At 34.7% G+C, this 144,179-nt stretch overlaps 1 pseudogene; it reads right to left on the bottom strand.

The window, feature by feature from the left end:
- Positions 1-38,687: 38,687 nt before the first annotated feature.
- LOC117707408 (UDP-N-acetylhexosamine pyrophosphorylase-like) lies at positions 38,688-98,169 on the bottom strand (annotated as a pseudogene).
- Between the last annotated feature and the right edge of the window lie 46,010 nt (positions 98,170-144,179).

Genomic DNA, 144,179 nt, shown 5'->3' with positions numbered 1-144,179 from the left:
ACATAGAAATACATGATCTTCTTACTTTATAGTTACTCTGTGTCAGAAGTCTCAACCAAACAAAGTCGATTATTTCCTTATTTTTTTCACAGTTGTTTGTGTTTAAATTGCATTTCCCTCTCATATCCTCTTCGTATTTCTATGGATTTCTTCTTCCCAACTTTCTATTGTACATTCATATCATTAAAAAGAAATTGTCCCAATGTGTTTAGTTAGAGTTGTCTATAAGAATATAGCAGACTTCCATCTAATTTAAAGCTCAGAAGTTACACTGCTGAATAACATGATTTCACATATACCTAGCACAACCCATGGATCCTCAGGGAGAGGATAAGCCTTATAAAACTCTTCCTCACAATTATAGAGTGATATATGGCCCAGTCTTCCACAGGTCTTCTGCAAGTAAAAACTACACCTATGAGTCCTCAGATAAAACAGACATCTCAGGTCAATAAGCCAAAATCTTAGAGCATCCCTTCACAAATTTTAGACCAATTTTAAATTATATTTCTGAGTTTGAAGGTGAGTGATGGAGATATAAAATTTATGGTCATTCACTTGATAATCACTTATCATCAGAAAAATGACCAGTTATGAATCTCTGCGTTACTGTTGTCTATTGTCTGGCCAAGGCTGAATACAGAACTGATATATTTTCATATAAATATACAAATATATAGAAGATAGTGTAATAGCATGGTCATTTAGGAAAACAACAATTACTATGATTCCCCTCCCAACACACACAAATACACACGCAGAAACACACACACAAAACACACACACACACACACACACACACACACACACACGGTCACTACGAACATTGACTAGGGTTATAATACCAGATGGAAATTATTCATGTGAACTACTCCTGAAATACAATAAGAACATAGATGTTTAACTTCATAATAGTAGTGGCACTATTTTTTTTTTTTTCGTTTTCTCAGTATGCTGATATTATCACTTATAGATTCCAAAGCTTTGTAACAACAAAGATGACTGTTGTGATTTGAATAAGGATGGTCCTATTTGGTTCATATGATTGAATGCTTAGTCACTAGAAAGTTGAGTTCTTTTATATGATTACAAGGATTAGGATGTGAACCCTTGTTGGGGGGGGGGAGAGGTGTTAATGGAGGTTGGTTTTGAAAATTGAAAAGCAGTTGCCAGGTCAAGTCTCTCTGTCTTCTTACAGAGTAAGATTTAGCTCTTAGATACTTTTCCAGCACCTTGACTCCCTGCTGTTTTACTTCCTGCCATGATGTTAATTGACTGAGTCTCTGACACTGTAGGCAAGACTCTCCTTAAATGTTTTCTCTTATGAGTTGCTTTAGTCTTGATGTCTCTTCACAGCAAGAGAGCAGTGATTAACATATTGACCTTTCTCCTTCAGTAGCCTATACAGCATACATCAGCAGTGTCAAAGTTAGCAACTACTAATGAAGCTTCATTTAAGTCCAATTTTATCTCTCTATGTCTTGCAATCAAAGTATGTAGCCTTTTCTTTAACAGGTCATACAATTGAATTTTCATAGATAACCTGTTACACTATAGGGTTGGTGAAACCTGGGAAAATGGAACCCCAAATTAGTTGATTTAAGTCTCACATAATATCCAACATTATTCAGAGCATCAGACAATTTAGACTGAGGACTAAGAAGAGTTACATGAGTAACATGAATAACCACAAGGGAAAGCTGCATGTGGTGGACAAGTGGCATGTAGGGAAATATGATTTTTCATACAGACAAATAAAAGTAACAATATCCAAACTAATCTTAAGTAAAAATCACTCCAATCTACTATAGCTTAGAGAGGCACAAAAGCACATTCAAAAGAATTTTGTGTTTTGTAGAAGCTGAGGTCACAATACTTGTGACTTGATTACTTATAAGCACTAGAATTATCAAAGGACTCCAACCTGATATATAACTCAAAGAAGTATTATACACCTACTTCAAGGAGTATCATAATTTTAGCAGTCAATAGCTCTATCTTTTATGTTTTTAAATTTTCTTCTAAGGTAGTCAATTTTCTTAATGATTTTCATTCACACATCTGCTTTCTTTGTTATTCTTCTTTGCCTGTGTCCTCTCTCCCATCTCTCTATCACCACTCCTACTTACACCTTTCTACTGCAGTTATTCCTCTCTGCTTTCAGATGATCTGCAGCACCTTTGGACCTCTTTGCACTTTGCTTCAAACACTTCCTTTAGCTTCCTGGTCTTTACAGATATTGCAAATTATATACTCAGAATTAAAAATTTCAAGCTAGAATCAAATAAAGAGGGAGAGGGAGAGAATGATAGGCATTTGTCTAATCTTAAGTTTACCACAAAGTATATTTGTCAAGTTCTTGGTTTATGTGAACTGTGGACATAGATATGCTACCTCAGTCATTGGGTATAGATTAATTTGTTTAAATAAACAGGAGTGCTAAAACTGAGTCATATTGTTTTTCCTAGTTGTCATACAAGCTAGTACCTAGTAAATTCAACTGCAGTGAAAAACCTTAATCAAATGTATTTTTTTTTAAGTGTGCTTAACAGTAACAAAGTTTTTCCTTCAAAGATAAAGTAAAATCTTAAAAACTTCACTGATTAAAGGAAAAGATTAATTTGGTAATTAAAAACATTTTTTTCTTTCTTTCTTCCTCCCACCCCCTTTTTTTTCAAAAGTATGATTTAAGTTCTTCAGGGCAAAATTAAGGTTAGTCTCCCCTATACAACCAGTTTGATGCCAGCATTGGTTACAGTAGATTCGGTCTTTAAAGAACAAACAAAGAAAATAGTTAACAAGTTTAACTCAATAAATATTTGTTCACTGTCTTGCCTAAGATTATAATGGATATATAACTGCTTAAAGAATAATTTTAAGAGAATTTTGCTGAATATATCTCTATATCTCTCTCAGTCTCTATTTCTATGAATAATAAGAAAGAAAAAAAGAAAGAAAAAGAAAGATGAGAAAGAAAGAAACTAAGAAGAAAAATAATTGGATGAAAACAGAATGAAGTCACCAAGCACTACAATTTTTCTAAATAATTAAAGTGCTTGCCTAGCAAGAAGGAATTTAATTCCAAGATCCCAAGTTTCAAAAAGAAAATACCACTAAAGTAGCATGTCCCTATAATCTTGACAATACTTAGGCAAAGACATGAAGATGTCTGGGGCTTGCTGAACATATTATATAGCCAGTTACAGGACAGTGAGAGAGCTTATTTCTAAAACAAAAACCAAGAGAGAGAGAGAGAGAGAGAGAGAGAGAGAGAGAGAGAGAGAGATATCAAAAAATCATACCATGAAAAGTATTTTAAAAAGCAAAAATGTATTAATCAGGTGTAAATATGATAATATATGGAAGCACAGGAACCATTTAGCTCTGAGGTGTTAAAGTATCCCCAATAGAAGGGCATTCTGAGACACAGGAGGGCAGGCACCACAGAGCTCTGAGAGGAAACTTTCTCAGCAGAGGTGCTGCAGCTCCCAGAGGAGGGTATCACCAGCTGAGATCAGGAACTCAAAAGCTCTGCTCCTTCTCTTTGCATCTTCCCTTCTCTTCATTATTTGACTTTTTTGAAGACAGAGTCACACTAGACAATTAATCTTATAAAAGAGACATGTTCTGGGTTCTGGGTGTGAAGGGACAAATTCAGCTTATGCTGCCAGGAGGGAACAGACAATAAAGGGATTGGACAAAGGGCAGTGTTTATATAGGGGTTCATGGAGGGTGTTTCTTTCTAGAATAGAGATTTTCAGGGTTGGCAGTGAAGGGATTTCAAGTCCTGAGTGAGGGGAACCTCAGAGATTGGTGAGTTTCTGTGGGAAGTTCAGGTACTAGTAGGCTTTTCTATTTTGCAACTCTTGGCCTTTGTTCAGAATTCACACCTAAAATTAGCATAATCGAGGTAGGGTCCAGGTGATGGACTGGAGATGATCTTCTTGATAGTTACAGAGGCTGGAAATTCCATTATGACAGTTAGAGAGGTCTGTAGGAGAGACCTGGCTACATGAGCCCCTATGGCAAGGTCTGGTCTCTTTCCTGCCCTGAGGGTTAACAAGTTATACTAAGTTTACAAAAGGAGTCCACAGCAGGAAATTATTTTATTGGGTATTTGAAAGTTTCACTAGGAAACAAAAATCTTGTGAGAGTCATCAACAAAGGTCTAAGAACCAGGGGACCAAAATCAGAGACTATACAGCTCAGAGAAATACATTAAAACCAAATATTACTAGTCTTAATTAAATAGAATGTAATAATAAAATGACTATAAATGATATTCTGCTATACTCATAGATTAGCATCTTATTCAGCCAACATCAGAGGATCCTTTTTGGAGCTGATTGAAAGAAATATTGAGGCCCACAGCTAGACATTACACAAACACACACACACACACACACACACACACACACACATACACACACAGAGGCACATGCACATGCACACTCACACACACATCACAGAAAGGGAGAGAGAGAGAGAGAGAGAGAGAGAGAGAGAGAGAGAGAGAGAGAGAGAGAGAGAGAGAGAGAGAGAAAGGAAAAAGTTCTATCGGTGATAAATTAATAAACACATGTTTATGTACTATAGACATATAATATGTATTCATATGAAAATATATGTCTGAAAATTATAATACTTTGTTTATTCACAAATAAGTTATACTAATGTTGCTTTTGGAATAAGTATGTTTAATTTCTTTTAGCGAGGTTAAATAGTAAATGGCATAGATTGTTAAATCTTAAACTTAAATTTTGCTTATAATCTAACATAAGATTCTTAATATAACAATTAACATTATCATACTATCTTCAGTTTATAGTGAATAGTATGATAATATCTTCATGAAAATTTTTCATACTTTTATTTTATTTACTTTTCAATATTATATGTAATTAAATATGTACTTCAATTGTTCTTTTTTATAGCTTTGCTGACTTTTTTTTATCTTAAATAAATTAATGAATTCTCATTTTTTCTATTCTTTGCCTACTATTAACTTCCACATGAGATGCTTGTTTTGTTTTTCCTGTTTAAGAGAGTCAAATGAATAAATAATACATGAATATTATATTCACTGATTATTATGCTATATAAGATGTCATACCAGAGGAAGTATAAATGTATGCTCTTATATATACAGGAGTTTTATTTCACATGCAAATGCTTTGGTTTATTTCTGAAGTGTTTTTACATTCTCTGTGTATGTACATGAAATGAGTCTTCTAGATTTTGGTAAACCTCTTGAAATTCTTTTTTGTTGGTGCAAATGATATAATTACTGTCACTGAAACACATAAACTATAAGCCACTTACAGTTCTACTTGAGTCATTGAATATCTAAAACAATTTAAACTGTGAAGAGAGTGAAAATCCTAGTGTTTCCCTTTTATTTTCTTTGTCTTTTTTCCCTCATATCCTACTCCAATTTCAGTCTCAAGAGTAGAAAAGTTACTTTCACTGTAAAGAAAAGTCCATGTTGTGTGCTGTACATTTGAGTTTTAGTGTATTCTAATCCTCAATACCAATTAGCACATTTTATGACTCTATTTGGATGCTATCCAACTTTATATCTGTGTTACTACTTTTCATAATTACTTTATTTAAAGGGACTGTCTCAGCCCTTGCTGCTTGAAGGTGGTCTGTTATCAACTGCTGGAATTGCTACATATATTAAGCAGATGTCTCTTCTACGGAGTTTTAATTAGTTGCAGAGTATTTGTAATTTCCTCATATTTCCAAGGATCATAGTCATCCGTTGTCAGAGCTCCAGGTCACCACTCAAATCACACAAAAAACACCCTAGGGAAAGTACTATCTAAGACCAAACATATGTTCTAGTACTCTCTCTAGGTTTAACAAGCTAGTAATAGAAGTGAAAATAAACAAACTACAAATGAGAGGAAGAGGGATAGGAATGAGGAAGAAGGAAAGACTAAAAAAGAAAAAAAAAGTAAATCACTTTATTCTCACTTTGGGAAATTCAACAATCTTTTCATTCACTGAGAATCGATACAGTGCTCACTCATTTATCTCAGTGGAAAAATATGTGGGTCTCCTCTTCTTTGGAGGTTGTCATCATTGGCCTTAACGATGAGGGGAGCAGCATGGTTCAGATGTCTATGAGTACAAAAGAATGACTTCTGGTAACATCTTCATTGAGACAGCTGAACTTTATTTAAGGTGAGCGAGAGCTTTATAGACCTTGGGTTGTGAGTGAAGATTTTTTTTTTAGGTGGGTGTACATTATTGGCAGGGATTTAAGTTCTAAATTTACATAAAGAAAAAAATCTAAGAACCTGCCAGATAGGTTCTTATTAGAAGAAAGGAAGTTAAGTTGAACCAGTATTTAGGCCAAAGACATGACTGTCCTCAGAGGTCCTGTGCCTAAGCATACAGACTACAGCACTGGGAGAGAAGGGTTATAACTCCTGGTGGGAGATTTGTGGGGTTTGGGGCTCATCTCAATCTTGGTCTTGCTCCAGGCCAGCTCCCCTGGTCACACATGCAAACAAGAATATAAACAAAATATGTTTGAGTACCTCAGTGACAGAAGTAACATTTTTTTACTGTAGAATAGCCCATAAAAATGAAATAGAAATATATGATCTACATGAAAGAGAGATCAGCAAGAGATTAGGATGCTTATCATTTGTTAAATTGAAGATTAAACAATGTCTTGGTTAGTCTATATCCTCCAGATGGTTTGAAAAGAGGCTTTGTAAGAACAGTTCTGGCTTACACTTCTGCCCTTTTTCCTTGATAACTATAGGTGAGTGTAAAGTCCATCAACATTTTCAAGCAAAAATTTAGCACATAGAAAGTACATACAATTGCTAGTTGTTTGGAATAAAGGGTCATAAATCTGCATATGATTTTAGCTAATTGGACCTTGAATTCTCCTCTGAGGAGAGGTGCTCACATCCATTTTATAGGTCATTCTGTAAATCAGTACCATAAAGATGTGGCATATGCTTATTGAGAAAATGATGTAAAAGTTACAGCATAGTTTCTGACAAAATCAAGAAATGATGTTATTATTTTCTCAGTATAAATGTTGATATTAAAGTTTAATAATACCTCCACTGTGAAAACTTCTTAGTAAACTCTTATGCAGCTAATCTTTCTTTCATTTGACTGGATACTACCAGTTTTGGAGTTCTTAATATTTTCTTTTTTATTTAGTGTGTATAGTGTTTTGTTTATTATCTGTCATGTGAAATTTTTTCTGGTTCAACTTATTTGATGTTTCATCTGATTCTATGTATTGATAAGAATAGGCTCTTTTGGTATATTGGAATTTTCTTCTATAATTTTGCTGGAAATATTTTCTGAGTCTTTGACATGAATTTACATTCTACTATTCTTATTATTCATAAATTTGATTTTTTATAGTATCCAAGACTTCCTGTATGTAATGTGCCTTGATTTTTCTGTATTTAACATTTTTGTTGACTGTTATCCATCTTTTTTCAATTCTATATTCATTGTCCAAAATTGTCTCTTCTACATCTTTTATTCTCTTGGCTAGGTTTTCCGCTCCAGTTCCTAGTCAAATTTTATGATTCTTTTAATTTTCAATTTTTAACTCAGTTTGGGATTTCTGTGGTAATTCTATTTCTACTTTCATGTTTTAAACAGTTTCTTAATTTCATTCCATGGTTTGTGTTTTTATAGATTTCATCAATATATTAATTCATATCCTATTTAAGGTTCTTTCAAGTATTCAAAATAGCTATTTTGAAGTCCTTGTTCTGTGCTTTTACTATACTGCATTTCTCAGGATCAACTGTAATAGGGATTGCTAGTTTCTAGTAGAGGCATGTCCTGGTCATTATTAATTACATTTTCTTACTGGTTTCTAAGCTTCTGGATTTTGTATGAATTTAATTCTATGTTTTAAAATTTAGTCTTGAGTTTTTTCCATTTATGTTTTGTCCCATGTTTTTATTTGTTTGTTTTGTTTTATTTTGTTTGTGTTGTTGTTGTTGTTGTTGTGGTGGTGGTGTTTGGTGCTTACAAGAGTGCTGTGGTTATTGGTTGCCTGGTAGAGAAAGTTTCTGAGATCCTGTCAGTTGTGGCCACTGGATCCAGGATTAAATATGTTTCTATGTATTGGAAGCAAACATAAACATGTAAGGATAGACTGGAAGAAGTGTAGGGGCTAGAAAAAGTTCACAAGATGAAGGAAATCTGAATCTGTTATAAGGATCATTGTAGTATCCAAGGAAAAGAGGTATAGATGAAAAACAAGCCCCAGTAGGTGGTCTACTATAGTGGTGGTAATGGGACTTGTGAATTGGAAATGGAGATCAGAAAGAAAATGGAATATTGATTACGTAGTTCTCAGCCCACAAACCTGTTTTTTTTTTTTTTTTTTTTTTTTTTTTTTTTTTTTTGGTTTGTTTGTTTGTTTGTTTCCCAAGGCCGAGAATGCCTACAGCTATGGGTAGCTTACACAAAAGAATCGGGTGATGGAGGCAGAAGACTGCCTATCTGTTGCTTCATTCTATTCTTCAGCATCCATCTTATTTTGTTGTCTTAATGGTTGGTTTTTGTCTAGAGATCTACATAGTGTTCTGTGTGTACTCCTGGCATTAACAACAAATGACACACACACACACACACACACACACACACACACATCTCATTTCTAGGAAACATGAAATATATAGCTATCAAGAAGGTATTGACATACTAATATGTGATCCACCAATTTACCGAGCCATTATTTTACCTCCAAGAGACCTATCTAATACCCAGCTATGGAAGTGACTTTGGATTGATAGTCAGATTAATAAACCTTATGTAAAAAGTATATTTGCAAAAAGTAGCTGATGGTGTAAATTACAACATGCAAATTATTGATCTAATTAAGTGACTAAGTTGTAGTTTTCATCTATTTTTAAGGATGGCATTGTGTATTCTTATGATTTATATCATATACATGCTAAACCTGGCTTGTAAATAAATACTTAGGGAATCTTAAATTGTTAATTTAGCACAAATTACTCATAATAGGACTTTTCTAACAAATCCCAGCCCTAGCAACAAAAATATGCTAATCTCAGAACCTCCCTTCCCAATATAATCATTAAAGAGCATTGCATAATAACGAATAAAAACAATGGATCTGATTGATATTGATACAGTGTGGATAAAAAATAGAATTCCAGTGATCCCAAATTCATATTATAACTGTTGCTCTCAACCCCAAACACTTCATCTTTAGGGATGAGAAATTGGGATTGAATAACCTATCAGGCAGGTCATCATCCTTGCAGAATACTAACTCTCCATCTCTCAAGAGTTTTTAACTGAGTCTACCTCTTCATCTAGATGTGACACCTTGTAATATCACCAAATTCCTTAACTACACTTGCTTGTAAACTGCTGAGCTGGTCTTGTTTAGGCAAAGTTTACAGTAATAGGAATGAATTCCCTCTTATTTTGTGAATCTTAAATTCAAGTAAACAAAGTAATATCATTAAATTAAAGATATGGCCATAAAAGCATGGTGACAATTATGTTTTGGTTGGTTGATTAAATTATTTTTGATCTATAAAAAATTAGCACAATACTGAAAATACACTTAAATAAGAATGGGTACTATAATTTAGAGTGAGACATGATTGCCTATTTGTCAATGTTGTAGTACCTAATTTTCCTGATGTGAGGAAAATGATTTTGCATAGAATGGGTTAAGTTATCCAAGGCAACTTGCTTAACTGTTTTGAAGCCTGAGAGACTCTTAAAGACTTACACCTGTACTGTAAATAATGAATTAGAATTTTTCTTGTATGTAAAGCACCTGGCAGAAAAAACATGCAATCCTTTAATATGCCTATAGTAATTCTTGTTCTTATTTATACTTAAGTGAAATAAATTTGAAATTGTAATAGACTAGAAGTTAGATGATAAAATGATTTTTTTAGCTGGCTCTGAGACTCACTGCTTCATGAAACTGGGCTTTAAACACTTTATTATTTTGCTTCAACCACATGTGAGTGATTTAATTAGGTTCTGTTGGTGAATTTATCATGTCATATAAAATCAAAACTGCAATAATTTATACATAATTGATAAATAGTTACTAAGATAGAAGTGACCTCTCAGTGGTGTCAGGCATGCCACCTGGAGTATGTATGAAAGAGGCTGTCTGGTTTTATTTGGAGGCTTTTTACTATATATCAAAGAGAGACTCCCAGCTTGGTGAAAACCATGTCCAATAAATTTACCTGGAGAACTGAGTAGTTACTAGTTGAGAAAAATTCAATAATCTAGAACTGAAATTAAAAGAGAATATGCAGCTATAAACTACATTAGATGTATGTGCCAAAGCTGAAGAAAAATATATTATTTCCAATAATGAGCTCCTTAAACTTTACAAAGAAATCAGAAAAATGCTTCTTCAGAGGAAGAACCAACTTAGAAGGTGGTCCATACGCTAGAAGGAGAGCAGCAGTTTCTTCAGTTTCCCACTGACATGCACAGATAACCAGTTGCATATGCATAACATGCACAACACAAACAGACAAGGAAATGTCATTAAGTTTTTTTAGTTACCCATTATTTTCAACCCAATTTAACCTTTGATGGATTTTAAGGTTTACATAAATCTAATTACTCAGTTTGGGTTTTTATGTTTGCATTAATTAAGAATATTTTTGTGATGTAGATTCTTGTAGTTGCAAGTCAGTACATTGTTCATTATATGCATAAAATATTCCATTTTCTAACTATGCAATACTTAGTCTTCAGTTCTGTTGGTAGAGATTTTGGATTCATAGTAGATTGCTGTATTATATGATACTGTCATAATATATTTGTAGATTCTATGGCAGAGATTCATGTACTTCTACAGATATTTTAATATGAGTTCAAAAAAATTTTTAAATTTGATTACATAGTCTCTCTAGGTCTGACTTGTAGCAGGATTATCTTTTACTTAACAGCTAATATCCACTTATAAGTGAGCATATACCATGTTTGTCTTTAGAGTCTAGATTATTCAAATTCAGTATGATTATTTTATTGTTCTATCCATTTGCCAGCAAATTTCATGGTGTCCTCTTAATAGCTGAGTAATAATCCATTGTATAAATATACCACTTTTTTAATTCATTCTTTGGTTGAGGAACATATAGGTTCTTTCTAGTTTCTGTTTTTTATGAATAAAGCTGTTATGAACATAATTGGACAAGTGTCCTTGTGGTAGGATAGAGCATCCTTTGCATATATGTCCAGAAGTTTTGTAGCTGGGACTTGAGGTAGATCAATTCTCAGTTTTCCAGAGAACTACCATATTGATTTCCATAATAGCTGTACTAGTTTGCACTGCCACTTGCAACGGAGAAGTGTTTCCATTGCACCACATCCTCACCAGCATGAGCTGTTACTTCTGTTTTTGATGGTATCCATTCTGACAGGTGTACGATGGAATCTTAGAGTCATTTTGATTTACATTTCCTTCATGGCTAAAGATGTTGAGTATTTCTTTAAGTGTTTCTCAGGCATTTGGTATTGATCTATTTACTTTTCTGATTGTATTTGTACCCAAATTTTCCAACATAACATTTTACTGATTATTGAGGAATTTCACATTATACCCTCCTAGCACACTCTCTTTAAGTCCTCCCAGTTCCATACACCTATCTTTGTGACATTTCCCCTCAAAATCAAAGGTGAAAGAAAAACATACAGACAAATAACAACAGCCACAACAAAATATACCAGTTTGATTTGTGTTGCTATAATACTCACTGGAACACTGTCAAACTCCTAGTTGTCAGCTCCTTAAAGAAAACATATTCCTTTGGCAAGTGCCCCATCTTTAGACGCAATACATACAGAGATAATTGTGGCATATGGGAGTGACCAACTTGGGACTTGTCCAACTTGATACCCATGCGTGACACTACCTTGATTGCCAGAAAGCAGAGACTGGATACTCTGTTTACTCATAAATGGGAACCTAGCCCAAGCATCCTTAGAGAGGCTTCATACAGCAACTGATGAGATCACATACAAAGACTCACAGCCAAACTTTAGACAGTGCCTGGTGAATCCTACTGAAAAAAGGAATGATTGTAGGATCCAAAGAAATCTAGGATGCAAGGAGAACACTGCCAACAGAATCAACTAGGAGGCCTCATAGCAGCTCATAGAGACTGAAATAACAAGCAGGTGCCTGCATGTGTTGGACTGAGGACTTCTGCATATTTATCATGGTTGTGTAGTTTGATGTCTTCATAGAACTCCTAACAGTAGGAGTAGGGTATGTGTCTGACTCTTTTCCTTATCTGAGGAAGCTTTCTACCTATTGTGTTGTCTCATTGAGCTTCGATATGCAAGTGTGTGCTTATTCTTATTGTAACCTGCTATAAACTGTTTGTTTGATATTTCATGAAGGCCTGCTCTTTTCTGAAGGGCATTGGAGAAGGAGCAGATCCATGAGAGAGGGGAGGTATTGGAAGATGAACTGGGAGGGGGTACAAGGAATGGAAAGTGCTGTTGCAATATAATATATATGATGAGAATTAAAAAGAAAACCACAAATAATTTACAAAATTAAAATTATATTCATCAAAATATATAGCGCTAACTTTTTATTAATTTTGCTTGCATTTGTAAATAATTGTCTGACTTTAAATTTTCATCTTTCACTTGCAAGAAAAGAAGACTTTGAAGGAACTTAGTAACATATAATTTCCCTACTTGCTTGCAATCTTCAAACAAAACATGCTGAAAATACATTTTGAAATGAGAAGGACATAGCTAGAACAGACTTCACTTTGTCCTTATCTATTCTTCAGAAAAAAAAAAATTCAGCCCAGGATGAAAAAAAAAATAGTTAGAAGAGGTAGTTTTGAGTGCTGCCGGGTTCCCTCAGCTGGGAAGCAGGCCTCTCAAAGAACATCCCTTCATCTCCTTGTTGTTATCTTGAAACTTAGAGGATTTAACTCTCCAAACAGCATTAGTTCCTAAGTGGTTCTTTGTAAATAATTATTATTTTTTTGCTTATAGTCAAGTAGCAAAAATTGTAGATATATGGTAGATTTGGCAGCTGGCTCTATTGTGAGATTGAAATTTCTAGAAATTCTCACAACTCTGGATGCTGAGTGGATGCAATTGATCTTTTCAGACTATTAAGCAACATTCTGAATCAAATGGACCTAACAGATACCTACAGAACATTTCACCCAAACACAAAAGAATATACCTTCTTCTCAGTATTTCATGGTACCTTCCTCAAAACTGACCATATGGCTGGACAAAGCAAACCTCAACAGATCCAAGACAATTGAAATAACTCTTTGTACCTTATCAGACCACAATGGATTAAAGCTGTACTTCGACAACAACAGAAACAACAGAAAGCCTACATACTTATAGAAACTAAACAACGCTCTACTCAATGATATCTGGGTCAGGGAAGAAGTAAAGAAAAAAATGAGGAGTCTGGAATTAAATGAAAATGAAGGCACTACACATACCCAAATGTTGTAGAACAAAAAGAAGCAAACACATAAGAGGAAGAGATGGCAGAAAATAATCAAACTCAGGGCTGCAGTCAATAAATTAGCAACAAAGAGAACAATACAAAGAATCAATGAATACAAGAACTTTTTCTTTGAGAAAATTAACAAGATAAACAAACCTAGAACTTCTATAAGAATTTCAAATTTCTTAGAGTCTTCCTTTGAGAAAGGTAACTTGTTTATTAAGGTCCTCTTCAGGACTCATAGCTTTGCATGCTCTCATAATAAACACCAATAGTTAGGTTAGGTACTCTCTTATTATTTATTTACTAGTCTTGGGATATAATCATACTTAAAATGTATCTTCAAGTTTCTACTTTCTTGTTTACTAAGGTGTTTAAAATTATATAACTTACATGTAGACATTTTAAATTACATTTTGTTTTTAAATTACATCTGTTATTTATATGTATTGAGAATACATTTCAGAACTCTTTAGGTACCTTTATCACATTCATATTAATTTCTTTGAAGAAAGAAAATATTTACTATAAATGTAAAATTTACAGTCATTTATATATGTACTCATTTTTTCTGTGTTAAAAATTTCCTTATATTAGAAAATGTAATTGCTTTATTTTTACAGACTTTCCTTATTATATTGTAACTATAAGTTCAGTTTTATGTAGTTGACCATACTGGGTTGTGTGAAGTACAGATAATTATAGATTTTGTCATTTAGGTATCTAAAAAACTAATACCACTCTAAAATTCTGCTGAATTTCACTCCAAGCCATGCCAGTACGTTAACTGTCATTGTCTATATGTGCTCCGATATCTTCCTGAACTCTCTCCAGTTGTCATATTCTGCACTGGAAAAGTAATATTAGAGTACTCTTAGGGTTGCTGTATACTGTACAATGATTTCTTCTTGGCTCTTAGGAGCCAAAAGTTTCAGAGATAATAGTGCCCCTAATGCTAATGCTAGGTAATCTTCAGAAGCTTTCTATGTCTCTGCATGTCTCCAGTTTCTCTCTTTGTTCTCTTTCTGTCAAGCTCTCTCTTTATTTCTCTCTCTATGAGTGTTTGTGTATGTGTGAGTGACTTTGGTGTATATATATATATATATATATATATATATGTGTGTGTGTGTGTGTGTGTGTGTGTGTGTGTGTGTGTGTGTGTGTGTTTCTGGAAGCTAATTCTGGCAGTGGTAAAAACTCTGGAGCATACTATTTCCATTCCATACATTTTCTTACTTTTCACTGAACTTGGTATTAGAACCCAATTATAATTTCTAGTGAAACTGATATGAATTGAAGGTTTTAATTTATCAATTTTATATTTGATGCACATTCAAATATAAAAGTGATAAATTTTCAGAATGTTCAGAAAAATACATTTACTTACAAGTATATTATATAGTAGAAAAAAATGTTTAATGTAAGTAATCCAAAACCTGTGTAGACATTGTTGCAAAAAATTTATTTTCAGCTCCAATCTTTTTTCTTGGACAAATTATGTAAACTGATATGTACATTCCAGGAATTCACATCATGCTATTTTTGTTTCCCATCTAGTAATAGAGTCATATTTTCTTAATGTCACAGATTTATAATATTCTTTTGTATATAATTATAATTGCTTTAATATTTGTTTTATCCTCAACATAATCTTGGCTACTCATAATCTTGTTTATTTTAATTTCATTTAAAAATTTAGCATTGATAGATAACAAATAAAACTACAGTATATCAAGAATTGCATTGCATGTTTAGGTCAATTTAAGAAAATTGGTAATGTTGTACTATATAAGTTACATGACACAATGACCTGGCATGTTCTCTTCAGTTAAATAATTTGTAAGCTAAACAAATCAAAATTTTTTCTTTAAAATTTCCTGTTCATAATCTCATAGTATGTTTATGGTTATTACTTAATTATAGCATAACAACATTATTGTGATATTAATATTAATTTTCATTATTACAGAAAATTATAGTACATTATGGAGGTAAATAATATTTTCCTTTGCAATTCAACAGTAAATATTTAAGCAAAACTTTTTAGAAATTATTAGTTATTTAATGCTGTTTGAAGTTTATGTCATTTAAGAAATTTCTCATTCAATCCAGGACAGCCAGAGCTACACAGAGAAACCCTGTCTCAAAAAACAAAAAAACAAACAAAACAAACAAAAAAAATTCTCATTCAAATACCATTTTTTTTCTGTTTTAATTCTTTATGTTTCTATAAATACTATCTCAATAATTCCATAATTTTCTATAATTCTCTACATTTTTTTCAGTAAAGTTATATTTTATTGCTACTATTTACTTATCTAGGTTTTATTTTTGCCAAAATATTTTTTAAGCCGGGCAGTGGTAGCACTTGGGAGGCAAAGGCAGGCAGATTTATGAGTTCGAGGCCAGCCTGGTCTACAGAGTGAGTTCTAGAACAGCCAGGGCTACACAGAGAAACCCTGTCTCCAAAAAAAACAACAACAAAAAAATTTATGTTAAAATCTTTATTGGATATTTTATTTACATTTCAGATGCCATCCCCTTTCCCCATTTCCCCTCCCTAGAAAACCCCTATTCCATCCCCACTTCTCCTTTTTGCTTTTATACTATTTTTAATGTTCATCAAAGGCTTTATAAGTTTGGTAATGTTCAATAACAAGATGCCCATACAATTAGAAGTGTAACCCAATATCCCACCTAGATATATCAACTATCTTTGACTGGCGGGGACACACAAACATCCACCTCCATGTCCCCCCTTCTCTTGTCACCTAGCTCCTCCTCCCCTTCTCCTCCTCCTCTCCTTACTCCCCATCTTCCTCTCCTTACTCCTCCCACCTTAGCTCCTACTACATATCACCCTTCCTGTTAAAATAAAACTTTTCTCTTAGAATACAATAAGAGCATAACTATACCAATTTGGGTCAGTAAGGTACAAGGGAGACTTAATAACCAGTCCATCATTTTATTGACTAAACAGAACCTCTGTCACCCTCCTAACTAAAAGACTTAATTTTGAACCTGGCTTTTTTTTTTCTTGGCTTTAGAATGAATGTCAGCTGAAAATCATCCTCTCAAACCTTTTCTCTCAAAGTAAATAGCTGGGATTGGCTATGAGACTGTAAGTCTTCAACCCCGTCAGAAATCCAGAATGACTGAGTTAACTGAAATTATGGGAAGCACAAAGCATAGCTTCTAAAACTTAGCCAAATTATAGAGACTGTTGAGCACCTGGACAGTCTCTATACTACAAAACGTTGGAGCATCCTATCTTTAGCCTTCTGGCCCAGGATTATCTGACAGACTGAGTGATGCAGAATTATTAAGGGCTGATTACTCTGTCTTGGCAGACATAATCAGTCGACTATTCTGCAAGTGTGTCCTTTTCTGGACAGTAATTTTTCTGTAGATGAAAAGAGGCAATTCTTGCCTAGTGGCTGTCTCCCCACAACTGGAGTAACACCAAAGATGCTCAGTTTCTTCTTAGAATCCAAGATAGGAAGCTGTCAGGAGCAGACCGATCTCTAATCAAAATGGACATTAATACAGAAATGTTTGTAAGTCAATTCTGTGGACTTCTGACGTTTTGAAAACCAACTATCCATGTAAGGCAATCTAGACTATTGTTTGTGAAATCCTCTCTGATAAATAAAATATAGAAAACACCCTAACAATAAACTCAGAGCCATAAATTTGCTATAGACCCTTAACTCACAGGCTAACCATCTCAAATCAGTTTAAAAATTTAAAGAAGGACTGAGTCTAAACCTTATTTTCCTAAATGTGTTATCTAGGCACAATGCCTATGAGAGTAACAATATTAATCTCACTTTTATATCAATAAGAAGCTCATGCCAATGAAAACCTTAAATTTGAAATCAAAGTAAATTTTGTACCATTTAAGAAATTATAACTTTTTCTTGAAAACAATAATACAGATTTCTACCAGTAGGTTATGTATATGCAATAAATCCTAGCTAATCCTCCCTGTTCCAACAAAACCACTACTTTTTCCTAGAAAGACAGCCCAATATTAACCACCTCAGTCCCCAAACCCAGGGAATAGGGGCGCCGACTCTTCATTAACATCTTCAAGTGGATTATGAAGGTTGTGAAAAGGCTACAGCAAAATATTTTACCCTAACTTGAAACAAACCCATCAAAGAGCGATATAATTACAGCCAAAAGTCAACTACAGTAGAACAGGTAAAAATGAGGTAAACTGATAAATTTGAGGTATTTTCTTTGAAATAAAATGTCACAGTTGGGGACAGAGAAGATGGCTCAGTAGGTGATACTATATGTTCTGCAACATATAGTATATGTTGAGGACTTGAGTTCAATTACCCAGGTTGGTCTGTGGCAGAAGACTAAACAAACCCCTAAAATTTGTTCTCTGACAAATTTTAGATGCCTACTGTTACAAGTACCTATATCTACAACCACAATACACACACTATAATTGAAAATGATGATGATAATAATAATTTACAATATCTCATTTAAATTTTTATAAATATATATGTGAAATTTTGCTCTAAATATATAAATACCTTGCTCATAGTAACACAGAAATTTTCAAAATTTTTCAGCATACTATAATGAGATGGATTAATACTTTGTCTATGATGCCATTACAGAAATATTGTCACTATATCAAATGGAGTTAACAATGTTTTGCAAATTTACTATTATCTTTCCATTGGCTAAACATGATTGGTCCAAGAACAGATGTGGGCATGGAACCTAATGTTTATCAGGCACACAAAGCTGAGGTTTAAGGAAATCGAGCAATGCTCATTAGTTCACTATGTATAATGCCCTTGCTCCCAAGATGTGCAAGCCTGTATTTACTCTAAAAATTTAGAGACACACTTCTGATGCACAGTATGGAAGATATGAAACTTTTCTTGGCATTGTTGAGTGTGGTCTTGGTCACCGAAGGTCAACATGGAACAGAGATTAAAGAGTAAACTCTTGTAAGAGTGTGAAGAGAAGTCAAACTTTATTAAGAGACCGATGATAGAGTGAGAAATATGATATATGATAGAGTGGGGGGGAATATGATGATGATTTCTGTGATGATACATGATGATGATTTCATGTGATGATACATGATGGTAGAGTGAGAAATAGAAGGAATATGAGGGCGAGTCTCAAGTTATAAAGACTCAGGACAGGGCGAATGTAAAGCTCTCCTCCCTAATGGAGAAGTTTTGTGGGTGTCTAAGTAAGGGTTTGTATTCCTGAACAAAACATGATGAGCAAGAATCAAGTTGGGCAGGAAAGGGATTATTCAGCTTACATTTCTGCATTGCTATTCATCACCAAAGGAATCAGGACAGGAACTCACACAGGGCAGGAATTTAGAGACAAGAGCTGATACAGAGCCATGGAGGGGTTCTGCTTACTGGATTGCATCCTCTGGCTTGCTCAGCTTGCTTTCTTGTAGAGCCCAAGACCACCAGCCCAGGGATGGCACCACCCACTATGGGCCCTCTCACTCTTGATCACTAATTGAGAAAATGTCTTACTGCTGGATCTCATGGAGGCACTTCCTCAGAGAGGGAGACTTTCTCTGTGATAACTCTAGCTTGTTTTAAGTTGACAAACAAAACTAGCCAGTACAGTTCTGGGGACTTTGATAGGGTAAATGTAGAAAATTGCTATAATTTTAATATTTGGTCAATGAGGACCTCACTCACCCTGAGAGTCTAATTAAAGAAATTAGACTGTTTCTGGCTGGCCACCCTATCACGGGCAGTTGGAAGCCTCTCTTGCTCATCTCCTGTGGGTCTACAGTACTCATTGTCTGCTGTGCGCTGGAGATCTCAGGATGCAGAGGAGCTGGGTAACAGGGTCTCCAGAAGTGGTGAGTATGGAGGGTATAAACAACCCAGGAGACTCTTGGAGGAGAACTCATTGAAATAGGACTAGATTATATAGCATGAATTCCTGGGGGGGGGGCAGAGGGGGGGTTAAGGACAAGGAAGGAAGCTTTACAAAAGGGGCAAGGGCCTTGCAAGAATTGGCAGCTAGATTAGCAGACTTCCTGTCACATGATTTATGAAAACCCATTCTCTGTTTGGGAACCAGAAGTTTAACTGGCTTCATCCTTGCCTCTAAGGAGCTGAGAAGGCCCAAGTCTGATTTGGATAGGGAGCAGCTCTATTCATGTCCTGTTGTCTGAGAGCTGTGCTGGGTAGTGGTAAGGGCAGTGCTCTACTGTCTCCCATCTGGCTTGGGAATCCACAATATCCTACTCTGACTTTCTTAGTGTTGATGTTAGCTATCAACCAGCCTTTATGTAGCAGTTTGTATTGCTGTCATCAGTTTGCATATGTTCCATGCAGTTAATTAAGCTACTAAGAAGCAGCTGGGATTTATTTTATTTTACTTTATTTTTGTCTATGGAATTGTGTCTTGTCCCTGGTATGGGAACAAGTCTCTTAGAGACTCCTCTGACTTAAAAATTTGTTTAATTAACCAGACTAAAGACAATGTTTTAACAGCAATAATACAATAAAGAATAGTGCTAAGAATAGTTTACCCAGTGGGGAGGGGGGACCGTCTAGTGGAAGCTAGTTCCCCAGCACTTGTCACTGATCATGCTTCTTCTGACCACGCTTCTGAGGGTCTGCTTATCTTTTACCCAATTACTTGACTGTCTTTAGCCTAGCTGCAAGCATCATTCATTCTTTATGCTTCTGACTTTCCTGTCTTAATGCTTTTATTCCATTTATCCTTAACATCTCACATTATCATATATAGGCAACTTGGAGTTTTCACCCCTTATCCCATTTTTGCTCATTGCCCATTGTGAATTCTACTGGATAGCTAATTTTTTTTACAGCAATAAAGGACAAAACAACATAATGGCTGATATTAAGGAGGAGGAAATCATTAAGAAAAACTGATGAAACGTAATCTAAGAAACTATGCCAATATCTTATTTGCTCAATAATCTCTGAAAAGTGTAAATTAATACTGGAGGATGCTTGAAAGTTACAGAAGAGTGACAACTGTCCTAACACAGTGAATGAAAACTATTGTAATGTTTTAAATAGTTAGGGTTTAGCATGTATTTGCCTGTTGCACAATTATTCTATAAGTCAGTATGTCTGACTAGTTGTCCAAGAAGTCAAATCATCACATCTTGTGTTCAAGAGTACCATGCTCTCTTTGGTATGATGGATTAGAGCCTGTTCAAAAGAAGAACTCTAAACTTATTTGTTAAATGTGAGTACTCTATCAGTTTTATAAGCTCACTTTGGAAGCAGTTCACTTGGACCAAATGTTAGAAAAGAAACAAATTTTAACATTGGGAGTACCTTCTCTGTAAAGTAAAACCATTGAGTTTCTGCCCACATATTTGCCCATTCTTAGAAGGATAATAGGTTGTTTGGAAGAGAATATATTCAATTTCACACCAATTATTACCATTTAACCAAGAACACATATTAACTTCTAATGAAATATCTGCTAGCCTTGAGGCCTCCCGTTACTAATGCATATTCCTTGACTTCCTCTTCAGTTGTGTTTAACATTTTCTCAGCTAAATTTTATTTTCTTCCCCATAATATCCACACTGCAATACTTTAAATGAAAGTTTCCTTACTGTTTTTACAAATGTCTGTGAGAATATCTTTTCCTTAATTCCACTGGCATATGGAAACAGAATCTACAAATAAGGTTTAAAAAGAGTTAACAACAATATAAAATGTGAGGAAAGTCACATGGTTTTCTAGACCTTCTTGTTCAAAGCTAAAAAAAAAAAAACAAACCCAAACAATGAGGCAAAATTAACACAATCATATGTTGCTTGGACCATAGCCATAACAAAATATCATTACTGTGTTTAAAGATAACTACTGTGTTTAAAGATAAACATAAAATGCCATGGTAATGATCTGAGTGCGTGCTTTATAATGTATACTAAACTGTTTCTCTACATATTCTGTGTTCTTTTAATTTATCTGCAACATTTTTGGATATAGATAAATAGAGGGAGAAATATTCTCTTTATTTCTGAATAGTTTTCCCTTCCTCTAATTCTCCCCAACTTCTCTGATCCTGTGCCACTCAGATATACTCCACTTCTGTCTCATTAGAAAAGAGGGGGCTTCTGGGGATAACATCAATACATAATGAAATAAAATATTAAATAATACGAGAACTATCATATCAAATTTGGACAAGTCAAGCCTACAGAAACAAAAGAGCCACGAAAGAAGGCACAAGAATCAGACACCCACTTGTTTACATATACCGAATTTCCATAAAAATTTTATTAAACTGAGTGTTAGAGAGACTGAATCAGCAATTATGAGGCCTACAAAGATCTGCACCAAACTATATACATGTATTTTCTAAGTTCATAAGAGCATTATTCAGTTGTTTCAGAAGGCCTTGGTCTTCTGTTGTCCTCTATCCCCTCTGTCTCCATCTCCTTCTGTCTTCATATCTAAGTGAATTTTCAGAATTCTTTTCTGAATTCTGCAGGGAGTGCTTTGATAGAGACATCCCATTTAGATCCATGTGTTCCAAGGTAACCTCTTCCTCTCCTTTCTAATATCTTTCTGTGGATCTCTAAATTTATACCAATCTGCTGTGGGAGAAAGCCTCTCTGATTATGGTTGAATAAGGTAACTATCATATTTATATTTCCATGAGGTTTTAAAGGAAACATTTATCTTTTAATTAGACTCTAAGACTAATGAGAATTTTATTTCTCTTGCTGATCCTATCAATAAAATACAGATGATCATATCATCTTGCAAACTAAAGTAAGGAATTCTCAATGTAAATAAAATGCAAGTTGTATTGCTAGTATGCCAAAAATTATTAATATTAATGTATAACTATCTTTTCAAAATATAGCAACACATTATACTATTTAATTTTACATGTGCTTTGTTGGAATGTAATTCTCAAGGTCTGGATTATATCAATGTTAGAATAATAAAAATTTTTACACCACAAAAGAAAGGTAATATTAAATGACAGTTCTATAAAAGTCTACTTGGTAGAATGTGTCTGGGGGAGCAGAAAAAATTGAGGAAGGAAACAGCAACTGTAAACTACTTATGAAAATAAGGGTGTTACAGTGATTTAGCAAGGCTTTAATGGAACAAGGAACCTATTTACTTTTTATCTGTTTATATTTTGTTTCCTTTTTGTTTGAGTCCAGTGAGAAAAAAAATGATGTGGGTTATTCCTCTGTAATGAAAAAATTGCAACTGAAAAGGGAAGATTCTGTTTTCTGAACAAGTTAAAACATTTGCTACAAGTTGTAAAAGACTAACTCAAATGTACTTTATAAAGGTCATTAAATTACTCACTGCACTTCATCTAAAGATGTCAGATATGGCAGTGCCTTGGAAATATTTATAACCTTCAAATATATTGTTGATTAATGAAAACCTGAAATACATTTTTCTCCATTTACTCATATTTTCTTTTATCTTATGGGTTAACTTCCTGATAAATAAATGAATATAGAGTTTCACAAGACAGATTTTTTTTCTTAGAATTTTCATTAATAAATATATTTTAATTAATTGATATTATTGTACATTTATTTTTGAGATTATATTTTAGTTACTGTATTTTCTTTTCCCCTTTTTTCTTATCACCACATAAAACTCTCTGACTCTTCTTCAAAATCATGACCTCCTTATTTTTTCTTTTTATTAATGTATGCAAATATGTTAGGCTATCAATCCATATTTTTCAGCGTGTGAGTTGTGATCTCTTTGGGGGTTGTATGACTTTCCACAGGGATCACCAAAGACAATTGTAAAATGCTAATATTTACATTATAATACATAACAAACTTTATAACAAACATTATAATACAAACAAACTTACCCTTACGTAGTTGTAATGAAAATGGTTTTTGGTTTGGCATTCTCCTAACATGTATTAAAGGATCACAATGTTAGGAAGTTTGAGAATTATTGTTTTCAACAATCCTCCTTTTCGACATGACTGAACAGGTTATGAGTGCATAAGAGCTTGTATTTAGTTGGCTGTTGTTTTTCTCCCCAATTTCTATTATTTACTTATGTGTCATGAATATGAAGTTTCAGGTAGACACAATACAATGTACACAGCATCTTTCATTTTGTTGTGCATTTTTTATTTGATGCAGTAGTTGTTGCTTTTTATTATGTTCTGTTAAATAACTTTTTCCTAATCCTTGATCATGGATTTTTTTCAAATATGCTTGTTACTGAATTTATACATATGTATATGATTAACATTTGTACATATTTATTTTTGTGAATATAAGTACCTGATTTTGTATAAGCATATATGTTTTATATATAAATTTATATATTTATATATGTTTATATATTTACATATATTTATGTATATCATTATATTTTTATATATTTATATATGTTTATATATTTATATATGTTTGTATATATTTATATAAACTTATATAAAGATGATTTTGAGAAATACATATGATATATCTTATTTATGTATGTATATTATATCATATGTATGTATATGTATTATATAATATATTGTATCATACATATTTTACAGAATTATTTTTACATATATTATACATATACATGTATATATAAGCATATATATGCTTTTATATATCAATGCAGATGTTTATAGCCATGTAGGTAAAATATGTACATATATTAACCACATAAATTTGCATAAATACATGCATATATATACATGCACATGAATGCATCAGAATTCTGATTAAGTGAAAACCATCATTATCCAGTTTAAATTTCAATGAGCTATTAAAAATCTTCAGCAATTAAACTGGATGTTGTATTTATTTAACAAAGTTTATACAAAATTTATGATTATGACTGATTATCTAAATACATTTTTATTTTACTTTTGATTTCTTAATCCATATTTGCTTACAACTCTTTAAAAATTTTATAAACTTTTTTCCTCATTGAGTTAATATAATTATAAACTTGGATGTTATATTTAAAATTGTCATGGAACACCGTGTTTTATTGTTACAAGGAATGACCAAAATTTGTTATTTTAGTCAATAGTTAGTTACAGAAAGGGACTCACCATGTACACGTTGCTGGCTTTGAACTCAAAGAGATCTTTCTGCATTAGCCTGTAAAGTACTAAGATTAAAGGTGTGCGTTACATGCCTACCTTTTCATGTGGTTATTTGTAAAGGGTGTGTAGATAAATAATAAAAGTGCACCTTCAGCACTTTGAGTGTTATAAAAAGAATTTTAGAAAACACAATTTTATTTTTTCAAGTGTCAATTTCTTTTTTTAAATTTACATGTATATATTTATGTGCCTGTTTGTGGATATCTGAACATGAGTTAAAGAATCTAGAGAATCCAGCAGGGGGGTTTAGATTTTCTAGAGTTGCAGTTAGATGCAGTTGTGAGCCAGCTGATAGGGGTTTTGGTAACTGAATTCATGTCCTGAGTATGAAATCTTAACTAGCAAACATTCTCACTAGCTCTTAGAATCAACTTCATAAAGAGTAGCAACTTATGTCTGACTTTTATGTGTTTATATATTAGGAAGTTTCTACTTTCACTTTAATTTTTAAATTTCTGTTATTTATTGTTTTGGAAAATTTGACCTGCAAGTTCTAGTAAGTATGATGGATGGAAGTCTGAAGGACTTTGGAAAAGGGTGAAGTTGTGAGACCTCCTGTCTAACACAAGTAAAACTGAAAATTCTGAAAGATTATTTTATGAGATATTTTTGTGGGTTGATTCTTTAATGCTAACATTTTTTAAATTAAAAAGAAAAACAACAGCTTGTATTCAGTAATGAAACAATAAGAAAACAGTATTATTTGTAAACAGCCTGTTCCACAGTATTTTCAAATACCCAAAAGAAAAAGCCATACTTTATTTCTATAATTTAAACATTCTTTACAAGAAATATGTTATTTCTTAGTACCTAATCTACATATGAATACCAGCCAAGTATTATTTGATAATTATAAAGTATAAAAAATATTTTATCAGCAAAATACTAAGTACAAAAACATTTTAATATTTTATGCTGCCTATAAGCATAGAGACACAAGACATATTCACAGGAAAAACTCAGGAAACCTAGCTTTCCCTCTAGGTTTTCTCTGCTTGTCTGTTTAGGTGACATAAGCTGACAGCAATATTATCCATTATTACCATATTATCATGCTTTTTAATATCTAATTTTAATACCCATATAAAATGCTGGGAGTTGTGGTGCACATTATAATGACACTATTCGGTAGTTAAATATAAGTGGTTTCTAGTGTTTTTTTTTTATAACAAATCTAGCTAAATTATTGAGTTCCAAGCTCAGTTAGAAAGCCAGTATTTTTGTCAATATCCACAAAATTTTATATAATTAAATTAAACATACATTATTCTGAAACCATGTGACAAAAAAAAAACAAGAAAGTTAGACACAATAGGTTTTATATCTGTATGTATGTATGTATGTATGTATGTATGTATGTATATAGGGGCATAAGAAATCTTTAATTTGCAAGACTTGATAGAAAATGATTTTGAGGGTGAGCCCTTGAGAAGAATTTGAGAAATCAGCCCCTCTTCTTCCTTCTTTTATACTACCTAGTTGCTCTAAGGTAAACAACTCTGCTGTACTGAGCATTCCCTGTCATGATATTCTGCTTGCCACAGACACAAAGTAAGGAGCATGCTATCAATTGACTGAAACCTCTGACATAATTGGGCTGGTTTCTTATTTTAATCATCATTCCCATTCACAATGAGAAGAAACTGAAACAAATAGTTTAAATCTTACCTAACAGTTTTTTCTTCCTCTCTAGAGATTCACCATTCCCTTCCTGATGGACTTCTTAAAAAGATAATAACCATGAAATGTGTAGAATAAAGGGGTGTAGATTATGTTCTACCTACTGTGATAATTAGGGAATTTCTGCAAGAAAACATACTCTCTGACATACACATATATTTATATTCACTTTTTCATATCAGTATGAATTAAGAAATATATGTTACTTTTTGGATTGTATTCCAATATTATTTAATTGTGTTGGAAAATTGTTTGAGCCACAGCCATTGAAAATATTTTCAGTTATAATTTCACTAAATATGTCAGCTTCATTGTGTCTTATCTTGACTGTATTTTTACTATTTATGAAACAGCTGTGTTACTTCATGTATTTGTGAACATAGTCTTTGAATTAGTCATATCTTTAGGAAACACCATTTAGTTTTAGAATGGCTGCTGAAAATAAAGTAGAGACTGCCAGCATGCTTATTGGTACTAAAGTGTTAGATGTCCTAGGCTATCCTATTTGACAGACCAAGTAAATAAGTATACTCATCAATGTAAAAATATAAAGAAATGTACAGACATATTTCTATATAGCCTCCTCAATGATTATTACGATATTAATGTAAATATGGGCTTATGCTGACATTTCTAATTTCATACAAACTAAGGGGTAAGTTTGACTTCTAACATTTTATAAGTATGATGGAATATTGAATCAGTGAAACAGAAGACATCAAAATTAATTAATACATTTTCTCTCTACATGGATAGCACAAACCATGAGTTTGTTAACTAAAATATGATTTATTGAAAAGACTATACTTCCTCTACCTAATTTGCTCACCGTTTCCATTAAATTTATTTGACTGTATATGCCTATGCTGTTTCTGTTCAATTAAATTCAGGTATATAATTTTGTCAATAATAAATTATCTTAACTATTGTAGCTTCAGATAATACACATTAAAATGCTCTAATGCAAGTCATTGAACTTTGCTTTCCTTTTTTAGGGGGGGTGTGTATTGGCTGACTTAGGATTTTGACAATTTTATGTGTACCTTGAAAAAATATATCAATATTTCAAAAATAATATTTGAGGTTTATTTCAGCTGTTGAATCAGTAAACAAAGTTAGGTAACACTAACAACTTAGTCATATTTTTAAACTATGAACAGATATCATCTTGGTGTTTACATTTTTAAAATTGCATTTATTGAATATAGTTGTGTGCATTTTGCATTGTGAAGAATTCCATGGAACACATGTGGAGGTCAGAGATAAGGAAGAGAATCAACAAAATAAGTTTTGCTTGAAAACAGCATGAGGACTCTTAATAGCTTGTATGCTAATTTAAGTGAATTAATTAAAAAACTGACTGAGAATTTCAATGGAATTTTTTATTCTGAGAAATAGGGAATTATAGTATGTTTCCATTTACATTGCCATTAGTAAGCCCATTTCATTATAGGTTAATGATTTGGGAATGAACCAAAATTCTTATTGTACGTTCATACTGAACTTTATAAGGCTGCACTGCAGATGGGAATGTAAAAATATGTTTACCTTATATCAGAAAAAATTTTAATCACACAATAAATTTTTAAACCAAAGATGATTTGTATGTATGTCTGTATATATGTAACAGCAATTAGGGGAAAAAGAAGCCATGATTTGAATAAAAGCAAAAGATAAAAAAAATAATAGAAGTAAACTATTTTTTGGTGTACCTGCTACGCTATAATCACTCCACTTCTCGTAAACAGCAACAGCAATTATAATTAGGTATATGGTTCCATTTAGATGACAGAGTGAGGATAATAAATCATGATACAGTACAGAAAACTCAACGGAAGCCTGCAGGATGCTAATTGTTCTCTGCTGCTGCTTGGTGATAGTGTTTCACAAAAGCCATTTAAAATGAGTCAATAAGACATGCTGTAATATTCTTGGTACTTTGACTTGTATACAGATTTCTAAATGCTCTAAGAACAGTCAGTGTTAAGAAACATGGTGCTGAAAAGTGTAAGCCTTCATTATAATCTTGTAAAGGAACAGTACTCTGCAGAAATCACAATACATAATATAAACACATTTTAACTAATCTGATTCTATTTGTTGTGATTTTACTATATTTTGGCTATTAATATTAAAAATTATTTGAATACAAGTCTGAGTGTTTAAGTGCTTCTTGCATGGTTTAATGAACTTATTAAATAGGGAAACAGCTAAGATAAAAAAACCTATTGCAAGCAAAAGGTTTAAAATCATCTTTTCAACTTAGTGGACATAATTTCAAAAAACACAAAGAAAGAATGAATGCAAAACATCTTAAAACTGTGTGAGAGAAACTGTTCAAATGCAAACCTAAAAGAAAGAAATCATTTGCATGTCATAAGAAAATTATTCTAAATGCAAATTTATCAACATAAACAATTTGAAGAACAAAATACTTAGCTTTCTATTTCTATTTAGGTTACTTTGCTTATTTATTCTTTTAAAAATGTGTATGTTGTTAATTAACTTTTTAAAAGATTATTAATATTATTTTATTATCCTAAAGGTTAACTTAAATGTCATAGCAATATATAAATTATAATACTCATCAAATCCATCTTTGGTTAAAATGTGCAAACTTTAGACCACACAAACACAAGTAAATGAGTATGTATGATGTATTTTTATACAATTGTATGTTTTATTTCTAGAAATTATAATTACATCATTTCTTCTTTCCATTCCTGCTTTCAACACTCTCATGTATCTTCCCTTGCTCTTTCATACTTGTGCTTTCTGTTTTGATAATTTGTTACATACAAGTATATATATGTCAGAAGCATTACCCATAACATCCCACCTGCATACTTACATAAACATTAATAAACATGACCAGAAGATGAAAAACAATTGGTAAGAAAAAGTAGACAGGGACAATCTCATTTCTCACTCCTACACAAAGAACTACAGGCAACTGAAGAATGCTAAGTGGGAACAGAAAAATTGGTCATCTACTACCAAAGGTAACTCCTGAAACCACATATAGTAAAATCATACAGATTAAAATAGCTGAATGTATGTATTTATAATACTTTTAAAAGTAATTAAATATACACTAACTTAATCTCAATTTTGACACTTGTATTAATAGATATTATATAATAAAAATGAGTTCTTATACTTCATATTTAGTTAAATTTTTTTGGTGACTGAAAGCAGAGTTTAGTTTTATTTTATTTTAGCTATAATGATCTTACTCAAGCTGATTGTTCAGTTTCTTTTGAGATAATATCTATGATTTCATAACTATTTTGTATTTTTGAAATAATAAGTTCATCATTTTACTCTTTCCTTTCCTCCTTCAAAACACTCTGAAATACTGCTTCTTGCTTTCTTTCAAATTCACAATCTTTCTTTCACTAAGTGTCAACTGCATGCTCAGGTATACCTATATACCTACAGAACCCTAAATATAGTCTCTCCTGGTTTTATACTGTTACTTTTGTGTATGTTTTCATGGATGACCATTTGTATTACATAATCAATCTTTATAATTTTCCTGGAGAAGAAGTTTCTTCCACTCTCAGCATTCCTTGGCTGTGTAAGATTGAGTCCTTGTGTTTTTCTTCCATCTGCTTTGGTATGTCCATTGTTTTGCCTTGTTCATCTTTTGTGTTGAATCCATTATCTTTTAGAGAAAATTTCTTTCACAAATTTTTGTTTCATTTTTTTAAATTAATCTACAATTGAATTATGTATATATTTAAGACAGTATGACAAAATTATAGATAAAATGTTATAGTTTAATTTACAATTCAAGATTTATTGTAGACAGATGGTTTTCTTTTTAAAAAATGAACTTGAAGGCAATATCTTTTTAACCAAATAATTTAAAAACCATCTAAGCTAAATTTATTCCATACAGATTAAACCAGTTTAGGATTATATAGATTCAGAAATTTCATCATTTTTAATATAATTTCTTACTCTGCTTATTCCAACACCTTCTTGTGCCATCTATTGTCATTTTTAGCATGTGAGAGAAATAAACTTTGGTTGTGTTAAGCCAGTGAAATGTTGAGGTAGTTTGTTAATGGAGTACAAATTATTAATTAAAATTTCTGCATATATTTAGTAGCTTTAAATAAGGTTTGAAGGAACAAAAATGTTAAAAATCATTGATTAGATACTGAATTTTAATATCTACTTTTTTATTCCACTGTTTTTCTCTATTTTCCAAATGTAGTGCTCTATATTGTTAAGCTACAATATTGAAGCACTATGTAGTATAGCATTCACTTATGTTCAATGTATGATTCAATTATTTCTCATATATTTCTGTTGATTTTTGGCTTTTGCCAACATATAATAAATTATTTCCCAACACCCAAATCTATTTTAAATATGCCTAGAATTAGAATCTAGGTACAATATGTTCTTGCAAGAACAGAGTGTAGAATCAAGCTCAAAGAACATAGAAACTCAATTATGAAATTATTAGAAATTACAGTACTTTAGAGTTTGCAGACATCAACAATTTACCATACTTAACAATGAGACCACCCAGCCAGAACTTAACTTAAATTACCACTAAGAAGAATCTAACTGACAGGATTCATGGCAAATCACTTACAACAAAATTTAAACTGAGAAAAGGGTTATTAAAAAAATCAGGCATATACTTATTTTTGTCCCTCAATCATTGAACCTTTTGCTATGTATTTTCATAACTCAAATGAAGCACCTGATGTACCTCATGCTCAATGAGGCCATCTACTGAGCCTCATGAAAACAAATTGTGAAAATGAAATAGCAAGAAGCACTGAGTTATAGGTTGAGCTACATAGACATAATAAACAGAATTGATAATATTTTGTGATGATAAAATAACTCTTTTATGCTATAATATTGATAGTGTGTCTATAGACTTGAGGAATATAAGAAAATGAGGAAGAGTTAAAAAATTGCAGAAAGTGCTAGGGAGTAGATTGCGGAATAACTCTAACTCGATACTGTCAATTTGGTTTAAGGAACTCACGGGAGAAAAAGCTATATGAGAAATACCCATTCTTATATTTGTACCCCATGAAAAACAAATGATTTGTGACTCGTTGTGTAGAGGTACTGATTCTTGAGGCCAGAAATGGAAATGGACATATGGGTTTGGAATGACAACTAGAAATCATTTGAGTTTGTACTCTGATTTATTGCTTTTTATTGCTGTGGTAAAGATTATGACCAAAAGCAAATTTGGAACCAGAAGTCTTACAGGGCTTACAAGTTAAAATCTATTACCAGGGGAATCAAAGATAAGAAATCAAAGCTGTATGTAAAACAAATCTGTATGTAAGAAATAAAGTAGGCACAATGGAAGAGTACTTCTTATTACCTTGCATATCATGGCTTGGTCAAACTGTTTTCCATTATAACTTAGGGCCTCTTGATCAGGGATGATATTGACCATGGTATATAGAGCCTACCTGTATAAATCATTAAGCAAGAAAACACTTGACACATCTTTCTACAGGCTAATATATTGTGGATATTTTCTCAGTTGAAGTTTCCTCTACTCAGATAACAAACTTGAGTCAAGTGGATAAACAAAATTACCCAAGAATTACACTGAACAAAAACAAAAATTAACACAATATTACTTAGATTGAGTTTTTAATGAATAAAACCTAAAATAAATTTGTATAAAATATGAGGACATAATTTTCTTATGGTTAGAAAAATGCTGACTTGCTATCAGTATGTTGGAAATGAGCAACATAAATAATAGTGGAAGTTAAGACAGGGAAAATATCAAGTAGTTCAGAGTTTTCTGAACTGAAGAGTGGAGATATTTCAAAAAGCAGCATTATGGAATATCAAAAATTTAGAAAATGTAACATTGCAGAAGAATCTCTTTATGTATCACTTAGTGATTATTCTCATAGTATGATAGGTTTCAACCATTTCTCCATATTATACTATTATTATATTATTATGATACATATATAATATTATACATATTATCATACATATACTAGATGATTCGGATATCATAATGAGATGTATTACCTCACTTTGTATTCCAATTTTGACTTTAAACCTTAAACATTTTCAGATCAATAAAAACAAAGAAATCTGGGAGGCCAGAAAGATGGTTCATCTAATCAAAGTGTTTGCTAGGCAAACCTAGGAGCCTGAGTTCAATCTCTAAAATCAATGGTAGAATATGAGAACTGACACATAAAAGTGACTGTAATTAAGGTTAAGTTTAATATGAGATTTTCAGAAGAAAAAATACATTACAATAAAGTAATAAATTAATAACAAAATTGTCTGAAAATGTACATTGTAATATATTATTATTTTGACAATGTCACAAAGTTAATCTTAATTTTCTTTCTTTTTTTTCTTTCAGTTTTCCTTTGGTAGGCAACAGAATTTAGACTCTGGAAGAAAAGAAGGAGGGGCAAAAAAGGGTCACGATTTTCACAGGACAGTAGCTTTCATCCTGTGGAGACTAGGGAGAAATAACCTCATCAATGAGAGGTCATTTGACCATGACACTGATGCAGAAAATAGTGAAACAGAAAATGCCTTTATTGGAAAGGTGCTGCCTTCTTAATAGTAGGTTTCATTAGTATATTTGGTTCAAATTGTGAGGGCAGATTTCAGTTGAGGAAGGTTAATTAAAAATCTGATAAATTTAGATGTTTTCCATAAAGCTGAATGACATAGCTCTAGTATAAAACATTCAGATACTAAATACATATACACTTCCATAGTTTTTAATGTCAATGGGATTGACTAGTAGAGGTGGAAATTAAATTTGCTATTTTTTAATGTGTTTGTTTCTATTTATTATTGTTTGTGTTTGACTTTGAAGTAATTAAAATTAAAACTGCCCATTGATTGCAACACAAATATGAATATTATGTTAATATTGTGAAAGCCTAAATATTAAAATAATATTTTACTCATAGTTATATATTTTGGATCATTGACATTTCTATTAGAGAAAGTTTTGAAATACATGATATCAATATTCTTATAATAGTTCATGGTATTTATTCACTTTATTATGTTATTAGAAAGTATATATTTTACCAGCTAAATTTATAAATGAAATAATAATTTTATCTAGATTTTATCTACTGTTTTTCTTTACATATATTTTTAATGTATGAAAATTATTTTATATATTATATATGTGTGCACAGAGAAAGAGAGCGAGAGGGAGACAGAGAAAGAGAGAGAGACAGACAGAGAGACAGACAGAGAAAGAGAGAGAGATATGGGCATTGCATGTGCATACAGGTTCTTAAGGAGGACAGTGGTGGCACTGGATCTCCTGGAACTAGAGACACAGGTTATTGAGAGATATATGATCTCAATGCTGGGAGAAGAACCCTTGTATTGTGAAAGAAGTATGCTTGCTTAACTATTTTGTCATCCATCCCTCTGACCCTAGCACTATTTTCTGTATTAGGATGTGCTAAATTCATAATCATAACTTTGTTTAAAATGATACATATCTATTTATGTAAATATATGACTATGTATTTATACAATTTTTACTCAATTTTGTGTGTTTGTCTGTGTATATGTCCTTGTGTTATGTTTGTATATACTTTCTAATATACTGGTTTGTAGACTTGCATGTAGATTGGTATTTGTTGTCTTCCTCAACCACTGTTCACTTTATATTTCTGAAATAATTATCTTACTGAAAGTGGAGTTCATCAATTTGTCTAGACTAGCTAACTGGCAAGCTTTCATTGCTGGGACTACAAGTGTGTCCCATTATGCTGGGCTTTTAGAAAGGTCGTGGGAATCTGAACTAAAGTTCTCTGACAGGCACTTTAATAAGATATACATCTTACCACACATCACCTGCTATTTTTATGTGCTAGTTTTTAAACAGAGAGTACATCAAAGATTTGACCTTCCTGCTCAATTTTCTCTTCTTTTTTTTCCAAATATAAATGTCAAATTCAGTTGAGTACATAACTATGTAAGATATAGGAATTCTAGAATATGTATTAGGATTGCTATCTGTTTGGTAACCAAGTCAGTAGCAGAAATTACATAAACATATACTATCCTTACAGTATAATGTTAAGCTTCTACATTCTACTAGTTACACAGACACTGACTCAGGGAGAGAACATAAATCTTTTACACTGTGTTTAAAGGCCAGAAGTTTATTAAGACTGGATAATAAACAACTAATGCCGATAAATAAATAGATAATAATTACTTGAAAATATAGCTTTGTTTAGACAGTGACAGCATCATTTTAAGGACAGAAGAGGTAAGAGAACAGTAACATATAACACCCCAAAACAAAGATAAATAAGTCAGAAAATCCACAGAAAAAAATAGACAGAAAATTAGCTTAATGCTATAATCTAGAATACATTTTCTAGTACTATATTATTGTGTGATGTATAAAAGTCTGACTCTAAGAAATAAGAAGGAAGTATGGGAATATAGATCATTACATATTATGTAATTGACTTGAGAAGTTCTCATTTAAACAATTTGATTCACCTTTACTTGCTTAAGAGAACCTCTAACCTGGCCTTCATTCCACTGAAGACCAGAGAACACACAGTCATTAAGAAATAGAGAATGCAATGAAGAGCTACTTGGAAAGCTTTGCATATCACAAAGGCAGGCAAAGGCCTACAGATTTATATGATTTATATTATCATTCTGAGTCCCATGTGGGATGAAAAAAAGGTGCAGATTTTTCGACCACAAAGGAGAATGCTTTGTAACAAAAGTTATTTTGTAAGGAAAGGACCGTTGTTGAAAGGGCTTATCCAGCCAGAATGAATCCCAGAGAGAGAAAGAAGAGAGACACACACACACACACACACACACACACACACACACAGAGAGAGAGAGAGAGAGAGAGAGAGAGAGAGAGAGAGAGAGAGAGAGAGAGAAGCAGATTGTTTGAATAACACTGCTCTCTTTGCAAGCATTTCCAGGATTCCAATTTAAATCCAAATTAAAAGCACGGACAAAGAATAAGATCAGAAATAAGGAAAGATGGCATGACAGGAACAGATGAAAGCCTGGGATAGAGGTTTACACAAGAGATAACTGATATTGACTTGATATACCTCCTATCTAATTTGTTTTTTCTCTGGAAGAGATGCAAAAGCTCTAATGCCTACTTCATTTTTTTAACTTCATATTTTAAGAATATATCACCTCTTCTTCCAATGTTGGAAGTATACAGACCAACAGTCACTAGCATCATTATGTCTGTGTCTGAATGTACAAATAAATTTTATCTTTCAAAATGTGTATCATAAAAACCTGTTTTTGATTTACACTGATTTTTTAAGCCTAGAAAGTTGTTATTATTCTCTCATGGATAACATGTTATGAGATTTTGATAATAACACAACTACTAAGAGTTGTTATAGACTTTGTATGTGTACATGGAGTCTACTGTAACTTCCACCTGTCTTTGTGTTGTGATTTAATTTCCCTACTAAGGGCATACTTGCCAAATATTTTGAGACATTCTTAAATACCTGAGCTTTTAAATATAGGCCTTCTTGATCTTTTTGTTGTATTTACATTTCTATTTATCATATTATGAATTGATAAGGTGGAAATGATTAATTTCTATCTGATCTAAGATTGTTGTTATTGTTGTTGCTATTTGTTTTGGTTTGGGTTTAAGATTCAGTTTTTTTTTTTTTTTTTTTTTTTTTTTTTTTTTTTTTTTTTTTTTTTGTCAGTATCTTTGAGGAGTACAATTTCAGGCTTATTGCATGGAAATATACCATCAATAAAACCCATGGAGCTGTTACAGTCTGAATCCTCAGCTACCACTGGAAACTTCACTGGAAACTCAGTGAAACTTCACTGGAAAGTCCAATGCAGACTCAGAAGAAACAAATAATTTATCTCTGTTGATGGTAGAGTGGCATGTTAACTCTCTGATAAAATTATTAGTGACTAATTTTGTCACTAATATCACTAAAATGTGATCTAAGACGTAATGATATTTGTATCCCGCTCCACTAACATGAGGTTGTCTGGGTCACATGACCTGGGATGTAGAAGGCCCATGTGACTCAATGGGGATAATCTTAGGTGAAATGTCCAGTATTTGGGAGATGGAACCTTAAGGGACAGCCTCTAGTAGATAGACAGGGCCATTAGAATTTTGACCCAGAATTGTTCTTGTCTAAATGAAATTCAGGTACAAAAATGGAGCATGGCTATCCTCTGAGAGGTCAAGTTACCTTTTTAATCAGATTAAAAACAGAGAATGATTTGAAAACAGGCTTAGAAACTCTTGAAAATTTGACTGAGATCAGTTTGCTGAACTGTTGAAACACAAAATTTCACAAAATACTGCAAATCAATTACTCATCATCCTTCTTTCGTACTCAGTAGATTCAGTTTTTATAATGCTATTGAAGGAAAGAATAATCAGTTCTCTAATAATTATATGGGTTTTTTTCTTCTAAAGCATAACTTGAAACTACTCCCAATTAAAATTCAGAGAAAATTTTATTGGTAGCCGATAGGCAATAGTTTATGGGGCCCAGGAAAACATCCTGTATTAAAAGCAATTAGAATTGTCTACTAGGGGAATGGGAGAAGTTGGGTGTTTAGAGCCATCAATGTGCATTATATATAAGTAATATCTAACATCTAATTCAATATACAGTACGTTACAGAAAAAAAACAAGATAACATATCTTAGCAAAAGAATTGTAGTTCCATAGTAAATTTCAATGAGGAAAGTGGCATAAATAATATAAGAATATTTTAATACTTTAATTTTGTGACTCATTTCTACCATTCTACTTAGAATCCACTCAATTTATTACTACAATCTTAATGATAAATCTTGATATTCATTACATGTCACATTATTGCCTGACTTCCCTTGAAGATTTACCTTTCTGTACAAAATTTGCAGTGTGTTTATCAATCTCTGTGAAGGCACATGCTGCATTTTGAGATTTCATTTGTTTTTGAATATCAAGATAAAAATAGTTACATGTATTTTTTACTCTTGGGGCTTTCAATTTATAAACTTCATGTTTCTCTTTAATTGGTTACTATCATTTATATATATATATATATATATATATATATATATATATATATATATTGAGAGAGAGAAAAAAAAGCACTTTCCTTGCAATATTTTTTCTTGACACTGCTTCAAGAGCAAAATATATCTGTGTGTATATATGTATAATGTGTATATATATGTGAATGTGTGTATATTTGTATATATAATACATACAATACATATTATATATATACATATATGTATACATGAGTGTATATAAACATATTATAATGACATCCATTATGTTCTATGCCAAATAATTTTTTTTAAAAAAGGAACAATACCTTACATGTTGTAAAGAGATGTGAATATCATTGTCTAAATAACTATGGATTTTCAAGGCATTTGTTTGATTTTGGTGTTAGTATACAGACTAACATTAAACAACATAAAATTTATCCACTTGTTTTGACTATCCAGTTATTTGAGCTTGGGGTGGTTCAGAGGGTAATGTGCTTGCTTTACATACTTGAAGACATATGCCCAGAAACATAAAACCTATCTAAAAAGAAGACATAAGAAAATAATATTGGAAATCTGAGAATTCTAGGCTTGCAATGGATGGACTCTGATTCTAGGATTCATTCTCCACCCAAACTAGCCTAAACTGGCAACATCATGTTCATTGATAGTCTGTTTCAAAAGTTAAGCTAAAAATTTGATTTAGGAAATTCACTACAATGCCAAACTTTTTTAAATTTTCTTAAAAAACATTAATGCTTGATAAAATAAAACAAAATTTTAGTACTATAGATAATTTCTGACATGTACAATAACATATCAATGTGTACAACTTCAAAAATAAATGATTCCAGCTCCAAGAGAAGTCATGCTGAACATCCCAACTAGAGTCAAGCTGAGGAAGTCTCCTGGATGGCCAATATGAGCCTTGGCTTGGAAGAACTTAGTTAAAAATTATGGCTTTTACAAGCAGTTTTATACTTTTGGGGGGCACAGGTTACATCAGAAGGATTACATACAATTCAAACTTACTGTCTAAGCATACTGACCTTTAAATCTATTGGTTAGCAAGCATGACATGCATTTGAACTTTACTTGGGACTTTCCAGAGGGTCAGGTGACCTTCAATGAGTTGAGAGTTACAAAAAAAGGAATGCTTTAAAGTGAAATCCAGTCATCCCACTGTGGGAAGTCTGTGTCATTTATCAGATACTAGCAAGCAAACAAAATTCTATGAATGTCCAAACTTCAGCTGTCCAGGAGAGGTACCACAATTTATGGTTGGTCTATCAAAACAATGGCTTCCTATGTAGTTTTTAGGATTCATATGCCATTTTTCACCAGCTCATGAACTCTAATCTCAAAGATGATTAAGGGTGCATGGAACTCTTTATCTGCCACATAACCTTCAAGTCCTTCTCCAGCATAAGAGATTGAGAGAAAAGATCTGAGTGTATGGTCGTCAGCTGACATTCATCCTAAAGCCAGGTTCAGAACTAAATGTTTTAGTTAGGAGAGATGACAGAGGTGCTGGTATGTCAACAAAAGGATGGACTGGGTATTAGGACTATCTTGTACCTCACTGGTACAAATTGGCATAATTATGCTCTAATTGTATTTTGAGAGAAAAGTTTCCTTTTAACAGGAAGGGTGATGTGTAGGAGGAGCTAAGGTGGGAGGAGTACTGAGAGGAAGAAAAGGAGTAAGAAGAGGAGAAGAAGAAGGAGAGGAGAAGCTAGGTGATGAAAGAGAGATAGAGGGGGGAGACAGGGAAGCAGATGTTCATGAATCTCCACCAGTCAAAGATAGTAGATATATCTAGGTTGGGTAGTGGGTTACACCTCTGATTGAACAATACCAAACTTATAAAGCCTATGATTAACATTTTTTTAAAAAATGTATAAATGCAAAAGGGAAAAGGGGGCATGGGATAGGGGTTTTCTAAGGGGGGGAATGGGGAAAGGGGATGGCATCTGAAGTGTAAATGAAAGATCTAATAAAAAATATATAATAAAAAAAAACATAAAAAGTAAAAAAATAAAAACAAAAACAAAAAAAAAAAAAACCAAAAAACAAAAAACTATCATACTCTATAATCAAGCAGATTTCATCCCAGGGATGCTGGGGTGGTTTAATATATGAAAATTCATCAATGTAATACATTGTATAAACAAGCCCAAGGAAAAAAGTAACATGATCATCTCATTAGATGCTGAAAAAGTCTTCAACAAAGTACAACACTCTTCATGTTAAACATCTTGGAGAGATCAGGAATTCATGACACATACCTAAACATAATAAAAGCAATATACAGCAAACCAACAGCCAACATCAAATTAAATGAAGAGAAACAGGAAGTAATCCCACTAAAATCAGGGATAAGACAAGGCTTCCCACTCTCTATTTATTCAATATAGTACTTGAAGTTCTAGCTAGAACAATTAGAAAATAAAATGAGATCAAGTGGATACAAATTGGAAAGGAAGAAGTCAAAGAATCGCTATTTGAGGAATAAATAACACATTCCTGGGATGGTTGAGAGAAAAGACATGAGATTCAATGTAAGCCAGAATCCAAGGTAAAAAAAAAAAAAAGAGAGAGAGATAAGGGAAAGATTTCACACTGGATCGGTAAATCATTGGCATCTTTCAAGCAGGGGATGGTTGGGAGATGAGAGCCATTTTCATCTATGAAGTGTACCCCAGCATTGAGGACCTAGTAATAGTGAAAGGACATCAAAGCATGCTTTGCAGTGATCGCAGTGATCAGGTTGTCCTTCCCATTCTGACTATCTGCATTATGTGCAGGAAAAATTCATCTTCCCATAATAATTTGTACGCAACAAACTTTTTTTTTTTTGATGCAAAAGCAAGAGGTTTATTTTTTAGTGCATCAAGGTTGGCCTTCAATTAGTCCCTCAAGACGAGTGACTAGAAGGTGAGCCCAAATGGCTATTACAAGCAGTTTTATACTTTTTGGGGGTCACAGGTTCCATCAAAAGGTTACAGTTCAAACTTATTGTCTAAGCATATTGACCTTTAAATCTATTGGCTAGCAAGCATGGCACACATTTGAATTCTACTTGGGACTTTCCAGAGGGTCAGGTGACTGTCAGTACATTCTGAAAAATTTTTACTCAAGAATGTTCCTGTGGATGGAGAATGGGAGTTGGCCTAGCCTTGACCCCAGGCAGGAGGGGGAAGCAGTAAGGAGGATGTGGGACTAGAAAAGCCCTTGGTGTCTCTTATTCTTCCTGTTTTATAGTAACAACTCCAATCCTGGAACTAAGCTTAGGGGTCTTGTGTAACTAACTCATATTCTTCAGGTCCTGTCTTCAGGGTCTCATATTGTTGGCTCAGGACCATAAATTTACTGCTCCTATTCCCACTTTTATGAAGTTTATAAGCTTGTTCAATATGCAGAGTCCAAAGGTCAACAATTTCAGGAGAACAATTAGGGTTTCTAACAAGGAGGATATGAGGATGGGAGGAGTTAACCAAGGGGAGGAGTTAAACCAAGACTCAACCAGCCCTGACTGTTCTCTTTCTCTCTTCTGCTTGGCTAGCCCTTCTCAGGATGGTCTCCATATGTGCTTTCAGTTGTTTCACAGCCCTAGGTAGCACAGGAAAAAGTAATTGTCCCCTCCCCCATTGATGAGTCTGCTGCTGGCTTCTTTCATCTTGGGGGCACACATATATGTGTTCTCGAAGAACACTCCCCAACTTTGTGTGTCTGCACCCTAAGTCCCACCCTCCAAGTCCACTTCTGGGACATGGTTTAGATTTGAAAGTTCCTCTTCCACAACATCCAGGCAATTCCTCCCTCAGTGTCTCTAGGGTGGAGATATCCCAGGAGTCAACACCTGCTGCTAACTTACAGAGACCACAAACTTTTTTGCAAACTGGAAGATGTCAAAGACCAGTTTTTCCATCTTTATTCCATTTGGCTTGTCTGGATTAATTAAGTGCCCCTCGGAATCCACATATGGAATCTTCTTTTGAGCTACATGGTGCTGCAACTTAGGTTCATAAACACTGACAACATCTTTTAGAAATGGTAGAGTGAAGAAGTGATTGACAGTGTTCTCTGCATTGAATAATAGCTGTCCCTCTGAGCTTAACTTTTGAGTTGTTGCCAGAGAGATCTCATTTTTTTTTCACCACCTGGTTACTCCATCCACAAGACCAACCAGTCCAACTGGCTCTGTGGGTTTTGTTTTCTCTACCACCTTTGCCACACAGTCTGCTCCTTTCTGAATGTAGAATCCAATGAACCAAGGGTCTGACACTTTTACCAATGTGTTATCCACACAATAGACAATACTCCAGATGTCTCTTTGCTCCATGTCCTCCATAATGGTTTGGGCTGCAGGAGCCCAGTAGAAACCACCATTCTTATCTGGAGCCATAGAGATTTTGTTTTCCTCTTCCAAGATAATTTTCCCATCAAAACTCATAGCAGGCAGCATTCCTTGAAAGAAAAAGACCATGTTCTCCTTTTTAAAAACGAACTTGTGCTTTGTGAATTCCATTTGTCAGAAATCCTTTGTCAATTCCATTGTTCTGCCGCTGGTCATTATATATCATGGGATGGTGGACTTGTCATAGTGTTTTTCGGCTAACTGCTGTAGCTTCAAAATATGTTCTGCTTGAATCTGAAAAACTGTCTTGTGGGATAGCAAGCCAACATCATACATGCCCTTGGAATATGTGACTCCAAGTCTTGTCCTCTGCCCACCAGGTAGAAGAAGAAATGTTTCTTTGTTATGAGAAATCTGAGAAAGTCCTTTCTTCACTTTCCCAGGCCTACAGCTGGTCTTGATCTCGGTAGCAGTACAGGCTCCATTCATGGATCCACCTTTTCTTGGTGAGAGGAACGATCAAATTTGCCAATGATCTTCTGGAAAAACGAGTTCAGCTCTTCAAAGTTCATGGCCTGGAGCTCCATATTCTGCCTGATGAGCCTCTGACAGCTCATTCCAGTACTGTACCAGGTGCTAGATCACTAACATTCATAGTGCTCTGGTAGTGAAGCTGCGTAAAAACAGAGTAGGGTGAGCTATCCACCTATCACAGGATGGTGATCAGTGGTACAGAGCATTCAACAGTCCATATACATCACTCAACTGCCGCAGACCTCAGGCCCCACACCTTTAACTCCAGTACTCTGGAGGCAGAGACAGACAGATCTCTGTGAGTTCACTGCCAGTCTGATCTACAGAGCAAGTTCCAGGACTGCCAGGGCTAGAGAAACTCTGACTCTAAACACGTCTTTGGACACTCCTGCAGCTCGACCTGGCTCTGGCTCCTTCTGCTTGGCTACTCATGGCAACCAGTCCTGCTCCTACCTGGATTAGATATCTTCATCCGAAGGCCTATGGCAGCAGGGCAGGCCACGAGCAGCAGCTTAGAGGAGCACAGGACCTGGCCATTCTGCCTCTTTCGCCTCAGTGAGTGGCTGCCAATGCCGAAGTTTTAACTCTACACATCTGCATGGTCAAATTCATCTGTACACACACACACACACACACACACACACACACACACACACACGACTATAGGTATATTAACCATATTTAAATAATTTGATAATCTATTAATTTTAATAAATAATAATAATAATTTTAATAAAATTATTTATTATTAGGCACTATCTACATAAGCGTTTTTCATAAAATAACCATTTTGGAGACTGTACATGATAGCAGTATGTCTTTTTTTTTTTTTTTTTTTTTTTTTTTGTTTTTCGAGACAGGGTTTCTCTGTTTAGTCCTGGCTGTCCTGGAACTCACTCTGTAGACCAGGCTGGCCTCGAACTCAGAAATCCGCCTGTCTCTGCCTCCCAAGTGCTGGGATTAAAGGCGTGCGCCACCACCACCCGGCCGTAGTATGTCTTTTTATCAAATAAAAGGAATAGGCCAAGTAAGTAATTTAAAGTATTTTTGTTTTTTCTTCTAAATATTGAGTATTTTATGAAGTCATTTAACTTTGGACATGCTTTTGTCATGTTAAAATTGGCATTCAAACTTTATGTAATTTTATTGATAAATTGCTAAAATGTACAAGAAAAAGATGAAATATGACTGCATTGCTATTTAACATTCGATAATGTTAAGTACTTTGACATAAATATTAATAACTGCTTTTGAAGGTTTAGTCTGTAGTCTTTAATTGTACATTCTTTTAGACTTTATTGTATTATTTTTGAGTGATACAAAAAACCCCCCTCAAATATAGCATTCAGGTTTTCAAATTAACATTATATGTTAGCATATATGTGGTACCTGCTTTGAATCAGACCATTTAGGTGAAAAGATGGAGTCTTAGATTTATTTATAAAATGTTGAGAAAATTACTTAATGATTTAAACACCATTTTCTTCTCAAAATAAAAGTAAAAACATTTGAAACTCCTTAGTTATTTAGGGTAAAATTTCATATGCAAAATTGCATTCAAGTAAAGATTTAGATCTCTCTATTTACTCTCTATTTTTTTATTTTTTTAAAATTATTTTTATTGGATATTTTATTTATTCACATTTAAAATGTTATCTCCTTTCCCAGTTTCTCTTCCTGAAAGCCCCATCCCAACCTCCCTCCCAGTTTCTATGAGGGTGCTCCCCAACCCACCCACCCACTCCTGTCTCCCTGCCCTGGCATTCCCTTACACAAGAACAGTGGCACATTCACAAGACCAAAGGCCTCTTCTCCCACTGAAGCCTGACAAGGCCAGTCTCTGTTACATATGCAGTTGGAGCCATGAGTCCCTCCATGTGTACTCTTTGGTTGGTGGTCTAGTTCCTGGGATCTCTGGGGGGTCTGGTTGTTTGATATTGATATTCTTCCTATGGGGTTGGAAACCCTTTCAACACCTTCAATTCTTTCTCTAACTCCTCCATTGTGTACTCCACTGCTCAGTCCAATGGTTGGCTGTGAGCATCTGGCTCTGTATATGTAAGGTTGTTGTAGAGCATCTCAGGAAACAGCTATATCAGGATCCTGTCAGCACGCACTTCTTAGCATCTGCAATAGTGTCTGGTGCCTGTGTATGGGATGAATTCCCAGGTGGGGCAGTCTCTAGGTGGTCTTTCCTTCAGTCTCTGCTCCACACTTTGTATCCCTATTTCCTTCTTTCGGTATTTTGTTCCTCCTTCTAAGAAGGACTGAAGCATCCATACTTTGGTGTTCCTTCTTCTTGGGCTTCGTGTGGTCTGTGAATTGTATCTTGGGTATTCCAAGCTTTGAGGCTAGTATCCACATATTCAGTGAGTTCATATCATAGGTGTTTTTTTGTGACTGGGTTACCTCACTCAGAATGTTATCATTTTCTCCTAGTAAATCTAGATAAAAAATTTTTTTTCTTTTCATGCAAGCAATACAAACTAAATTATACCTTATATTTTGGGGAACAATTTGCACAATATTTTAGTAATTTATTCTGAACCAATTAGTCTGATAGTATAACTAAAAATTCTAGGCATTTTATACCAACTTTTGACATCTATAGTGTTAAATAGAGAAAATAGCCACAGAAAACATTTTGAATTTTAGTATATAAATTAAATTTGTATTTATCATGTTGGCATAATTTAAAGAATAAATGTGAGATCATAATCATCAATAGTCATCAGATAAATAGATCAATTATCATCACCTTTACACATTGGATTCATTTCTAATTTAGCTTATGTTCTCATGATGTAAGTCTTGAAAGATGAATAATGATAAATTGACTTATAAAGCAAAATGTACACAAAATTTATTCATAACTATTCCAAATATAATATTAAATATTACATGTGTTTTTATTTCAAAATTTATGTTAGTTGCTAATGGTTTCTCATGAAATATCATAATTTGTTTATATCTCAATTCCAAAGTATAGTTTAAAAGTTACATTTCATTTAGTCACACACAAATATATGTGTAAATAATTTCAGAGTTGATTCAGGATTGAGTTTTATTATTTGAAGACCAAAGATACCCAATGAAGATACAGAAAGATTGAGTTGTAATAGAACCAACTAAACATAAATTGTTGCTCATGTCCCTGTTTACTTTCTTTTTGTCCTATCTTGGGTCACATTTTTTGAATTTCATCAATCATCACTCAAGAAATAACTAAGATGCTTGTGTGTAAGCATAACATGGCATCAGTATTATTGTCTGTGTTTGGTGTCCATCCATGGACATGTTGGGTAGTCACTAGATAGCCCTTCTTTCAGTCTCTGCTTTTTTTTCTCTCCTTTACTTCTTTTAGACAGGAAGAATACTGAGTCAGAAATTTTGATAGTGAGTTGGTGACCGCCTCCCTCCACTGAGGGCCCTGTCTATCTATTGGATGTGGTCTCTTCAGGCTCCATCTCTCCACTGTAAGTCATTTCTTCTAAGGTCATCCCCATTCCGTCATGGGACCTTCTTATAGCCCAGATCTCTTGGACTTTATAGAGGTTTTTCTCACCCCTCCACTCCCCTTAGCTGCATATTTCCATTTATTCTTCTGGCCACCTGGGCTTCTCTGCTGTCTCTCCACATAACTGAACAAGCCATGTGAGATGATAAAATATATTGGGAGATAGTTGATGAAAAGTAAGAGTGCTTGGAAATAAAAAATAATGAAATCAGTAGTAGTTTTTGGTTATGTATTTGTTTTTTTTTAGGATTACTTTGGATTTCAATATGTTTACTATCTTAATCAGTCAGTCCTACATTTAACATAAAGGAAAGAAAATAAGATAAAAAATGTGAGTGATCAAGCATATGGGTTGCCCTCCCTCAGAAAGAGCAGACTGTAAGTACTGCAGTGTGTATTTATACTCTAGCAGAAAGTTACACTGGACAAAGAGCAACTAGAAATAGATGCTGTGAATTGAACTGACTTGTAGCATTTCTAGGATGAACTGACGAAAACAAAAATTTCTATAGGTGATGTTCTCAAATTCATACCTTGAATATAATTTTTTCAAAGGTCTCTCAAGAAAGGGGAAGCTGCGACCGAAGGAATCTTTACTCAGCATGGCTGCTGACCTCTGCACTATACTATTGCATGCATGGCATTTGAATGCTCATCAACACTGTGTTGAGAGGAAAAACTGCAAGCTATGAATCCCTTTCTGACAGGAAAAAAGAAAAATGCCAGAATACAGCAAGAACCAGAGTGTATATCAACCATGAATCACATCCAAGCAAAATTCATGAAAAAAATGCACTCATCGTAGGGCAATGGGCCAGAACAGCCTCTTGACATGGAGGGAAATGGAGAGAATGAAAACATTGGTGAGCAATGTATCAAACACTGGATGCTTTTTTGGTAAACTCCCTGGTAATCATTTATAGCTCCAACGTTGTAATGTGAAGCTGAGTAAGGATCCCATGAAACAATTTACAAACTGGTTACATAAAACAAGGTGTGATATGATAGCTAGACAAGAGCATCATTCAGGGACCATTGATCAGGAAAGAAAACCTCAGGGCCCAGAAGAAGGATGCCTAAAGTTGTAACAAACTGTGAATTGGAATGTGTGAAACAGTTTAACCAGGTTAGGTTAAAGCTGAGACTATGAAGAGGAATAGAATCAAAAGGGCTGAGTCACCAGGAGGAGAACAGGGCAGCACAAGTTCTGTGCATGCTGTGGCTTCTTGCAATACAATTTACCCCTTCAATGAGCTGCTGTTTACTCCACAGCTTTATCTGCTTATATCATATGAATAGAAATGGTCTAATAGGCTTTTAAAAATTCCCCAATAGAGCCTTTGAAATACTAACCTCCCAGTGGTAGTTCCTCAGGCATCTAATGCTATTGATGTCTAACAGTCCATTTTCCCCCCTCCCACACCCTTTAAGAAGGCAGCATTAACAAACAGAAAGCTAACAACATCAGAGTCTATAAGGTCTTTTTGAATTCTGAGCACAGCTTAAACAATTGTAGAATTCTGTTGATAAAATTCTGTGTGTGCCACTTGCTATCTATATTTCTTAACTTTTTTCAATGTATGCCTCCAAAGGTCCTGGGAACTACCAAAACTGAAATACATATATTTCTTTAGTATCTCATACATCTTATTATCTTTCTTTATTGCAACCATGCATCAATTTAGGTATTAAACTATATACATATTTTAGGCTTTAGTTTATTTCTATAAGAATTAATATTGTTCCACTGTCATAGTGGATACCAATTTGTTCTGAGCTTTCAAGAGAAATGTGTGAAAATTTTCATACTGCTTTGTGATACTTTATTTAATTAACTAATTCAACATTTATTAAGTATCTTATAATCATAAACAACTTGCATTTATTTTTTCATTGATACATCATTGCATAATAAATTATACTCACTACTTGCTGAATAAATGAATTTGAATAAGAATATAGTTGAGTGAATATAACCTACTTACTGCTGATATTTTTAGTAAACTAACAGCATTCCTGCAGGATGGACATTAAGTTTTATTCCAGTTTTCTATTTGATTCACTTTTCATTTGATAATTATTTCTTTCACAGAAGGTTTCATTTCACATATTTTTGTTGATATTGTAGTGTTGGGTAAATCTAATTATGTTTGTCATTTGTTAATTACATCATTTTAATAATTTCTCATGTTATAACAAATAGACAAATCCATAATCATAAAAAAACTTAGTATAATTTAAATTTAAAGTTATCCAGGGATTGCAGATTAATAGTTCTGACATTTAAAGCTAAATTTCTGTTCAGGCACTATAATTATTTATACATTTTTGTATGAAAAGTTAATTTGCAGTTTTAAATGAAGCAGAACAGCTAAGTTTCTGATTAACCTGTTTGCATTCCTACTTTTGAAATCTATTTTTAAATTGTAGAATATTAGACTTTTTAATAATTAGCTATTTGTAAAGTGGCAAAGAACATGATTGCTGTAGATGAAACTAATTTTGAATGAAGTATTATGAGCTGATACTTAAACCAAATATTCAACTTTTAAATAATTATATTAAATAAAACCATTGGAATTTTGAATATATTACTTTAAATGCTCAACTGAACCAGAGAAGGGTTTCTAATAAAAATATCTGATAAGTTTCACTAAATGATAAAGAAAATAATCTTCTGCCATCAATACTTTCACTGTATACACACTAGTAGGCATTGATTCCAGATTTTACTTATGAATTACAAGTTACATATAACCTGCTATGTCCCTGACTCTATAAAAGATGGAAGTAGTGTTATATGTCATCCTAAGCCCTCATAAATCTGTCTCTAAACTACCTGAGTATCTGGCAAATGTTCACACTGTAAATATTAGAGAAAAAAATAAATGATCTCAAAGGTTAGGGGCTTTGAAAAAGAAGTCATATGTGGAGGATGTGAAAATAGATTAACTTTTATATGTTAGCTTTCACTAATAGAAACACTGATAAAAACAGAGCAACAACGTAGAATTTTTTCTCTTTTTTTCTTCAATATAAAAGTTCAATAGAAAAGGGGTGCTTTTGCAGAACTGTCTAAGGGGAGAGCAGAAACTGTTTCAGTTCTGAGTAACAGTATTAACTATGTCCATTCTTGTACACATAGGCTCCTGCAAAGTAAACCTACATAAATCCCAAAGGTAAGGAAGAATTTTTGATGGTTGAATTTTAATTGCCAACTTGACATATTATAGAATAATCCTGTAAAAGATTCTTAATGAAGAATTATCTAGAAGTTGGCTTGTAGTCATAGTCATGTCATTTATACTGTTCTTCTCTCAGATGCATGTGCTGTTCAAGACCTGTCATACTAACGTTTGATATTGCATAGGATTGCAACTTTTTTCTAACCAAACGACTAGCTACTTGTTTATATAGTTAGGCATCGATTCCAGGTTTTCATTATTCTGTGGTTCCTATGAGGTATATTATCAGCAAAATTAGTATAATTTCTGTTAAAGTATATATGTGCATTGAATATATATATATATATATATATATATATATATATATATATATAGTGTATGTGTGTGTTTATGTGTACATGCATATATTATATATATAATTTTAACTGTAAATGCAAAACAATGACTTAACAGTTTTCATCCATTTGTTTGTGAAAATATCTACTGAGTGAAAATACTAATGCACATTAAATTTACATGCTAAAGCAATAGAGCTAATTAGTATTTATAAAGTATTTACAAAGAAAATCTAAAATCTCATGTCACTCTTTCTTACGATGAAACATAAAAGTCTTCAGATTACATTAGATAAATTCTACTTTTAAATATTTTTTAAATTATTTAAGAGGAACTAGAAAAACTGTTAAAAGGGAACACAGACAGTATACTAGATGCTAAATAAAATGAAATAATGCAAAATGTTTCATTAAAAATTAAAAAGTGAACTCAAATTATTAAAAAAGAGTATTTGAGAGGTTGGCAAAATGGCTTAGTAGGTTAGAGGACTTGTTCAGAAAACTGACATGAATCCGCCCTGGAACCTGCCTGGAGGAAAGGAAGAAACAATTCTTGGAATCTTCTGACTTCATTCATACAAAATGACATGTGCAAGCACATACAAAAACATATACATGCATGTGCAAATAAATACAAAATTAATAAATAAATCAATAAAATTGTAAAAATATGGATTAAGTTTCATTCATATATTTATTATTATTACAGTGTATGAGTGCTATGTATTTGTGTATATAAACATGTAAATGAGAGTGTGTGTGTGTCTATGTGTATAGAAGTCAGTTTCAGGTCAACTGTATTCCTTAACCATTATAATCTTTACTTTTTTAAAAAAAGTAAAGATTTTTGCATGCCTGGTGCCTGTGAAAGTCAGAAGGGGATTTCAGATACCCTGGAACTGGACTTACACCTGGTTTTGAGCTTCTATTTGAATACTGAAAACAAAAGTTCAATGTTCTGCAAGGCCAACAACTGCATCTTTATCCTAATTTATCTTTCTAGTCCCCTATTTATTAAATTTTGATATGCACATATTTGTGATACAAGGTCTCACTAACTGTGACAACCCTGGAACTCACTATATAGACCATACTGGCCTTCATCTTACAGAGATACACTATTGTCTGTCTCCTTGGTGCTGAGATTTAAGATGTCTCTTTGAACTTGTAGCTCATCAGTGGGTCGCTGACTAGTAATCTCCAGGGATCTGTCCTTCTCTTCTCCATCTTCCTGGGCTGGGGTCCTGAAGCCTGATGCATGTGAATTTTTCCTAACTCAAATCATCATGAGTAACAATCCAGAAATGAGCCTTCCCCCAAGTCCCTTTGACACTACCTCTTAGATTCAATGAATTATTTATGGCTCATTTCCTACTGATTATTATTATTATTATTATTATTATTATTATTATTAATCAGTATAAAGTGAGCTATCTTGCAGTGATTTATGTAATTTGGATGTTTTGCCCAAAGTTTAAGTTTAGTTTACTTGTCCTAGTATTCATTTATGGTGTGGTACCATTAAGAGGTAGTGATGCCATGAAAGTTGTACCCTATATGCAACTGCCAGGATTGTAATAAATCAGTTTTGACTCCTTTTGTTCCTCTGCCTGTCTCTCTTTTTTCTTTTTCTATAGAATGATGCAGCAGCAAATTATTAAGATTTGAGAACCCAGATAATGTCTTTCTCAGGCTTAACATCTGTGGATGGGTGAAATATATTCTGTGGAGGACCCAGATTTAGACAAGTATTTCATTGGTTCCTTATAAATACAAATAACATATATCCTGATCCTTAATTTGCCCAGCTATTTTTATTTAATTATATTTTATTCTGATGTTACCATGTAAATAAAATCATAAAGGCGTTGTAAGCATAGCCAATTTGCCTTTTTCTTCTGTCCTAATGAGGACACCAGTTTTACACTGCTTGTCTTATAGACTCTCTGCATTTACTTCTTCAGTCATTTTTCATGGAATAGTAACTTATGGTTTGTATTATTGTTTCAACAGAGATCAAGCCATTCATTATTAAAAGCTGTAGAGAATGTTTTACTTTCCAGGGAAACTTTATTGTTTCATTAACTTTTGTAGTCCAATAATTTAGAATTAATGACTAAATATATGGTATGTAGTTAGACATGAAGGAAACAAAGATTTTGAAAATCTTTGACATTTATAACCAATTTTTCAAAAGATATTTTTAGCACACAGCTTTATAATGTAGTTTTATGCAATATTATAAAAATGTTACTTAGTAATCATTACTCTGTTAATTGTTTTCACATGTCTGTTTAGAATCTGGGTAGATATACTATATCTTGCAGTATGTTTAAGAATATAGCACAGTAGAAATGATATATAAACAAAAATAGCTTCAAGATAATCTAAATTGTTAACTATCAAAATAACTTTGATTATATATCTATTTATAAAACTGACTTTTTTATTCATGTGACATTGCTATGTAATGTTAATACACTTGAATTGTTTTATAGGACTTTTTATTGTTTGAGAATTATGTATGAGAAATATGCATCAGTTGAACTAGAATATAATTTAATTGTATCAAATCTTCCATCCTTGTTCACACTTCCATTTAATCCTTTTTCAGATCTACCACCATTTTCTCATACCAACTTTATATTTTGTTTTGCTTTGTTTTGCTTTTTAATTCACTAACACCACTTAACCCTCCCTGCATGATGTGAGTGTAGGACCATCTACTGAAACATTGGTTTTTTCACAAGACAGCATCTATGAAAAAACTAGATTCTGCCTTCCGAGATAGCCTTCAATGCCAATAGCTCCTTAGCTAGAAACTTTGTGGGGCTGTTCTCCAGGTGTTAGGATTTTGGTTGACTTGATCTTACATATGTGTCACAATCAATGTGAGTTAATGTATACATTATTGCTGTCATGCAGATATGGGGAAAGTAGAAAAGTTGTTAACAGTTGGTAAAAGTGAAAACTGTTGCAGCCACAATGAATATCAGTAAGAATAGTCCTTATAAAGCTAGAAATATAATTACCATATAAAATAATTATGTCACTCCTGGGAATGGTCTCTAAAGACTCTATTATTATACAGAGGTACATCTTCATCTACTTTTATTGCTTCTCTACTTAAATAGACTCAAAATGGAAACAGCCAAGATATGCATCAAATGATGAACAATAAACTTATGCATAATGAATATTATTATTCTTAAATTAAATTGTTAAATTAAATTAATTAATTTAATAACAATTTCATAATTAAATTAAATTATGAAATCTGTTTGCATATGAATGGGGCTATAAATAATTCCCCTAAATGAGGTAATCAGACCTAAATGAACAAACGTCATGTATTTTCTTAATAAGTGGATAGTGGCATTGAAGTTTGAGTTATGTAAACTACACATCATAACCAGAAGTTAGTGAGGGGCATTGGGAAGATTTTCCAGTTAGGTTTATAAAAATAATTTTAGAATTAAAAAATACACATTTGTTTCTGTTATATTCATTATAAAATTTTAAACTTTAAGCAAAAATAATTATAGCTCCTGGCCATTAGGATAATTTAAGTTTAATGTTCTTGAGACTTTTGTAACTTTATATGCTTATTGTAACCTGGTGACTTCAAATTTCTACATTCATCAATTTGCTCTAAGTAGCTATTAATATATCTGAAATAGACACTGTCTTCAATGATTTCTTTATGCTTTGCTTTAATATTCTGCTATAAACAATAATTATTAGAATATAATTGTCAAGAACAGTTTAAGGAAATACCATTTGGAGAAAAACTGTGGTTGGCCTACAGAATATTAACATATTATCATGCTTTATATACATCAGATCCATTTTCCAAATAGGCCATTTGCCCTCATTTTACAACTGAAAAGGTCAAAATTTCCTGATTTAAGCATTATGAACCAAAGGCTGGTTGTAGTTCAAATGTTTCTTGGCAACAGAAAGCGATGCCTGAATTCAAGAAATGACGAATACAAAGATAACATACACCATGAAGGACACAATGACAAGGCAGCTGGCATGCTATCCTCTGCTGAATCATTGCTTGACCTCTGGCCCATGATTTCAGTAGCCAGATGGTCTGAGAATTATTTTTAAGTGTATTATATCAAATAGAGGCCAGGGAGGAGAAGAAGGTTAAAATAATATACCTGTCAACACTGAAAATTGACCAAAACTGGCAAAAGAGAGAAAACTGATATATAATACACAAAGTACTGATTAGTCGAAACTCACCAAAGGCCTAACCATTTTAAAAACATCATCTTTTTGTATGCTATATGCCTTTCAAATGGTAAAACTTCCTTATGTTATAACAGCTCTTTCAATGCTAATAGCTCAATCTCTTGGCAAATACGTCCTATCCGTCATCTCATTTAAATGCATTTTACCTCACATCTCAAGATTGTTATTAAATAAATATATTTTGTAGTAGTTAATCTTATACCCAGATCTCTTTGCTAAAGTGTGCATCTGACTTTATTTAAATGAATATATAGATATAGATATATATAGATATATACACACACACACACACACACACACACACACACAGAGATATATATATATATATATATATATATATATATATATGTCATTGGTTAAAGATCATTTGACACTCCTTATTATCCGTGAATATATATGTTAAAGATGTATGAAAGACAAGAAGGAAAATAGTTTGCATGAAATTTTACTTCATTCCTTTTTCTTATTCATTCGATATTTTCTTTATTTACATTTCAAACTTTATTCCCTTTCCTGGTTTTCTTTTCAGAAACCTTTTATCTCATCCCCCCTCCCCCTGCTTCTATGAGGGTGTTTCCCCACCCACCCAGTTTACCTTTCCACCCGGCATTTGTCTACACTGGAGCATTAAGCCTTCACAGGACCAAGGGCCTCTTTTTCCATTGATGTCCTACAAGGCATTTCTCTGCTATATGTGTGGCAGCACCCATGGGTCACTCCATGTGTACTCTTTGGTTGGTGGTTTAGTCTCTGAGAGCTTTGGGGGAATCTTCTGGTTGGTTGATATTGTTCTTCCTATGGAGTTGAAAACATACCTAAATGCACAATAATAGTCTTACATGAGTAACTTTCATTGTGATAGAATGAATTTATACAGAAATCAAGATAGTTAGACACAACATGAAAAATTTATAATTCACAAGACAGAAGAATTTATATGCTGTATGATTTTCTATGTTATGAAATCTTCATTAATATATAAATGATAATTAGTCATAGTTGTTATGAGACATAAAGAATATTAACATTAATTACACAAAATTTTGTATTTTTTCAATAAGAAGAACTGGTACTTTTTATTTCTTTTTTCTAAAGTGGGTTCTATTTTGTTGTACCCCACACTGCCCCACACTTGGGGGCCACTATGTCTCTTCCCAAGCTGCTGTTGCAGTCTATGGGTCAGGGTCTAGCAAGGGAGAGATTGGGGATAGCGGTGCAAGAGACATGAAGAATGGAGACAAGACAGGGTGTGTGATCAAGTCTCAAGTTTCCTTTATTTGAAAGGAAATTCTGGGTATTTATAAGCACAAAGGAGGAGAACACAGCTGAAGACTTTTTACCATGTGTGCCTTGCAGCTGGGGGCACTAAACAACAAAACAAGATATGCGGGAAAAACCAAGATGTTTATCAGAGTGTGCTCAGCTGTTGTAGGCAGTTGAAAAGCAAGTCTCTATCAGGTTATATGGCTCGAGATGTTTGCAAAGATGATAGCCGCTTTCTGTTAGGAGTAGGCTCTCAACACCATTTGATGTGTAATGTATAATCAAGTAATGTGTAACAACTTTAAACCAAAAGTACATAAACAAGTATATATATATATATATATATATATATATATATATATATATATATATATATATGTGTGTGTGTGTGTGTGTGTGTGTGTGTGTGTGTGTGTGTGTGTGTTTTAAAATATATATATATGTTTTTTAAATATATGTATATATAAAAGACATAAACAATATGCAATGTAACATATAACATGTAACACATAATATGTAACATATGCTATATAATAAAATGCATATAACACACTACACATAGCACATAAAATGTAACATATAACATACAAAATATATATAGTTATATAATATATACATATAAGACATATAACACATACTATATATACAACATATAACAATATATATAACACACAGCATGCAACATACACATGCAAAATGCAACATACAACATACAATATGTAATATGTGATATATTATTGATATATATACTATATGACATATACTATATGGTTTATGTTTTATGATGCATACTACATTAATATGTAATATTTAATATAAGATATGTATTATATGACACATGTTATATTGTATGTGATCCACATTCTATTATATATGTGATATTTGACATATATGTATATATTAATATATATATATATATATACATATGAAGAGAATGAGGTCTATACATAGTTACTATTATATAATCCTTAGACACCAATTTGGATACTAAATCCAATGATACAATTTATTTATATACTTGGGTCTAATGTATTCATTTACTAAAATATTTGACTATGACAAAATACATTATGCAATCACCATGTCCATTAGTCCTGTTACCTCTGGGGCACAAAGTAAGACCTCTAGTGAATGTCTACATTTCAATTCTGAGTTCTTTTTGATTTTATCAGCAGGTTCATATTGCTGATGAAGTAGACACAGTGAAAGACTGTGACAATAATATTTATCAACATACTAGAAGAGTTATATCATGAAAGACTATACGCGTAGTGCTGGTTTACCTTTCTCAGGATGTCAGGTTGTGTTGGACTGAGCATTCTTCCCATGGAGATATGAGATAACACTTTGCCCACCCGTAGTAAAGGATATGACACTGTAGCATAGAATTTATCTACTGTTGACTTTTGTAGTTTGATACAATTGCAATTGACCTCGGGTGGGTGATTTTGATGAGTAAGAAACTGAGTAATCATCAGGAAACTTTGTCCAACTCTTGTATATAGTTGATAGATGGACAGTTCTTACACCAGTTAGAAGAGGAAAGGAAAGCACAAAATTTGATATTAATATAAACAGTGAGACAAAATTTGAAACTTAACATATACTGCATAACACATAACATAATATATAATACATAATACATATAATTTAACATATATAATATACATATATATAACATGTATAACATATCTTATAACATATAACATACAACATATAACATGTAATAATTTTTCTTTTATATATATTAGTCCAAAATATATTTTTTCAGTTTTTTTATTTGATATTTTTGTATCATAGTTAACTAAGTGTAACAGAACATTATACAAGATTTCTTGATACTGTAAAATCCTGATAGTATTAAAGATAGAAATAATTTTTTATGAAATGGTACTCATTAATTAATTTAATGTCTCCAAGTAAATCTTAGTGTAGCTTTATGTTGGGGACCGACTTTTAGCAGAAAGCGGCTATCAGCTTTGCAGCCATCTTGAGCCATATACCCTGACATGAGACTTGGATTACAATAGCCTACAACAGCTGAGCACACTCTGATAATCTTGGTTTAGATACCTTGGATGTGTGAGATTAAAGGTGTGTGAGATTAAAGGTGTGTAATTTAAGAGTGTGACTTAGAAGTGTAGAGATCAGATTTAGAGACAAGACCTAAGGGCATGATTAAAGGTGTGACCAAAAAGCATGGCTTAGAAGTGAGACATATAAAGGCTAGAGGCAGACAGAAGAGAGATGAGCGAATCAGACTCTTTAGATATACTCTTTAGGGAGACTCTTTAGAGAGTACAGCTAGACTTGGGACTTGGACCAGGAAGAGAGACTGAAGAATAAATGGGATTGAATCACACTGTCTGGTCTCTCTTGCTGAACCCCTACCCACTGACCAGAGAGGCAGCTTGGGCCAGGAAACAGTGGCTGCCAAGCATGGAGTGGAGAGGGCTTCAACATTTTAGGCCACCCAAAGTGGGGCAGCCTAGGCCCCAACAGCTTCATATAATTTTTATCTTTTATAGGTATATGTGTACTTATAATTTTTCAATTTTAAGTTATGAAAAATACAATATTCAACTTATACATAATTTTTTAGCTATCAAAATGTAAAGGTGTTTTAATGGACTTAATTTGGATTAAAGTTCATTTTTATTGTATTCTATTGACATTTAAAAAAACTTTATGATTGAGTGGTCTGATTGTTGCTACGATATTCTAGAACTATGAGGTCACTCACATCTATGCATCAGTTGAATATTCAGTGTCAATTTATGAGGAAGTTCAAGTCTATTTTTGTTTTTTCTTTTTTAAACATTTATATATGAAGTGGTATGACTGAAAGTGCACATATATGGATTTTTTTCTGTGTTGTTAGTGTATGTGTGTGTATGATTGAAAGCCCAGATAATACCTTCTGACACCTTCTTCAATCTCTTTTCACCTTAATAATGGAAGCAAATTCATTCAATTAAAACCCACATTGGTCCATAGAATTAAAACAATCTGACTGAGATGCTGATTCTAGTTTTGTCTGCAGAGCACTAGAATCATACCACTAACTACCTTATTTATTATGTACCTGGGTCCTGTGCATCTGCACTCCAGTCTTTTGAGCAATGCCACTTTACTTACTTAAATAATCTGTGTATCTTTACAATGAAATCAATGCACGGATATGTTCATTTATCATTATGGAGCTGTACTGTACTCTGATTTTGCCAGGTGTTTCTTCATTTATTTTAATATTATAACAGATTCTGACATATTATGTTGGATTGCATTCATTTATGCAGTTATATGAGTCATTAGGATTGTTAAAGTATGAAATAAAGACATGTTTGTTTAATCACATATTACATATATTACATATTATAGTTAATATATAGTAGTAACCTTCATATATTAAGTTTTGAGAATAATTTTTGTGGCCAATAATACACAGGCACAAAGACAAACAGAAACACACACACAGGGAGAGAGAGAGAGAGAGAGAGAGAGAGAGAGAGAGAGAGAGAGAGAGAGAGAGAGAGAGAAACACAGGCACACACAGAAACATACACAAACAAAGAGATAATTTATGCTACTGTATTACATTGAAGAAAATAAAATGAAAACTGTATTTTTTTCCCTTCTTCCATGAGTGATTTTGGCTTGAGAATTGAAAGTCTATGGGAACTTATTTTTGGTATTTTTCAGAAAGAATTTAGAGTGCATCTCAAATAATATAGACTTGTAGATTTAGCCATTTATTTATCATATCTTTGCTTTGATACCAGGATAATATTACTAGACAAAAATTAGTTTATAGTATCACTTCTGTCTTAGGGTTTTATTGCTGTGAACAGACACCATGACCAATGCAAGTCTTATAAAAGACAACTTTTATTTGGGGCTATCTTACAGGTTCAGAAGATTAGTCCATTATCATTAAAGCTGGGAAATGGCAGCATCCAGACAGGCACGGTGCAGGAGAAGCTGAGAGTTCTACCTCTTCATCTGAAGGCTCCTAGTGGAAGACTGACTTCCATGCAGCTAGGAAAAGGTCTTAAGCCCACTCCCACATTGACACACCTACTCCAATAAGGCTACACCTCCAAATAGTGCCACTTCCTGAACCAAGCATATACAAACCATCACATTTGACTCCCTGGTCCCCAGAAGCCTGTTCAAATACATAAGTCTATAGGGGTCGTGTATAGCCATAGCATAACAAAATAGTACATTTAGTTCAACTTTCAAAGTCCCCATAGTCTATAGCAGTCACAACAATATTAAAAGTCCGAAGTTCAAAATCTCTTCTGAGATCCATCCAATCACTTAATTGTAATCCCCAAAGCAAGACAGGAAATCAGCTGGGCAAACTTGATATTCTGCATCTCTATGTCTGATGTCAAAGTGGTGTTCAGATATCCAACTCCTTTCCATCTATTTGACTGAAACACTCATCTTTTCCTGGGCTGGTTTCACTCCCTGGTAGCAGCTTTCCTCAGCAGATATTCCACAATTCTGGTATCTTGAACATCTTGGGGTCTCAAAAGCAACTTCAACGTTACAACTTCTTGTTTCAATGTATGGGATCGCCAGGTGGTGGTGGCGCATGCCTTTAATCCCAGCACTTGGGAGGCTGAGTTCAAGGCCAGCCTGGTCTACAGAGTGAGTTCCAGGACAGCCAGGGCTACACGGAGAAACCCTGTCTCAAACAAACAAAACAAAACAAAACCCCCAAAAACAAAAAACAAAAACAAAAAAACAATGTCTGGGATCCACATATGATCTTCTGGGCTCCTCCAAAGGATTGGTGTCACTTCTCCAGCTCTGCCCTCTGTAGAAGTGTAAGCTCAGGTTAATCCACTTTACTGCTGCTATTGTTATTCGTGATGAACCTATGGTACTGGCATATCCAATATGCTGGGGTCTTCCATTGCAAGGAGACTTCACCAATAGCCTCTCATGAGCTCTCTTCATGGTGCCAAGCCTCAACTTCATTGCATGAATGCTTCAGTCCTGGGCCATCAACTGCAACTGAGGCTGTTCCTCTGCTAAGCCACAGCTGCTTTTCATGACCCCTTCATGTCTCCAAAAGCAGTACCACCTGGGTGACTCTTACACGTTATCAAGTACATCTCTGGCATGAAGTATGACCTTGACTATCTTTGGAGCACAGCTTATTTGTACTCTCAGAAAATGCTTCTCAGAAGATTTCACCTCAATGATACCAGACTCTTCTTAACCACCACTAATTTCTTAGCTCCAGCTAAACAGCATTAATTGTCTCAGTAGTCCCTTTCATTCTGACACTAAAGCCAGAGCCACATGGCTGAAACTGCTGAGATCTGCTGTTTGCAGGAGCTGGAACATGGCCCTCTTGTTCTATTACATTATAACCAGCTTTCTGTTTTCCAAATCCATCACTGCCTAATCTTGGCTGTCCTGGAACTTGCTCTGTAGCCTCATTTTGGTCTCAGATGTCTGCATGCCTTTCTCCTGAGAACTGGCATTAAAGGTGTGGTCCACCTAGCCTAAATTATAGTTTTTCTTCACCTAGAACTTGCTCTGTTTTAGGATGGCTTTGAACTCAGAGATCTGTTTGTCTTTGCCTGCTGGAATTAAAAGTTTATATTATCATTCCTGGACCTAAGTTTAGCTGGGTGGGATCTTGTCCCAAGGTCACTACTCAATTTTTTCAATTTAATATTCTTTAACATGGGATTAAACTCCTTTTCACTTTCTGATGCCCCATTAAAATTCAAACAATATATTTTATATTTTTTCTTTCTCAGTTTGCTATGCTTTTATAAAATGTTCTTCATGAGACTTAACCAGAGAACAATGTCTATAATGGGAGTTTCTAACACTTTTCTTGTTAATGCTATTAGTCTGAGTCTCTTCATCTTAGCCTCAGGCATACTCTTCAGACAAGGGCAAAAATGGCCACATTCTTCATCAAAATACAACAAAAATAGTGTCTAGGTCACATATTGAAATTCTTCACTGAAAACTCTTAGGCAAAGACAGCACAATTCAAATCATTATCAGAAACAAAGTCTTCCCTATTCCTACTAGGAATTCCATTAATAATTCCTACTAATAATTCCATTAGCCCCATTTAAAGCACCCCACTGCTTTCCAAATCCAAAGTCCCCAAATCCACATTCTTCCAAACGGAAGAATAATCAGGTCTCCCACAGCAATACCCCACTCCTGGTACCAACTTCTGTCTTAGATATGGTTTTACTACTGTGAAGAGACACCAGGACCAATGCAAGTCTTATAAAAGACAACATTTAATTGGGGCAGGCTTACAGGTTTACATTCTATTATCATCAAGTCTGGGAGCATGGCAGCATCCAGGCAAGCATGGTGCAGGAGAAGCTGAGAGTTCTACATCTTCATCTGAAGGCTGCTAGTGGAAGACTAACTTCCAGGAAGCTAGGGTGAAAGTCTTAAGGCCATGCCCACAGTGATACATCTACTCCAATAAGGCTATACCTTCAAATAATGCCACTTCCTAAGCCAAGCATTTACAGATCATCACACCTTGAATCATTGCTTTCCTGTATAAAACATTAAGCAAAATTAATATTTCTTCCTTAAATTTTTGATAGAATTATGTAGATGAAACCATGGCTAGTTGTTTCTTTTCAAACAATCCTTCTTAAAAGAACTTAGATGTTGATTATATGTTACTTGTTTTTCATCATTTCTTAAGTAAAGTGCAGTAGTTACTGTTTCTTAAGAGATGGAGCTGTTACAATATGAAGGATATCTAAATGAAATTGCCAATTAATGGGAGTGATGAAGCTCCAACTGGACATCTTGCATTACCAGACAAAGCCGTAAGTCCATTAGTGGGGTATATATAATGAAGTTGTTAGCCAAAATGGCAACATGAAAAACCCCAACAAACTAGGATATTGCTGGAGGTGTTGGTTGTTTTATATAATCTGGTATTAAGGCACTATTGCTGAAAATAACACATTCACAAGTGGTTGAACATGGAGAAGCTGACCTGGTAAGGCCTAAGTAGACCCTTCATTCATGCAGACTAATATTTATACTCCTGAGATATACTCTGCATGCTATCAGAGGAAACAAGTAAACACTGACCAAGTTAAAAATTTTTCAATATACCATGATGACCTGCTCAATAGATAAAATAGTGACATGGTAGAAGGAAGCTTGTGGATGTAAAGAAGTAGTATCTGCATGGATTTATAGCCCACTCCATTGGATGGAATACATCCTTGTCATTAGAAGTAGTTCTACTGCTGCATACTTTAGCCAACATTCAGTTATACTCATATGTCAGTGCTTTGCACATTGATAATCTTAGAAGTTTTCTCCTCTAGTAAATAAAAATAAATGTACTCACAGTCAGATAATCCTACATGGGATATCTCCACCACCAGTTCACTTTGGGATCAGTGATCAGGGATCCATACTGAAGAGGAAGCAGAAAGATTATAATAGTCAGACAAGAGGACACAAAAGAAATCTAGGCCTTCTAAATATAGCAGGGCTGATGTACATACAAACTCACAGAGACAGTTGCTGCCTGCACAGTTCTCAAGTATATGAGATCCTAGCACTGAGAAAGGATGTAGATACAAGCTTCCATCCCTAAGTAAGTGCCTTGCACACTGATAATCTTAGAAGTTTTCTCCTCTAGTAAATGAAAATAAATGTACTCACAGCCTGATAATCCTATGTAGGATATCCCTACTACCAGTTCACTTTGGGATCAGGGATCAGGGAACTATCTTCAAGTTATAATCAGACACAATGAAAATTTTGTGTTTTTCAACAAAATTTGATTAGGTATAAAAACCATTCAAGTACAGGTCCCATGCCCAGCAGTAGATTTTCAATAAAATTTAACTTAATGGCATTTTTAGGGGTTCTTTGTCTCATAATGCTTTCTTGTAGCATTGTTGTTTGTTGTTTTTACCTTATGGGTCTTTTTCTCAACAATGTTAAGACTTCTGGTTTTGTGTTTCAACAGGATTTCCTTGTGTAAAAATGTGTGTCTTTGTGTCTATATATATTTCTACCACTTTCCCCCCCTATTTTGTTTGTTTTTTATTTATTGTATTATTTTTTTACATATCTGTTTATATTCTAAGGCGAGAAGGAAGGGGTAGTGATTTGGGTAGCAGAGGAGATGGAAAGAACTGGAGAGGAGTTGAGGGAGGAAATCCATAGTCATAATTTATTCTACAAAAATATTTTTAATAAAGCCAAAGATAAAAGAAAACAATATTTATAAACCATGGTGAAATAAATGTATTTAGAATTGACTAGAGCACACAGGGGGCAAGAAAGTACACTATAAATGAGCCCAGACTCTATTTTATATTCCACTAAATTCTGATACTATATAGTGGTGCTATTTTAGCTATTAAGCTTTTTTCTTTGCTCATACCACATTCTCCCATAGAACTACATATTGTTCTAATAAGCTGTGTTTCCATTTTTGAAGAAAATGTTGTTTTTGTCTTCATTATTCTGATAGAAGTGCACCATTTTGAATTTTTTTCGGAAACAACTAGTGCTTCCCCTGGTCTGTTATAAATTTCTGCTTTAATAATTTTTCCTGTCATTCCTTCCTTCTAATTTGCTCTAGTATTTATAGTTTCTTTTTGTGGAAACATAGATTAGTAATTGAGAATTATGCTTCTAATTGTCGGTATTACAAGATTCTCCCTTGACATGTATTTTTTGTAAAATTTCCTTTTACACAAGGTATCATTTCTTTTCTAATTCTTTTCTCACCTAAGAGTTTCTTAAAATTGGGTTCTGAATCTTTTTTTTTTTCACTTGAAAATAGATACAATCTCTTATGCCATATACTCCAAGCACAATTTCTCTACCTTCCACTCCTAGTGGCTCCACCACTTCATCTATCTTCTTCCATATATTGAATTTCCCTTCAGAAAAGAGCATGCCTTCAAGAAATCACAACCAAACCAAAAAACAAACAAACAAAAAACCAAGATATAATAAGATAAGGAAAAAGCTCTCATATTGAGCTAGAGGAGGCAACCAAATAGGAGTTAAAGAGTCATAGGATCAGGGAACAGTGAGAAACACAAGTCCCACTGTTAAGAGTCCCACAAACATAACAAGCTAACATCCATAACATACAAGTAGAGGAACTGGTGGAGATCCATGCCAACCAGCGCCGGCCCCTTGCTTGCAATTTCAATATCTGTGAGCCCATGTGAGTCCTGCTTAGTGTACCTAGTGGGCCAAGTTCTCCTAGTGTCCTCAATCTCTTCTGACTATAACAAACCTTACTCCTCAACTTCTATGGGGTTCTCCATCTCTGAGGGGAAGGACCTATTAGTTTTTAGAGAGCAACCTACTGTTCCAGCATCAACCTATGTCATTTAAGGATCCAGGTTTTTTTTCTATCCTTCGGAGAACCCTCTTGTGACAAGAGAGTAGAGCCTCATGACTACATCAGCTCAACATCTCTACGTTCAGTGAACTGTGTGAAAGTCATTTTTTTTAGCAATGTGGCCTCACTATTAGTTTTTAGAGAGTAACCTACTGCTCCAGCATCAACCTATGTCATTTAAGGATCTCAATATAATGCCTTCAGCAAAGAACTCACCAAAATATAATACAGTCTTACCAATGGAAGCCTGGCCCTGCTACAAAAGATAGCCAGATCTGATTACATATCCTCCATTACCAGGAATCCAAACTAATATCACCTTCATAGATACCAGGACATTTCCACTGCACTAGGTTTCCATCCCTCCAAGACAAAGGTACCATTTTTCTCTCCTCATTCTCTGTTCCTCCATACTTGATCACTCCCACTGCTGAACACATCTGCTACAAGTCTTCCCATAGAATCTATTTTTTTCCTTTAGCACTCCTCTTTATTTAACCTCTCCAGTACTGTTGATTAACTTGATTACTATTTATTTAGCAGATAATATTCACTTATAAATGAGTAGATATCATATTTTTTCTGTGTCTGATGTGAAGAATAGGACATAAATTCACAAACCTGTGAATGCATGATTTTTTTTTCAGAGAAGACAGAAATACACACTGTAAAAAAGAAAAAGTCATCAAAAACAATGTTGATCTAATAGATGTGCACATGTAGAAGAACACAAATTAATCCATATTTATCCCCCTATATAAAACACAAGCCCAAATGGTTCAAAAACTTCAACAGAAAAAAAAAAAAACATTGAACATGATGCAAGAGAAAGTAGGGAACAGCCTTAAAACACATAAACAGAGAAGGAAAACTCCAGAACAGAACACTGGGCACAGGCACTAAGATCAACAGTTAATAAATGGGACTTCAAAAAATTGAAAACATTTTGTAAGCAAAAAGACACCTTCAATCAGACAACCTATAGAATGAGAAATGATCTTTTCAGTAACTGCATATCTGATGAAAGTGTATTATTTAAAGGGTATAAAAAATCAAGGAAGTAGGTATATTAAAAACCCAAATAATCCAATTTAAATCTGGGTGAAAGGTCTAAACAGAGTTTACAAAACAGAATCTCAAATGGTTGCAAAACAAAGAAATATTCAACATTGTTATCCATCAGGGAAATGTAAATCAAAACTGCTTTGAGATTCCATAGAGGCTAAGATCAATAACTTATGTGATAGCCCATATTGGGGAGGATATAGAGCAAGGGGAACACTCCTCCATTGCTCATGGGAATAAAAACTTGAGCACTACTATGGAAATCAATAGAGTGGTTCCTCATAAAATTAGGAATCAATCTACCTCAAGACTCAAATGTAGCACTTCATTGGCATTTACCCTAAGGATATTCAATTCTACCACCAGGATACTCTCTCAACTATGTTTCTTGCGGTTTTATTTATAATAACCAGAAATATCTAGATGTCTCTCAACTGAACATTTATACAACAGATTATTACTCAGCTTTCAAAAAATATTTTCAGGCAAAAAAATGTTCTGAATCTTTTAAAAACAGGTTTTATTCTGTTATGATTTTACAGCACGTTTACATGTCTTAAAGTCTCTTGATTTGGTAAGGTGATTTATGGCAAATAATTGTGTCTATATTAAAGAATTCTTCTTGTACATTTGACAAAACCATTAATTTATGTGTGAATTATACAGACCATACTATCCTGATTTATGGCTGATTTCACAGAGCAGTGTGAGGACGTAAAAGTGACCATTGCCCTTGTGAGTTGATATTCTTCCTTTGATATTTTGTAGTTATTTAATTTTTTCTGATATGATGTTTTTGTTTAGTATAGTTTTTACTTTCTTATGTAGAGGTCTGTATTTTGCAATATTAATATACATGACAGCTTTCTATTTAGCAATACTCACATGATGCATTATTTTCTATTATTTGTTATGATACTATTGACAAATTTTATACTGAATGTGTTAGCACAGTTTAATGACACTCTTATATTAGTTTTTTTCCTTGTTTATCTATTTCCACTTATCTGGCATTTTCCTAAGGTCAGTTAGAGTTTTGATTTGCTTAGGCTGACATGGTGATATATGCCATTGATCCCAGTCTTTGGGAATCAGAGAAAGATGGATCTCTATGATTTTTAGGGCAACTTTGTGAGATTCTGTCTACAAGCAAACAAACAAACACAAACAAACAAAACAACGAAACAAAAAAACAATCCCCCAAAATTTTAAAGCTACTTTAGCAATATAAATTAACACACAATTTTTGTGACAACTCTTGTAACAAAGGCATTCTCTATATATGTGGATCTATCTACCTAGGATCTATCTATCTATCTATCTATCTATCTATCTATCTATCTATCATCTATCAATCTATATATCTATCATCTAACTCTATCTTTATATTTCTATTTCTAGTATTTGTATCAATATCTACATCTAACTATCTATATACATTTTTTTGCCTGTATAAAAATTTATTATATACATAAATATCTCAAACATGATTTCTAGCCCTAGAATTTTGCATTTGGCATACAAATCCCAGATTTTTATAACACATTTAATATATTTTCTCAACAGATGTAAATATTTAACTAAATAGATTATAGTAGTTTGAATAAAAATGTCCCCCATAAACCCATAGGGAGTGGGACTGTTAGGAGGTGTGACCTTCTTGGAATATGTGGGGCTTTGTTGGAAGATGTGTGGTCAAAAAGAGATGGGCTTTGAGATCTTAGAAGATCAAGACAGGCATAGGATTTCTTCCTGTTGATCTGGATGTAGGACTCTCAGCTTTTCCTCCAGCACTATGTTTGCCTGGATGCTACCATGCTTTAACCTATAAAGATAAAGGACTGAACCTTTTAAAATGTAAATATACTCCAAAGAAATGTTTACCTTTTTGAGAGTTGCTGTAGTCATGATATTTCTTCACTGAATGTTTTTGGCTTCTTTGTCAAAGATCAAGTGACTGTAGGTATGTGGGTCAATTTCTGGGTCATCAATTCTATTCCATTGATTTACTGGTCTGTCTCTGTACCAATACCATGTGTTTTTTTTTTTTCACTATTGCCCTATAGTACAGCTTTAGATCAGGGATGGTAATTTCCCCAGAAGTTTTCTTATTGTTGAGAATAGTTTTCAGTGTTCTGGGTTTTTTTCCTATATAAATTTGAGAATTTCTTTTTATATCTCTGTGAATAATTAAGTTGGATTTTTGATGGGGATTGCATTAAATCTGTAGATTGCTTTTGGTAAGAGGTCCATTGTTGCAGTTAATCCCGCTGATCCATGAACGTGAGAGATCTTTCCATCTTCTGTGGTCTTCTTTGATTTTTTTCTTCAGAAACTTGAAGTTCTTGTCATACAGGTCTTTCATTTGCTTGGTTAGAGTCACACTAATATATTTTACATCATTTGTGACTATTGTGAAAGGTTTTGCTTCCCTAGTTTCTTTCTCAGACCATTTATTCTTTGAGTAAAGGAAAGCTACTGATTTGTTTGAGTTAATTTTATTTCCAGCCACTTTGTTTAAATTGTTTATCAGCTGTAGGAGTTCTCAAGTAGAATTTTTTAGGTCACTTAAGTATTACTATCATATCATCCACAAATAGTAATATCTTGATTTCTTCTCTTCCAATTTGTATCCATCTGACCTCTTTTTGTTGTCTAATTGCTCTGACTAAGAGTTCAAGTCCTATATTGAATAGGTAAGGAGAGAATGGGCAGACTTGTCTAGTCCCTAATTTTAGTGGGATTGCTTCAAGCTTCTCTCTATTTAGTTTGATGTTGGCTATTAGTTGCTGTACATTGCTTTCATACTTGGAAGTTACTCTTTCTTTCTCTTACTGTTTATTCACTGGGTAGAATTTGTTTCACTAAAGAAACTTCATGGATATGAAACTAACTATTGGCAATCATTTGCTTTCATAACATAATGATAATTCTTACCTAATTTCAGTTGGAAATATAATTTTTATACCTTCTTTCACAAATTTGTGTACACATGTGAATTCTCCAACTAGATTTGACAATCAGATGCCGTTATTAACTTGAAGAGTGCTATGATGTAGCTCATTTTCATTCAGATCTCAGCTTGAAGGTGTAACTATTTTGATACAACACTTATAAGAAACTAGTTATTTCTCATCTTTTTCTCTTTACTTTTAAGGAGAATAGGTAAGGAGAGAATGGGCAGACTTGTCTAGTCCCTAATTTTAGTGGGATTGCTTCAAGCTTCTCTCTATTTAGTTTGATATTGGCTATTAGTTGCTGTACATTGCTTTCATACTTGGAAGTTACTCTTTCTTTCTCTTACTGTTTATTCACTGGGTAGAATTTGTTTCACTAAAGAAACTTCATGGATATGGCCCATTTTTGCAATAGTGTTGTCATAAAAGTAAGATTAATTCAATATTTTTCTTCAACATTCCGAAAGTTAGATATTAGTTGGGATACTTATCACAATAAAACAACAATAATGTAAGGGGAATCGAGGATGTAGTTCTTCCCCTACTCTTATAGCAAAGTCTCCTCTTGTCCATTTTTTTCTGTGTAATCTCAGTGGTTGTTGGCCTGGCTCTTCAGCAAAAGGACAGCGTGAATAAATCTGGAATTGATACCTGGCCACAAGAGTAGAAACAGCAGCTTTCCTTAAAGGAAGACATGCTGAGCGATGTGTTTTCTAGTTGGTTTTGCTGACAGTGTCTATTACTAGTTTCACTTTCAGAGAGTTTTTTGATCAATGTCATGGATACAAAGCAGAAAACGACGGTAGATAATATATAGATTTTTTCTTCGGACTACCCTTCAGTCCACCCTCTATTATTTTCTTTTCAGAGTCCTCAGGAAACATTTATTTACTCATTTATATTTCATCCTGAGTTTTAGCACCAATAACTGAGAAACATAAACTATATTGCTTTCAATCAATCTTTGACAAAATCACAACCTTATCACCATTATCTTTTAATAAACATTTATTACAGTCAATCACATATTACTTTTTACCATATAATTTATGGTTGTTTAAATACATTCAGCATTTCTTTCAAATATTCATTGGATAGAAATAACTTTTTATGTCTTATCTGAAAAATAACAGTCACTTTTATCTGGCTACTAGATATTGTAATTGGAATTCATCCTTTAAAACTGAGAAACTGAAGTTTTTACTTCACTTAACTTTAAATAAAAAGTAATATTTCTTTAGTTTCATATTGATTATGGCTAATAATTAAACAAAGTATATACATAGATCATTATGTTTCTGGAATACTATTTCCATGGCTGTAGTAATAGAGACAGCTGTTGGTAGTTGAGACATTTGTTTTTGGAAGGAGAAGTCCTAAAAGTCAGAAAGTAAGCAAACACCTAACTTAGTCAAAATGTTCCTGAAATATAAGAATTTACAAATTCACTACTTAAAGTGTTATACAGAGGCAGATGTTCACACCTAACCATTGAACTAATCACGGGGTTCCCAATGGAGAAGTTAGAGAGAAGACTGAAGGAGCTGAAAGAGTTTGTTGCACCATGGGGAGAACAAAAACACCAACCAACCAGAGCTCTCTGGGTCTAAACCACCAGCCTGGGAGCACATAGGGAGGGAACTATGGCTCCAGCTGTATATATAGGGAAAGATGGCCTTGTAGGGCATATGTGGAAGAGGAGATTCTTGGTCCCATGAAGGCTGGATGCCCAGTATGGGGGAATTCCTGGGTGGGGAGGTGGGAGTGGATGTTTGGGGGCATATCTTCATAAAAGCAGAAGGAGGGGGGATAGAATAGGTAGTTCCTGGGTGGTGGTGGGGAATGTGGTAAGGGGATAACATATGAAATGTAAATAAAATATCCAATACAAAAGAAAGAAAGAAAGAAAGAAAGAAAGAAAGAAAGAAAGAAAGACAGACAGAAGGAAAGAAAGAAAGATAGAAAGAAAGAAAGAAAAAGAGAGAGAGAAAGAAAGAAAGAAAGAAAGAAAGAAAGAAAGAAAGAAAGAAAGAAAGAGCAAGCATATAAGCATTAGTACCTGCTGGGGGAAGGCAAAATTCTGGTTGGCCAACTGCCTACATATATTTACCTGAATATCTAACAATGTAAGTTGTCATCCATGCTGCTATATACATTTTTGGTGATGCAGTAGCATTTGGGTCATCACTATGTTATGCATAACCATCATATGTGCTTCACATTTTGAACTATTAAACTCATTGATTCACAAAGCTGTGTGTGTGTGTGTGCATTTACATGTGTGTATGTGTTTGTAGGTATGTGTATGTGTGTAGGTGTGTGCACACACATGTACATGTGAATGTGCATTAGGTGTTTATGAGTATGTGATATATTTGTATGTGAGTGTGCATGTACCTGTGCCTGTGCATGTGCATGTATGTGTACAGATGAGGGTATTCTGTTAAATGAAGTCAGCATCTTGTGCTTATGTGTCAAGTGCTTTACCAAAGGTGCCATCACATAGCCCTAACTAAAGATACTTTGAGATTTATGTCAGTATAGTCTTGGACCAGCAAAAGTAAAATGGGAGAAATATCTTCCTGAGAACAAATGACCATTTCCATAATATATCATCTCATCCTCTCTAAATGTCACAGAACTTAATCCATATGGTCTTGCGATAGGAATTTTTAGAAGTCAGGGATTCAGATTATTAGTAAGATAAATTTCAATCATTAAGCAAATCCATGACTGCCTCAGTGACTTGAGAATGAGAGAGGGCCTAAGAAAATGTTTGTTCTCTCTCTTACTATGTAAGGAGATCATTTTAAGCAGCAAAAGCAACTCATCAGATGCATACTTGACCATGATTTCCAGTTTGTTAGAACTTTTAGGTGAATAAATTTGTACTTTTATAAATTAGACTATGATGTTCATTTCTGTCAAAGGAAGTTGAGTCCTTGCATGGGTATTCTGTGCCCATTTGTTTCTCATGGGTCCAATTAAAATGCATGAAACTTCATAGGGAGAGGGATATCCTAGGATTGAAAATCATAGATCTCTGCTGAGGAGGTGTTTGTTATCAAGGGACTATGTCCACTAGTTAAAAAAAAATCTCTCTTCATACAAGAATACTTCTGTATGTCATAGTATGTAATTTTCTTTATCAATATTGGTTCATCAATGAGTGTTCATGGTAACAGTTTTTCAATAGTCATCCATAACGAGGCTAAAGCTATGGAATGTATAGTACTTGATTACACTGATGTCTAAGTCACAATGTCTATAGTAGACAAATCCATTCTTTTTTAACTTACCAAGCTTTATGTTGTATTGGTTTTAACTTATACATGGTATTTTGAAATGGGGCTGTCCTATTTTGTAGCCCTGGCTACCCTGGAACTGGCTATGTTAATGAGCCTGGTCTTGAACTCAAAGAAAGTCATCTGCCTCTGCCTCTGCCTCTCTGAGTTTGAGGGCTGTGATTAAAGGTATGTGCCACATTCCCAGTTAGGTTTTTAAAAACTTTAGCAACTAGATGAATTTTTTAAAAAATAAATTGTTTATTCATTGGCTGATGTTACTGTTTTATAAATAGTATATAAATGCAAAATATTTAACTTTTGATAATTGAAAGATAGGTATAACAACAAAGATTACAATGTGTTAAAAAAAACAGTTTAAAAACAGAGATGCATTAGGGCCTCAGGAGCAAAAGATATTTTTTCATTTCTGGGCAATGTGATTCTTTTTTGTTTGTTTGTTTGTTAGTTTTTGGCATGTACAGTTGGATTAATTATAATTTCTCCTAGTAATTATTCTTATATGGAAAGCCAATCATATGAATATTAGGAAAATCTGAAGATTATATATGAAAGATTACTGCAGATCAATTATGGAGAAAGAACATGGTTAATCCAATTTATACCACCATTGTTTTCATGCCTTTCCTTTGGATTTCCTTTTAGCTGATGTGTACCTGTGTTTGCAAAATGTCTGTACATGTTCTCTCATTCTGTTATGAACTGCAGTTCCAAAAAGGCTTCAGATGTCCAGAATTAACATTCTGGAATGGTCGTCAGCCACAATAAGGGCTGGCAACTGAACTAAATGTGCCTATTTCATTTCTAGTCACCTGAACTCTCACTATCCCAAACCAATACCTGAACAATAGAATACCCAGTACATTGTTCCTTTCACTGCACCTTATAGAGCTCTTCATTCTGCTTCTCAGTTGAACAAATTGGGCTTATTAGTGAGCCCTTCTCATGAGAAATAGATTCTTCAGAAAGTACTACAAGGAGGGAAACTACAACCTAGAAAAAGCAAGAAAGTAATCTTCCAACAAGACCAAAAGAAGATAGATACACAAACATAATTCCACCTCTAATAACAAAAATCACAGGAAGAAACAATCACTTTTCTTTAATATCTTTTAACATCAGTGGATTCAATTCCTCAATATAAAGACACAGACTAAGAGACTGGATACAGAAGCAGGACCCAGAATTTGGCTACATACAGAACCACATCTCAGAGACAAAGCCAGACACTACCTCAGAGTAAAAGGATGGAAAACAATTTTTTCATGCAAATGGTCCTAAGAAACCAGCTGGAATAGGCATCCTAATGTAGAATAAAATCGAATTTCAACCAAAAGTTATCAAATAAGATAAGAAAGGACACTTCATACTCATCAAATTCTCATAGGCAGACCTATAAGAATTACACCAGATTTCTCATCAGAGACTATAAAAGCCAGAAGATCCTGGACGGATATTATACAGACCCTAAGATCACACAAATGCCAGCCCAAACTACTATACCCACCAAAACTCTCAATCACTATAAATGGAGAAACCAAGATATTCCATGACAAAACTAAATTTACACAACATCTTCCCACAAATCCAGCACTACAAGGAATAATTGATGGAAAACTCAAAGACAAGGAGGGAAACTACAACCTAGATAATGAAAGAAACTAATCTTCCAACAAACCAAAAAGAAGATAACTACACAAAAATAATTACACATCTAATAACAAAATAACAGGAAGCAACAATCATTTTTTCCTTAATTCTCTTAACATCAATGGACTCAATTCCCCAATAAAAAGATGTAGATTAACAGAATGAATACATAAACAGGACCCAAAATTTTGCTGCATATAGGAAATGCACCTCAGTCACAAGGTAAGACTGAGTAAAAACCTTTTACCTCAGAGTAAAAGGCTGGAAAACAATTTTCCAAGCAAATGTTTTCAAGAAACAAGCTGCAGTAGCCATCCTAATATCAAATAAAATCAACTTTCAACCAAATGTAATTAAAAACCATAAGGAAAAGCACTTCATACTTATTAAAGGAAAAATCTACCAAGATAAACTCTCAATTCTGAATATCTATGCTCCAAACTCATGGGCACCCACATACATAAAAGAAACTTTACTACAGCTCAAAGCACACATTGTACCTCACACAATAATAGTGGGGGATTTCAACAGCCCGCTCTCAGCAAGGGACAGATCATGGAAACAGAAACTAAACAGTGATATAGTGAAATGAACAGAAGTTATGAACCAAATGGATTTAACAGATATCTATAGAACATTTCATCCTAAAACAAACGAATATACCTTTTTCTCAGCACCATGTGGTACCATCTCCAAAATAGACCATATAATTGGTTACAAAGCAATCCTCAACATATACAAAAAGATTAAAATAATTCCTTGCATCCTATCAGATCACCATGGACAAAGGCTGGTCTTCAGTAATAACAAAAACAATGGAAATCCCACATACACGTGACAACTGAACAATGTTCTACTCAATGATGACTTGGTCAAGGCAAAAATAAAGAAAGAAATTAAAGACTTTTTTAGAATTTAATGAAAATAAAGGCTCGTAATACCAAAACTTATAGGACACAATGGAAAGAGTGCTAAGGGAAAAACTCATAGCTCTAATTCTATACAAAAAGAAACAGGAGAGAGCATACACTAGCAACTTGACAGCACACCTGAAAGCTCTAGAGCAAAAAGAAGCAAATACACCCAAGAAGAGTAGACAGCAGGAAATAATCAAACTTGGGGCTGAAGTCAACTAAGTAGAAACAGAAAGAACTGTACAAACTGTCAATAAAACCAGAAGCTGGTTCGTTGAGAAAATCAATATGATATATAAACCCTTAGCCAGATTAACAAGAGGGAACAGAGACAGTATCCAAAGTAATAAAATTAGAACTTAAAAGGGAGACATAACAACAGAAACTGAGGATTTCATAAAATCATCAGATCCTTCTACAAAAGCCTATACTCAATAAAACTGAAAAATCTGGATGAAATGTATGATTTTCTAAACAGATACCAGGTACCGAAGTAAATCAGGAGGAGATAAACCATCTAAACAGTCCTATAACCCCCTAAAGAAATAGCAGCAGTTATTAAAAGTCTCCCCGCCAAAAAGAGCCCAGGACCAGATGGTTTTAGTGCAGAATTCTATTAGACCTTCAAGGAAGACCTAATACCAATTCTCTTCAAACTATTCCACAAATTAAAAACAGAAGGAACACTACCCAATTCATTCTATGAAGCCACAATTAAGCTCATACATAAACCACACAAAGACCCAACAATGAAAGATAACTTTAGACCAGTCTCCCTTATGAATATCCATGCAAAAATACTCAATAAAATTCTCAAAAACTGAATCTAAGAACATGATTATCAATCAAATCAAACAATTATCCATCATGATCAAGTAGACTTTATCCCAGGAATGCAGAGATGGTTCAATATTGGAAATCCATCAACATAATCCACTATATAATCAAACTCAAAGGAAAAAAAATCACATGACTATCTCACTAGATGTTGAGAAACATTTCACAAAATTCAACATTCCTTCATAATAAAAGTTCTGGAAAGATCATGAATTCAAGGCCCATACATCTGCCCTATCTAGGCTTACAGATTATATTAATAATTACTGAGTTTTGTTTTCATTGATGGGTCATTTTTGGGTGGGAGATTTAAAGTTCTCCCACTACAAACATCAAACTAAATGGAGAGAGACTTGAAGCAATCCCACTAAAATCAGGGACTAGACAAGGCTGCTCACTCTCTCCCTGCCTATTCAATACAGTGCTGGAAGTCTTTACCAGAGCATTTAGACAACAAAAGGAGGTCAAAAGGATACAAATTTGAAAGGAAGAAGTCAAAATGTCACCATTTGCAGATGATATGATAATACTCTTAAGTGACCCCAAACCCTACACCAGAGAACTCTTAAACCTGATAAACAATTAATACAGAGTGGCTGGTTACAATATTAACTCAGACAAATCAGTAACCTTCCTCTAAACAAAGGATAAAGATGCTGAAAAGGAAATTAGGGAAATGACACCCTTCACAATAGTCAAAAATAATATAAAATACCTTGGTGTGAATGTAACAAAGCAAGTGAAAGATCTGTATGACAAGAACTTCAAGTCTTTGAAGAAAGAAATTGAAGAAGATCTCAGAAGATGGAAAGATCTCCCATGCTCATGGATTGGCAGGATTAATACAGTAAAAATGGCCATCTTGCCCAAAGCAATCTACAGATTCAATGCAATCCCTATTACATTCCCAACTCAATTCTTCATAGAGTTAGAAATTCTCAAATTCATTTGGAATGACAACAAACCCAGGATATCAAAAACTGTTCTCAACAATAAAAGAACTTCTGAGGGAATCACCATCCCTGACCTTAAGCTGTACTACAGAGAAATAGTGATATAAAACTGCATGGTATTGGTACAGAGACAGGTTGGAAGATCAATGGAATAGAATCTTTTTTTAATGTTATATTCATGCAAGTTTTATTCAGTTTTCATAAGAAATGGCTTTATTTACATGCTGTTCCATATCAATTATAAACAAGTATTTGCCTATTTCTCTACAATTACACTGAGCCTGAAGACTGGCTATCCCATTCTTGGGGTCCATGATAATACCCATAGAAATGTGCATTGAACCATGCCTGATGGATACTTTCCTGCTTTATCTAGTTGAAGTATATGACAACATGTGGAAAGATATCATGAATAACTGGTTATTATATAGGCTTTAAGTATGAAATTTTAAATTCATGATGCTTAATTATTATTTCTAAGTATATAATTTGCAAGAAACTCTCATTATCCAAGTAAAGTATCTATTAGTTTATGTCATTAAAGATTGGTGTAATATCTAACATTTTAGAGATTAGGACATTGTTTACTTTGGACTTACATTAGTATGTTTGAAACTATGTCATTGATGTATTTCTCTGGATTTTTCAAAACTTTGCTGTAACACTATTTCAATTACTGGAAATAGCAATTTTCATACAGTATATCCTCATAATGGTTTCTTTTCTTCCTACTCCTTCCAGTTCCTTCATCTCTCTCATCCCATCCAGATCCACATGCCTTTTGTCTTTCATTAGAAAAGAAAAAGTCATCTAAAGAATGATAGTAAAATAAAATGAAATAGTAAATAAAACAAAACTCAGCAAATTGGAATTGAAGAAAACAACCAAACAAGAAAAGGTGACAAATGAAAGGCATAAAACACATATAGATGCAAGACACACACAGGAATCTCATAAATCATAAAACTAAAAGTCATAATTTATATTCCAAAGACCTGTTAGTTTAAAACAAATGCTCTGTCTTTACAACAAGAAACAAAGAAGTTTGATAGGTACTTTTGATTTCTTTGTTGCCTTTCTGTTCCTTGCTATCTGTTGATGGTGGCTAACCTTGAGAGTGGTTTCTTTTCCCTTTAGAAAAAAGTTTGCAAGTAGTTACCAGTAGGTGATAGCTTCTGGGATTGCAATGATGCTCTCTGACTATTTCTCCTTTCTGGTCTAAGACTCCATCTTTTGTAGGTACATTCAATCTTTTGCATACTTTCTCAGTCTCTGTAAGTTCATATGTTTATATACTGTGTTTAGGAGGCCTGTTTCCTTGGTTTCCTCCATCTCCTATAGCTCTTATACTCTTTCCACCCTCTTCCACTGCGTTCTCTGAGACATGAATGAAAGGAATTTGATGACAACATCCCATTTAGGGTTTAAAAAGTCTCTCACTTTCTGCTCATTGTGGATCTTAATTTTTGTTCCCATCTGCTTCAAGGAGAAACTTCTCTGAAGATGGCAGATCAAGACACTGATCTTAGGCTATAGCAGAATGTTTATAGAAGTCATTTATTTTAAGTTCTTTTAAAAGAAACCAAACAGTAATATCTGGTTTTCCTCTAGTATTTCCTTTAGGTTTTCTCTTGTTTTAGGTTCTTTAATATTCAAGCAGTGTTGGGTATGTGTCCCATCTCATGTATTACTTAATTCAGTCAAATATGAGTTGGTTACTCCCACAACCTTTGTGCTACTATGTACCAGTATGGCTTACAGGTAGGCTCCACTCTAGATCAATGGGTTTGTAGTCAAGTTGGTGTTCCCCCTTTACCATTGGTTGTATACAGACTTCTTTCCTGTACTGTGAGCACTATTCAGTAGCTGTGAAGGCTTTTGGTAGGCACCAGCTAAACATGTCTCTGTTCAGTGAGTTGTCTAACTATTGTCTTCAACAGTAGGGCCTTACAGTCAGTTTGTAGAGAAGAACCAATAGTGTTGGGAATAGCCAAGATTGTTTGAGGATTCTCATTGGATCCCTTTGGCTGACAAATTGATAAGCTGTAAGTCATTCTATGTCCTCAATATTTCATTGGTGATACATGTCAAGCTGGCGCTTAGTCTCATTATTTCATATTTATTTAGATCACCTTCATATATGTAAATATATTTTGAAATTTTCTGTTGTATTATGTTACTATATAGGCTTTCAAATGGCCCTTAGGATTAACTGTCCTTCCCTCTATTCCTACCTTCTTCCCCCACCTTCCCTTACTCTTCTTTTTCGATCCTTTTCTTTCAGTATCTCCCTTCATCCATATATAACTATCTATTCTATTTTCCATTCCCAGGGATATCCACCCTCTACCATTAGATCCTTATAGTCTATCTACTTTTTGTGATTTTATGTATTGTAGCTTGATTATTATGAAATTCTCAGGCAGGTAGATTGAACAAGAAAAACAAATCATTGAACAAAGTAACTCAAACTCAGAAATAGAAATGTGGTGTATATTTGCTTATATTTGCATGTAAATTGTTAAGTCATTAATAAACACACAGTAACGAGCTTATGTATGTTACTGATGTAATAGTTGAATTATTTTCCAGATCCTTTTTTCTGATCTTTCTACATTTAGACACTACCATGCTTGAGTGTGTCACCATTCTCTGAGCACATATGTTCTGCTCTTAATGATGAATTATTCTGTATTCAAATTCTTCTAAAGTAGTGATTTACCCACCTACCAAGTAGAAATACAAGAACAGTAGAGAGTCAATGGTCATTCAAAGAAAAACTCTATTTAACTAAGAATTAAGCTGAAATTACTTGAAGATTTACTATCTGCAAATTTTAATTACAGAAATAAATCTATGTAATTTTTCATTTGTTATCTTCATATTTCTTTTATTTTTGAATATATATATTACATATATATATTATTATATATATTATTTTTGATATATATATATATATCTTCTAACTAAGACTAAGTGAAAATTTGATTAATTGAAAAGTTGCAGACAGGGAATGTAATTAAGAGAACCAGACAGTTTCTAAATAGCTTTCAGTTTTCACCCACGCAGAAGGACATAAAGCAGAAAGTCAGTTTGACTTTGATATATTGTCTAATCTCTCATCTAAGAATAGTGAAATTTCTTTTTCTTAAGTATGCAAAAGTAAATGTATATAAGATGTGATTATATACATTATGAATACTATTTAATGCAAGGCAGGTTATACAAAGAGCATTAAGCAAGTTATATTTATATTGATACTTCCTATGTAACTCAGTCTGAAAACATTCTTTGATTATGTGGTAAGATATTTCTGAGTTCTTTTTTATTTTAAATAATTCCCTAACTCTATACAGTACTGTCATAAATTAATAGTGTTAATTTTCTAATAAAGTTAAAATAAAGAATCATTATAGGTGGGAATTGGGGTTAAGAAAATAGTTGTAATGAATACAGCAAAATGAACATAGTATTAAACTGACCTCTAATGATTCATCATTATACTCATAGATTAGTTCATATCTTAAATGTCATTGGAGAAACTTCTATTTATAGTATATTGTGATTAACACAGAGACCCAGGGTACAAAGAAAAATAGACTTCAGGATCCTCAGCCCCAAGAGTGGGTGGGATACATTGAGGCAGATGCATATTTGAATACACAATAATTGCAACAGTAAACACAAAACTTGCCCAATCACACAGCCAGGTACAATTACAGAAGGCAGATGATAATTGGGCTTGTAGTTCTAACTACATCCATGGGCTCTTGGCATTTGTTTGCTTTTGAGGGAGGGAGATACCATTTTCTTTAAGATTTTAGCCTTTAATTGTTAATCATGATCCAGTGGAAGTTCAGCAGTCAGACAAATTGGTCTTTATTGGTAAACAAAACAAAAACAAAAATAAAAGGAATAAAGTGTGAGTATGGGAGCAAACTGAAACACATCCAAATAAAGTTGTATAGACTGAGAGATTTTACTAAACACACACACACACACACACACACACACACAATGTCAATATACTGAAAAAAAACAGATTTTTCTTCTCCAAACAGGTATAAATTAGAGTTCCATTGTTAATCCTTATGCTAGTGGCTACATTTACACATACTTTTAAAAAATATAACCATATAAAATATAATGAGATAAAATAAAACAACTATCACATTGAAATCATACAAAACAAAGAAATGAGCCCAAGAATAAACAAACACAAGGGTTAGAGAGGCATTCATTTGCACACTCAGAAATCCCAGGAAGAAAAGAAAGGCATAATAAAACCACAAAGGATCTTTTGTAGACTCAGGCAGGCCCTCTATATCCTGATTCAGTCATTGGTGCTTTGCTGATGTTGGCATAGAGAACCTTCCTTTCTTGGTGTCCTCCATCCCTTCTGAATCTTATATTTTCGGGCACTACCACTTCCATTTACTGAGCTCTGAGGAGAGGGATTTAATGAACTTATTCCATTTAGGGATGAGTGGTCCAAAGAGTCTCACTCTGAGTAAATCTGGTTGTTGGGCTCTATGTTTGTTCTTACTGATACAAGAGGAAGTTTCTCTGATTAATGCTAAACAATGTATAAATTTGTGTGTTTAGCAGACTACGCTTAGGGTTCATTTTATCAGGACATGTATTTTCTTTTAGGTCAATATCAGTTGGATTCATTTCTGTTCCAATGGCTTTCAAATATGGTGTTCTTATAGAACATGTATATATAATAGAGCCTCACAGGAATTTTAATAGTAATAAAATATTTTAATATTACTAATTGCTACACTATTATAAATAATATATGTTCCAAAATTATTGTCAATATATTTTTCTAGTAAAATACTATTATTAATCTCTAAATCACATCAAATTAGTCACATACAATACACTAAAATGCCTGAGTTATTATTTCTAATCTATGTACTTATAATATACACATAATATCCCTCCTACAACATACATAATAGTAACAAACAATCATCTGTCTTTAATATCTCTCAACATCAATGGACTCAAATTTTTATAAAAAGACATAAGCTAAGAGACTGTATATGAAAGCAGGATCCAGAATTTTGCTCCATGTAAGAAACACATCTCAGTGACTAAGACAGACACTACTTCACAGTAAAAGGTAGGAAAAAAGTTTTATATGAAAATGCTCTGAAGAAACAAGCTAGAGTTACCATTCTAATATCCAATAAAATAGACTTTCAACCAAAACTTATCAAGAGAGATGAGGAGGGACATTTCATATTCACCAAGGATTCAAATAAAAGAAAGTCTCAATTCTGAACATCATTTCCCCAAATGAATGTACACCAAAATTTGTAAAAGAAACATTATTAAAACCGAAAACATACACTGAATCTTACACAATAATATTGAAAGACGTCAACACCCCACTCTAACCAATAGACAGGTCATTGAAAGAAGAACTCAACAAAGACACAGTGAAAACAAACAGAAATTATGAACCAAATAGATTTAAGAGGTATCTACAAAACATTTTACCCCAAACAAGATATTACACCTTCTTTTCAGCATTTCATGGAAACTTCTCCAAAACTGACAAAATAATTAAACTTAAGACAAGCCTTAACAAATACAAGAAGATTAAAATAATCCCATGCCTTATATCAAATCACCATAGACTAAGGCTAGAATTCAATAGCAACAAAAACAAGAGAAAGCACACATACTCAGGAAAACTAAACAAGTTTCTCTTCAATGATAACTTGGTCAGGGAAGGAAAAACAAAGAAATCAGTGACTTTATAGAATGCAATGGAAGTGAAGACACATCATGCCCAAACTTATGGGACACAATTAAAGCAGTGTTAAGAGAAAAATTCATAGTACTAAGTTCCTTTATAAAGAAGTTGGAGAGATTCTATATAAACAACTTAGCAGCATATGTGAAAGTTGTAGAACAAAAAGAAGCAAATACACCTAAAAGTAGATGGCAGGAAATAGTCAAACTCAGAGCTGATATTGACGTGGTAGAAACAAAGAGAACTATGCAAAAAATCAACAAAACCAAGAGCTGGTTCTTGGAGAAAATCAACAAAAATAGATAAATCCTTAGCCAACTAACTAAAGACACAGAGAAAGTACCAAATTAACAAAACCAGAAATCAAAAGAGAGAGCTAATAATAGAAAATCAGGAAATTCAAAAAATCATCAGAACATACTATAAAAGTCTTTACAAAACTGGAATATCTAGATGATATGGATAAATTTCTAGATAAATATCATGTGCCAAAATTAAATCAAGAGCAGGTAAACTGTTCAAACAGCCCCATTATTCCTAAGAAAATTGTCATAAAAACCTCAAAACCAAACAAAGCTTAGAGACAGACGGTTTTAGTACAGAATTCTACCAGACCTTCAAAGACGAGCTAATGCCAACACTCCTCAAAATATTCTACAAAATAAAAACAGAAGGTACACTGCATAAATTATTCTATGAAGGCAGAGTTCCTGAACAGATCACCAATGGCTCAGCCTCTAACATCAACAATCAATAGGACCTCATGTAGCTGAAAAGCTTCTGTAAGGCAAAGACTCCATCAATAGAACAAATCAGCAACCTACAGATTGGGAAAAAATCTTCACTAACCCTATATCTGACAGAGGGCTAATATCCAAAATATATAAAGAACTCAAGAAGTTAACCTTTAAAAAAAAAAACAAATAACCCAATTTTAAAAATGGTGTACAGAACTAAACAGAGAATCCACAACAGAACAATCTTAAATAGCCCAGAAGCACTAAAAGGAATGTTCAGAGTCCTTAGTCATTAGAGAAATGCAAATAAATGATCCCAAGATTTCACCTCACACCAATCCAAATAGCTAACAACACAAACTCAAGTGACAGCATATGCTGGCATGGATGTGGAGAGAGAGAAACAGTCCTCCATTGCTGGTAGGATTGCAAGCTGGTAAAATCACTCTGTGAGTAAAACTGGAGGTTCCTCAGAATATTGAAATAGATTTACCTGAAGTTCCAGGGATACCACTCTGCATATACCCAAAAGATGCCCCACCATGCCACAGGCTTCCATTATGTTTATAATAACTTTATGTGATAGACAGAAGCTGGAAACAACCCAAATGTTCCACAATGAAGAGTGGACACAGAAAATGTGGTTCATTTACACAATAGAATACTACTCAGCTATTAAGAATGAGGACATCATGAGTTTTGCAAGCAAATGGATGGAACTAGAAAAGACCATCAGAGTGGGGTAACTCAAACTTAAAAAGACATGCATGGTATGTACTCACTGGTAAGTGGACATTAGCCAAATTGTACATAAAAACTAGGAAACAATCTACAGACTGTAAGAAGTGCAATAAACAGAAATGCCCAAGTAAAGAAGATTCAATCCTACTTGGAAACGGGAAGGAAATGTTCATGGGTGGCAGAAGGAGGAAAGGACCTGGGTGGAAAAGGAGATGGGGAAGGGAAAATGGGAGCAGATTCAGGTACATGGTGGGAATCAACAGGAGAGAATCCCAGAAGGCCAAGAGAATAAAAGTAGGTAAACCTTATGGGGAGATGGGAGGTGGAGGGACCCTCTAGAAAGTAACAGAGACCTGGGAGGTGAGATTTTTCTAAAAAACACAATGGGGTGATCTTAGCCAAAATGCCCATCATTGGGGAGAGGAAGCTCAAAGGGCTCACCTCCAGTACATAGACAGGGCCTTAAGCAGAGGGACAGGGTTACTAACCCACAGTCAAAATTTCTGACTCAGAACTCTTCTGGTCTAAAAGAACTGAAGGAACAAAAATGGAGAAGAGACTGAGAGAACGGAAGTCCAATGACCCACCCAACTTGGAATCCATCTCATGGGGAGCACCAGAGCCTGACATTATTACTGATGCTTTGATGTGCTTGCAAACAGTAGCTGGGCCAAGATATCCTCTGAGAGGCCCTAGCAGCAGCTGAGACAGAAACAGAAACTTATACCCAACCATTAAACTGAAATCAGGAACTCCTATGGTTGAATTAGGAGAAAGAGTAAAGAAGCTGAAGGGGAGACCCCATAGGAAAATTCGCAGTCTCATCTTACCCAGAGCTCAGTGAAATGCCAGAGCCTGAGCCATCAACTACAAGCATACATGGCTGGTCTGAGGAATCTGGTACAAACATAGCAGAGGTCTGCCTAGCTAAAACACTTTGTTATGGACCTGGCTTTTTTCTTGGCTTTAGAATGAATGTCAGCTGAAAACCATCCACTCAAATCTTTTCTCTCAAAGTAAATAGCCAGGATTGGCTATGAGACTATAAGTTTTCAACCCTGTCAGAAATCCAGAGTGACTGAGTTAACTAAAATTATGGGAAGCACAAAGCATAGCTTCTAAAACTTAGCCAATTTATAGAGACCACTGAACACCTGGACACTCCCTATACTACAATGCATCTGATCTTCAGGCTTCTGGCCCAGGATCATCTGACAGACCTAGTGATGCAGGATTATTAAGGGCTGATTACTCTGTCTAGGCAGATATAATCAGTCGACTATTCTGCAAGAGTGTCCTTTTTGGGACAGTAATTTTTCTGTAGATGAAAACAGGCAATTCTTGCCTAGTGGCTGTCTCACCACAATTGGAGTAACTCCAAAGATGTTAAATTTCTTCTTAGAATTCAATACAGGAAGCTGTCAGGAGCAAATAGGACTCTAATCAAAATGCACATTAATACAGAAATGTTTGTAACATCAATTCTGTGGACTTCTGATGTTTTGAAAAACAACTATCCATGAAAGGTAATCTGGACTGTTGTCTGTTAACTCCACTCAGCTATTTCTAAATAAAATATAGAAAACACCCTAACAATAAACTCCAAGCCATGAATTTGCTATAGTCCCTTAACTCACAGGCTAACCATCTCAAATCCATTGCAAAAGTAAAAGAAGGACTGGGTCTAGGCCTTGTATTCCTAAATGTGTTATATAGGCACAATGCCTATGATAGTATCAATATTCATCTCACTTTTATGTCAATAAGAAGCGCATACCAAAGAAAACCTTACATTTGAAACCAAAGTAAATTTTGTACCATTTAAGAAATCATAACTTCATCCTGATAATAATTATATAGATTTCTACCAATAGGTTATGGCTATGCAATAAATTCTAGATAATCCTCCCTATTCCCACAAAAGCCGCTACTTTTCCCTAGAAAGACAGCCCAGTATTAACCACCTTAGTCCCCAAACCCAGGGAATAGGGGCACTGACTCTTCATTAACTTCTTCAAGCTGATTACAGGTGTTGAATATTAGAAGATGGGTGGGGGGAAGAGTAAATTGATAAGCCTCTGATGCTGTTTCTTCACTGCATCCAGTTAGAATTCCAGGACCTCAGAGCGTTGAGCAGGTCTGCATAACTTGCTTGATGAGTAGATAAACCAAGGCTGTGTATTCTGCAATGTACAATTCTCATAACAAATCTAGTATCAAGATAATTTTATAGGGCTGACATTTTATTAAAGATTTTGGTTCTAACAGTTTTTCTTTTTCCCCCTTTTTTGAATATAATATTTACATTTAGAATTTTATCCCCTTACCCCATTAAGCCCACCACCCAGGAACCCCTTATCCCATCCCCCCTCCTCCTGCTTCTATGAGGATGTGTACCCACCTACTCCCCATTTCCACCTCCCCACCCTCAGATACCCCCCACTCAGTGTTCAGCCTTCATGGGACCAAAGATCTCCTCTCCCACTTATGCCCAACAAGGCCATCCTCCCCTACATATACAGCTGGAGTCATGGGTTCCTCTGTATGTGCTCCTAGGCTGGTGGTTTAGACCCTGGGGAGCTCTGGTTGGTTAGTATTGTTTCTCTCCTCTTGGGGGCATCCACCCTTTTGGCTCCTTCAGTCTTCTCTCTAACATCTCCATTGGAAACCCTTGATCTGATTAATGGTTAGCTATGAGTATCTGCCTCTGGGTATGTCAGACTCTGGGGGACCTCTAAGGAGACAGCCTTATCAGGCTGCTGTCAGCATGTACTTTCTGCCATCCATATCAGTATCTATTTTTGGTGACTGCACATGGGATGATTACCCATGTGGAATGGTCTCCATCCAACCTCTCCTTCAGTTTATGTCCCACACTTTGTCTCCTTATTTGCTCCCTTGAGTATTTTGTTACTCTTTCTAAGTAAGACCTAGGCATCTACACTTGGTCGTCCTTTGTCATGAGCTTCATGTGGTCTGTTAGTTGAATCTTTGTTGTTTCAAACTTTTGGGCTAATATCTGCTTATCAGTGAATAAATACCATGTGTGTTCTTTTGTGATTGGGTTACCTCACTCAGGATGATATTTTCTAGTTCCATCCATTTACCCAAGAATTTCTCGAATTCATTATGTTTAATAGCTGAGTAATATTACACTATGTAAATGTATCACAATTTTTGTATCCACTCATCTGTTGAAGGACATCTGGGTTCTTTACAGCTTCTGGCTGATGATAATCATTTTTCTTTATATACACCTGATTTTTAGAGATACCATTTTTCATTGTATTTCTCTAATAAAAGTAAAACTTTAGTCAATGGTAATCATATCAGATCAAAAACTAATCAACTAACAAATAGCATTTTCCATATTTCTTCAAATAATAGTATTTCAGTACTTCGATGACAACAGATTTCTGAACTATGTTTAATTCTTTAATATTCTCACTCAGAAATTCAATCAGTAGTTTCTTACAGTCTTTGCAATTAAATGTCTCAGTTTTTATTCTATTTAGCAAAAAACAACACTTAGTCATTCTTGACATCACACAAAATTTTCTCACTTTTGTTGAAAGATGGGTGTGTTCATTTCATTGGTCTTTTATTTTTATTTATTTCTGTCTACTAGATTGAACTAAATTTAAAGTCTGATTTTTTGGTTTTTTTCAATTTAACTAATTATTTTGTTGAATATAAACATCAATGAAATTCAACACACATAAGAACATGTCTCTGATTCATGTACACCTTATCAATTTTATATTTGTATTTCAAGTTATCTATTTCAATGCATTCACTGCAATGTTGAATAAATATCTTCAATTCACTGTGTCTAAACCGAGTTGCTGCTAACCTCTAACCATCTCCTTCCAAATTCAACCTTGCCAATTATGTAATCTACCTTAAAGTATATCTTAGTTTTTTCTTAACTATCTATATTAGTTCTGTCAAAATATCTATTGTTTTAATGTTTAAAATATATTCATTTTATGCAGCTTATTGTTTATCATTACTGACCCTTAAGTCCTGCTTAAGAAAAGTTTGCTCATGATATAGATGATGTTCTGTGTTTGCGTTAGGGCTAGATACTATTTAATTTTTCATGTTAAGAATTACAGTCCATATACAAATGAAACTGATGGTTTAAAATAAGTTCTAAACTCATATTTTCTCAGAGAATTTTCATATAGTTTTTGAAATTTATATTTTAAAATTGTAGTCATCAAAGTTATAGTATTGGGGAGCAGGTTTTTGTAAAAATATGAGCCTCAGAAGTGGAATTTTTGTGGGGAATGATATCTCTTATGAAAGATACTACAGGGTTTTCTTTACACTTCCTGAAAAATGCACCAAGAAATGATCTTTGTATAAATAAGAAAGTGGGTTCCTTTTAGATGCAACATTTCCAAGTACTTGAACAAGACCAGCTAACTCCTCAAAATTATGAGAAATAACATTTTATTGTTTGTAATACAAACCACAATCATTTTACAATAACAACTGAAGTGGGAAAGACATAACTCACATTGCAGATTTCATGAGCAGCATTTATTTTCATAATGGAATATTGTCCTATCTTATTTTAGTTTAACCTAGCAATAATTATGAGTTAAAAGTACATGAGAATACATTTGATATGTCTAATGTGAATAATTTTCATTTGGAAAAAAATGCTGCATAAAGAGTAATTCTGCAATGTTGTTTTGGGAAAATAAATACAGGGTATTGATTAAAAAGGGGATAAAGGAGCTCGGTAGACTCCTGAAAACATTTTATAACATAATTTAAGTTGTGCTAAATAGAATATATTGGATCTAAGAACTTGATTCTCAAAGATTGTTATGACTGTTCTCAAAGGTCAACTTGACTATATCTGGAATTAACTAAATCCATCTGAGACATCCAATTTCATGGAGGAGGAACAACTGGATTCTGGAACTTTCCATTCATATCTGGTTAATGTTAGATTAGCTAGACCACAGGCTTTAAATCATTCTAATAAATCCTCTCTCTATAGTAACATAGGGAGATTCATTATATAAGTTATGTTACTCTAGGGAAACCTCACTAATATACACATGGATTTTTGCACAATTTAAGAATATTGTTTTAGTTTTTATTCTGGAATAATTTTGGAAGAATTAGACATTATTTAATAGAATAAAAAGAATTCAGACTTACTCTTTCTTTGTGAAGTCAGTGCCACAACAAAACAAAGTAAAACAAAGACAAAATATATACAGCCATTAGTTTGAAAACACACATCATACAATAATGAGGCCTGACTTCTTCATTTACAGATACAAGCTGATGAGACCAACCACAGACTTATTCCACTGCCCAGAGTTAGTTTCTAGGCAATGGATCAAGATAAACTCACTGAACTTTCAGATTTAGAGAGAAATAAATGGTGGTGTAAGAAAAGACAAATATATGTTATTTTTAGATGATATACTAGGAGAGAAACATAGAACATTCTCATCAGGTGGAAGTTGAGGTTTGTTTTATGCAGACTCATGAGGAAAGCATCCAAATCTATCAAAGTAGCAAAATAAGAGAATTAGAGATCAACATTTATATGGGTTTGGGAATGAGTCTACTACTAAGCCAAATATATTTATGTTGTACAGAATGTTACACAATTATTTAAATTACTCACTCAGTTTAAAAATTAGGTGCTATATTTCAATGACTTCCAATTGACAATAACATTAAATGACATTCATCAGATGCCAGGTCCAGTACAGGTTGTGGAAGGGATGGTGTGGCATGATTCTTACCCCTGGAGCCGAGCCAACAGGGTTTGTGGCTTCTAGATTGATGTTGATTGCTGTATGTATAAGGCTTGTTTGCATAACAATATATTCATTGTACTTTATGTTTCTCTTTGGTAAATGTTCTCCCTGTGAAGGTTAGCTAGAAATATTCTCCTTGCTAAGTTTAATGACTGCATGAGAATCAGAAACAACATATATTTGTCTTTTTTTTACACCACCATTTATTTCTCTCTAAATCTGAAGTTTCAGGAATCAAGACTATGTCTGATGATCCTCAGTAAAATGGTGGCTGTGAACTTCAGGGCAATTCTTTAGACTGTGAGAAAGAACTCTGAAAATATGAGCTGAAGAATACATAAATCAGTGTGAGAACTGTCCTCTACAGGATTACTCAACTATACACAATATAATATACAATTATATAAATTGTATGATGGGCTTCACAGACCTCAAAGGACAGAGGCAGCAGCACCAATGAGCCAGCTTTGTCAGAAAGATATCAAAGAAAGAGATAAAGAGACTTGGGGAGCAGAGATCTCAGGGAAAGGTTATTGTTTGCACTTATGGTTGAACAAGGAATAGTTTGGACTGTTAATCTGGAAAGAATTACTAATCCAGAAATGGTGGGCATAGTTCTGATCCAGATCTTGAGACTGGAATATACAGGCTTTTGATCTGAATCTGGAGGAATAGTGGCCATGAAAAGTGTAGGCCTACTTATGGTGGTATACACCTTTAATTCCAGCATTCAGAAGACAAAGTCGCACAGATATCTGTGTTCAAGTTCTACCTACAGAGTAAGTTTCAGGACAGCCAAGTTTAGGCAGTGATGGAGCTGGAAAACAGAAAGCTGGTCATAACATAGTAGAACAGTGGCCATGTTCCACCTCCAGCAAGCAGAGAACTTGGCAACTTTATCCATGTCATTCTATCTTTATAATCAAGGGCTAAAGTCATACAATGCTGATTTGTGAGATAATCAAAAGGGGACTTATAGGTAATTGAACTTATAGGTAATTCTTAAGAAAGTAGCTTATACAAAATAAAAGACTAGGCTTTGGTCTGCAAAAAGAGCTATCTTGAGCAGAACACAGAGTTGTCAGTTTGCATCCATCCATCACTGACTCTGAGTCATTCATCCACCACTCCCATCCACCCTCCTCAGGACCCTTTCCCAAGATGAGGCAGGTACTTGGCAATGAGAACATTGAAAACCCTCTAAAGGAAATTTATGTCAATATGTTTACACTGTTTGGCTTCCAAGAAACATAATAACTAACCACGAGAGGCATCATTAAAATTTGGCCCATAAGGAATGTAAAATCTTATCTATGAGCTGGCTTATATGTTAGAATTTTGAGTCAATGCTTTTAACATACACATTAAAAATAAATTGATGTGTAGAAAAAAATAGGAGCAGACACAAGATATTCTAGTTACACTAATGGAATGTTAAAAGACCCAAATTAAACTACTATAAACACAAATATATAAGCCAGTAGATATATTCATTGATTTATTGTGTTGAAAATCATAGAGAAAATTTATCTAAAACAATGAACAGAAATTTTAAAATAGCTTAAAAAACAAAGAAAGCAATTTATTAATATTTAAGATCTCACAATGGAATAAGATTAGAACATAACTCTAATCCCCAACTGTGAAGCATAATTTTATATATATATATATATATATATATATATAATATATATATATATTATATATATATAATATTATATATATATATTATATATATTATATATATATATATATATATATATATATATATAATATATATATACTGCATATTTAAAACTTTTACAAACCATGGGAATATTCTAGGAGAGGAAAGTCTTGCACTACATATGAAAAGTGTAAAAAAATCACTTAGATGAGGATTATGAAGATGTTGCAGATGCTTAAATTAACATCTAGTTACCCAATAAAATCAGAAAATGAAAACATACATAAATGTCTCCAAACTAATATAAAATGTAATCATAGAAACATTAGTAAATATTCAAAGATAGAAATAGGCAGAATCACAACTTATAACATATAGTAGATTTGTAGTGATTTAAGTAATCATGTGCAAATAGACTTTGCCATAATTAAAATGGAGTAAATAAATACATGTTTTAGGTATGAAGATAGGAATAAGTTCAGTGAGTTAATTCTTGCCTCCATGAAGAATGAGATCATGGGATTTTAAAAGAAAGAAGGATGTAATAAGAGAAGTTGAACAAAGTGAGACACTCTTTATGTCCTAGTAGGAACTGAAACAGCCTCAATGGTAAACTAAAACACCTTACCTACTAAATGCTTAATCTACCTAAAAATATTAAGCAAAATTGCAAAAGAACTATCTTGTCTGCCTTAGAACTGAGGATCAGACTAGATCTTGGATTTTGAAGAAAGGAGGGAGAGGTGAAGATTTGTAGTAAGCCTATCTGTTTCCTAGGCTGGAGACTAGACAAGTCTCTACAAGATCCTAAGGATGGAGAGAGAAAGTATTTGGTGTTTACCTAGTTGGCGACCATTTTCATCAAATTTTTACTCTACAGCTTCACCTCAATTTGAGCATCATTCTTAAGGACTCTAGTGCTGCAAAATTGATATTGTTGGTTGCCCAATTTTGGTTATAGTTCTGGGACCAGGAAGAGGCACAGAAAATGCCCAGGATCATCTGTTTACTTTGGCATGGGTGTCTGGTCCTTGGATAGTATATTTCTTCACCTTCTCATGAATCTTTGTTCTTTCATGCTTATAAACAGAGGCATCTGTTTAGTATCATGTTAAAATTTAAACTCTTCATTTATACACTCTGCCACAGTTGCATTAGCTAATAATGAGATGTGTGAAGAATCATTCCTCAGCATTTTACATGTAATGCTCTTTGCACTATTTCTGCAGTTGTAGGAAGGAACAGAAGAGGATTTAGAGCCAAGCACATTCTGTGAATGCTGCCTAGTTAGAACTTCCCTGGAATGAAGATTTTGCTTTCTCTCCATTTATACTAATAGTGTTTATATAAATGATACATAATTATACCACTTCTTTGGTACTTGAGTAAGTAAGAATGAAAATTTATGTAGTAATTAACGGTCACACAAGCACATTCACATATGTAGCATGTATTCTATAATAAAAAAATATTATGCATGCAGAGTCTTTAAACTCCTTGAGAAAAAGTGTCAATTTCTTTCACAGTACCTGAGTTTTAAAAGCATTTTTAATCTGTAATTTTGCAATAAATTGCTTTAGTAAAGAATAACTTTTGTTTCTTAAATTTAATTAAAATATAATTATATCACATTTTCTTTTCCTCTTCTTTATGAAAAAACTATCAATTATTCTATTCCTGTTCCCTTTCAAGTCCAGGACCACCACATATTCTTTGATATTCTCTCTCTCTCTCTCTCTCTCTCTCTCTCTCTCTCTCTCTCTCATATATATATATATATATATATATATATATATATATATATATATTATAGGGACATAAAGTAAATATATAATTATAACCTTTCAGGTCCCTTTGGTGTTTCTTGTAAGTATATTTATTATGATTAACCCCTTGGGATTGGGTAGAAATTTGTGGGGATAACCTATGTGGAAGGCTTCGTTTTTCAATAGTCTTTATTTGCCTGTACCATTTTTTAAAAATTATTGCAATCATGATTTTTATTGGATATTTTATTTACATTTCAGATGCCATCCCCTTTCCCCATTTCCCCTCTCTAGAAAACCCCTATTCCATCTCCCTTCTCCTTTTTGCTTTTATACAATTTTTAAAATGTTAACCAAAGGCTTTATAAGTTTGGTAATGCTCAATAACAAGATGCCCATACAATCAGAAATGTAATCCAATACCCAACCTTGATATATCAACTATCTTTGACTGGCAGAAACGTGTGAACATCCATCTCCATGTTTCTCTCTCTCTCTCTCTCTCTCTCTCTCTCTCTCTCTCTCTCTCTCTCTGTCTCCTAGATCCTTCCCTCCTTCTAATCCTCCTCTCCTTACTCCTTTTTCCTCTTCTTACTCCTCCCACATTAGCTCTTCCTACATATCACCCTTTCACCCTTCCTGTTAAAATACAACTTGTCTCTTAACATACGATTAGAGAATAACTATACCAATTTGTGTCAGTAAGATACAAGATAGACCTAATACCCAGTCCATCATTTTGTTGACAAACCAGAACCTCTGCCATCTCTTTTAACTAAAAGATTTAGTTCTGAACCTGTTTTTTTTTTGTTTGTTTGTTTTTTGTTTTTTTGTTTTTGTTTTTGTTTTTGTTTTTTTTTTGTTTTTTTGTCTTTAGAATGAATGTCAGCTGAAAACCATCCTCTAAAATCTTTTCTCTCAAAGTAAATAGCCAGGATTGGCTATGAGACTATAAGTCTTCAACCCCATCAGAAATCCAGAATGACTAAATTAACTTAAATTATGGGGAGCACAAAGCATAGCTTCTAAAACTTAGCCAATTTATAGAGACCACTGAACACCTGGACAGTCTCTATACTACAAAACCTTGGAGAATCTTCAGCCTTCTGGCCCAGGATCATCTGACAGACCTAGTGATGCAGAATTATTAAGGACTGATTACTCTGTCTTGGCAGACATAATCAGTCCTTTTCTGGACAGTGATTTGTCTGTAGTTGAAAAGAGGCAATTCTTGCCTAGTGGCTGTCTCACCACAACTGGAGTAACTCCAAAGATGCTCAATTTCTTCTTAGAATCCAAGACAGGAAGCTATCAAGAGCAGACAGCTCTCTAATCAAAATGACCAATAATACAGAAATGTTTGTAATGTAAATTCTGTGAACTTCTGACATTTTGAAAACCAACTATTCATGTAAGGCAACCTGGACTGTTAACTCCTCTCAGCTATTTCTAAAGAAAATATAGAAAACATTCTAACAATAAACTCAGGGCCGTGAATTTGCTATAGGCCCTTAACTCACAGGCTAACCATCTCAAATCAGTTAGAAAAGTTAAAGAAGGACTGGTTCTAAGCCTTATATTCCTAAATGTGTTATATAGGCACAATGCTTATGAGAGTAACAATAGTAATCTCACTTTTATCTCAATAAGAAACTCATACCAATGAAAACCTTAAACTTGAAATCAAAGTAAACTTTATACCATTTAAGAAGTTATAAATTCATCTTAATAACAATTATACATATTTCTACCAATAGATTATGGCTATGCAATAAATCCTAGCTAATCCTCCCTGTTCCAACAAAACCACTACTTTACCCTAGAAAGACAGCCCAATAGTAACCATCTCAGTCCCCAAGCCCAGGGAATAGGGGCACTGACTCTTCATTAACTTCTTCAAGCTGATTATGGGCATTGAGATATTAGAAGAGAGGCAGGGGAAAGAATAAATTGTCTCTGACACTGTGTCATCACTGGAATTCCAGGACATCAGAGGTTCAAGCAGGTCTGCTCAGCTTGCTTGATGAGTAGATACACCAAGGCTGTGTATTCTGCAATATATAATTCTCAAAACAAATTTTAGTAGCAAGATAATTTTTTTGTTTGAATTCTGGAATCTAGTCTTCTGGTGGCCTGCCTCTGTCATGTCTAATCCATATAATTCTGGGAGTTTCTATGAGGGTGTGCTCCCACCATCCTCCCATCCCTGCCTCCCTACTCTCAAAATTCCCCAACACTAGGGAATCCAAACTTTCAGGCACCAAGGCCCTCCACAGATGCCTGGCAAGGCCACCCTCAACTACCTATACAGGTGGAACCATGATTCCCTCCCTTTGTGTTCTCAGGCTGGAGATTTTAGAATGGCTACTCCAGCTGGTTTTTTAGGACCATTTGCTTGAAAAATTGTTTTCCCAGCCTTTTACTCTAAGGTAGAGTCTGTCTTTGTCACTGAGGTGGGTTTCCTGTATGCAGCAAAATGCTGGGTCCTGTTTACATATCCAGTCAATTAGCCTATGTCTTTTGATTGGGGAATTGAATCCATTGATGTTAGGAGATATTAAGGAACAGTGATTGTTGCTTCTTGTTATTGTTGTTATTTGAGGTGGAATTATCTTTGTGCGGCTAACTTCTTTTGGATTTGTTGGAAGAGGGTTACTTTCTTGCTCTTTCTAGGGTATAATTTCCCTCCTTGTATTGGAGCTATTATCTTTTGTAATGCTGGATTTGTGGAAAGATAATGTATAATTTTGGTTTTGTCATGGAATGTCTTGGTTTCTTCATCTATGGTAATTGAGACTATTCCTGGGTATAGTAGCCTGGGTTGGCATTTGTGTTCTCTTGGAGTCTGTATGACATCTGTCCAGCATTTTCTAGCTTTTATTGTATCTGGTGACAGGTCTGGTGTAATTCTGATATGTCTGCCTTTATATGTTACTTGCCTTTTTTTCTCTTACTGCAGTTAATATTCTTTCTCTGTTTTGTGCACTTGGTGTTTTAATTATTATGTGATGGGAGCTATTTCTTTTCTGGTCTAGTCTATTTGGCATTATATAAGGCTTCTTGTACATTTATGGGAATCTCAGTCTTTAGATTAGGGAAGTTTTTTTTCTATAATTTTGTTGAAGATAATTATTGGCCCTTTAAGTTGGGAATCTTCACTTTCATCTATACCTATTATCCATAGGTTTGATCTTCTCATTGTATCCTGAATTTCCTGGATGTTTTGTGTTAAGAACTTTTTGCATTTTGTGTTTTCTTTGAGAGTTGTGTCATTATTTTCTATGGTATTTTCTGCACCTGGGATTCTCTCTTCTATCCCTTGTATTCTGTTGGTGATGCTTGTGTCTATGACTCCTGATTTCTTTCCTAGGTTTTCTATCTCTAAGGTAGTCTCCCTTTGTGATATCTTGATTGTTTCTACTTTTATTTTTATGTGATAGATGGTTTTGTTCAATTACTCCACATGTTTGGTTGTGTTCTCTTGTATTTCTTTAAGGAATTTTTGTGTTTCCTCTTTAAGGACTTCTACCTGTTTACCTGTGTTCTCCTCAAACTCGTTGAGAGCGTTATTTATGTCCTTCTTAAAGTCCTCTATCATCATCATTAGAAGTGATTTTAAATCTTAATCTTGCTTTTCTAGTGATATAGGGAATTCAGGAATTTCTTGTGTGGGCGAACTAGGTTCTAATGATGCCAATTACCCTTGGTTGCTGATGCTTATGTTCTTGTGCTTGCCTTTCATCATCTAGATCTCCTTAGTGCTAACTGCCCTGTCTCTGACTGGAGCCTGTTTTTCCTATTATCTTTGTTGTATCAGAACTGTGTAGGGGTGGGTGTTACTACTAGGGGTTAATGGTGAGGCCCGAGATCTGCTCAGTGCTCAGGCACAGACAGAAAACAAAACACAACAACAACAACAAAAAAAAAAAAAAAAAAAAAAAAAAAAACTAGTGCTCCAGGCCAGCAGTGACTTCCTAGGTCCTAATAGGTCCCAGTTACTCCCTGTTTGGGGCAGGTGTTGCTGTCTCCTTACCTAAAATACTGCCTCGGTTAGAGCTCCTGGGAGGCCTGCTTCCTCTGGATTCTGTGAGATTGGGAGCAGAGCTGCCTCCCAGTATCTACTCAGTGCTTGGGCCTAGACTGGAAGACCCTGCTCCTCTTAATTGCATGCATAGTCAGAAGAGTTATTCAGGAGCATACCATCTGATTAGTGTTTAATATGGACACTGGTTACAGGTCTTCTATTCCCAAAATGACCCCTGGGTTCAAGACTCTGATCGACTGTGGCAATTGTTATAAAACTTCAATATGTTTCACATTTTAAAAAAGTTTCCAAAGTCAAATGCACCTTTAATCTTATCTACTTTGATGTGTTGTTTCTCTTTTTTATGAGTAATGACAAGAGCTGTTGCTACTCAAAAATTATAAGTATTGCTTTTTAGTATGCTATACAATAAAAGCAGGATCTGGTTTCTACTAAATGTCTCAGCAACAGTGAAAACTAGTTGATTAACTACTTCATGTGAAATAATTGTTCTCTAATGTCCTCTATAAAATTCCGTTCAACCTTCCCCAAAAATATGTAACAGCAAAATCTTAATTCATCTTTTCAGTCCAATGTTATATTTGTATCCAATATCAATTATAGTTTAATCTATTTTCTCAAGCTCTTTATTTTAATTCAGTGCATTAGATATTATGGTCAATCAAGGTAGTTTCTATTTACAAATCTGCGGTCTTCTTATGTTTCTTTTTATCTTGATACATGATAGACATTTTCAAGCTTTACTTAAATCAGACAGCCAGACATGATCATTCACTTCAGTATTAGAAAGAGTTCATTGTTTCTTACTATTAAAATAAATGGTCAGACATGATTGCCATTGTTCCTTCCAGGGGAAAATGACCCTTTTCAATGAATAAAAGTCTAGAATTTCCCAGTTGATCAAAATGAACCTTCTGGGGGCTGTGTATAGACTAGTGGTACTGACAAGAAGGGCTCTTTAAAATTAAAGACACCTCCTCAGAAAAATAAAAGATTTAAATTTGTGAAGTTCACACCTGGAGGGCTGGTTGCAGATTTTTCCTTATCTTGAAATTCTAAAGAGTATCATAGCATGGAGCTAAATAAGCCATTTTCTTCTTGACATATTTTATTACCACTCAGCATATTAATAATTCTTTCTCTCAATAAAATTATGTATTCCATGGAAGAATGTGTTAGTTTGAAACACTACATTTTATTTTTTCCAGACTGTAATTCTGATTATGCCAACCATAAAATTTCAGCTCATCTTCCCATCATGATTTCTTGTTCAGGCTTACCATGTTGTTCAATTCTGAATGTTCAAACAGTATGTGCAAATGCCTTGCATATACTGCATATACATTCTAGAGTTGTTGCTGCTGACTCTAATTTACCCATACTATCTATTTATACATTTTTAAAACCTGGACAATTCTATTAGTTATAGTTTTTTTTAAATGTTTAATGTGAATAAGGACATTTTGATTATGTTTCATTTATTTTCAAGTAATCTAGATATATTTCACAGGTACTCCAAATTTTTGCTACATTGTATTCTGTTTAATGATTTTACAGCTTGGAATGAGATGGCCCCTATATGCTTATATGTTTGAATACTTGGAGTTGGTAGAAATATTTTTGAAGCATTAGGAACTGTGTCTTGGTTGGAGAAGGTATACTCCTGGTGAGGATGGTCTCAGAAATTTCAAAAGCTCACCTGAATCCCTCTTAGGTCTTTCAATCTCTCGGCTTCCAACATGTTTATGCTCTCAGCTTCTGCTCTAATGGTTTGTCTGTCTGCTGGGATGCTCTCCTATGCTGGTGATAGTGGCTTCTAATCATCTGGATATTTGATTCCAAACACATGTTTTCTTTTCAAGTGGTCTTGATTATGATGCTTTGTCACAGCAATAGAAAGTAACTAAGAACTAAGTATTCTGCTTTAAGTCACAAAACCTGTATGCTTGAGGAAATTGTGGGTGTTTAGTCTCAGGCTCTTCCTGTTTCACTTTTCTATATGACATGAGTGTTTTCTCTGTTAGTTTTCTGTCATGACATCATAGAGCCAACACAATAGAGGCAATGGTTTGATCTTTCACTAAAGCCTATAAAACTGAGATAAAATGAAATCTTTCTATCAACCAGTTTGTTTTCTTAAGTATTTGTGTTTTTTTTTTAAACAGAGACTTAAGTGACATATTTAAATTCGATTGTATTTTTACAATATTGTACATTTTTACAATTTTTGGCTCTCCTCATTAAGAACGGAATTTATTTTCTTATTCTCTATTTTAATCCCATGTACTATAGACTAATTAAATAGTGAGTCCCTTCCCTGTATTCCATGTTAATAGGCCCCAAAGTATCTCATATTTAAAGAAGTTTCTTTTTAAGTTCCCAACCACAGAGTTTGGATCTGAGGTTAGTGACAAAAATGAGTCTTTGTTACTGGTCTAACTCAGTGCACTGAATGTCACACTGTATTAGCAAAAGCAACAATAGCTTTGAGTCTGTGAAAGCTGTGGGCAGGAGTTCTAATGTCTTTTATCAATACAATCTCTTTATTTGTTGTCCAATGCTTCAATTGTAACATCCTTTACCCCATTGGTGAATCACACACTGGAGTTTATTGGCTTAGTTGTTGCTTCCTGTTGTATCATTCACTCTTCTGTTTCTCCTGTTCCCCATTTCCCCTCACAATTTTGTTGTGATTTTACAGTGCTTTTTCCACAACTTCTAGTTTTAAACTAACATATTCTCAGTGTATTTCAGGCAGGCATTTTCTAGCCTGCCATCTTTCTTACCCACACTCTTTATATTTTAAAGGCAAATCATTGAAACAATTAAACACAGGTGGTACAGCTTGAGGGTAATACCATCAAATTAACCTTGATAGACATTATGTTTTCTTTACTAACATGTAACTTTTAACTATTTGACTTTGACAAGAGAGTTTATCTGTAGCTGGAAGGTCTGGATCTGTCTTCAGTAGGACTTAGCATGTGTCTCTGTAGTCTTCCACGTGTGTCTCTGGATCTCAATGTGCATCTCTAGGGTCTTCAGTTAGATGAGGTGGCTGGAAGAAGGTAGCTTGATGTCCCAGGCAGGTTCCAGGAGGTGGCATTGTCTCTGCTGGGCTTGTGGGAGCACCTATAGGATAAACACAACAGGGAAGCAGGACCCCAGAGGGGAGATGTCTGCAAAGGGTGTGTAGCAAGCTTTAGGCTACTTAGGAGCAAGCATGACATGGTCTGTCATTGAGATCCTAGAGATGCAAAGGTGTTTGAGAAAATTTAGTCTTAGAAGGCACCTTTGAGTCTGTTTGGGATGTCTGAGGAAGAAAACCTGTATCTGGGGTAGGCAGCAACAGTTTGTCTGTAAAAGAAACTTGTTATTTAAGAGCTGAAAATGTTGATCAGCATGTTGATTTAACCTGTGGAAGTAGAGTAGATGACTTTTGAACCTTAAAGAAATCTTAAAATTGGAAAAAAAAAATGTTGGACATATATCATGTGTGTTAGAGAGAAAAGGAGACATTTAAAGAACAACAACAACAACAAAAAAAAAAAAAAAAAAAAAAAAAAAAAACCCAAAAAACAAAAACAACAACAACAAAAAAAAAAAAATCAAGAAAATTTTTGGTTGAGAAGCAGGAACTTTGTTGCTTTAGGTGTTCCTGTTAGGGAGAAAAGGAATTTAAAATTTTTGGTTGAAAAACAGGAACATTGTTGCAAGTCTTCCGGTTGGGGAAAAGAAGCAGTAATGGGGGGCTTCAAAGCAGTAGGGGGAGGGCCTTGCTCTGCCATGTGTCGTCTGGGTGCTCTGGCAGAGAGTTCTTGTATTCCCCCTTTGTTTTTCTTAGAAATCTTAAATGTAGAGAAGGCAAAAAAGGCTAACTTTGAAGAAAGCTTAGAGGAAGAGACATAGAGGCTTGATAGGAGAGCCAAGAGTCAGAAGGAGTGAGAGGCTGTGTCTATGGGAGAGACACGCGGAAGCTGGATTTGAGCCAGTAGCTCTTGGGAGAGACTGCTAGGTGGCACACAGTTTGTCTAAGCTCAACCTGGAGTTTTTAGTCACACAAAAGAAACTCTCTAAGGAACACAGGGCTGGGTAGCAAACAGGGTTTTTGCCCCTGTTGCTTCAGGCAAGCTGGCTAAGCCAAATAGCTGTAGCCTGCTGCAAATGACTGGGGGCGGGGGGGGGGGGGGGCAAGCAAGCAGGCACCCGTGGGGGAGGGGCAGAGATAGAAGATTAGGAAATTGCAGCCATCTTATCAAGTTGGAGAACACATGAGGAAAGAAAATGAGAGAAAGAAACCTACACTAGCAGGGAGCATAAAGACTGAAGCAGATGCTCCTGAGAGCTCAAAATGAAAGGGGAATCTCTCACTCAAGGGAAAAAGTCTTAGAACAAGAGTCATGGCAGGCACTGTGGCCTGAAAGACTGCTGTTAGCTGTGAAGGAGCCATCTCTATGGAGCTGGGGGGGATAGGCAAATTGGAGGCTAGGGAGTCTCTGCCATATTGCCCTTGTGGAGAGGGAAAGACAGAGAGAAAGAGAGAGAAAGAGATAGAGGAGTTAAAGCAGAGAAGCTGACCAGAAACACAGAGAGAGAAAGAGAGAGACCTAGTCTTTTGAACAAGGCAGGAGCTGGTGATAGCTAAGAGTTAGAGAGAAGAAGCTAGCAAGGAACTCATGGAAAGAGAAAGATGGGAAGAGAGAGAGAGGCATGTCTGGTCTTCTGAACCAGGCTGGATTTACTCACTGTCCCATGGAGAAGCTTTTTTCATGGGCTCCAGTGTGGGGCACTCTTGGAGCTGGCTTTGCACACATACTCTACCACCTGTAGGGAAGGATGTAGGCCCACACATGGGCACGTGTGGACAAAAGTCTCTGTTGCCTTGTGGGTCCATGCATCTGCCACAACTCAGTCAATTGAACTGTGGCTCAGTATGGCAGAAGCAGAAGTGAGGAATCTTTGACTGAGCTGGTTCTGCACCACACTAGTGGGTGCTATGGGCCCCATCCAGTGAGGGAAGTTCTCACTCAGTCTGAAGTTCTGTGGGATGCAGAACTCTTGGATAGGGTCCCCTAGGCAAGAAGACTTGCGGGGATAAACTGGTCTCAGACTCCTGGGCTCTCCGGTGCTTCTGAAAGCTTTGGAAGAGTTGAGACTGGGGCCTGGAGGCTGGACCAGCCTGTAGCTGAGAGGAGCGAGAGGGAGAGCTCTGGCAGCACCCCACAGGGTGAGCGTTACTCACTTGGCAGGGTTGGCTAGCTTGGTTGAATCAGCAGGGAATAATTAGCTCTTGCATGGGTGTAGGCATGGCTTCTTAAATCTTGTTGGGCTGTTATGATTCCCATGATTCCAAAGAGACTGGAGTGTGGGAGTCTTGATTGAGTTCACTCTGCTCAGGGCACTAGGCAAGCATGGCGGGGCCCCGCCTGGCATGGAAAAATCTTAGTCTGGTTCCATAGGGGTGCAGAGCTCTTGGATTGGGGATCCCTGGGCCCAGAGGTGGCCAGGGACCAACTGGTCGTAAGCCCTCTTGTTCTCAGACCATTGAGAGGCTGCAGAAGGACTAAGATTGGGGGCATGTGGGAGCCCAACTGGCTAGCCCACAGCTGAGAGAAATGAGGAGGAGGAGAGAAGAGGCCCTGGCAGCACCCTGTGGGAGAGAGGTTACTGTACTTGCATGGTTGCCTGGGTGATTGAGCTCCCAGGTATTGGTATTGGTCATGCTGTAGGTAAGGCTGCTGGGAACGCTGAGGGTTCCTCTAGGCTGGAAGTTAGGCTCAGCTGCTGTGGCTCCGTGGTTCCTCATGGCACAACCCCAATGACACGAGAAAGTCCATGGGGTTTTATAGACTTTAATGTCATGGTGGATGGTGGATGGTGGATGGTGGATGGTGGATGGTGGATGGTGGATGATGGATGGTGGATGGTGGATGGTGGATGGTGGATGGTGGATGGATCTGGATGCACCCCCTGAAACCCAGGGCAGACCTGAGTTAAATAGGGAGGGAGAGAGGGGCTGGGGCTGGGAAAGAATGCTTAATTAGCTCTGCCCACTGGTCTTCAAGCAACTCATTAGTATGTAAATCTCTCTAGGGCTTGAGGCCTGTTCCTTATGACTGATGGCCATAGACCTCTCTGTAGGAGGGGTTGTGGGGAACTGAAGCTAAATGAAAAGACTCAGGGCCCAGGAGCAGAGCTGAACTCCTGTCATCCAACAATGGTCCAAGGTTCCAAGCTCATGCTTGACCAAGCACTCAGCTGCTTCTCACAGCCCACTGCCCCACAATGAAGGATGTTGAACATTTCTTTAGGTGCTTCTTGACCATTGGAGATTCTAAGTTGAGAATTCTTGGTTTAGCTCTGAACCCATTTTTCTATTAATGATTTTATTCATTTACATTTCAAATGACATCTCCTATCCAGATTACCACCCCACAACTATTCACATCCCATCCCCTTTTGTCTCCTCTCCTCTTTGCATCTATGAGGATGTTCCTCCACTCACTCACCCACTCCCACCTCATGCTCTAGCATCTCCCTATGCTGTGGCATTAAATCTCCACAGGACCAAGGGCTTCCACTCCCATTAGTGTCAGATATGGCCATCCTCTGCTACATATGCATCTGGAACCATGGATTCCTCCATGTATACTCTTTGGTTGATAGTAAGTCCTTGGGAGCTCTAGGTGGTCTGGTTAGTAGATATGTTCTTTCTATGGGGTTGCCATTTCCTTCAGCTTCTTCAGTCTTCCCCCTAGCTCTTCCATTGAGGTTCCCAGGCTCAGTTTGATGGTTGGCTGTGAATATCTGCATCTGTATTGGTCAGGTGCTGGTAGAACCACTCAGGGGACAGCCATACCTGGCTTCTGTCAACAAGCGCTTCTTTGAATCAGCAACAGAGTTCTGGTTTGATGTCAGCAGATAGGATGTATCACTAGCTGGGGTGGCCTCTGGATTGCCTTTGCTTCAGTCACTGTTCCATTTTTTGTCCCCATCTTTCCTTTGGACAGGAACATTTCTGGGTTAAAATTTTTGAGATGAGAGAGTGGCCCCATTCCTCAACTGGGGGCTGTGCCTATCTACTTTAGGTAGGCTCCATTAGTTCTATCTCCCCTTTGTTGCATGTTTTGGTTAAATTCATCTCTGTTGGGTCCTTCACCATATTGCAAGGACAAATGCTCCAGTATGTTCATAGTAGTCTTACTTATAATAGACATAAGCTGGAAATAACCCAGATGTCCCTCAATGCAAGAATGGATAGAGGAAATGTGGTACATTTACACAATGGAATATTACTCAACTATTAAAAACGAGGACTTCACAAATTTTACAGTCAAATAGATGGAACTATAAAATAGCAACCTGAGTGAGGTAACCTAGACCTAAAATGACATACATGATATATACTCACTGATATGTAGATATTAGTCCAAAAGCTTAGAATACCCACAATACAACTCACAGACCATATAAAAAAAGGCCAAAGTGTGGATGTTTCAATCCCTCTTAGAAGGAGGAACAAAATAATCAGAAGAGGCAGAGAGAACATGGGACCTGGGTGGGAGAGTAAAAAAAAGAGGAAAATAGAAGAGGTGGGATTAGGTATGGAAGGTGACAGGTGCAAAGTTTAGACGTCCAGGAGAATGAATAGAAATATGTAGCAGTCAGGGTGGGGAATGGGAGTAGCCACTACAAAGTTCCAGACACCAGAGATGTAAAAATCTCCCAGGACCGACTGGTGATGACAACAGCCAAAATTCCCAACAAAATCAGGGAGATAGAACTTGAAGAGACCACTTCCAGTAGAGAAACATAGCCCCCCCCCCCCCCCCCCCCCCAGTTAAGGGAGGGGACCAACCTCCCATCTCAAAATTTTTAACCCATAATTGTTTCTGTCTAAAAGATATGCTGTGGCAAAAAAAAAAAAAAAATATAGAGAGAGCAGAAGAAAAGGCCATCCAGAGACTGCCCCACCTTGGGATTCATCCAATCTGCTGACACCAATCCCTAACACTATTGTTGATGCCAAGATGTGCTTACACACAGAAGCCTGGTATGGCTGTCCTCTGAGAGGCACTGCCAGCACCTGACTAAGACACATGTCGAGATTTACAGCCAACCATTGGACTGAGCTCAGGGATCCTAATGGAATTGTTAAGGGAAGGACTTAAGGAGCTGAAGGAGATTGCAACCCCATAGGAAGAACAACGATATCAACTAACCAGACACCTCAGAGCTCCCAGGGACTAAACCACAAACAAAAGAGTATACATGGGCCAGTCAATGGTTCCTGCTACATATGTAGCAGAAGACTGACTTACCTGGCATGAGTGGCAAAGGAGGCCCTTTGTCCTGTGGAGAGTTGATGCCCCAGAGAAGGGAGAGGCTAGAGGGGTGAGGCAGGAGTGGGTGGACTAGTAGAAAAGCACCATCATAGACGCAAAAGAGAGGGGTAAGTGGTTGGGAGGAGAGACCAAGCCAGAAATGCAGAAAATATTCAAAATGTAAATAAGTAAAATAATTAATTTAAGAATATTTTATTTTTTATTTTTATTGAAAATATTTTTCTTATGCAATACAAGCCAAGCACAATTTCTCCTCATTCTACTTTTCCAAGCTCCCTTTCCCCATAACTCTCCTCTTCCCAAAATCCACACCTCTAATTTCTCCTCCTTAAAGAGTACAGAGATGGATCCATGGCTCCAAATACATATGTAGCAGAGACAATTCTTGCCTGACAGCAAAAGGAGGGGAGGTCCTTGGTCCTAAGGAGGATTGATGACCCAGTGTAGGGTGATGCTGGAGTGGTACAGTGGGAGAGGGTGGATTGGTAGGTGGGGGAGCACCTTCATAGAGGCAAAGGGGAGGGGGAGGTGGGATATGAGATGGGTTGTGTGTGCAGGGGTAACCTGAAAGTAGGATACAATTTGAGATGTTAGCAAGTGGAATGATTAATAATAATAATAATAATAATAATAATAATAATAATAATAATACAGGTTTCTAAGAGATGACATTCAGTCAATACAAAACAAAATGTAAATAAGATAAGGCAAAAGCATACCTGTTGTTGCTGTACAAGGCAACCAATAGGAGGAAAAAAATCCCAATAACAGGCAAAAGAATCAGAGACACACCTGTGAGGATAATAAAACCAAGCCAGCAGCCCTAATATATGAAATAACTTATATTATATTATAATATATTATATTATATTAACCTAATATAATGAAAATAACCTGAGACAGACCCAAGTAGACCCTGTGTTTGCTAGTTCCGTCTCTGTGAACCCATATGAGCTCTTCTTAGTTGGTATGGTGGACCATATTTTCCTGGTGTTCTGTATCCCCTCTGACTTCTACATTCTTTCCCTGCCTCATTTTTGATGAAATTCTACAATACTCACAGATCTGTGCCTTATCTACACTTCATAAGAGAAGCTTTTGGGGGGCAGCATGTGGGAGTGGCTTTGAAATTATGAGGAAAGAAAGAGAATAATTGGAGTATTCCATTGAGTCCCTTCCCTCAGAGAGCAATTTATTTCCTTTTTGTAAACTCAAATACTTTATTTTTGATGTTCAAAATTTTCTATGCTTAATATGGTAACTTAACAAGTAAAATGATTTTTGATAAGTATATACATCAAGTACAAATGATATTTTATGATAGTGTGCTATGAAATATTTTTATTAAAGTTATGCAGTAATACAGCATGCTTTCAACTAATATCAGTTACATAAATCTAAATGATGAATTAATCTATCATTGTTATTTAGCAACAAAATTACTTGAAGAAACAGATTTTATTCCTTTTACTTTGGGCCAAGAGAATTGCTTGCATTTGAAAATTAAAAAAAAAAAAAGTAAATAAACTTATAACATGATTGTGGTTGATTAAATAGGTTTGGCTCCCATATAAGTATGTGCTTTAATGAGTGCTTGGCCCATAGGGAGTGACACTATTAGGAGGGGTAACATGATGGAGAAACGATTTCACTGTGGAAGTAGGCTTCCAGGTCTTAAATATATGTTCAAGCTCTGTGAAGTTTAAGACAATTCTCTCCTGGCTGCCATCGGATCAGCATGTAGAACTCTCATCTTCTCTAAAACCATGTCTACATGCATCCTGCCATGTTTAATGCCATGATGATAATGGACTGAACCTGTGAAACTGTGAGCCAGCCTCAGGTAAGTGTTTGCCTTTCCTGATAGAGCTGTCTCCTGAGAGGCTCTGCCAGCGCCTGACAAATACAGGCGCAGATGCTGGAGATAACATTTGAAATGTAAATAAAGAAAATATTTGATTAAAAAAAAAAGAAAAACTATATTAGTTCTATGAAATTAAAAAAAAAAAAAAAAGAGTTGCCTTGGTCATGGTTTCTTTTCACAGCAGTAAAGCCCTAAGACAATAATAGAAGAGTTTCTCCATTGATATCAACATATGTTTGAAAGTTCTAATAAGGAAATTATTTTTCTCTTTTATTACATTTTTGGTATAAAATATAATTTTATACATAAAGAAAATAGTTCATAATTAACACAATTATTCTCACTTTATTTAAGAAGAACATTACACCATTTGATAAAATGCTGTGCTCTTTAATGTAGCCTTTCTGTTAGGCAATAATTGACCTTGTTTTCTCTGAAGACTTAATTTTCTCCTTTAAAATGTGATAAATTATGTAGAAGTTATATATGGTGCTTGTGATGATTAAATATTTTAATTTAAAGAGGCGCTTACAATATCTTTATGTATCAAGAAATTCTCATAATTGAAAACAAATTCTCTCAGCCTATCTATGAGTTAACAATATGAAAGAGGCATATGATAATGGATAGGACAGGCTAGATCCTAGGATAGCTTGGAACAAATATCCCTGTGAGAAAACAATGCAAAGTAGCACAATATTCAGGTTAATGAAGTGGGATAAATCTTCAGGTGGCCCACACAATTATCACTTGCTTTATTTATGACTTAGCTCCAATAAGCATGTTTTCAATTTCTGAAGTACTTCCTGGAATATAAACATCCTATTGTCTGTAACACATTAATAAAGCAGGGCTTGAACATCTTCAAGTTCATCCTGCAAGTACATGTTTTCCTGCTTGTTTACAGAGAGATCACAATGTAGGTAACACAGAAAGCATTTGAAGGAGTCACTGATATGTTTAACACTCTGAAAGCTACAGAAACTCTCCCCCTGGGAAACTCTTGAGTTGCTTGAAGTATGCAAAGCCAGGGTAGAATGAAAAGATAGAAAGGAATATTCCAGTTATTAAGGAATTATCTTTAACTGGCCATTAAAACTTTTTTTTATTATATTTGAGCTATCTGCTCAGCAAATTTAAATAGTGTCCAAGTTAAGCAATGCTCCATTTTTCAGTTGTAAAACCTACATATTTTGAATTTTGATTTTTGGTTTTGTGTCCTTGTGAAGTAGAACAAGTAGAAAATACTTTTTAGTTATATTCTAGTAATTGTGCAGATATCTATTTTTAAGGCTTCACACCAATTTCCAATGAAATAAAACACATTAGAATATGCATCTATTATAATTCCAAAAAACAATTTGCATCCATCTTGAGAAATCTTTGAAGTAAATCCGTGGAGTAAAACTTTTGGTTTTGTTGTTTTTAGATGTTGAATAATACTTTGCTATGCTTTTATCAGTTTGTAAAGCAGTGAGTGTTATTTGCACTCATATTTCATGAGAAAAAAAATTTTGGTTTTTTTCAAGATAGGGTTTCTCTGTGTAGCCCTGGCTGTCCTGGCACACACTCTGTAGACCAGACTGGCCATGAACTCAGAAATTTACCTGCCTCTGCCTCCCTAGTGCTGGGATTAAAGGCGTGTACCACCACTGCCTGGCAAGAAAAATTTTAATAAACATTATGTAGTGTTAAATTGCTATCATTAATAAATTCATGTATTAGTGATTTCCATATGATTACGATATAACATTTGTGTAATTTATCAATATTTACACATGTGTATTAGTCAGGGTTCTCTAGAGTCACTGAACTTATGGATAGTCTCTATATGGTAAGGGAATTTGTTGATGACTTACATTCTGTAGTCCAACTCCCCAACAATGGCCAGCAGCAGCTGTGAATGGAAGTCCGAGGATCTAGAGGTTGCTCAGTCCCACAAGGCAAGCAGGCAAAGAAGAGAGTGAGCCTTCTTTTTTCCAATGTTATTAAGTAGGTCTCCAGCAGAAGGTGTGACCCAAATTAAGGGTGTGTACTGACACACCTTAATCTGGGACTTGCTTTAGTCTCCTGGGCATATACTACCTTTCCTAGGCCTAAGCCTTTCATAGCCACTGTGCCTCAAGATCCTGATCACAGGGGAGGATTTCAGTTCTGAATTGTAGCTTATTCCAGATATAGTCAAGTTGACAACCAGGAATAGGCACCACAACATGTATCCAAACTTAAAGAGGCTTATATCATCCTGGTGAACATTTATATATAACTTTGAAATGACACATAGCATACATTAGTACTTTCACTCTCAGGATATATATTCTAAATATTTTAAATTTTACATGAAAAGAAGCATGACATTTCTGAGAACACATTGTAAAATTTTAGAAGCAATAAATTCTCAAAGTATTTAAAAATTACAGGTGTGTAAAAATTGACATTATAATTGATCATGAAAACACCAAATTATCTGAACCAATTTTAAATATAAATTTAACAGGTACTAGACTCTATAAAGTGACCTGTAAAAATATAATCATTCTTACTTGTTTTACATATTATTGCTGTTCTTTTATAAGTGTGCCAAAACCTATTATATAGTTGAAAGTTTATCAGTCCATTAAGACTCAGCTCAAGCACATGAAATATCTCTAGAAATATAATCAAATGTTTTCAGAAGGATGTTTTTCTTTCACAGAAGTTATATCTCTTTGATAGTGTACTAAAGATGGGATATCATTTTTATTTAAACTTAAAACTTCACATACTCTTAAAACATCAATGGTCTTTAAAACATGAGTATGAAAATGATTAATGTTACTCTCATTACAAGGTTCAACCCATAGTCTGTTGAATGAGCTCAACACAGATTGATAAGAAATACCTTCCCCTGCTAAAATTTCAAGAAAATTCTTCAATCTTAAAGAACACATTTACTATCTAGACTAGACTTTCTATCATGGAGGAAAAGGAAGGAAAAAAATGAACAAACAATTGAGGGGAGGGAAAGACTATTGGAAGAAGGGAGGTATTAAGATTTAGGAATGCAAATTCATGTTGGTTATGATCATTTATAGTTAGAAATTATTGATATAGAACAAATTAATTGAATTAGTCATCTGAACTATATAAATCTTTTTAAAATCAAATCTTTTTAAAATTATTTTATTTATTTAAATCAGAAAAGTTGTTCCCTTCCTGCCCCACCCACCAGAGTTCTTTACCCACATCCCCCTGTCTTTGAGAGGGTGTTCCCCTGTCTACCCACTTACTTCCTCCTCATCCCACCAGCCTTCCTCTTCCCTGGAGTATCAAGCTTCCATAGAATTAAGCACATTCTCTCCCACTGAGGCCTGAAAAGCAGTCCTCCACTACACATGTACCCAGGGCCACAGCACATTCTATATATGTTCCTTGAGTTTTTTGCATAGACTCTGGGAGATCTGAGAGGTCCAGATCAGTAGACACTGTTCTTCTTCCTTTGGGTTTGAAATCCCCTCAACTTCTTCAGTTCTTCCTCCTACTGATCCCTATTGAACCCCAGTGTCAATCCAATTGTTGGCTCTAAGTATCTGCATTTGTCATCTTCTGGTAGAGGCTCCCAAAGGATAGCAATGCTATACTCTCCTGTGCAATCACAACAGGGCCTCAGCAATAGTGTCAGGGTTTGGTATTGAATCCAAGTTGGGCACGTCACTGAGTGACTTTCATTCTCCACTCTATTTTTTCCCCTGCATGTTCTTTAGACGTGAATAATTCAGGATTAAAATTGTGAAGAAGAATGGGTGGCCTGCTGCCTCAACTGATATCCATGTCTATCTACTGGAGGTGGTCTATTCAGGGTCCATCTTCCCCCATTGGACATTTCAGCCAATATCATCCCCATTGATTCCTAGTAGCCTCTCACATCTCAGGTCTCAGGGACTTTCCAGAGGTTCCCCCACCTCTAACCCTTCATTGCTGTGCATTTGGATTCATTCTCCTGGCCCTCTGCCCTTTATTTCTATATCTGATCCTGCCCCCTCCCATCATCTCCCCTTCCTTCTGCCTCTCATGATCATCTAGTCCCCACTTATAAGTGAGCATACCATACCCAAACCTGGGCCCTTCTTCATGTCAAGCTCCCTATAGTCTGTGGATTGTTTCAGGGCTGACATTTTTGGCTAATATTCACTCTCAGTGAGTACATATGATGCATGCCCTTTGGGGTCTGGGTTTTCTTACTCTGGATGATATTTTCTGGTTCAATCAATTTGCTTGCAAAATTAGGGATATCTTCAGTTTTAAGAGGTTAATAAATAGTATTCCATTGCATAAATGGACCACATTTCTGAATCCATTCTTGGGTTGAGGGATATATGTTTTTTTTTTCTAACTTTTGTCTATTAAAAATAAGGTTGCTATGAACATCATGGAATATATGTCTTTGTAGTGTAGTAGAGCATCCTTATGGTATATCCCCAGAAGTGGTGTAGCTGTAAGGTAGAGCTATTTCCAATTTTCTGAAGAACTGCCAGATTGATTCCAGTGTGGTTATACTGGTTTGCAATTCCACCAGCAATGGAAGAGTGTTCCTCTTTTTTCATATCCTTGCCAGCATGTCTCTTGAGTTTTTTATCTTAGCCACTCTGACTGGTACAAGGTGAAATCTCAGGGTTGGTTTTATTTGCATTTCCCTAATGATTAAGGACTTAAAACCTTTCTTTAAGTGTTTCTCAGCCATTTAAGACTCCTTTAAGAATTCTCTGTCTAGCTCTGTACCCAAATTTTTAATTGTTTTATTTGATTTTCTGGAGTCCAACTTCTTGAGTCATTGTATGTTTTTGATGTTAGACCTCTATCTGATATAGTGTTAGTGAAGATGTTTTTCCAATCTCTAGGTTGCCTTTTTTTCATGTTGACAGTGTCCTTTGCCTCACAGAAGCTTTTTCATGAGGTCTTATTTGGCAATTGTTGATCTTGGAGGCTAAGCAACTGGTGTTCAATACAAGAAACTTACCACTGTACCAATGTCTTCTAGGTTACTTCCCGCATTCTCTTCTATTAGATTCAACGTATCTGGTTTTATTTCAAAGTTCTTGATCCACTTGGATTTCAACATTGTACAAGGTAATAGATATGGATCAACTGTTGGTCATCTACAAACAGACTGCCTGTTAGACCAGTACCATTTGTAGAAAATGGTTTCTTTTTTGTTTTTTCTACTATTGCATGGTTTTGGCTTCTTTGTGAAAGATGAACTGTCTATAGGTGTGAGAGCTTTATTTCTAGGCCTTTAATTTTATTCCATTGATCAACCTGTCTGTCTCTGTACCAATACCATGCAGCTTTTATTACTATTGCTCTGTAGTACTGTTTGAGGTCAGGGATAATGTTTTACCCAGTTCTTTGATTGTTAAGAATTGTTTTTGCTATCCTGTTTTCTTTTTTCATATGAAGTTGAAAATTGTTCCTTCCATGTTTGTGAAGAATTGTGTTGAAATTTTGATTAGGAGTAAATTTAATTTATAGATTGCATTTGGTAGGATGGCCATTTTTACTATGTTAATTATACCAATCCATGAGAGTGGGAGATTTTCAGTCTTCCAAGGTTTTTATTTCTTTCTTTCTACAGAAACACGAAGTTCTTGTCAGTCATACATTTCACAGATGTATGTTGGGTTAGAGTTACACCAAGATATTTTATATTATCTGTGACTAGTCTGAACTTGTTTATCAGGTATAGAGACAAAATCAAGAGCTGGTTCTTTCAGAAAATCAACAAAATACACAAACCAAACAAACTAAAGGAAACACAGAGAGTATCCAAATTAAAAAGTCAAAAATGAGCTGGGCAGTGGTGGCACACACCTTTAATCCCAGCACTTGGGAGGTAGAGGCAGGTGGATTTCTGAGATAGAGGCCAGCCTGGTCTACATAGTGAGTTCCAGGACAGCCAGGACTACACAGAGAAACCCTGTCTCAAAAAAAAAAAAAAAAAAAAAAAAAAAAAAAAAAAAAAAAAAAAAAAAAAAAAAAAAAAAAAAAAAAAAAAAAAAAAAAAAAAAAAAAACAAAACAAAAAAAAACAAAAAAAAACAAAAAAAACCCACAAAAAACAAAGTCAGAAATGAAGAGACATAACAACAGAAACTGAGAAAATTTTATAAAATCACCAGTTCTTACTATACAAGCCTATGATAGACAAAACTAAAAACTCTAGATGCAAGGATTATTTCATAGACAGATACCACAAACCAAAGTTAAATCAAGAGCAGGTAAACTATGTAGACAATCCCATAGCCCCAAATAAAATAAAACAATCATTAAAAGCCTAGGGCCAGATGGTATCAGACCTTCAAAGAACAGCTAATCCCAATAGTATCCCACAAAATAGATACAGAAGAAACACTACCTAATTCATTCTATGAAGCCATAATTGCTCTGATACTCAAACCACACAAAGGCCTAACAAAGTCAGAAAAGAGGCCAATTTTGCTTATGAAAATCAATTCAAAGATACTCAATCAAATTCTTGCAAACTGAATCCAAGAAGAAATCAAAACCATTATTCACCATAATCAAGTAGGTTTCAACCCACAAATGCAGGGATGATTTAATATATGGAAATTTATCAATGTAAATAAACTCAAAGAAAAAATCACATGATCATCTCATTAGATGCTGAAAAGGCTTTGACAAAATCCAACACCTGTTCATGGAAAAAGTCTTGGAGAGATCAGGAATTCAACGCCCATACCTCAACATAATAATAAAAGCAATGTCCAGCAAAACAGCAATCAATATCAAATTAAATGATGAGAAAGTTGAAGCAATCCCATTAAAATCAGGGACAAGACAAGGCTGTCCATTCTCTCCCAATCTGATGAATGTAGTTCTTGAAGTTCTAGCTAGAACAATTAGACAACAAAAGTAGATCAAGGGAATACAAATTTGAAAATTAAAAATCAGGGTATTATTATTTGCAGGTAATATAATAGTTTGCTTAAAATCTTAATTATATTGCTTGTTATCTTTAAGAACAGAATAATGTAATTACTTTGACATTAGACAATAACAATTTACTTTTTTCTAAACCTATAAAGTGCAACTCTTTATGTCAATTTGATCTATAAGAATAATATCAGATATGTAGCACACAAAAACAAAACAAATTATACTTGAAAATATCATAGGAAAATAAGAGTTAAAATATGATGACAGGAAAATGCATATTTAAAATTCACCTGAAACTTTATTTTACTAACCTTTCCCTTATTTTAGTACCAGGAGGATAGCCAGAGTAAAACTGGCTTATAATTAGATAGCAATACTAGAAATTGTACCTGCTTTAGTAACTATGTATACTAAAAAATGAAGAAGTAAATATTAACTATGATCATAAGATTGCATTATAAAATTATCTCTTGTTAACAAAAATGCAGGAAAAGGTAGATTGTTTCTAAAGAAACATTATTTAGAAATATCAAATCAAAGAAACAATACATGTAAACATTTCATATCTTTAAATTTGGCACATTTCTTTCCAAAAAAGCAAGTGATCAGATTGGAAACTGTCAGCAAAGCCATCGCTTTCTTATGCATTTTCTACTTAAGAAAAAGACAGAAAATCCCTAAGCCTTTGTGTGTGTGCCTTTAAGCCTTCCCCCAAAACATTAAAATAATAAAAACAGTGGTAAACATAATGAACCCAGAGGAAAATATCAACTATGCTAGAGGTTGGCAGTTAGGTGTGACATGTAAGCCCTTATTTGGCTTCTATGATCTCACTAAATCAAAGCAATGGAGTCTATGCCATGGGATAATTGTCTCTGATATGCTGCTAGAGGGTTATTTATGATTTTCTACAAAATATGCTGCCAAAGACCTCCATGGTATTTATAGAGTAGCCTGACTTTAAGTACCTTCTGCTAGACAAAATTTTAAATAGGCAAAATAAAGTATGCTCAGCATTTTTCCACTGAAATGATCTTGTATATTTTCACATTGATGTGAATAATTTTTAAAATGTGTGAATGCATGATACCTAGCCTTATTATTTATTTTCTGTGAATACAATATTAACTCAACTAAACCATCCCATTCAGCTTGTGCTCTCATAATAAAGATTATAATCAGATGAGTTCATCAAGGCAGCTTCTGGGAAATTATCTAGCTATGCTGATAACATTAAAGTTGCCTTAATGCCAAGGCACTTTTGCATTATTTAACTGTTAAACATCTCTTTGACATTTCAAATCTACTAGGCATTCAAATTGATGATGAAGTTTTTGTATTGTATGTAATTATCAATCTTGTTGTTGCACTATCATTTTTTTCAGATAGAAGATATTTGAAAGAGAAATTTCATTTATGCATTAAGCTTGTGACAATCTAATTAAATAAAAATAATTGCTTTCTATAGAAATAAAATTGAGGATCCTCAAAACCTGAGATTATTTATCATCATTAATGATGATATATACAATAAATTATGGAGCTATTTCATAGCAGAGGAACAGGAAACCAAATAAAATGAATAACTAAACCATAATTTTATTTTTATGTACTTTGTGTGTGAGAGAGTATGGTGTAGATGAATGCAGTGTATGCAGTCTGAGGATGGTGTCAGATTCCCTCAGACTTGGTGTTTGAACTTCCAGCATACTATGTGGGTGCTGGGACTTAATGTCCAGTCCTCATGATTCCACAGCAATTTCATTAAATTGCCATCTCTTCCATTCATATCTTTCTTTTATATTTTTCTGTTAATTTTCTTGAGAAAAAAATTTAAATCTAAAATAATAATATCTGATGAGACTATTTTTTATTGACTGAAGGCATAAAATGTTCTAATAAAATCTGGACTCAGTTTCTCATGAGAAAAGTAAAACAAAATAAAACAAAATTGTGAATTTGTGATTTAGTACTATTCTATTATTCTATTACTAATTTATATATTAAATACATTTATATGATCATATGATATTCTAGATATTTTTTATTACCACAAGGCTGAGTTTAAAATATTCTAAATAGGAATATCATCTTTTGGAGATATATTGAAAGTAGGAGATTTAAAAAATGTAGTCATGTGCTATGAATAACCTTCAAATCTAGAAATAATGAACTAAACATAGATTTACACAAACGAGTATCTATCTTGGTAAACATGATTGTTTTCTTTATATATGATGTGATAAAAATCTTATAGTAGAAAGGTAGATATTTTCATTAAAAAAAAAAGAATGAATGAAAAAAATTTCACACTTAGAAGACCACTAAATTTGTTAAGTTCATGATAGATTTATATAGGAACATTGTAGAAGGAGTTAAGATGGGAGGATTAAGGAGAGGAAGAGGAAAAGGAAGAGGAGGAGCTAGAGAGGGAAGAGATGTAGGAAGATGAAGAACCATGGAGGTATGGAGAGCAGTCTCGGTTATATTTATTTATATATATATATTATATATATGTATATATATATTATATATATATAATATATATATAATATATATAATATATATATACATATATATATATATATACACACACATATATATATATATATATATATATATATATATATATATATATATTACTTATATTTAGGTGAGCTAATTGGGAAACAACTGTAATTGCACGGGCATATTGTTATTGAGCATTACCAAACATATAAAGGCTTTGATTAATATTTAAGCATTAGAGTCTCATTTTTCCACTGGGTCCACATGGATGGTGGAATAGTCTGGGCAATGCCCAGCCTTGCAGAGACAGCATGGAAGATTGGCAGAGCCATCTCCCATGCTGGCGTTTCATGAGTGGGTGGCAGGGCTGATGTTTCTGGCTGGCCTTTTCTAGCTGTGATGCATGTGGCCTCTGGCAATGGAACATGGCTGCTGAGATAGGCAGAGCCATTGCAGCTTAGATAGTGAGCTTGACTAGCAGCTGTTTTAAATAATTACTTCAATAGGACAACAAGTAATACTTAGTAAATATATGTCTCTTACAAATAATGCTAACATTATAATGAGACCATTTGTGTATGATTCAACCACTAAGTATAGTTTTGAACCTATATTTTGATCATCTTATGCATTTATCACAAAAATAAGATAATATGTATGTATGACAGGGTCAGTGACCCTATTGGATAACTCATTATTGTGATAAAATGTCACCTCATGATGTCTGTAATCATGTCCCAGGTCTCATGTAAATAAAAAAAGTTCATGCTACTTTTATTACTTAAGGACAGTTTTTTGTAGGCTTATAATATTTGTTTAATATATTGACAAAACACTGTTTTGTTTTGTTTTTGTTGGTTAAAAGCACAGGAAATTGAGGAAGTCTCTACTGATTGGAAATAAATTTACAAAGAAATAAGAATAAGTTTTATGTTAGTCTATTTGCCACCAAGTTACATCTTCACTGACAGAAATAGGTTGTATCTTGTTGAGTCATTCTACAAAGGAGCTCTAACTTAGGGTTTTATTGCTGTGGAAAGATACCACAACCAAGGTAACTCTTATAATGTAAATCACTTAATTGTGACTCACAGTTTCAGAGATTTAGGCAATTAATATCATGGAGAGAATCATGGCAGCATGTAGGCAGACCTGTAGGCAGACCTGTTGCAAGAGAAGTTGCTGAGAGTTCAACATCTTTATCTTCAGGCTTCAGAAAGAGACAGTGTTTCACAATGGATGTGGCTTGAACATAGGAGACATGAAAGCCTATCGCACAGTGACAGATTTCCTCCAATAAGGCCACTCATACTGCAAGTGGCTACATCTCTTAATAATGCCACTGCCTACAGGATAAGTATTCAAAGACAAGAGTCTGTGTGAGCCATGTCTATTTATACCACAACAGGCTCCATGAAAACTCACAAATTCTCCAGGTTATTGTCTCCAATAGCCTGATCTCCACAACTGATGCTAACACTCAATAGCTGATGATAATTATCTCTGATAATTATCATCAAATGTGATAAAACCTACTTGGTATCTACCTAGAAGTTTCACCCATTCTGAGCTTCATTTCTGGTACTGGATGGTGCTCTGCACACTATTGTCAGAACTAATAATCATCAATATCATTCACTACAGACTATGCCACCTATAACAGCAACCTGACTATAGGTTATTCTAGTACATTAGTGGCAAAAAATGTTATGGGAATAACCAACCATGATCTCATCTGATATAAAGCCTATTCCATGAGGTGGAACCTGTACATTCAACAGCTAATGTGATCAACAACATGAGCCTAAATAGATTATCAACACTAGTGCAAAATCTACTACTATGATTCTCCTAAGGGAAAAACAACAATTCAATGATTCATAATTTCTTTCATCTTTAATCATAGATCAGTGCCTTCCTCAACCCAAATCATATAAGCTTCTTGAAGTAAATAGTACTTAACAGGGAGTACAAATGGACAATGTTCAGATGTGAATGACATCGGAGCATTCAGTTTTAAATTAAATGTCTCCATACAACTTCTTCCTAACTGGCTCAGAGATCTATGTGGAAGAGTAAACTAAAATTAAGTAAATGAACATTGTAAAAGCCAGAGGTGATAGATGACTACAAGGAAATGGTGACTGCCAGGTACATTAGAACAGATACACATATAACTTCTTAAACATTGGGAGATAGCAGCCTGCACAAATTTAATCCAGATAAGATTCTAGCACTAAAACGTGGAAGTGAATATCAGGTTCTACTCCTAACTAACAAGATACCTGCAACTGATACCTATGGGCAAATAAATAAATAAATAAATAAAATAATAAATAAATAAATAAATAAATAAATAAATAAATAAATAAATAAATAAGTTTTACATTTGTGTTTGTGGGATTTCTGTTGTTTTTGTTGTTATTGAAGACCAGCCTTAGTCAGTGGTGATCTGATAGGATGCATGGGACTATTTCCGTCTTCTTGTATATGTCAAGGCCTGTTTTGTGTTGGAGTTTTTTATTTAGTATCATTTATAGGGCTGGATTTGTCGAAAGATATTGTGCAAATTTGTTTTTGTCATGGAATATCTTGGTCTCTCCATGCATGGTAATTGAGACCTTTGTTGGGTTTAGTAGCCTGGCCTGATGTTTGTGTTCTCTTCCTTCCATCTATTCTTCTTGGGTGTATTTGCTGCTTTTTGTTCTAGAGCTTCGCTTTCATGTGTGGTGTCAAGCTGCTAGGGTTTGCTCTCTCCAGTTTTTTTTTTTTTTTTTTTTTTTTTTTTTTTTTTTTTTTTTTTTTTTTTTTTTTTGAGGGACTTAGAGCTATGAGTTTTCCTCTTAGCACTGCTTTTATTATGTCCGAAAGTTTTGGTATGATGTGCTTTTATTTTCATTAAATTCTAAAAGGTCTTTATTTTCTTTCTTTAATTCTTCCTTGACTAAGTTATCATTGAGTAGAGAATTGTTCAGTTCCCACATGTTTGTGGGCTTTCCATTGTTTTTGTTTTTATTGAAGATCAGCCTTAGTCTGAAACGATTTCATAGGATGCATGGGATTTTTTAAATTTTCTTGTATCTGTTGAGGCCTGTTTTGTGACTAATTATATGGTCAGTTTTGAAGAAGGGACCATGAGGTGCTCAGAAGAAGGTATATTCTTTTTTTTTTAAAGGATGGAATGTTCTATAAATATGTGTTAAATTCATTTGGTTCATAACTTCTTTTAGTTTCACTGTATCTCTGTTTAGTTTCTGGTTCCATGATCTGTCCATTACTGAGAGTGGGATGTTGAAGTCTCCCACTATTATTGTGTGAGTTACAATGTGTCTTTTGAGCTTTTGTAAAGTTTCTTTTATGAATGTGTGTGGGGAGCCAACAGAAGGCAACTATCATCCTTGCAGCCATCTTGAGCCATATACCCTGACAAGAGACTTGTTTACAACAGCCTACAACAGCTGAGCACACTCTGATAACATCTTGTTTTAGATACCCAGGATTTTTCCTTGGGTGTGTGAGACTTAAATGTGTGAGACTTAAAGGCATGATTTAAAGGTGTGATTTAGAGATAAGACTTAAAGGCTTGACTTAAAGGCATGACTTAGAAGTGAGACATATAAAAGGCGAGAGGCAGACAGAAGAAAGAATTTAGACTTAGAACTTGGAACTTGGAACTGAGAAAGAGACTAGCAACTTAGAACTGGGATAAAGACTTAAGACTAGGAACTTAGGACTGAAAACTTAGAACTTGGAGGCACTAGGGACTAGGAACTCGAGACTAGGGACTTGGAGAGAAGAAGAGAGACTGAAGAATAAACAGGATTGAATCACACTCTGTCTGGTCTCCATTCTTCACATTTGTCCTCACACTCTCTCTTGCTGAACCCTGACCCATAGACTAGAGCAGCTTGGGGCAGTGCGTGCGGCTCTAACAATTTAGGCCCCAAGGCTTTTGGCAGTGTGGGTTCCAACATTGACAGAGTGGTCTGCAACATTTTGGCCCCCAAGTGTGGGGCAGAGTGGTCCATGTCAAATTTGGGTGCCCTTGCATTTGGAGCATAGATATTCTGAATTGTGAGTTCATCTTGGTAGATTCTTTCCTTGACAATATGAAGTGTCCTTCCTTATATATTTTATAACGTTTGGTTAAAAGTTGATTTTATTTGATACTACAATGGCTACTTCAGCTTGTTTCTTGAGACCATTTGCTTAGAAAATTGTTTCAACCCTTTTACACTGGGATAATGTCTGTCTTTGTCATGAAGGCGTGTTTCCTGTATGCAGTAAAATTCAGGGTCATGTTTATGTATTGATGTTGTGGCCCAAGATGCCCTACGTTTGGGGGCCAAAATGTCATGAGCCAGTCTGTCAGTGTTGGAACCTGCACTGCCAAAAGCCTTGGGGGCTAAGTTGTTAGAGCCCACATTGCCCCAAGCTGCTCTGATCCGTGGGTTGGGGTTCAGCAAGAGAGAGAGTGAGGATGGATTTGAAGAATGGAGACCAGACAGAGTGTGAATCAATCCAGTTTATTCATTCTTCAGTCTCTCTTCTTTTCTCCAAGTCCCAAGTCTTGAGTTCCTAGTCCCTAGTTCCTAGTTTCTAGTCCCTAGTGCCTCCAAGTTTCAAGATCTTTCTCCAAGTGCTAAGTGCCTAATACCTAATAATAATTGCCTGTCTTGAGTCTCAAGTGCCTACTGTCTAATTGCAAGTTCTTCCGATTTCTCTAGTCCAAGTGTCTTCTACCTAATGCTTAATAACTACTCCAAGTTGTACTCTCTTCTGTCTGCCTCTCACCTTTTATATGTCTCACTTCTAAGCCACTTCTAAGAATATGGTGTCTTCCCCATAGCCTACCAGCTTTGAGCCTGTCCCAGCAAGAAGGACCAGGTAGAGGGGGGCAGAAGGGGAGTGGTAATCAGAAGGGCAGGGTTTTATTGGGTGATGGGTTCCCTAGTGTGCTGCTGGTCTCCCAGATGAAGCTCTGGGAGTTCATGTCATGGGAGAGCGTTCTTGCCAACTGCTCTGAATGCAGCAGATCCTCTGGGATGGGTCTGAATATGATATTTTTCTGGGAGCAGACCAACTATTAGGATGATTATACTATATCCATTCTACCTGTTCATGAACATGAGATATGGGTCTATCTTTGGGTATCTTCTTCAATTTCCTTCAACAACTTGAAATTTTTATCATGCAAGTCTTTCACTTGCTTACATAGAGCTACTCCAAAATATTAGATTATTTGAGATTATTTTAAAAGTTGTTTTTTTCCCTTTTTTATTTCTTAGAACTTTTATCAGTTATTGTAGGTGGACTACTAATTTTATTGAGATTATACTGTATCCAGAAACTTTTCTAAAAGTGTTTATCAATTTTAAAAGATCCATGGTGGGCCTTTTATGGTCATATATGTATATTATTATATTATCTGCAAATAAAATTACTTCAATTTCTTCCTTTCTAGTCTGTATTCTGTTTTTGTTAAGGTTTTACTGCTGTGAAGAGATAACATGACCACAGCTAGTCTTATAAAAGACATCATTTAATTTGGGCTGGCTTATAGGTTCAGAGGTTCAGTCCAGTATCATCAAGGCAGGAACATGGAAGCATCCATGCAGGCATGGTATAGGAAGAGCTGAGAATTCTACATTGTCATTTGAAGGCTGCTAGTAGAAGACTAGCTTCCAGGCAGCTAGGAGCAGGGTCTTAAGGCCCATGCCTATAGTGATACACCTACTCTAACAAGGCCACATTTACTCCAACAAGGCCACACCTCTAAATAGTGCCACTCACTGGGCCAAGTATATATAAACTATCACATATACTCTTAATCTCCTTCATGTTTCTTATTATTCTAGCTAAAACTCCAAATACAATATTGAATGTGTATGAAAATAAGGACAATGTTGTCTTGTTTTTTATCTTAGTGGATTCACTCATAGCTTCTAGCCACTTAATTACATGTTGACCATAGGCTTTCTGTATATTACATTTATTGGGTTTGTTTCTAATTCTTGTATCTCTAACCTCTATAGGACTTTTATCATGAAAGGGTATTGGATTTTGTCAAACACATTTTTCTACTTTGAATAAGATGATGTTTGAGAGAAAAGATCTGAGTGGATGGTTTTCAGCTGACATTCATTCTAAAGCCAAGAAAAAAGCCAGGCTCAAAACTAAGTGTTTTACTTAGGAGAGACGACAGAGGTTCTGGTTAGTCAACAAAATGATGGACTAGGTATTAGGACTCTCTTGTACCTCACTGGTACAATTAGAAATAATTATGCTCTAATTGTATTTTGAGAGAAAATTTTTATTTTAACAGGAAGGGTGATATGTAGGAGTAGCTAAGGGGGAAAGATTACCAAGAGGAAGAGATGGAGTAAGGAGAGAATAAGATGAAGGAGAGGAGAAGCTAGGTGATGAGAGAGAGAAAGAGAGAGAAAGAGAGGGGGGCATGGAAGCAGATGTCCATGTGTCTCCACCAGTCAAAGACAGTTTATGTATCTAGGTTGGGTATTGGGTTACACTACTGATTGAGCATTACCAAACTTATAAAGCCTTTGATTAACATTTAAAAGATTGTATAAAAGCAAAAAGGAAAAGGGGGCATGGAATAGGGGTTTTCTAGGGAGGGGAAATGGGGAAAGGGGATGGCATCTGAAATATAAATAAAATATAAAATAAAAAAAGAGAAAAAAAGAAAAGAAAGATGATTGTGTTCTTTTTCTTTCAGTTTGTTCATGTGTTGAATTACATTCTCTGATTTTGATATATTGGATCATCCTTGTATCTCTGTGATGAAGCCTATTTGCTCATGGTGGATAATCTTTTTTATTTATTTTTTTATTCAATTCTAAGTATTTTATTGAGTAGTTTTGCATCTATATTCTTGAGGAAACCTGGTCTGTAACTTTTGTTCTTTGTTGAGGTTTTATGTGACCTCTGTATCAGGATAGGTATGGCATCAAAATTAATTCAACAAGGATTCTTCTCTTTCTATTTTGTAGAACAATTTGTGGAGTATTAGTGTTAACTCTTGTTTAAAAGTCTGTTAGAATTCTGCTAAAAACCATCAACTCTTATGCTTTGTTGTTGTTGTGAGACTTTTAATGACTGCTTCTATTAGAGTATCATTTATAGGGCTATTTAAATTTTTATGGTCTCTATTTAACATTGATAAATAATATCCATTGTAAAAATAATCCATTTCTTTTAGATTTTCCAACTTTTTGAAGTAAATTCTTTAAAGTATTAACTTATCATTTCCGAATTTCATAGGAGTGCGTAGTTATATCCCGTTTTTAGTTTCGGATGATGTTCTTTCCTTTAGTTATTTTGAAAAAGATTTGTCTAACTTGATGAAATTTTAAATGAACCAACTCTTTGTTTTATTTTTGGTATTATTTTCTTTGTTTTTATTTTATTGATTTTAGCCCTAACTTTGATTCCTTGTCGCCACACATTGCTCTTAAGTGAGCTTAATAGGCATGATGTTAAGTTGCTAGTGTGAAATCTCGCTACTGATTTATTCCCATCCCCATGTGCATTTGGTGCTATGAACTTTCCTTAAGAAACCACTGTCATTTTGTTCCATAATTTTGGGTATCATGTGTGTTCATTTATCTTGAATCCTAGAAAGTCTATATTTTCTTTATTTCTCCCTTGCATCAATCTGTTCAGTAGAGAGTTCTTCAGTTTCCACAAATTTGTAAGATTTCTGTGTTTCTATTTTTATTGGTATCTTACTTTAATCTATGATGGTCTGATAGATGCATGAAGTTATTTAAATTTTCTTGTATCTGTTGAGAATTACTTTGTGACTGAGTATGTGGTCAATTTTGGAGATGTTCCAAGAGATGATGAGAAAAGGTTATAGGCTTTTATGTTGCATGAAATAGTTCGTATCTGTTAGGTATATTTGGCTTATTATGTCTGCTAGCCCCAGTATTTCTGTCTATTTTTTTCCTCTAGATTTAATATACATTAATAAGAGTGGGATATTGAAGTATCTCACTGTCAGTGTGTGAGGGTTGATGTGTGATTTAAGCTGTAGTAGTGTTTCTTTTACAAAGGACAGTGCCCTTGTTCTTGGGCCATAGATGTTAATAACCAATAATTCATCTTGGTATATTATTCTCTTGATGATTCAGTAGTGTCCTTACCAATCTCATTTGATTAATTTTGGTTTGATGTCTATTTTCTAATATTAAAATTGCTACACCAGCTTGCTTCTTAGGTCCATTTGCTTATAATATCTTTCTTTGACCCTTTACTCTGTGGTAATATTATCCTTGATGTTGAGGTGTGTTTCTTTGATACAGGAGAAGGATGGATCTTTGCTTCTCTAACATTCTGTTACTCCAAGTGTTTTTATCTGTAAAATTAGACCATTGATATTGAGACATATAAATGACCAATGATTGCTGATTTCTGTTGTATTGTTGTTACTGCAAAAGATGGTGTTGGCAATTGTATTGATATTGGTTGTGATGCAGTGGTAGTGGTGGTGTGCGTGTGTGTGTTTCCCTTCTTTTGTTTTTGATTGTGTGACATTATTTATTTCCTATGTGTAAAAGTATGTTTAATTGCCTGTAGTAATTGTCATCTCTGAGGCTTACTGATGAATAAGCTCACGTTTTCTCTCTTTTTAAATTTTTTATTGGATATTTTCTTTATTTACATTTTAAATGTTATCCCCTTTCCTGATTTCTCCCTCCCTGAACCCTCCATCCCATCCCTCTCCCCCTGTTTCTATGAGGGTATTCTCCCACCTAACCACTCCTGATTCCCTGTCCTAGCATTCCCCTACACTGAGGCATTGAGCCTTCACAGGACCAAGGGCCTCTCCTTTTCAAGCAGACTGACTCAATCTGGATTCTCTCATTTTTTTTTTACTAAGTACCTCTTCTGTGTCTCCAATTAACTCTCTCAATCTATTGTAATCATCGGACTCCTTTTCATTCTCTGGCACGTTCTGTTCTCTCTTCACCTGTGTCTTCTTTGTTCTGTCTTCAACCTGTAAAACTGTTCCAATAAACCTGACTCTGAACTCCACAAACTCCAAGTGCACCAAATCCAACTACCAGGAACTCATCTCCTCTGGACTGCATCTCTACTCATTCCTGAGTGCTGAGATAAAGGTGTGTGCCACCAAGCTTTGTTTTAAAATTTTCTGTACTTGGAACTTGCTCTGTCCCAGGCTGGGCTTGAAGTCAGAGATCTGCTTACCTTTGTTTCCTGGAATTGAAAGTGATTATCCTTGACAGAGTAATCAATAGACTAGGGGAAAGGAGGTCCAGTGATTGGCCCAAATTGGGATGCATTTCAAGGAAAAGTTCCAAGGCCTGACACTACTAATGATACTATGCTGTGCTTACAGACAGGAGCAAAAAAAAAAAAAAAAAAAGCTGTCTTCCAAGAATCCCAACAAGCAACTGACTATGATAGATGTAGATACTTACACTCAACCAATAAACTGAAATCAGGGACTCATTTGGGTGAATTAGGGAAAGGCTGGAAGAATTTGAGGATGAGGACAACCCCAAGGAAATACCAGCAGTCTCAACTAACCCAGAGCCATGAGATCTCTCAGACACTAAGCCACCAACCCGGCAGCATACACTAGATGATCCGAGACTCCCTGACACATATACAGCAGAGGACTGCCTGGTTTGGCCTCTGTGGGAAAAGATGTACCTAATCCTTGAGAGACTTGAGGGCTCAGTGTGGGGAGGCCTGGCATGTTGGGGCGAGAGACATCCTTTTGGAGATGATGGAGGGAATCATTGTGATGAGGAACGTTTGGAGGGCTGACCAGGAAGGATATAATGTCTGGACTGTAAAAAAAGATTAAAGCTAAATATTAAAAATGTTCCTCTACATCTGTTTTCACGAATGGAGTCAAACTTCTTACATTGGAGTTTTCCTTTTAGCATCCTCTGTAGTTCTGGATTTGTAAATAGTTATTGTTTAAATTTGATATTATCATGGAATATTTTATTTTATACATCCATGGTGATTAAAATTTTCTAGGTATAGTAATCTAGACTGACAAGTGTCTTCTCTTATAGTCTGCAACATATCTGTCCAGGCCCTTCTGGCTTTTAGAGTTTCTATTGAGAAATCGAGTGTAATTCTCATAGATCTAAAAGATATGTTCCTTGACCATTTTTCCTTGCAGCTTTTACTAGTCTTTCTTTCTTACATATGTTTAATAATTTAATTATTCTGTTACTAGGGGACTCTTTTTTTTAGTACAATCTATTTAGTGTTCTCTATGCTTCTTTTACCTTTATAACCATCTCCATTAGGTTAGGAAAATATACTGTGGCTTTGTTGGGATATTTTCTGGATTTTTGAGATGAAATTCTTCTCTTTCCTTTATTGTATTAGATATGATATCTTCATAGTGTCCCTGATTTTTAGTTCCATTTTGTGTGAGAAATATTTTAGCTTTAACATTTTCTTGAGCTATGTATCAATTTCTTCAATGCTTGATAATCTCTCTTCTAGCTCTTGTATGAAGCTTGAATGAAACTTCTTGGTTAAACTTGGCTCTGTACCTCCTGTTCAAATTCCCAATTCTTTCATTTCCAGAATTCCCTCAGCTTGTGTTTTCATTTATTTCTTCTATTTAAATTTTCAGGTCTTGAACAGAATTATTCACTTCTTTTAACTTTTTATTTTCATTTTTTGACTTTTCTTTAAGAGATGTATTAATTTTTTCTTGTTTATTTGTATTTTCCTGATTTACTATCAGGCATATTTTATTTCCTCTTTAAAGACATCTATCATCTTTATATAGTTTGTTGTAAGATCCTTTTCTTGTGCTTTAGGTCTGTTGGAATATCATGGTCTGCTATTGTAGGATAGCTGAGCTCTAGTGGAGATTTATTGCACTGGTTGTTATTTATCACATTGCTATGAGACATCATTTTGCAGTGGTTATAGGTCTTTATGCTGATTTCTGTGTTTGTCTTCATTAGGTGGGTGTTTTGTTCTTTGCTATCTATTTTCTGTCTGGATTTTTGCAGAGTGTCATGGCTATGTATTGCCTCTTTTATGGTTTTTTTTTTCTGCTCTGTAGGCTGAACAGAAGGAGGGGGTGGTTTCTAGGATCCACAAGAAAGATGTGGGCACAGGGGAAAGGACGATTCAGTTGGTGTTCTTTTGCAGAATAACTGAGAATATTGGAGAACAGAAATTACTCACCTGAAGAATTTTTTTTTTAATTTTTATATTCTAAAGATGATACAAAATACTTTTCATAGTTACTCATATGAGACACAAAGTTTTTTTTTCCTCAAACATTGTATATGCCTTATTTGTTAGAAAAAATCACCATAAAAGTTTGCAAATATATTCAGATATTTTGTGATAATTCTTCAGAATTTAGTATATCAACAACTATGGCAAATCTTATATCTATTTAAATGTACACTATTGATAATGTATATGAACGTGTTAGTTCATGTATACTTGAGCACACATGCATGATCTGCTTTGTTACATGCAGAAGAAAACCCAGGGTGTCTAATTTTAGCTACTATCCCATTTCTTATTTAAAAATCTTAGTTAAATAAAATTATATTACTCCCTCCTTTCTTTTCCTCTTTTCAACCATCATTCCATCTCAAACTCATAATTTTTCTTAAATTATTACACCCACACACATACACACATACTTACACACTTTTATTTGCATAAATATATAAATACAGCCTGTTGAATAATCTAATTTGGCTTCTGTGTAATTTTGAAGCTATCTATTTTATTGGCATTTGTCCTGAGTCTAGGGCTATTAACTCTCTCCCAACAGCCTATGCTTGTAGTTCTTTATCTACGGATGAGAAATGATGATGTTTCAATTTTCTTTTTTAAAAATAGGAATATAAAATTTATTTTATAAATCATCAGTAACTTTTCCATAGGTTTCAAAACAGATATTACAATGTTATCATCTATTTTTAAAACCTACTAAGATATTTAAAGGTATATATACAGATGTATGTTCCAGAAATATCAATATATAATTTTTAACATGGTAATAATTTTCCTTTTTATTGTATATTTTAAGATCAGTAGGAGAAAGGTTTTAATATTTCCTAGGCAGATTATTGCTTATTTCCTTATATAATTATTACTGAGAATGATTTGGTCACATGATAAGCAGTGTCTCAGAAGCTCTTAATCAATTCCATTTTTTTTATTTTTATTTTATATTTTATTTACATTTCAGATACCATCCCCTTTCCCCATTTCCCCACCCTAGAAAACCACTATCCCATGTCCCCTTTTTCTTTTTGCTTTTATACAATTATTTTAAGTGTTAGTCAAAGGCTTTATATGTTTGGTAATGCTCAATCAGAAGTATAACCCAATACCCAACCTAGATATATAAACTGTCTTTGACTGGTGGAGATACATGGATATCTGCCTCCATGCCCCCCTCTCTTTCTCTCTCTTTCTCTCTCTCATCACCTTGCTTCTTCTCTTTTTTATCTTCTCCTCTCCTTACTCCATCTCTTCCTCTTGGTAATTCTTCCCCCTTAGCTACTCCTACATACCACCCTTCCTGTTAAATAACACTTTTCTCTCAAAATACAATTAGAGCATAATTATTCCTATTTGTATCAGTGAGGTACAAGATAATCCTAATACCCAGTCCATCATTTTGTTGACTAACCAGAACCTCTGTCGTCTCTCCTAAGTAAAACACTTAGTTTTGAACCTGGCTTTTTTCTTGGCTTTAGAATGAATGTCAGCTGAAAACCATCCACTCAGATCTTTTCTCTCAAACATCATCTTATTCAAAGTAGAAAAATGTGTTTGACAAAATCCAATACCCTTTCATGATCAAGACTGTTACTTCAGACTTTTGCAGACATTACAGAAGTGCTTATGGAGAGGACACACTCAGTTAATTACGTTAGTCACAAATATTTATGTATCCTAGAAGTTAGGCCAGCTTAGGGGTCTAGGTTAAAAGGAGATTCATGCCTTCAAATGCTGCTCAGGATGGACACTTAAATGAAATTGTTCGAGAGTACAGAGGATATTTCAATATAGTTGGTAAGAAGATGGGAAGATGATCAAAACATTTCAAAAACATAAAATAGATTAAAAGAACCCCTTTATTCATCCACTATAGTTTATACCATACAGAAGCAAAATAGCTTCCATACCAAAAACATTGTTTATATATATAAAAAAAAACCATATCATTAAACTATTTCTTTTCATAATATGAGTGCACAATATGTTATCTGTCAGAATACTTATTCTTTTAAAAAATATCAGAACCTTAATATACAGCTCAGTGTAACATTGGATTTCATTAACCTCTTGCTTAGCATTCCTTGGGGTTGAGGCTACAGAAATGTGCTTCAATATCGATGGCAAATCACTTTTTAAATTTTAGATGATTTTAAAATTCTGATCCATACACATTGATAAATTTGTGGATCCCATGTAGAAACACACACACACACACACACCATTTGTGGTAGCACTTACTTGTAATTACAATTTGGGGAGGAAGATATCAGAAGATCACTGAGACTTGTTAAATAGCCAGTCCAGTCAAATCAGTGTGGAATATCTAGGGCAATAAGAAAAGCTATATGAAAAAAAGACATAATTACCATCATACAGAGATAAAAAAAAAAAACTGTTGGCTAGCCCAACAACAACAGCACTTCTGAAACACAAGACATGCCCAGGAAACATCCATGGTGAGAAGAATCTAATTGCCATAGGATAAGGTATTCTGCTATATGATTGTGTCTGTTAGAAATATCAGGGAAGTTCCGGTCTGAGGCCTGTGGGTGAGTGCACCCTGGATACCACCAGACACATTCTGGGGGATCCATAGAATCCATAGCCAGCACTAGCACTCCCCTTCCACCAGACAACATATCCTGAGATATCCAAGGGGAGACACTGCACCCAGAACAGCAGACAAATAGCTGGACTGCTACCTTGGAGACACCATATCCTGAGGCATCCTAGAGATACCACCTTAATCAGTGCAGCTGGAAAAAATCACAGAGACATCTGGACCCCTAGAAGACCAAACACAAGCAAGACAACTGGAAATACAGGCTTCAATCAGAGACAGAAGTACAGGTAGCACTAGATTTAAACAGATGGCAAAAGGCAGGCGCAAGAACATAAGCAACAGAAACCAAAGTTACATGGCATCATCAGAACCCAGTTCTCCCATCATAGCTAGCCCTGAACAGCCCACCACACCAGAAAAGCAGGATTCAGAATTAAAATTACTTCTCATGATGATGACAGAGGACTTTAAGAAAGACATAAATAACACTCTCAAAGAACAGATAGAAACCTTTAAAGAGGAAACACAAAAATCCCTTAAGGAATTGCAAGAAAATGCAACCAAACAGGAGAAGGAATTAAGAAAAACCATGCAGGATCTAAAAATGGAAGTAGAAACAATAAAGAAATCACAAAGGGAGAATACCCTGGAGATAGAAAACTTAAAAAAACGATCAGGAGTCATAGACACAAGTATTACCAACAGAATACAAGAGATGGAAGAGAGAATCTCATGTGCAGAAGATACCATGGAAAACATTGACACAACTGTCAAAGAAAATGCAAAATACAAAAAGCTACTAACCCAAAATATACATGAAATCCAAGACACAATGAGAAGGCCAAACCTAAGGATAATAGTAATAGTTGAGGGGGAAGACTCCCAACTTAAAGGACCAGTAAATATCCTCAACAAAATTATAGAGGAAAACTTCCCTAACCTAAAGAAAGAGCTGTCCATAAATATACAAGAAGCCTACAGAACTCCAAATAGTTTAAACCAGAAAAGAAATACTTCCCGCCACATAATAGTCAAAACATCAAATGTACAAAACAAAGAAAAAATACTAAAAGCAGTAAGGGAAAAAGGCAAAGTAACATATAAAGGCAGACCTATAAGAATTACACCAGACTTCTCACCAGGGACCATAAAAGCCAGAAGATCCTGGACTGATATCATACCCTAAAAGAAAATAAATGTCAGCCCAGGCTACTATACCCAGCAAAACTGTCAATCATGATTGATGGAGAAACCAAAATATTCCATGACAAATCCAAATTTACACAGTATCTCAACACAAACCCAGCACTTCAAAGGATAATTGGTGGAAAACTCTATCACAAGGAGGGAAACTACAACCTAGAAAAAGCAGGAAAGTAATCTTCCAAAAACCATAAAAGAAGGTAGCTACACAAACATATCTCCACTGCCAATAACAAAAATAACAGGAAACAACACTCATTTTTCCTTAATATCTCTTAATATCAATGGACTTAATTCTCCAATAAAAAGACATAGACTATCAGACTGGATATGTAAACAGGACCCAACATTTTGCTACATATGCTACACTATGTTCATAGCAGCCTTATTTATAATAGCCAGAAGCTGTAAAGAACCCAGATGCCCTTCAACAGAGGAATGGATACAAAAAAATGTGCTACATTTACACAATGGAATATTACTCAGCTATTAAAAATAATGAATTCGAGAAATTCTTAGGTAAATGGATGGAACTAGAAAATATCATCCTGAGTGAGGTAACCCAATCACAAAAGAACACACATGGTATTTACTCACTGATAAGTGGAGATTAGCCCAAAAATTTGAAACAACAAAGATTCAACTACCAGACGACATGAAGCTCATGAAGAAGAAAGAACAAGTGAGGATGCCTAGGTCTTTCTTAGAAGGAGTAACTAAATACCCAAGGGAGCAAATATGGACACAAAGTGTGGGACAGAATCTGAAGGGGGGGTTGTAGGGAGACCATTCCATCTGGGTATTCATTCCATGGGCAGTCACCAAAAATAGATGCTGATAGGGATGTCAGGATGGGAAAGCTGACAGCAGCCTGATAAGGCTGTCTCCTTAGAGGTCTCCCAGAGTTGGACGTACCCAGAGACAGATACCCACAGCTATCCATTAATCTGATCAAAGGTTCCCAATGGAGGAGTAGAGAGTAAATTGAAGGAACCTTAAGGGCTGGTGGCCCCGTGAGGAGAGCAACAATACCAACAAGCCAGAGCTCCCCAGGGTCTAAACCAGCCGGCCTAGGAGCACATATGGAGAAACACATGACTCCAGCTGTATATGTAGGGGAGGATGGCCTTGTCGGGCATAGGTGGGAGACAAGGTCATTGGTACCCTGAAGACTGAGCACTGAGGGGGGCGGAATCTGAGAGTGGGGAGGGGGCCTGGGAACACCTTATAGAAGCAGGAGGAGGGGGGATGGGATAAGGGGTTCCTGGGTGATGGGGGAAATATGGTAAGGGGATAAAATTTGAAATGTAAATATTATATCCAATAAAAGAGGGGGAAAATAGATAAGCGGTTAGAACCAACATTCTTAATAAAATGTCAGCCCTCTTAAAAAAAAAACTATCTTGATACTAAAATTTGTTTTGAGGATTGTATATTGCAGAATGATCAGCCTTGGTGTATCTACTCAACAAGCAAGCTGGGCAGACCTGCTCAAACCTCTGAGGTCCGGGAATTCCATCTGGAGGCATTGAAGACACAGTATCAGAGGATTGTCAATTTGCTCTCCCCCCCACTCCTCTTCTAATATCTCAGCGCCCTTAATCAGCTTGAAGAAGCTAATGATGAGTCAGCGCCCCTATTCCCTGGGCTTGGGGACTAAGGTGGTAAATGTTGGGCTGTCTCTCTAGGGAAAAGTAGTGGTTTTGTCGGAATAGAGAGGATTAGCTAGGGTATATTGCATAGCCATAACCTATTAGTAGAAATCTGTATAAGTAATATCAAGATGAAGATATAAATTCTTAAATGGCACCAATTTACTTTACAATTTTTTTTTTTTTACGAATTTTAAGGTTTTCATTGGCATGAGCCTCTTAGTGATATAAGAGTGAGACGAATATTGTTACTCTCATAGGCATTGTACCAGTATAACACATTTAGGAATACAAAGCTTAGACCCAGTCCTTCTTTAACTTTTTAAAACTGATTTGAGATGGTCAGCCTGTGAGTGAAGGGACTATAGCAAATTCATGACTTGGAGTTTATTATAAGGGTGTTCTCTCTGTTTTATTTAGAAATAGCTGAGTGGAGTTAACAGGCAACAGTCCAGATTACCTTACATGGATAGTTGGTTTTCAAAACATCAGAAATCCTTCGAATTGACATGACAAACATTTCAGTATTAATGTTCATTTTCAGTAGAGACCGGTCTGCTCCGGACAGCTTCCTATATTGAATTCTAAGAAGAAATTGAGCATCCTTGGAGTTACTCCAGTTGTGGTGAGACAGCCACTAGGCAAGAATTGCCACTTTCCTTCTACAGACAAATTACTGTCCAGAAAAGGACACACTTGCAGAATAGTCGACTGATTATATCTGCCTAGACAGGGTAATCAGCCCTTAATAATTCTGCAGCACTAAGGTCTGTCAGAAGATCCTGGGCCAGAAGGCAGAAGAACAGATGCTCCAACATTTTGAAGTAGAGCGAGTATCCAGGTGTTCAGAGGTTTCTATAAATTGGCTAAGTTTTAGAAACCAAGATTTGTGCTTCCCACAATTATAGTTAACTCAGTCATTCTGGATTTCTGATGGGGTTGAAAACATATAGCTATTGACCTTAAGAGAAAAGATTTGAGTAGATGGTCGTCAGCTGACATTCATCCTAAAGCCAGGTTCAGAACTAAATGTTTTAGTTAGAATAGATGACAGAGTAGCTGGTTAGTCAACAAAAGGATGGACTGGGTATTAGGACTATCCTGTACCTCACTGGTACAAATTGGCATAATTATGCTCTAATTGTATTTTGAGAGAAAAGTTTCATTTTAACAGGAAAGGTGATGTGTAGGAGGAGCTAAAGTAGGAGGAGTACTGAGAGCAAGAAAAGGAGTAAGAAGAGGAGGAGAAGAAGGAGAGGAGAAGCTAGGTGATGAAAGAGAGAAAGAGGGGGGAGACAGGGAAGCAGATGTTCATGTATCTCCACCAGTCAGAGATAGTTGTTATATCTATGTCGGTCAGTGGGTTACACCTCTGATTGAACAATTCCAAACTTATAAAGCCTATGATTAACATTTTTTTTTAAAAAAATGTATAAATGCAAAAAGGGAAAGGGGGTATGGGATAGGGGTTTCCTAAGGGGGGTGGGGGGGAATGGGGATAGGGGATGCCATCTGAAGTTTAAATAAAATATCTATTAAAAAAAAGAAATATCAGGGAAACTACAACCATGGCACATCAAAAATAGCTCAAATAAGATTTGAACAATGACAATATCTGTTGGACAAATTAATATGAAAATTGTTTTATAATTTTTTTGAAATTTGTATTGTCTGTTTATTTACATTTCAAGTGTTATCCCCCTTCCTGATTTTCTCTACAAGGACCCCCATTCTACTCTCCCTCCCCCTGTGCCTCAGTGACAGTGCTACCTCACCCACATACACCCCACCCCACTGACCTTGTATTTCTTAATATGAACAACAGATTTTAAAACAAATCGTTCTAAATCATTTTGAAATATGAAATATTATTTCTTAGTATCAAAACTACCAAATGAATTAAGAAGTGACCTTTGGAAGAAAGCTCTTGATAAAGATATTTTGTATATTATATTGATAAGTTAGTCTTTAACATATCAACACCATTCTGCCTTCAATCTTGTGTAATATATATACTCTTTCACTTTAGAATAATTTGAAGATGTTTTAATCTCAAAATGAAAATGAAATCAATATGCAGTCAATAGATCCTGCTTTATAAATGTCCTAGTGGTAGGTAGTATGATATTCTCTTATTGAGTTGGGACTCCCAGCGTTCTCTATAGTGACTGTGTTGCTAAGATACAATGCTTGAAAGGTTATGTGAATGAAAGAAGTTTTTTACTTATGATACTTTCATCTCATGATTCACATAACTCCATCAAAAGCAGAAGAGCATCTGCATTGTATGGTAAATTATTCATCATTGAAAAATACACTAGTTTGTAATCATATCTGATTATATTTAAATAATAATAACTTGTTTGAAGTGACACAGAAATCATTTTTAACACTGGAATCACAATAAATCTATGTATCATTAGTTTTAAATCATTAATAAAATTCCATTTGTTAAAATTCCATTATGTTTTTTTAATTATAATTATTTACTTTAGCATAACTATGAAAAAATTGCTACTCATGGTGTTTTATATATTTTACTTCAAAGGGATACTGATGATAAAAACTGATGTGAACTTTTAAAAATATTAGTAATATATATACATATGCATAAAATAGTTCTTTACAATTTACTTTATATAAGACTTCTATGTGGCTTTCTAAGCCATCATTATTTTTAATTTCTAATGTGAAAATGTCCATTTTTGGTAAATTACCAAAATATAAATTTTGAAAACTACCTGAGTTTATTAACCTACTTTGGGTTTCAATGTATCTATTTTGTTCCTATACAATACATGCTGAGCACCCAGACTTATAGAAAAATATAATATGGTATAACTATAGTTTTAGATTGACTTTTTTTATTCAAGAGATCCTATGAAGGTGATAGAAAGTGTTTTCAGGACATTGGAACCTGTTTTCTTCCTGCAATGATATACTTTAAGCTAATGATTTCCTTCCTTTTTCAGTCAATGTAGCCCTGGGTATGTCAGGAGGACTTCATAGTGGTTAATTGATCGTCACAGAGCCTCTCATACACTAAAAGCATAGTGCAGTGGAGTGAATTGCAATCAGAACTGCACTAACTTTCACTTGGCTTTCATCCTTGCAGGTGGTCTGCCCACCTTTGTGTTTTAATATCAGCTTGGCAAAGCAGAAGTAAGATCAACACATTGGACCGCATTACTGTTTGATCTCATTTGGGAATAAAACTGAGGCACTAGATTTTTAAATGAGACATTCCTTTCAGCAATTTGCTTGAACATACATAGAAACACTTTTATATGCAGCACAAAGTGACCTTTGGAAGAAAGCATTCAACATGCTGTGTGAGTGCTGCTTTTGTTATTGGGAATCATGCCGCTAAGTTATGCAATTGACCTGAAAAACTAACTCAGAGCTGTCTAGAAATAGTGTTCCAAAGAAAAGTATATAAATTTATTTTAGGCATATTAGTTAGCACTTTTCCATGTATGAAATTTCAGATTAAATTTTATGTCAAATATCACTCTATTAGGTTTTATGTAAGTGGTACTATATTTAGATGGAAATTTCATAAAAACAAGAAAAATTACTTGAACAATAGGTGGTTACATTTACTGTGTGAATTGTATGTGATTACCACATTCATGTTAAAATAGTTAAAGTTTCTGTTTATCTACAGGTCATGACATGCTTAATTTGTCTTCATTAAATAGGTTTAGTCACAAATTTTTCCAACACTATATTAATCTTTAACTTAATATTTGTAACTAATAAGACCATTAAATAAAATGAACAATTTATTCTGGAAAAATTATGGCCTTGAGAAAAGGCTCAGAAACTAAAGGCATCTGTTGTTCTAGTTAAATATCTCAAGTTAGTTCCTAGCAATTGGATGATGTTTCACAAACATATTTAAGTGTGGTTCAGGTATCAAACTCATTTTTCTAGCCTCTGCATCCTCTAAGTACACATATTGTTCATGTAAGTATATGCAAGAAGAACATTCACACACATAAAATAGAAAAAACTCTAAAAGACAAAAGAAATATTTGGAAAATATTTTTAAAACCTCACCAAAATATATCAGCAGCTAATGTTTAAACAAACATAGTAATAAATTTGCAAATGAATATCACAATTGCCGAGCCCATGTCATTTAACAAAGGGACAGATTCAATGACTATGCATTTGGCATCATTGTCATGACACAGAAATTGTGCCTTGGTGTATAGTTTCTATGTCAACATTTCTGACAGGAATTTTATTTAACTTCTTATTCTGAATAACTATACATTTTGAAGAATGAATTGATGTTATAAAGAGAGAATTAAGTTCAGATTCTATGAGAGACAGTTCTTCAGAAGACTCCAGAACTCATATGTCTGTATTATTTCTGCCACTGAGACATACATTTAGAACTTCAAGTATAATCACTGATACCAAAGATATCACTGGAGCAAAAAAAGATCATATGATTCTACACTTAACTAGGAGAAACAGTGCTTGGCTTTGACATGGATATATATAATATTTGAACTTCAGGATGTGAATTAAGACAAAAAAAGCCAAAAAAAAAAAAAAAAAATAGTTAAGTCCTTCATATTAAAGTTGAGAATAACATGTAGCTTCATTCTGCGCAGCATTTGTTAATGGATACTGCAAAAATAACATTAAGTGTAGCAGGCCTCACAGTTTGATGCTACCTGTTAATAAATTTGTGTTGTCCACTATTTTGGCTTTTGGTTGCCACTAATAGCTATGCTGGTTGCTGTATTCCATTCACATATGAGTTAATATTAAAATAATACTTTCTCTAACTGTCCTCTAAGGTTATGGCATAGCAAAAAAAAAAAAAAAAAAAAAAAAAAAAAAAAAAAAAAAAAAAAAAAAAAAAACCAAAAAACAAAGGAGACATTATTTTCATACATTAAAATTAGTATATGTAGTTATTATTTGTTCTCTGTTCATGAACATATTTCACATGGCAAAAAGATCTTCAAATTTAAACATACACGAATAGAAAATACATGAATAGAATTAGTGCAATCTACATATGCTTTCTGAGAAATAAAAAGCAAACATGTTTTACCTGTAGACTAGTTCCCAGGATTATTCAAGTACAGCGTATATCTCATACTTCTCATCTGTAAAATTTATTCACTCTAGAAAGAGTAATCTCTGTTGTGGGGAGCCAAGAGAAGATGGCTACCATCCTTGAAACCATCTTGAGCCATATACTCTGATAAGAGACTAGGAAGAGAGACTGAAGAATAAACGGGATTGAATCACACTCTGTCTGGTCTCCATTCTTCATGTCCGTCCTCACTCTCTCTCTTGCTGAACCCTGACCTGTGGACTGAGTAGCTTGGGGCAGTATGGGCTCTAACAATTTAGCCCCCAAGGCTTTTGGCAGTGCAGGTTCCAACATTGATTACAATAGCCTACAACAGCTGAGCACACTCTGATAGCATCTTGTTTTAGATACCCAGTATTTTCCCTTAGGTGTGTGAGACTTAAAGGTGTGATTTAGAGCCAAGAGTTAAGGGCATGACTTAGAGATCAGATTTAGAGATAAGACCTAAGGATGTGACTTAAGGGCATGACTTAAGGGCGTGGCTTAGAAGTGAGACATAAAAGGCAAGAGGCAGACAGAAGAAAGCAACAGATTATTAGGCACTCAGGAGTACAACTGGGAACTAGGAATTAGATTAGAGAGTACAACTTAGAGTACAACTTGGAGTAGGAATTAGGCATTGAGGAAGAAGACACTTGGACTAGAGAACTCGGAAGTAGAATTATTAGTTATTAGGCAATTGGCACTTGGAGGAAGAACAGAGAATTAGGCATTAGACATTAGGCACTTAGCACTTGGAGAAAGAACTTGGAACTTGGAGGCATTAGGGACTACGAACTAGGAACTAGGGACTAGAAACTCAAGCCTTGGAACTTGGACTAGGAAGAGAGACTGAAGAATAAACGGGATTGAATCACACTCTGTCTGGTCTCCATTCTTCATGTCCGTCCTCACTCTCTTGCTGAACCCTGACCTGTGGAGTGAGCAGCTTGGGGCAGTATGGGCTCTAACAATTTAGCCCCCAAGGCTTTTGGCAGTGCAGGTTCCAACATTGACAGAGTGGTCTTAGACATTTTGGCCCGCAAGTGTGGGGTAGTGCAGTTCTCAACATTTCTGGCCCCCAAGCGTGGGGCAGCTTGGGCCACAACACTCTGTTACCTTCCTGGGAATAAACTATGTATTAGAAATCATGCTCTATTAAAGCACACCTCCATGAAGTATCATGCACATTCTCCCTCGAACATACAGAAAGTCAGGGTAAATGCTGTATTTATTAGTGATAAATTACCTGAGCTGTGAAATATCATACACATTCACCCTCAGAACATACAGACAGACACTCCAGCCACTGTATTTATTAGTGATCAATTTCCCGAGGAGATATGCTACAGAAGCAAACAGTCTGAGTTTGGTTTGAAAGGTGCATTTTATTTTAGGTTTATATAAACAGGTAGAGCTACTTAATTATTTTTATCCATGTAATATTGACATGCATGCATGCTGCTACAGAATTTTAGTAAATGTTATCCTGGCTCATCTATCTTAACACATCTTTTCTGCATTTTTTCCATGAATGCGCATGATTTTTTTCTTCATGGTAACAGCCCACAAATATGAAGAAGTATAATCAGTATTGATTTTCAATACAGATAATTATGGATGAATGTGTGAGAAAGGTTTCTAATAGAATTCTGTCAATCAATGTCTGGCCCAACTTTCTCATTACATGTTTGCTGAAACTATATGATGGAATTTGTCTGGTGACATTTCAGGGATAGTGACTTTGATTTCCAAGGAAATGTTTCAGGTTCATTTCATTACCTTAGAAAAGTAAAAGCAAATTTGCCTTATAAAAAGCAATTACTTCTTAGCTGACCAGGGCACAATAGCAATATAAGAGAGATTTCTCATTCCACTATTCAAATCCTGAACCAGCAAACTACTGTTTGATTTTGCTTTAAGCCAATTTTACCATGTTTGAATTGCAAAAGCATTTAATCTTCATAAAGTAGGTTATTATAATGGAGATCATATTGTATTGGTATGGAATACCACCTATGAGGCAATGGGTATGGGTATAGTTTTAGTATTTATGGAATTTTAAAAACAATGTTAGCTAAAATATATTTATGAACACTTTGAGTAGTCCACAGAACAGATCATACGTTGTCACTGCACACATTTTTGTCCAGACATGCTTCTATTTCAAGTTGTTCATTATACATTGGTGAATTTGATGAGCATTAAAGTATTTTAAGTACTTAAACAATGCTATTCTGACCATAGTATTGAATCATTAAATAGTTACATTTCTCCATTAATTTTCAGGGTGCTAAGGTGCTTAATAGTACATATACTATTTAGTGCTCCCTGTCAGTGTGAGGACTAAACTAGGAAAGATGAAAATTTTTCATAGTATAACACCACAGAATTGACTAACTTAAAAAATTGAGATCAATGAGAATTGTAAAATTTAAGGCAATAAAACTTTTGTCTTTTTCTCCTTAATCTTTATTAAGTAAACCATGTAAGCTTTTTTGTAAATTAAGCTGCAAGCATAAAATCATAAGACAAGAGAGATAATGTTTTTAAAAATGCAAAAATTGTAGAGAAACACTAGAATTGCTAAAATAGCAGTAAAAAGGTAACATTTAAAATTAAAATACTTATTTGTTATTTTTATTCTGTGAAACAGAATGTCACTATTGTAGTGTACTATAAAATATATATTCTATTACAATATATTTATGTATTCTATTATCATATATGTGTGTGTGCATGGATATACATATATACATATATGTGTATATATATATATCTTATATTGTACTACTGTAGCACTTGCCACCCTCCAATTCATATCAGTTATTTTCCTTAATTTTGTGGACTGCTGCAATTACAGTTGTGAGGCAAAATGCCTCACAACTATTGTGGAGAACATTATGTTACCAAGGTTTGGTCACTTAAAATATAAACACAGAAGAAGTACTATTTGATCTAGTAATTCTGACATTGGCTAGATCAATAAATGCTTGGTAAATAGATAGGGAGGGAAGGAGGGAGGTAGAGAAGTAAAAGATACATGGATAGATTATATACAAATTTTATATGTGGAGGCCATATTAAATGAAATATTCTTGCCCATAAAAGCATTTTATTGGGAAATAAAATATTGAAGCTACCCAAATGCCCATCATTTGGTCCATAGATAAGTATAATGTGGATATATCTAATCTGTGTCATTACTTATCATAAACATTTTTTTATATTTATCTGATTAGTACCATGGTTCAGAATTATTCAACTTGTAACATGACAGAGGAATCTTTCCAGACTTATAGAAATTAGTGGCCTAATATGTTGTTATAAGAGACATTTTTAATATTACAAGTACAATATTATAAGATAAAAGAAAAACCATCACATCGAGCCTGGACAAGGCAACCTAAGAGAAGCAAGTGTCCCAAGAGTCAGCAGAAGAATCAGAGACTCACTTATTTACACTCAGGAGTCCCCAAAAAATACTAAACTGAGAAAGACATAATATATTTTCAGGTGCTGAACTGTGTATGTACTATGCTTGCTGCTTCAGTCTCTCTGAGTTCATGTGAGATTTGCTCCTGATGATTGGGAGGACCTTGTTTTCTTGGTGTCCTCCATCCACTTTGACTCTTGCAGTCTTTTTTTCTTCTCTTCTGTGGGGTTATCTGAGCTCTGAGGGGAAGAATTGATGGAAACATCCTATTTAGGGCAGTGTTTCAAGAACTTTCTTTCTCCTCATAGTGTCTGGCTATGACACTATGATTCCCATCTCCTATAGAAAAAAAGTCTCTTCAGTTGAGCAGTGGTGGCGCACACCTTTAATCCCAGCACTTAGGAGGCAGAGGCAGGCAGATTTTTGAGTTTGAGGCCATCCTGGTCTACAGAGTGTGTTCTAGGACACCCAGGTCTACACAGAAAAAACCTGCCTCGAAAAACAAAACAAAAACAAAAACAAAAACAAACAAAACAAAACAAAACAAAAAAAGGAAAAAAAAGTCTCTTCAATGATGAATGAATTAGGCACTGATCTATGAGTACAGCAGACTATCATATAACAGGCTATCACTAGGAGTCATTTATTGTACTTTTTTTTTCTTTCATACTAGTAGTGTTTTATTTTACTCTAGGTCTATGGACACTCTTATCTCTGATTCATGTTTACTCAAGTAGTTTAGGGTATGAGTTTTATCTAGTGGAGTGAATCTTATATTAAATTACACATTACTTGGTTCCTCACACAATTTCTGTGCCACCATTGCCCTAGCATAACTTGCAGGCAAGGCATATTCTAGATCAAAGGTGTTGGAGCTGGGTCCATATTTGCATTTCTTGTTTGGTAGGCTAAAAAGTACCTTTCCTTATTAAAGTCATGATTATTTACTTGCATTAAATTTTTACTTCATATATATGTTTTTTGTAAAAATAAGTTATGGAGATAACTTACTTTAAATATTCGTCCATAGCCATATGTGTATATTTTAAAATGCACTTTTTATGCATGATGCTAACTTGAAATATTTCTAATCCTATCAATTTTATCTATATTTTAATGTATATAATCCATCACAAAGTTCAACAAGTTATTAGTGCTTATTGGTTGAGTGATATTTCAGAACGTCAATAAATCTTCATGTTTTAGAGACACATTTGTAAATTACTGGCAATTAGAATCAGCATAAAGTATAAATTATCTTATGTTTGGATATATATCATTGACAAAATCACAAAATTGTTATATTTGATAAACTTTCTGTTATATATGGCTGTTATTTGTCATGTTGTTATATCACGTTATTTCCAGTGTGAAAACAATTGAGTTTCATAGGGCCTATTTTATTGTAATCAGTGCTGAACCATGACCTCTAGTTTCTGACCCAGATCATTTTAGTTTTTCTACATTTATGCAAAGCACAATTTAGAAAAAAATACTAAGGTAAGAATTAACTCTGCCCTATAAGTACAGCAAAACTTATGACATGTTTATATTGGCATTCTTAGAGAAGGTTCTTACACCATCATCTGTAAGATGGTTTATGCTGATTTAGAAACAATGCTCAAGGTAAGGATCTAGGGAGAATGACTGAAGTAGACATAATGTCTGTGGGAGTCAAGATTGACCTGGCACTATGATAACATAGAAGCCACTTAGGATGTTTTAAAGCACAAATGATATCACTCATGAAAATAGATTTATGATATAAAAGTAATTCATTAGGTTATCAGGGGACAGGGTCTTGGATAGTATAATTTTGGGAGATGTAGGCAGGGGATATATCATCTACAGCAAAGAATCGCAAAGTTGTAAAACTGCAGCAGTTTTGGAATTCCAGAAAGAATAGCTAGGTAACATCATTCCTTTGAAGAGGTAAGCTGTGTGTTAACTTTCCTAGTTTCTTCAGTGCTTATATATGTATAAAAATCATTTTTTCAATCTTTGCTATCTACACTGATTGATTTCTTTACATTGAAACTTCTTTCCATAGAAAAATTCAATAACACAGTATTGCACCATAATCTAAGAATTCTATAAAGAGCAAAGAAAGCACCAATATTCATGTGAAAGAGACTGTACAACAATGAGACAGACTTCAAGAAACATAGACTTCTTAGCATTGTATACTGATCTCAGATCAGCTTTAAGATGTTACATAGAAATTTTGAATAGCTACATTAAGCAAACAGAAATAGAATTTCCAGGAGCCTCCCAGCCTGGAGAGAGTAGAGATGAGGCACAGAGTAGGACTCTGGTGTGGCTTTAAAGTCTAGCTCTTTAACTATACTGAAATTCTGATATAATTTGTAAAATATCCTAAAAATGTTCTTTCTCTTTCTGAGGGTAAAAAGCTGCTGGCTTAGGCGATTGACACCTGTATAGCCTGACAGTTTGGGATTAAGTAATGTGGCCTTTGTTCTATTTCAGCAGGAACTGCGTGGCTCTAATTTTCAACATGCTAGTTAGAAGTCATAGTATGAAATGGGGACACTTTTAAAAGTGATTATAGTGTATCTGGTTTTATGTGAAGGTCTTTTATACACTTGGACTTGAACTTTGTACAAGGAGATAAGAATAGATTGATTTGCATTCTTCTACATGCTGACATCCAGCACCATTTGTTGAAAATGCTGTCCTTTTTCCACTGGACAGTTTTAGCTCCTTTGTCAAAGATCAAGTAACCATAGATGTGTGGTAGAAGAGAAAGTGGGGAAGAACGTTGAATACCTGGGCACAGGGAAAAAGTTCCTGAACAGAACACAAATGGCTTATGGTCTAAGATCAAGAATTGACAAAAGGGACCTCAT

The sequence above is a fragment of the Arvicanthis niloticus genome, chromosome 4 (genome assembly GCF_011762505.2).
Source record: "Arvicanthis niloticus isolate mArvNil1 chromosome 4, mArvNil1.pat.X, whole genome shotgun sequence".
Classification (NCBI taxonomy): Eukaryota; Metazoa; Chordata; class Mammalia; order Rodentia; family Muridae; genus Arvicanthis; species Arvicanthis niloticus.
Note: the sequence above shows the minus strand (reverse complement) of the source record. Positions and strands in the feature narration are given on the sequence as shown.